The 144,179-nt window shown below is 41.1% G+C and overlaps 2 protein-coding genes across 5 annotated transcripts; one reads left to right on the top strand and one right to left on the bottom strand.

Annotated features, from left to right (window-relative positions):
- Window positions 1-28,504: 28,504 nt before the first annotated feature.
- MUC6 (mucin 6, oligomeric mucus/gel-forming) lies at window positions 28,505-90,950 on the top strand. Its single transcript, XM_042785145.1, has 40 exons — window positions 28,505-28,556; window positions 34,422-34,484; window positions 37,973-38,213; window positions 39,715-39,841; window positions 40,993-41,080; window positions 42,207-42,316; window positions 44,210-44,417; window positions 46,611-46,733; window positions 47,720-47,840; window positions 48,739-48,877; window positions 49,038-49,142; window positions 49,495-49,567; window positions 49,836-49,973; window positions 50,839-51,000; window positions 51,570-51,664; window positions 52,318-52,450; window positions 53,361-53,610; window positions 54,758-54,810; window positions 54,917-55,026; window positions 55,798-55,949; window positions 56,698-56,839; window positions 57,310-57,420; window positions 59,987-60,172; window positions 60,609-60,848; window positions 61,778-61,934; window positions 62,714-62,857; window positions 63,367-63,429; window positions 64,441-64,488; window positions 66,223-66,402; window positions 68,485-68,532; window positions 68,939-69,181; window positions 69,911-69,958; window positions 70,405-70,845; window positions 72,861-73,301; window positions 75,310-75,750; window positions 80,198-80,641; window positions 82,608-83,048; window positions 85,086-85,694; window positions 88,730-88,832; window positions 90,606-90,950. Exons 1-40 carry the CDS (start codon window positions 28,505-28,507, stop codon window positions 90,781-90,783), a joined length of 7,251 nt encoding a protein of 2,416 aa, XP_042641079.1. The 3' UTR covers window positions 90,784-90,950.
- Window positions 90,951-92,024: 1,074 nt separating this feature from the next.
- AP2A2 (adaptor related protein complex 2 subunit alpha 2) lies at window positions 92,025-142,579 on the bottom strand. 4 transcript variants are annotated; one of them, XM_033003383.2, is made up of 23 exons: window positions 142,342-142,579; window positions 128,497-128,565; window positions 118,130-118,272; window positions 117,372-117,565; window positions 115,391-115,520; window positions 112,193-112,294; window positions 110,670-110,778; window positions 110,009-110,156; window positions 109,398-109,566; window positions 108,107-108,244; window positions 106,693-106,875; window positions 105,580-105,677; window positions 105,175-105,406; window positions 104,168-104,341; window positions 102,097-102,260; window positions 100,278-100,355; window positions 99,290-99,372; window positions 98,461-98,550; window positions 97,548-97,671; window positions 96,621-96,737; window positions 96,358-96,427; window positions 95,590-95,724; window positions 92,025-94,778 (listed from the first exon to the last, which is right to left on the bottom strand). In XM_033003383.2, exons 1-23 carry the CDS (start codon window positions 142,406-142,408, stop codon window positions 94,701-94,703), a joined length of 2,895 nt encoding a protein of 964 aa, XP_032859274.1. In that variant the 5' UTR covers window positions 142,409-142,579; the 3' UTR covers window positions 92,025-94,700. The 4 variants fall into 4 exon arrangements, with proteins under 4 accessions (XP_032859274.1, XP_032859273.1, XP_032859275.1 ...); XM_033003382.2 differs by having other exon boundaries at window positions 110,009-110,159; window positions 142,342-142,578; XM_033003384.2 differs by lacking the exon at window positions 100,278-100,355 and having other exon boundaries at window positions 110,009-110,159; window positions 142,342-142,578.
- Between the last annotated feature and the right edge of the window lie 1,600 nt (window positions 142,580-144,179).

The following is a 144,179-nucleotide window of genomic DNA, read 5'->3' as shown; positions in this document are numbered from 1 at the left end:
TACTGGCACCCAATGAAGTTGTAATTAAAAAACCATGAGAAAATTAGGAGCAATGTGAGCAGGCAGAACTAGATCAGAGAGTGGGCTGTAGAAGGCAGCAACACAGCTGATCTTGAATGAAGATGGAAAGAAAATTGCATGAAGAAAACTACCACACTTTTTTGTCTGCTGCTTGCCCTGGGATTTTATAGGTAGAAGTTACATACATCACAGTTGGACTATTTAAATAGACACAGAACAAGATAATCTATTACATAATCATCAGAAATAAGTATTCCTTTTCTTTTTGTCAGTCAGTAAAATCTACCATGGCAGAAAAACCACCAGGGTAACTGCACTGATATAATTACACAAGTCATTTCTTACAATGTAGCCCTCAGAAATCCGAAGTTCTGATTTCTTGAGGTAAGAATTAGTGGAAAATAGATATGTACATAGAAGTAAACACTGCCTCCATTCAGAATCATCCACAATGAAAAAAAATGTCTGTAAATACATCTTTCAAGTTACCCATTTCAGATTTTAAGCACTGGGATCTCTAAGTATTTAGTACTTCTGTTCTTGCAAAGGACTGCAGCTAACAGAGGAATATGTCCATGAACCTCCTATAAACCTTGCTTCGTAGCCTGGGGTTATGCAAAGTCCACTAGGACATACATTTTAATCCTTTTTAAACCACATCCAAATATGTGTAAAACAGCTATAAATTTCAGACTTACTCCTGGGTTTATATGACAGAGTAATATAAAATTACTGAACTAGAATTTTGCAGGGCAAATATGTAGATCTTTCCACCTCCCAGATGAGTGCCCTGTCCCAGGAAGATACAGCACTGTGCTCATTTTCATTTGCTTTATTTCCGTTTCCATGAGTCTTGCTGCACGGTGTCACAGAATCAGTAAGACAGGAAAAAGGAGTATTGATGCACAGTCTAGGAGGCAGCATAATGGTGATCAGTGCACCCTGGTAAACTGTAAGAGATGTGGTTCTGTGTTCCCACAGGCTAAGGAGGGAACAGAACTCTCTGATTAACTTAGAGAAGACAGGAGTTCCTCGGATTTGCTTTCAGCCACAAATCACTCACTAGGCAGAAAATATTCAAGGACCATACTGCCAATCTATCTAATGCCAACATATGTACAGTCTGGCAATTGTAAATGACAAATGTACCCATCGGTAAAAAACAACAGTTAGTCCATGTGCCAGAACAGATTGCCTGGTGTTGCCTGACACTGTGAACAGTCACTCTGCTCATCTATTAGGGGTAATTATAGTAATTGGATAAAATGATCTTTTCTGTCTTTTCCTGAATTCTTTTCATTATTCCCAAACTGCCATCGCATAGAAAATAAGATACAGGTGTGGTTTATTGGCCCTATTAAACCACAAACCAGAATAACAGAATATTGTTACTTTTATTATTTAGAAATACTATTTACAATTAAAATCCTGTTCAGATGAGCTGCAGTTAACTTCATAATGGTTTCTAGTCAATAGGTAATAGCACAGTTCATACTAGTTGACAGAAATCTACAGTCTACATTTTTTAGAAGCTGTAAACTGCCTTTTTAAAAAATGCTAAGTAAGAATGCAGATCACTTTGCCTGATCTAGACTAAGCTTTCCCTATTTATTCCATGCACATAGTACACACTGAGAAAAGTGTTAGTGCACAACTGTGAGACCTGTCTCTTTTTGGTGTGGTAAGACTGATCATTGGCCTATGTTTGGAAGTTTCTTGTTACAAATTCCTTCACTTGCATTTCCAGCTCTGATAAACGAGCAGGGTATTTGTTGATCTGCTGTATTGCTTGTCAGGGGAGAGCCCATTCCCATTTTCCACAAATGCGCGTCACATAGAGTGTGCTCACTCAAAGTCTACACACAGCAAGAGTTTATCCATAAAACTTTATCACTAGGAAAACAAGCTCAGTTCTTATATTCTCCTTTTTCATTTATTTCTGTACATTAAATCAGACTTGCAGGCTAGATGGCCAGTCTGGTTAGGGAAAATTAAAGAATCTTATCATGTTGGACTCCAAGATTACAGAACAACTGTTATCTGTTAAAGTAATAGAAATAAACACATGGGGAAGAGGTTAAAACCCTGTTTCAATATCAGCTCCAGATACCTAGTGTTGTTTTTAAGCTCTTGAAATGACAAAGAGAAATGACTCACCTATGAGACAACTAGCATATCTTTTCAAAAACCCAAGCCATATTTCTAGCTGACATTCTTAATGCAGTCTACATCCTGTAAAAAACCCCTTAATTTATGAACAATTATAAGGCTATGTAAGACCAGATATTAAAAATTGAAGATCAGGTGTTTGGAATCTAGCCAGGTATCATGAAAGACCTGCTCAAACGGTGAAAAATCTTAACATAGAAACTTCCTATCTCCTGCATGATGGTGTGTACATCGTATTATAGACACACAGGTGTTCATTATCCAATTGTCTAGAACACACTTCATTCTATCGAGATAGCATTACATTATCATGGTCTTAGATTTTTAGCCAAGAATCTGATAAATTCACTGTGATGGCTCTATAGTCCAGTTTGTGAGAGGTGAGAAGGAAAAGGTAACAGTCATTTGAACTTTCTTTTTAAAGTATACATTGGCCTCAACAACTATTATGTGGCTCAAAAACAGGTTTTAGTTGAGTTCTGTAAAAATCATCTTGGTGCTCCCTCACAGAAACTTTTCAGGCATTGAAAAAACAGACATGAAACTCAGTTAATGAATATGATTTGCTTAAGTAACATCATTGTGTCTGCAGTTCAAATAGTATTTTTTTCTATCTAACTAATGGAGATGGTCTGCTAGAATTATCCATCAGCTTCTCAGGGCACTTTCTGACCCTGTACTAAATGACATAACATCTGTGTTCTACCACTAATCACACACACATCCTTCCTGAAAAACGATGCTTCCTCAGAAACAGACATCGCACAGGAATTTCTAGAATATAGCTGCCACTCTATTTGGATGACTGTGATTTCCCATCCCATCCCAAATAGGATTAACAGTCACCCAGTAAAGCCCATGCTATTTTAATTCACTAGTAGACATAAAGTCAATAAATGGAAATGTTGCCTTCCTTTCCTTTGGGCTGAATGACCATTCTAGAGAAAAAAGAATACCAAGATATTTTATCAGTGGACAACTGACTCATTAAATATCTTTCTAACATTTGTTTTTTCTCCAGGAATAAAAAGGGTTTATATTCCTTCTATTACTAGTTTCCCAAAAGTACATTTTGACTTCAAGTTTTGCATTCAGGTATTTAAACAGACCATATTTCTAAGGTTTGTTTAAGGTCTCATGGTTATAATTATGGTTTTGTTTTTGAAGTAATACTTTAAATTAGGTATTAATTTTATTCTTCATTTGCATTTAGTCTAGGGAGGAAATGGAGAAGATACAATTTCTTTAAGAAGGTAAGACTAGCATCTTGCCACAAATAAGCATCAATGAAAATAAGAAGTTAGCAACTGATGATGATACATTCCGAGCACTCAATGACAAGGCAGTTCCTCAACTAATACGATACTATTAAAACACTATTATTGTTTATGATAACAAATATATTAACATGTTTATTTTAAATTCAATCAGACTTTGGTAGTGAAGTAAACATCCCACTCCTGGCTTTGTATTTAACATTACTAGATGTCAAAACACATAATTTATATTCATATTCTGGAGTACTTATTTTCTCAGTGTTTATTAGCATTCTAGCCTCAGCATCTTTTATTTATGATGGCATTTAATTTTGGTTTGGTTTTGGTTGGGGTATTTTCTGTGTGGTTGGAAGACTTTTCATTACTCTTCTAAGCTCTAAATTGTTTTATTTGTCTCATTCACTATACTATTTTAAAGATGTGTGCTAAACATTTTAAAAATAGAGATATCTAAATGTGAACAGAGGAAAAAGTTTGTTAAGTAACATCATTCTCTTAATGTTACCTTTGGCAAATTCTGATACTTTGTTTCTTAATTTTCCACTTCCTCCTTTATCATCACCATTTGTCTCATCTTTGCTATAAACTTTGTTCTCCTTTTACAGCAGTGGGAAATCACCCTGTATGATATTAATTTTGAGAAGGTATTGGATTTATGAGAGCAAATTATGTGCATCAATAGCTGGATTTTACCTTGATGGATTCCTCCACTGGCGCTCTCCAGTCATGCGAGTTATCCCAACACCATGTCTTCATTATCCCAATGAGGTGGCAGCCCTGTAACTACACCCAGGCTTCTAACTTCTGCTTGTGCCCCACGCTGCATTCATCAGTGTAGAGACATTTCAGAGAAGTGCCCAAGCATGCGGATTCCTCAGAACAGGCAAGACAGCTTTTACCATAAGTCTGCTCTGCCAACACTTTCTTCATCATGTATCTAAGCTTGAGATTCCACTGCAGCTCTGTTTTGTTGATTGCTGTGCCCCATCAATTCACACCACCTGGGCCCTTGGCTTGTTTACTCTCTCCCTAAGTTGATTTTTGAGGAATCAGTCCCCATTGTTTCTAGTTTAAATTCCTGCCTACCAAATTGGCCATCCTGTTGGCAAAGATGGTTTTGCCCTCTTCAGTCAGCTGGATGCCATTTCTTACAAGCAGCTGTGGACCCTCAAAGAGGGTGTCATGGTCATACAAACTGAAGCCCTGCTGCCAACAGCAGGTGTACAACCAGTTGTTAACCCACAGGATCCCTCAAGTCATCCTCAAAACATTTCCCTCAGTGGCAGAATCAAGGAGACCACCACCTCCATCCCCATTCTCTTGATCACTGCTCCAGTGCCCTTCAGTCATACTTCCCAGGTCACCCCTGGCAGTATTTTTGGCACCTACATGGAAGAGCAGCACAGTGTAGTAGGTGGATTGTGAGATGAGCCTTGATAGCCTCTCCACAACATCCCAAATTCAACCACTCAGCAAGCAGCAAACCTTCCTAAATGACAAATCAGGTCAGCAGATAGAGACCTTTGTCCTCTGCAGTAGGGAGTCTCCAACCATCATCACTTACCATTTCCTTCTAGTGATCCCGAGAGGCTCAGGGTCAGCCACTGGAGATGCCCCATTTGATGGCACTCCCAGTTCCTCATCAGCTATGAGGGCAGTGAACCTATTCTGTAATTGAAAGTCATGAGGTGGAGCTGCAGCCTTCCTCCTGGTGTGAGAAGACACCAGCTTCCAGCCTTTGCCATGATGGGAGTTACCACCTTTCAAATTTATAGGCTCTTCCCTTCTCTCCACTACAGTTGAAAGTTGAGGTTTGTGAAGCTGCAGGGTCTCAGAGAAGTGCCAATTGTTTGCTTTCTCATCCTTTTGGATTCTGCACAGTTTGCTGACCTCCTCTCGTAGCTCTTCCATTTGGAGGCACAGATCCTCAACAACTTCACAACTCCTGGCAGGCCAGAACACCAAGTGCCCCAGCCTCAGGCACCCCATGCTGCCTCAGAATTGAGAAGCTGCATCCTACTTTTGAAGCTCTCTCTGGGTCCAAGAGTACAATAGTGAAGGAACAGTGACTCCAGAACTTGAATTTGGATGTAAAATAGGTCTTGATTCATTGCTCTTAAGATTTCTTTTAAAAATGCCAGATAAAGAAACATGGGAACATTAAGAAGACATTTGCTAAAATCTTAATAATAGTTCACACTAAATACCTAAAATCTTAGAAAACAGGAAAAGATAGCTTTTACTGAAATTGTGCGTTTGCTTTTCTTAAAAATAATTAAAGTAAAATAAAAAAATAATTTACTTCTTTTCCCTCAGCTATTTGTTACCTTTTATCACCTGATTAATAGTGGTTATATTTACATTAAATAAGGTAAATTCACTGTGGGCAAATTCAATGATTTGGTGATGAGATTTCTACAAATAACCTCCTCGTTCATGTATAAGCATTCAAAAATATCCAAGCATCTATCACTAGGCATACCTGCTCTTCAGCTGCCAATAATGTGCACAGTAACCTCTTGCATATTACTCATCAGGAATGTACCTGTCACATTTGTGCAGTTCTTACGTCAACAAATATAATATTTCAATATGCATAAATATATATTTACAAGTAGATAAATGTTACTGTGCTACACCTGTGTAAACCCAGGGAATTACTCCTATGAAGCCGTAGAGCTTGTCTATGTATGTCAGGTCCAATTTTTTCCTGTTACATGTAAAGACAAAAGTGAAAACTCATGAACATTTTCTTCAAAATAATTAATTTGTACATGGATTGAAGAAGAATTTTTTGGCTTTCAAACTCAGAAATGTCCAAATCACTTTGCACAATTGCATATAAAATATGGGTAGTGCTGTTACTGTGCTGTCAAATGTGACAGCCATTCTGTAGTTAGCAATATTTCAAACACCATCCAAATACAACCATACAAATGTCACCTCTGCCTATGGAACATTATAAATGAAGCAATATTAATCAATTAGGGGACACTGGAGTGCATGCAGAAGCAGCCAAGTCTACCGAGGATTACAATAGGGAGTTCTGGGTGGGCAATCAAGTTTAAACTGCAGAACTGCCAAGACACACGGATTTTCTGTATGATAAAACGGATTTCCGGTCCCACACTGAGGGAAACCGATAAACTTTTTCCTATAGCCAGACAAGAAAAAATTTTGCTTTTGCACCATTTATCTGTTATATGCTATTATACCATTTACCAAATCTTTTTACTTTTGCTCACAGAAATATATGATTAGGTATGTGGGAGGCCATCTACATATTTTCATTTCAAATTTCTGAGGATAACATTTTCATATGAATTACCATGACACGGAATGATACTCCTCTCCTAGGCTGCTTGGTAAGGGAAAGTCCTGTCCAAACCTTTCAAGCAGAAATTAAGACCCCCAAACACATGAGTTAATGTGAAGCTGAAGGGTCACTAAGTACAATTTTAATTATCTATTTATCTTGTACCAAATAAACCAGAAGATTAAAAATATATCTTGCTCATTTATGTTGTATGTACTTGCTATGATTAATGAAAGGATATTTTTTCACAATTACCTTTTTGTTTGGCTTATCAGACCTCCTATTCCTGCAGTTTTAGGGGTTTCCTTTCACATAGAGGAAGCAGATGTACAGTATTTCACTCTCTCCAAATGGGATGCTTTTCAGAGGGGGCGATGAGCACCAAATTAGTTCCTTTCCATCCTAGCCTTCACATATTATACAGGTTTATAAATTGTGCAGTGCTCTAATGATGTCAGCCCTTGTTATAAACTAAACCCAAAGAAATACAAAAATAGGCAGCTATTCATAAATGTTGTTATTCAGAATGGCTGTCATCCTCCTCATCTTTAAAAGCGTCACACCTCAAAATTGTCAACATTTCCTCAAAGTTGTTACCACATATGAAGATATGGGAATTATTTTCTAGCAACATAAAGTTGTTCTCTGGAGAAATGGCTGCAGCTCTGTGGTGCCTACACAAAGGCCTACACAGCAGAGACAATGCAAAGCTACGCGGAGTAGGTGACAGAAGCAGAGCACTGGAAGAAGATGGTGGCTCAACCAGGGTTTGCTTTTGCCATTGACAAAGCAGACAGTCACTCAGAGTGGCAGATTTTAAAGGAGAATAAAACAACCACAGACCTGTATCTAATTTTCTATAGCACAGGGTGGTGCAGGGAAGGGAGTAGGTTTCTGATGGTGAACGGTTGTTAGGCGTACCCTGAGACACACAGGTCCTGCCATAAACTCTTGTCTGTCCGACAATCCATAGAACCAGATCCAGTTCCAGTGCTACCTCTTTTTCTCCTAATATCCTTATCTTTGTGTTGGCACAAATAAGTTTCTTCCTGCCTGGCAGAACAGTGTTAACCATACGCTGCTTAAGAAGTATAAAGGAACAGTGCTGTGGTAGTGGGAGTTAATAACGGAAGTGGGGAATAGAAGAGATTGAACAATAGCTCCCTGCCGTGAAGTAGATGTCATCTTGCTGTGCTACTCAGGGGAAGGCAGAGAAAACAGATCTTGCAAATTAGTCATAGCGTTTTAGGCCTTGCAGGAAAATCTCACCTAGCGAGGCATCCAGTCTAAGTTCTGTAAGAGTCCTCTAGGTCTGAACCTTCTACAGAATGCTGTTTACCACCTCTGACTACCTTGAAAGTATCTCTGCCTTGGACTAGAGACACCAACTTTTTGCCTGCCAGTGTTTCCAGTCCTTCTGCCTGGTATTTGGGCAGAGCATTTGTGTAATAGGCAGTAGCAGAGAGCATCAAATATCTATGCATTAATATTATTTCTCCCAGAAGGAAGGGGGTCCTTGGCACGTGAAAGTGATGAGCAGAGGAGAGAACTGAGGGAGGGAGGATTGCTAGGATATCAGCCAGAAGTCATGTTCTCAAACAGCAGGAAGGAAAGATCACTAAAACAAAAAGCAATCAGATTTAGCTCTTTGAACAATTAATGATTACTAACTAATAGTAATGATTTCCTTTAAGGAACTACTTTTGTTATACTTGCTGAAGAATACAGAGACAATTGACAGGAGGCATGCAAAGAAATCAGAACAATCTAATGTAACTCCTGATATGCCCTGGATGTTGGAGATGCTAGTATTTTAAACAATACTTAAGGAATCAAAATACTCAACTAAGCCACAGAAAGAGATTTTTAGGGGCTAGGCTATTCCAACAGCAAACTGAAGGTTAGCAACATTTGTTTGAAACTAACTGCTTCAAACTAATTGGAACACTTGGTATATAAGGTGAGATCTTTGCAATTCCTCTAAGGGAAGCTCCCAGGAAACTAGGGGCTGGTCAGCCTCACCTCAGTACCTGGGAAGGTGATGGAAAAACTAATCCTGGAATCCATTTCCAGATGCATGAAGGACAAGGAAATCATCAGGAGTAGTCAGCATAGATTCACCAGTGGGAAGTCACACTTGACCAACTTGGTAACCATCTGTGATTAAATTACTGGCTTGATAGATGAGGTGACACCAGTTGGTATTTTCTACCTAGACTTCAGTAAGGCTTCTGACACTGTCTCCCATAAGATCCTCATAGACAAACTGATGATACGGACACAAAATCTAGTTGGAGACCAGTAAATATCAGTGTAACACATGGGTCAGTACTGGCTCCAGGTCAGTTTAACAACTTCATTAATGATGTGGATGATGGTGCAGATGACAAAACTGGGAGGAATAGCTGATATGCCAGAGGGTTGTGCTGCTGTCCAGTGAGACCTGGACAGGCTGGAGAATTGGGCTGACAAGAACATCGTGCAGTTCAACAAGGGGAAGTGCAAAGTCCTGCACCTGGGGAGGAACAACCCCAGGCACCAGTAGGTGGTGAGGGTCACCCAGCTGGAAAGCAGTTTTGTAAAAGATCTGGGGGTTCTGGTGGACAGCAATCTGAACATGAGCCGGCAATGAACCATTATGGCAAAGAAGGCTAATGATAACCTCGGCTGCATTAGGAGGAGTGATGCCAGCAGGTCAAGGGAGGTGATCGTTGTCCTCTATTCAGCATTCGTGAAGCCACACCTGGAGTTCTGTGTCCAGTTCTGGGCTTTCCAGTACAAAAGAGACATTGACATATTGGAGAGAGTCCAACAATGGGCTACAAAGACAATTAAGGGACTGGAGCATTTCACATATGAGGAAAGACTGAGAAAGCTGGGACTGTTTAGCCTGGAGAAGAGAAGGCTGAGGGGATGTCTTATCAATGTATATAAATAGCTGAAGGGAGAGTGTTAAGCAAATTGGAGCCAGACTCTTTTCAGTGGTACCCAGTGACAGGACCAGAGGCCACAGACACAAACTGAAGAGCAGGAGGGTCCATCTAAGCATAAGGAAACACTTTGTTACCATAAGGGTAAGCACTGCAAGAGGTTGCGTAGAGAAGTAGTGGACTGTCCATCCTTAGACATATTCAGAAGCCATCTGGACATGGTCCTGGCAACCAGCTCTAGGTGGCCCTGCTTGAGCAGGGGAGTTGGACCCTTTCCAAACATCAATTCTGTGATTCTTGGATGTTTTTATTGACCTTCTAGCATTACTTTTCTATCCTTTGTAATAGGAAGGGAATAAAAGTGAAAAATATGAAAGCAGGAAGGAATAAGAGACGTGCTGAACTGAAATTCAGAAAAAAAATTTGAAGATACACTATTCAAGATTGTTTGCTAAGACCTATTTGGATAGCACTTTATGAAGAAAATAAAAGGTCATTCTCACAGCAAAAAGAAAGTGATTTTTTTAATCCCACTCATACAGAATGGATCCTGAATATAAATTTTCTGTTGTGTTGTAGAAGAAAACAAAAATTTCCATCCTCACAAATGTCATACCAATTACTAGATAATGCTTGATAATTAGTTTTATATATATATATATACATATGTATGTATATAAAATAACATTCTTCTCTCCCACTTATTTTTAAATGGAAGTAGAGAACTTGCCTGGATCCAAAGAACCCAAATTAACTGGCTAGACCTATGAAAAGTGCCAAAAAGACAGCCCCTTTTAATTTGTTCGGTATTGGGTTTGCATGCCAAAGTTTTGGCGGTGGGGGGGGCTACGGGGGTGGCTTCTGTGAAAAGCTGCTGGAAACCTCTCCCATGTTTGAGAGAGCCAATGGCAGCCGGCTGCAAGATGGACCCACCGTTGGCCAAAGCCGAGGCTGAGCCCATCAGCAATGCTGGTGGCACCTCTGGGATAACATATTTAGGAAGGGGGAAAAGTTGCTGTGCAGCAGCAATTGCAGCCAAAGAGGGGAGTGAGAACATGTGAGAGAAACGGCTCTGCAGCCACCCAGGTCCGTGAAGCAGGAGGGGCAGGAGGTGCTCCAGGCGCCAGAGCAGATTCCCCCGCGGCCCGTGGTGCAGAGCACGGGGAGGCAGGCTGTGCCCGGCACCCAGGGAGGTCAAGGGGGGAGCAGATTCCACCCGCAGCCCGGGGGGGACCCCACGCCGGAGCAGGGGGATGTGCCCCGAGGAAGCTGTGACCCCGTGGGAAGCCCACGCGGGAGCAGGCTCCTGGCAGGACCTGTGCCCCCGTGCAGAGAGGAGCCCACGCTGGAGCAGGTTTGCTGGCAGGACCGGTGACCCCGTGGGGACCCACGCTGGAGCAGCCTGTTCCTGAGGCACTGCACCCCGTGGGAGGGACCCACGCTGGAGCAGCCTGTTCCTGAGGGACTGCACCCCGTGGGAGGGACCCACGCTGGAGCACTTCCTGAAGAGCCCATGGGAAGGACTCCTATTGGAGAAGTTCGTGGAGGACTGTTTCCTGTGGGACAGAGCCCACGCTGGAGCAGGGGAGGAGTGTGAAGAGTCCTCCCCCTGAGGAGGAAGGAGCGGCAGAAACAAGAGGTGATGTACTGACGGCAACCCCCATCCCCTGCCCCCCTGTGCTGCTGGGGGGTAGGAGGCAGAGAAAATTGGGAGTAAAGTTAAGACCAGGAAGAAGGGAGTGGTGGAGGGTAGGTGTTTTAAGATGTGGTTTTATTTCTCATTATCCTACTCTGATTTCATTGGTAATAAATTAATTTATCGAAGTTGAGTCTGTTTTACCCATGACGGTATTTGGTGAGTGATCTCTCCCCACCCTTATCTCCATCCATAATCCTTTGAGTGCATTTTCTCTCTCCTGTTCAGTTGAGGAGGGGAGTGATAGCATAGCTTTGGTGGGCACCTGGAATCCAGCCAGGGGCAACCCATCACAAGTTCTTATTTCTCAGACAGGCAACGCTTTAGTTTGAAAGCTTTCCTGTAAATTCAGCAATTGCCCCAAAGAAATACTGCCAAAAGATGTCAAGCAGCAATTTTCTCCACATCTGCTCTTTTTCATAAGATTCAATTTGGTCCTTTGAACAAAATCTATACAAATATCCTGAAAATTTCTTTAGATACCATAGGTACAAGATGAGATAAACTTGGGTGTTAGACCAGCAGTGTAAAAAAAAATATGTATGGAACTTGCAGAGATATCACAATCTGGTATTAACAACATCATCACTGAATGCAAATATTAGTGACTCACTGACTGCTAGCAATATGTAAAGATACTCTATCTCTTGATTGAATAGTTAAAGTCCTGGAAACTCAGCTAAGAGTAAACATTTTAAATTTTATTGGATTCCTTGATATAAAAGTGGTGCTGGAGATTATTAACTTATTCAGAATCCTGGATTCTAGAGGTAGCAAAATGCCAGTTGACCCTCCAGGATTTAAAACAATAATATTTAAAGTCAATAAAAATTTGAAAACAAACAAATAAAATGTCCCCTAGCCCCCACAAAATTATTACTGATCTACAAAATGAAAAGCATTAAAAAAAAAAAAATCCTATTATTTAATTTCCTGCTCTTGACCTAGAACATATGAACTGAACCTGTCTTCTTAGCATGCTAGATTTAAGTAACATCAGAAAAATTATGCTTTTTAACACCTCACTGATAACTGGATTTTAAAGCACAGAATATATGCTTTTGAATAAATTACATCAAATAATATAAGGAAAATGAAGGCTGAAATTTGATTAATCAAAACAGACTAAATCAATCTCACAGCTGAATTCAGATTGCTACACTCTATCTACCTAAATTAGCTTTTTGTTTTATTAGTTTTTCAATTATTGTGATATAGTTCAACAGAGAGTTTCAAAATTGCATGTTACAAGTAAAGATTTAGGTTCAAATTAAACTGGCCAAACGAGGATGGGGGAGGTTTTCACTCACATGCAAGGATGTTGTGTGCTTCAAAGTATGGACAGCTGTAAAGATAACACAGTCTTTAATAGTTGTAATATCTTGTTTTCTACCAGCAGCTACTCAATATTTACCAAGTGGGGGTGGGGGGGGGGGAGGCGGAGCAGTTTGAGACAGCTCAATATTCTCATTATTTGCAACAGATTTTAAAACCACAATAGTAAAAATTGATGTTAGAAATCAGTCAGGTTGCCATGCTCAGAGAGGAAAACAAACAGAAGTGCTGCAGGCAGTGGCAACATGCACAACACTGAGAAAGAAAACACACCCAGGCCTGAAGCAGTCTCTACTGGGTTCACTCAGACCAGCATCACTGACAGACATTCATACTCTTGTATAAAAAACTTTGGTATTGCCCAATGCTTACGTGCCGTTTCCACTTTGCTGCACGTGATGAACAGCGAGCCAGGCCTCCCCCAGCCCCACCACACGTTCCTTGGGCCTCTTACAGCACTGTCCCCTCCGAGTGAATGCCTCAGGGAGCTCCAACAGACTGGCCGCGGGCGTTACGGACCACAGGGTGACCACCGACCCCGAAAGTGGTGGCTGAGGGATACACCAGAGGGGTTCACCGTGGCTGCAGGGAGGTTTCACAGCATGGCTTCCCTGGCCTGCTGACAGGGGACGGCTCTGCTCGGCCTTCAGCGGCCAGGAACTTCCTCCAGCGGCTGGTGAAGGAAACTCATGTTCAGGCAGCTCCCTATCTTCTGACAAAACATAAATCTTGATGTGCACAAACAGGAAGTAGATTTTAACACTAAATACTATTAGTAATCAGCTCAGGTCATCTCCCCATGAAACTTGCCACCCAGGCTCTCTGGTATTTGCACAAGCGACATGCCATAATACACAGTACCTGGCAAAGTCATGTCAGCCCGTCTCCTCAGTTTTTTTCAAAGTACAAGGGGCAGTACGTATTTTTTCCACTTACCTGCAACTTGGTGTGTATTTTATAGAATTTTGCCATAAAAGAGGGCAGCTGAGTGGTAGAGGAGGAAACATTCTCCTCCTTCCTCATGGCAGTTGCCTCTTGGTTGAAAGTGCAGCCCTCAGGAGAGGTGGGACTTTCTCCAAGAGCAGGTGGGGAGGGAGGTTTTGTCAGGGGGCTGGGGGGTTAGGCAGGTTGGATGGAAAGTGCAGTACAGCACGGAAGGATGGTGGTGGGAAGGGTACGGAACAGGCTTGGCTTCCAGCCGTGAGTCCTGAGAACCCACAAGGGACTGTGCACAGTGGGGATGCCATGGAGGTTTGCTGAGGGGAAGATGTGTCCCAAGTTAAAAGGCTGTGCTGTGAGTATGCTGTGGGTGGGGAGTTGTGTTTACAGTCTTCTCCCATTTGCTTCCCATTTTTTTTTTTTTTTTAATCAAAAGCATTCAGAGACTTGCCATTTAAAATGGTGATTGTTCTAGTCTGTTTTTCAAGAAAACTCAGTTTTATTGAGAAGGCCATTGTAAGGCCTCCACATAGTCTGACTCCACTTACCACAGTGCAGTGTTGAAGGCCTAGATGCAGCTGGTTTTAGTTAAATTCCTGAGTCCAAGAGGTAAAGCACTCCAGTTACCAAATAAACCACCCTATGAGTCACAAACAACTGCTGAAGGATGGGAAATTTTACAGCAAATGTTTGCAATGACACTAAATTCTTAAGTCATTTCAAGTAAGACTACATTAGCAGGAAGGTGGGGATTTCCCCCCCCTACAAGGAGCCTATGAATAATCTAGAATCAATAGAGATCTTAAGTTACAGTTTGCATCATTTCCCAGAAAAATACTGAAAAATTAAGTGACTTGCTGTATCTTGAGAAGCAATTTTGTTGTTTATAATTTTTTGTGTGTTTGCAGTAGTTCTGAGTTGTTAGACATGACTTTTGGCTAACAATTTCAATTTGCATGGTAGCTGGATATGCTGCTTTTAACATAGCTAAAGTGATCAGCTAACCACTTGCAGGATATCCTGCTGTAAAGGCATTTCATTATGAGTTTATAGGTCAAAATGGATTGAGCTCACCAGATGGTTTTCTTCATCAGGCATTCCCTTCATGCGTGCATGATCCTACATTGCTGTTGGAACTTTGAGAATAATTTTCAAGACTTGAGTGCACAGCATAACCATGATCAATTTTCTTGGCATGTAAGTAAGCCTGTCATGAATGATCAGTATTTAGTATAACATTCAATAGCATGGGCAGTACAAATGGCAGAGTTAACTAGTCATTGGAGAGAAATACTCTTCAGCATGTATTTCACTCCACACAAGCCACAAACAAACTATTGCAGTCATAATTACAGGGCTGGGCTTGTTTGTTGTTTTTATTTATTTATTATTCCACTGATGAATGCTTCTTTGTCTGCTTCTGTATATTTTTGTTCAGTTATTTTTATTCAGTATATTTTTTATAGTTTTTTATTCAGTATATTTTTATTCACGTTATTGGATAGTAGGCTTTCAGTGCTTCAGGCCCATCTAAGTTGGGCAGGCCTGAGAACAACTTCAATGTCACATACCAGAAAGTCACAGATAATCACCAAAAGTCTTCGTTTATTATATTAGGAAGGATAGAACCTTCCTAATATAGGAAGGATTGAATGCTTCTGCCTATTTTTGCAATGGTATCCATATAACTTCAGTGTCAGAGAGGTAGGGGAGAATGTCATTTTTTCATAATTTGAAGTAGAAATCTGGTAAAAAATTGAAGAATCAAAAAAATGTACAAGCCTCTTGAGTGGATTTTGACTCCAGGGCTTTATGAGTTGAGTTTATCTGATCTGTTCTCAGATGGATGCCATATAGCTCCAAACTTCTTAAAGCTGCTCCGAAGTTTCTCTCAGATGATCCCAAAGTAAGGATATAAACTAGCCATGGTAGTATATGGAGTTTTGAAAACCAGCTTCCATAGACTACTGGAAAAAAAATCCCAGCTAAAATGGGAATTTTAATTTGGAGGTGTCTGTCTCAGACTCATGATTTCATTAATATCTTCAGTGTCTTTATTGACGGTACGCTGTTGGCACATTTGGACACTTGTTCTCCGTGAAAACAACAAGAAGTTGATTTGTTAAGATCACAAGTCACAGATGATTTGTAGCTGCCTTGTTAATAGAGACTTTATAATTTCCACAAATTCTGATGCTATTCTGCTTTTTTTATGGGTACACTGGATACAGTGAGTACCGTACCATTTTGTATGGGTGATCAGACAAATGTTACCTGGTTCAGTGAGGTATTCCACTCAGCAGCAAGCTGTAGCCACCAGTCTCAAGGTATGTTACTGGTCTTTATGTGGATCATCATTACCTCGATGACCTTTATGTCTCCCAAGTCTGCAGAAGACAGCTGGGGAAACCATTATGTGTCTTCTTTAATCCCTCTTCCTTAATAATGTGGTCGGTTTAGATGCTGATATTTAATAATACGCACTTTGTAATGATGAGAATTTCTCATCCTTCCCTCCTTGCCAGTAGCCATGAGTGAACATTTCCTTTGTCAGAACCAATAACTTGACTTCTCTAAATCCAGATGCTTCAAAACGGGCTGAATATTTGGGAAGGCAACATGAAAAGAGCAGATAGGTTGCATCTTCACTGACAATAAGCAATCAAAACCCCAGACTCAACTTCTATTTGTATATTCTTATATTTGTATCCACTAGAGAACATTGCTGTAAGTATTTTAAACTCTCAAACAGTCAAGGATATCCTGATGTGGTGAATCATGCTTATGTCATTGCTGAGATACCTGTTGAGTTTGATGCTTGCTGACAAGAATTTTAATCATGGTCATTTAACTACCTTCTGCTGATCTCTTCAAGATTTGATTCAGCAAATAGACAGTATTAAAGTGCTAGATCTTGAACATCATACAGGGTATGATTTTTCACATATTGTTAAAAAAAATAATCTTGAGAATTATAATCTCAGTGGTGCTACTCAATGTAGCAGTGCAGACAGCAGTGTCCTAAGTGTTGTGCTGCTTTTATTGGTGCAATTGGAAAGTACTTTCATGCAAGGACAGACTATATAGGCAATAAATGTGCCTTCAGCAATCCAGTGGTTTCCCTGTCTGACTTAGTGTTATAAAAGCAATTGTATATGAATGATCATATAAATGACAAATGTCCTCAGCACAGATAGTCAAGAGAATGGTCAAGATTGTTTATCTTGTTAGCTTCAAGATAAACTTCTTTCCAAGTAAGAACCACATTATACAGGTTGCCTTAAACCAAGTTCCGTGATGTATTCTAGAATTGCCACATGAAGTTGTAGAAAACAGTAGAAAGCCTCCACCTCCTAACAGCAGCTGCTCCACCATTCCTATTGCTTACTCTTGGTGCTCACACCCCAGATAGAATGTCAAGTGAGAGATCTTAAGAAAACCGCATTCACATTTAGCCACTGTAAAAACTGATGGAAAACATGATTTTCTGTCTCTCACCAGCATTCATCATCACTGTAAGCATACCAAAATAGCAGAAGATATTAGTACTGGCCAAACCAGCAGAAGCATTTAGACAGCTACTAATATACTTTAGCTTAGTAATATTTTAATATAACAGTTTGTAGCTTGCAGCCCTCATGAAGTTTTCCTTTCTGCAGAATAACTACCTGTTAGTATAGGCTTTACCAGTATAGGCTGTCATACATAAGTATTCTCAGATAGCAACTATTGGCTACAAACAATTCTTTCTATTGCCTCTCATTGGTTATAAGGATATAAGGCTACTAAACATTTTTTCAAACAATGATGTAGCCTTTTTATTGTTTGACTGGAAGAAACAGGGTATATCTGGACATGAATTTTTCACTATATGGGAATTAGCAGCCAACAAAAAATGCTGCAGAGCACCTTCTCAGCAGTCCGTTCCAAGTATATCATACATGTTCTTTGTTATCTATGCTGCCTACGTGTACAATTTCAACTTCAGTCACAGGCCTTATCTTCAGCAGACCACCTTGTCTGAATTCAGTGTTCTTAAAAGTCTGTTGAAAGCTCTGGAAAAAGGCTGTAGTCATTACCAACGCTCTTCTAGAAGATTGGTATTCTTTTCAATAAGCTAACCTATAAGAGGAACAAGCTTACCTGAGCACCAGAGAGGACTGCCATAATGCTCACTACTTCTCATATTTATAAAACACCAACTCTTTAAACAAGAGCTCCACTGCATACATCTTTCTCATCTTGGTGAAAGAATAAGAGATCGAACCAACACCTGGCAGACACATAGTATTGTTTCTCAATGCATTACTGGAAGAAACTCAAGCAAGATCATAAATGTGATACAGCAGAAGATCGGCATAGCAGTGGTAATTAGTAGGAATGCAATATGCTGTTTAAAACTGAATTTGACTAAGTCCTCAAAAAAATAGGTGTGTGGGAAGCTCGCCTTCCCTGGTGAAGCCTAGCAGAAGTCAATAAGGATGCTCTGAGAATTAAACTCCCTTGCACCTGTGTTTGCAGTACTTACAAGAGAAGAATGGGTAACATGAAGAAGGTCCTCCCATTCCCATTCTTTTCTGACTCTGTATGAAACATCTGACATTACAATGTCTGCTTCTTATTGAAAATCCAGAAGCTGCTAAACCTCAGAGCAACCAGAAACATGCACTTCCTCAGTGAGGGCAAGGCATACATGACATTTCCTTGAATCTGCACATTTACATAAGCATCACTTCACCACATAGTGATGGGTTGTAGCAATTGGTGAGAGTATATGTAAACATTGTAAGATCTAGCTTTTCAGGTAAGATCAATGAAACACAAATAAATTGAGTTCTGCCTGGAAATGTGTGAAAGATAGGTAAAGATAATAAAAGAAAAACTAAAGTTTCACCTTTTTTTTTTTTTTTTTTGATCATCTTTACATTCCGGTATTTCTCAGATATGAATTTTCCACTGCTTTTGAGACTTGGAGAATATACCTTTAAAGCACATGAGAGTTTTATCATAGACTTCGGCAGCTGCCAGTATTCATGGGTGTATTAGTTTTGTTTAATTAAAAACATGTAAATACAGGAGCAGTTCAACTTGCCAGATTTGCCACTGGCAATTTCAAGTTCTTATATATCTGATGCTCTTAACAAGCAAGTACTTTGCTGATGCTGTGTTGAGAAACTAAGATAAGTATACTATATACAGGTCAGCAGTCAGGGGCCTTGGAACAACTGTGATGTTGACTCTGATAGAATTACTGATGTCAAACCAGCATTACATCAGTGAGACAAAATCTGGCCCTGCATTTTTTTCACCTGCTTTGAACCACATTAAGCACTTTGAATGCTCAGAGTTTGCAGTTCTGTACAGAGTTTTCAGCAAACCTGACGGCAGCACAGTTCTCTGAACTCAGCAGAAAAAAAGAACAGTATGTACATATATATACATACAACACGTAAAGATGTATATACATTTGTTTATGTATATATAGGTATATACATTTATACACAAAGTGAGCATTAACAGGTAGAAAATATGGTGAGTCTTGTTATAATAATTAAGTCATCTATCTTATTTAGATAGGATCTTAGATACATTTAGCATATTGCACCTTAAATAGAAAATACATTTGGTGAATATCTTGTTTATATTGCATTATAGATACATAACATACATGCATGTTTTTGTTATTCCTCCCTCCGCTTGTTCTTAAACTGAACAATGAGAAACTAGAGATATCAAGTTAATAATTAAAGTAGGGGAACATGTACCTGAAAGAAAATAGAGTCTAGAATATGAAAGGTGGAGAACAATTCATTGAGAGTACCTACTACTAATTTAGCAATTACTTCAATAAAGAGCACAAGGAACTGGTCATACTCACAAACGTAAGGACTAAATTTAAGTCTGGACTTTACCAAAGCTCTGTGAAATAGTTCTTTATATTTGTCCTGTACATTTGCATATGAGACACCCACCACCTGACCCAAAGGGAGAAAATCCAAGCTTGAGATATTAAAGATATAACTACATGGTACAATGCCGTAATTCAGTGATATTATGCTCAGTTTAAAAAATGAAAAGTGAAACTGCCAAATTGAAACTGCCATATAAAGGTAATTTAATATTTAGTTCTCATTTTCTAACTGATTCTTCATACTTTATTATGTTTAATATTCCTCAAGAACATCAGAGTATTAAAAGTGCATGTGCACTTAATTACACGTAACTTTCAAGTAGTGGGATTTCTTTTTCCTGGTGAGAAAAACTGTTCTTGCTGTAACAGTGGGACTGATAATCGTATAGAGATTTGATTATATTTAATCGCACACAGAAGCAAAGAGGTTTCAGGTCTGAATCAGTAGCATGTATTAGGGTGGAAAATGAGGACAACAACGTCAAATCTTTGTGAGAAAACATAGTGCTGGCATCTTTACATGAAAATAAACACAAAATGTCTGCCAATCTCTCCGTGCAGTGAAGTCCTAATACATTAAACGATCAGCTGACAGAAAGAGACGTGACAGGAGCTTCATTGTCTGAACTAAGAGGCCAGGCAGGTGTAAATAATAGTTGCAAGTTGCAGGTGCAGTTCCATCATGTATTTGTACTAGTCAGAAGCAGATACATGCAAAAGTAATAGAAGTTGTTAATTCTTGCTGCAGGAGAATGTATGATTTCTATGAATGCATTCTTTTTATGATTCTCAATGCACAGAGCTCTCTGGCCATGGAAAAAATAGCCATACTGTCCTTTGTTCTTGAAACTGTATGCAGGGAAACTACCTTCATTAATCCCTTCATGCTTTTTGCACCATTAACTTTGTTTCATTCTCCCAGTAACCTCATTTCTTTGGAACAGGAAAGAGGTTTCCAAATTTTAGAACAAGATATAAGTCCTGTTTTTCAAATGTTCTGTCACAATTCAGAAATCAAAGACCTTTGGAAAAATGAATATCTTTTTTTAAAAAAAAAAAAAAAATTCAAGTCAACCAAATGCATAAAAATGAAAAAGGATCAGAATATATCAAGTAAAGGGTAAACACAAGTGTATGCTTGACCATATTATCTTAGCAGATATGTTATATTAGCATCAATTGGAGACTATCTGTTCTAAAACGCATACACATTAAAGGGCAAGTTAAACATGTGGTTGCCACTGACTTTCTGTTCCCAGCTCTTAATAATTGTGTAAATACTGGTTTTATTTTACTTCCTTACCTGTAGAGGTCAAAGCTTGTACTTAATGGATTCCTGGTTCACACAATATATTTGCTTTTCCTTCTGTATCTGGTAATAAAATCTGTATGATTATTAAATTAATAGTGCAGTTATGTAACAAGTAACAAATAACTTTATTTTTTCTAAGTCCGGCTTGAACATTAATTACAAACTATAGATTTAGCTCAGCTACATGGCAATTATAAGTATAGCAATTAGGTGAATTTAGGATGTTTCCTGCTCATGTGACTTAATGAACTGATTTATAACTAAGCTAGAAACATTTGAACCACAGCTGCTTTCAAGTGTAATGCTTCCTATTTCTTTGCTGTATTGTATGGAGTCAAAATGCATGTGCCCAGGAGAACAGCTGACTTATAATTCAGGGTAATTCCTGAATTTCCTTTAGAAAAGCAATACTGATTAATTGCTAAAGCCTAAAAGCTGAAAAAAATTATTGACCTGCACTTTCTCAAATTTTTGCCCATAGGTTAAATGTTCTCTGTGCTAATACAACCTGGAGGAAAAAAAAAAAATGTTAGGAAATAAAAAAAAATAAAATAAATAAATAAAAAAAAAATTATCAACATTTTCTATTTGAGCAAAATGAGCACACTAGGTTTGAATTTAGTTCAGCATAAAGTCTAATCTGTCTCTAGACTGATTATTAATGAGGTCATCATTAATAATGAAGAAATAGCAAAAAAGAATACCTTTATTCTCTACCAGAAGCAAATGAAAATGAAAGAATCAATGTCTTCCTCTACAGACTACTTAAGCACTATTAGATAAATTTGGCTTTAAGAGATACTGCACCGATTTTGTTCACAACTATAGTGTTTGAGGGAAATTTTAATTAAAAAGTCATACACCAGTATCAAAAATAGAAGACAGACATGAATAAAGGAGACATTCCCTCAGTGGTTTCTCTTTCCACAATTGTATCGTTCTGTTCTTTTCTGTCAGCACTGTAGCTAAAATGACCAGAATTTAGGATTAATGTTATAGAACAAACTGTGCAGCCTAGACTGCTCCAGAGATCAGAATGCAAACCAGTTTGAGCCCAGCATCACGACCACAATTGAGGAGCAGGCGAGGAGAGTGTGGGAGATGAGAGCAGATGGAGTGAGCCTTCCCTCAGTTCCGTGCACGGGCAGGGTAACACGGGCCCACGTGAGAGCACACTCTCACAGTGGCGGGCCTTGCTTTGTTTTGTGTGGGCTTGTTGTTTTTTTTTTTCCCCCCCCACATGCATGTTTTACTCCAGAAGCACTTGAAATATTTTGTCCAAGTTTGGCTTGAGGGCAGCGGATATGCTTCAGAGAGCTGTGGGAGTGGCAGGCTTTCTCAGCCTCTCATGTTGGCAGGATACAAAGAGTGAATGACACCAGCCGAGGTCCCCACAGCCATAGTGTCTGAGATATTCATCAGGGTGAATGCCAGAGGCATAAAGCCAACACAGGGAGGTCTCAGGCCATTGTCCCCAACAAATTATAATTAAAAGCTAAGTACCAGTTGATTAAGTCTTTACCACTTTTAGAGGCATGTGTTTTAAATTATTTTCTACATTTTTTTTCTTACGAAGTATATGGGAAATACTCGACTTTACAGTCAGTTAAGAACAAAAGTACTTTTGTAACAGTGTAAGAGTGCTGCTTTTGGAACAGTGAGAGTGCTGTTAGTTATTTCTTAGCTTGCATTCAATTTTTGTCTACATGCACTGTAAAACAAGAAATTAAATCCTCCATAACACCTACAGCCACTGTGTCTCTGTACATTGCAACAAAACATAATTTACATTATTAAATTAAATTTTACATTGAAATATCTGTAATCAGATGACCAAGGGAAGCAGAGCTGACTCCAAGTGGATGGCAGCCCTAACAGTCTACTCAGTTGCATTCCTTTTCTGGTTGTGTGTGAGAGATCTCATCTATTTTGAAGAGTGTATCTGATAAATTCCAGAATTATGGACCATTTTCTAGGTACTAAGAAAGAGAATTCTCTTGATTTTGGTGACCAAAAGGAAAGCAGGAAGTGTGGATTTCTACTAAAACCAGAAGGTGGGTTATTTAGTGTCTGATGGCACTATCACACTGGGTTTCTTTTAGGTGCTGTTTGGGGAAGGACTTAAAGTGTACAACAAGCATGAAGAGAGGTTGGTAGAAAGGCATTACAGAATGAACGTAACTATCAGGGGATTCTAAGGGAGCGGCTGGTTGTGATTTTTTTGTGAATATTTCCCAGATGAAAATTTCTTATTTACCACAGTTGGAATGTTCTCGGAATCTGTATTGATCTAATTGTCAGTTTCTTTGGAAAGCAGCTTGGAAGCAGGGGCAACCAGCTGGCTGTGTGCTGCCTGCCCACCGGCCTGATGGCCTGCCCGCCCGCCTGCCTTCTTCCCTGCCGGCCCAGTTGCCCACTTGCCAGCTTGCCCACTTGCCTACCTGCCTGCCAGTCACTCAGACAACTAGACTGGAGCCCCTGATGTGTGCAGTAAACTTAGCCTAGGGAAGCAGCACTGTGTGTGATCCTGGGCTAAATTACCTGAACGATAACAACGAGAAACAAGCAGACAAAATGGGAGTTTGTTTTCCTATGTTCAGCATAGCCAGTTATGTTGATCTTCTGGTTTATTTTGAATTAGTGGAATGGTAACGAAATTACGTTGTGTAAGGTGAAGCACTAATGCTTCCCCATTTCATTCTGACTTGACTAGTCATTGCATCCCTCTTTTCGTTCCCATCATATGTTTACAATAGGGAATTTTCTGGCCTTTATTTAAAAAGTTTTATGTAAAATACCTACAACTAACTAATTGCCTTTCTTACTTCAATTCTTCACTTAAGCTATTTTTTGTAAGAGCAGCAGAACGTAAAATATGCAGTATGTGTAATGGTATAGGAATATTTCCTTTTAACTCCTTTCCACTGTAGTGGAGAAATCAAAAATACTCAGCTTTTTTGCACAATAGCACAGAGTAAAGATTACTCAGTTCTGGTTTCTTGGTTGTCCATGTCCAGGACAAAATTCTCATTCATTCACTGTTTAAAGATTTGTTCAATCTGTAGGTGCATTCTGTTTATATTAATAATTTGTAAATTTTGTGCGAGTCAGCACGTATTCAGTTGTACCTATAAGAATTTAGAGCTTCTGCCTTATACAGCAGAGATACTACCATTCAGTCAAAATCTTGAGTGATATGGATGTGCTTCTGCTCTTGTCAAATGCAAAATTTTTAAAGGAAAGTGAGGTATTTCTTAGGACCTTCCTCTTTTGTGACTATTGCACGGTGTTTAATTTTCCACAACGAGATCTTCCCAAGATCTAAAAATGGATTAGATACTGAAGGAAACATTATGTCATACGTATTGTGAAATTTCTAAGGCAAATTTCCAGTGCTCTTTTGGACACAGTACTGGATAAAAACTGGCCTGAAAGCTTCATGTGACAATCCTGTTTTCCAATTTAATATTTGAAGGATTCCAAACTTCTTTTGAAGTCTGTATTCATACCAGATATGTTCAAATGCACATATAGTTAAGGTATGCTAATAGAAAATAAATGGTGTTACCTTGAGACAGTCTATACCAAAAAGATACCCCACAAGTTTCCCTGGAATATCAACCTTCCCTACTGAAATTTTACAGTTCATTTGATTGCAGATAGAAACTAAGATTGCCCTGACAGTCATAGTGAATGTCTTAGTCATAAAGAATAAAGATAACCCAGTTGTATTCAAGAGCCTTATTTTACCCAATTCTGATACAGCATTTCTAAGATATTAAATGTTATATTCATTGTACATAAATTTTGCTGTCATGAATATTCTAAAATGGTTGCTCAAAGGCCAGTCATCTGCAATAATTTGGAAGTTAAAGTATATATGATTTTAATAGTCTCACATTAAACCAATATATTTTACAATGATTTAAAATTTGAATACGACAGAAAATCAAATATCAGAACTCAAAGAAAAAAAAAACAAAACACCAGATCAGCTGTTGTGTCAGATTGCTATTGAGCTGCAACCTGTATCTTTACGTAGCAGAAAGAGTGAAGGAATTTTACGAGCACAAGCTTCAGAAGTTGGAAACTACTTGAACACACACAAGGTCTAGCGCTAATCAAATGCTGTATTTTGGTTTGGCTCTTTATGTATATATCCAAATATATGCAAAGCTGTTAAAATACACAAAGACGAAGTATATTACTGGAAGTGGAGTGTTTTCTTAGGCATCTTTATAAAGGCATCAAAATATTCTAGAATTGATATATCTGTAATTTCCTAGATAAATTAAACTGTGCAAGATGGTCCGTTACCTAGTTGAAGTGTTATGTGTAATTTCTGGCTTAACATAAATTCCTTTGACATTTCAAAATCTTCCAGAAGCATACATGCTGCTGGAAAGTAAACTATACCCAAACACTGTGAAACTTTTACTGGATTATATATATAGACACCATAATCTCTGTTCTCCTGTACAATGCCAGTTTCTGACAGTTAATAATGTTACTGAATCAGTTATAATTATGACATGGAGAAAAAAAAAAAAAACAACACATGAATTAGAGGTGTCATTGTCTCACTACAACTGGATTAGCAATTTTTCACAGAGCTCTTCCACATAAAATAGTTATCTATGTATTACAGACTTAGTCACTTCTCATAGTCCTGCAACAAATGCTTTTTTCTTGATCTGGAGTCCTGACTTAAATGTAGATGTAGATGGATGCTTTAGTTTAATTGTATTAACATCATCATTGGATGTCCTCATAAAATAACAAGTTACTTGCTGAATCATAAGTATTTAGGCTGATTCAGTGAAATTATTTCCAGGATAGCTGATAGTAAAATCTTTATCCTAACTTCTCAGATAGAATGAGTGTCAGCTAAGAATGTTGCTACAAATATGGGAACTAAAACCAACAATATTTTGGACAAGTATTTGTAATAACTTTTGCTGGTATTTGCATTTCATGAGTTCTTCTGAAGCTTCATATAGTAAAGTCATAAAAGGTTTTGGTAAGCATAAAGGCTACAGAGAAAGACTTGAAGGCATGGTAATGGAAGAGGAAAAATTAGCTGTTAGGTGGTATATAAAAGCTTTGATACCCTCCCATGCATTGTCACTGATCTTACTTCCATGAGGTGTCAGCCTGGTATCTTTGATAGCAAAAATGTTGCTCTCAAGAGCCCAGATCTCGAAATGAGCAAGTCATGGAATTCTCATTGGTATCAGCTGTTTTAATTTATTACCGCTTGACAGAAAGATTATGTAAATCTGTAACAAATGAAAACAAATACCTATCTGACAACAGTGATGAAATTTTTTTTCATCTTTTCTGTCAGAGAAAGGTAAATTTCTGTATGACACTATCAGTGATCAAGTTTGAGTTGTTAAGGAGCACTACAGTTCCTGATCTTCACAGAGCAGTTATTTCCTAAAAGTGTGAAAAATTAAATTCTATTTGGATTTCATTAATAAGAACTTAGAGTTGATTTGCTAGAAATCAATTTAATACATATAGTTGTGAAATCTTACTAATTATAGATTTATTGTAGTATCAGTCAGATTATTCAGGCTGTTTTGAGGACTTAATATTTCTGCACTTTGATCAAGATTTGCAGAAGTGACAAGTGATATGGGGTATTTCTGTTGACACCTTTTGGGAAATGGTCCTATGTCTTCAGAATGCTGAGCAGTTATCAAGCACTTTCAAAGTATATGAACGTCTTCATCCCAGAAGGGAGCTACATAAAAGTCACATACAAGATTTAAATATTGGACTCAAATGGTAATTCTCACATTATTATATTTAATTTAAAAGTTTAATTATTTTAACTACATTAAGGTGAAATCTGTGAAAAGAACCTGTAAACAAAAAAATTATGCATCAAGTGAGACAGAGTCAAAGGTGATGAGATTGTTCTTGTCTTATCTTGTGGAGGATTTTAATACTAGATGTTCACAATCCAGTTGAAACCATGGGATGTGCTAATGATCAGTATGTAGATATGGTCAAATACTTGGTGTAAAATTCTTTCTTAAGTGTCTGGGGTTTAACTAAATAGATTATTTTTTTCCTCAGTGAAAATAATTTTTCTTGATTTTGTTCATTTACTTTGTTTTGTTATAAAGTAGATGTAGAAAATTTTCAACAGAAATTTTGGAATTTAGGTTCACAATCTAGAACTTTATATATAGAACAACCATATACTTTATCTGTTAGTTGCTGGGGATGGGAAAATAAAAAAAAAAAAAAAAAAAGAAGAAAAAAAATAAGGCAGAACTTTATTTCAATTAAAACTTGATGTTTTTATTTTAATTAAAATCACCTTGAGCCAGGGCTGAAATCACATTAAAGGATGGCTGCTGTTTCTCTTGTGCTTCTTCCCACCACTTGGAAGGGATAACTGTGAGAACATGGTGAGGGGCCAGTTTTCAAGCAAAGGAATCATACCAGAGAAGGACAAAAGAATAGGAATCCAGGAAAGTAATGAATTACATAAAACAAGTATTTCATAGGTGAAACAGGAAAAGTTGAAGACATTCATATGGAGTGTTAATCCATACCTTTTCTATTTTATGGGGTAAGTTGCCTTCTAATTAGACTATTTTTTTCGTGACGTAATTACCGTGCTAGTGAAAAATAACAGGATCAAGCAAGTAAAGCTCTTCTTGTGTCAGTTCAGGGGTGGCAGTGATACAGTGCATTCAACATTTCACCTCTTATGTGGAGAGATCCAAGTGTTGTGACAGAACTGGAACTGATCTTTTGGGAAGTTGGTGGGAACTTGTCAGAGCTGCCAAAGTACCACGGTGCAACAGCCTTTCCCGTTTTGTAACACTGATTGCCCGCTGCCCTTAGCAGTGCTCAAGTGGTAGGCAAGAGCTTGCTTAGCTCCCTTGCAAACTCAGGAAAGAAGCTGCACCATGGACAGCCCTCCTTACTAAGGCAACTAGTGAGTTCATGGTTTTGTTTAAAAAGTCACACAAGGGAGAGATGAACACAATCAGGAGAGCAAATAAAAGTTAGTGAAAGAAGAGTTAATTAAAAAAACCTGAGATCTGTATCCCTTATCATTCATGCCTTACCAATCTTTTATCCGCAGATTCTGTCCAGCAGATCCAAAACTCCTGCACTCCATTCTTCAGCTTTGTGTGCTGGTCCAATATTTTTCCTCTCCTTATCAGATAGTTATCATAATTTGTGTATTATTTGTCCTTTTGCATATTGCTTTTCGGTATAATGCCAAATTTGTTCAGTAAATTAAGTTAAATTTGTCTGAGCTGTTACAAATAGAAGCCATTATAAAAACCTTGTAAGAATGATAACGAACGGGAGAAGGTTTGTGTTTCCTTTTTTCTTTTATTTCTAAATGCCATTTAGGTGTGTTGAACTTGATAAAGAGGAGATCCTGTTTGGCGGGTACTCTGCTGTTGCAATTTCTCAAAGCCATGGGATTGAGGGAGGGCACTGCAATTCTATATATAAAGCATCCAAGCTTGAAGAGGGCAGCTGAGAAAGTGGCAGCAGCAGCACTGCCCATTTGGAACGGAGGAGAGTACTGAAAAAACTCCCCAGTGGGGGCATGCATCATGTTTCTGACAGTAATACTGCTCATCTTCTGCAGTTTTCTGCAATCTGCTGGTAAGTCTAAGATGCCTGTCTTCCTCTTGGTATACTATTTGAAGGAAGATACACATGTATTGAAACAAAGTAGGTGACTCTCTTTTAATATTACAACACAGGTCTTGCTCTCCTTGACCATGTCCACCAGAATTAAGTTTACAGATTTTCTTCTCTCTCACTGCGTCTTAAAACACAACTGCATATTTGATGAATACATGACTGAAATAGAACTATTTGTTCTTAACTTTTTTTTATAAATGTGGTTAATGATTTGTTGGGTCGTTCCCTAAAACTGGTTCCACAGATACAGGGAATATTTTTTAATGGACTTATGTTGTGTTTCCAAGATGCTGAGTGCCTTCACCTTTCATATGTTCATTATGCAGTGCTCTGGTGATGTCATTGTGTGCTTCTGTGTAGATTTCCTTTGTTATGCAAACAGTAAAATGTATTAAGTATGAGATATGTGATGGCATTATTTGTTTGAAGAACAATGTGATGGAAAGAATCCTGTGCTGGAAAACAGGCAAATTATTCCAGTCTAAAAATTTTACACGACTCTTAAAGTATTCCTCCATATATTATTCATTGTAAATCCTTAGTCTTTTAAAGGGCACTGTCCTACTTTTTTGATCCAACCCATGTAAATATCAGGTGACTGTGTAATTTTTTAAAAAGACTTGACAAGTAAGTTCACTGACTCTGTAGCTACTCTGCTGTCTTACTCATTCCTCTCCCTGTAGTGTTTTCAGTGGATTCTTTGAGAGTGAGCCTTTTTTTTGCCATGGTTTGGCATTGCTTAAGATAATGGTTTCTTTTTATCTCTTCTGTATATTCTCTGTAATTATCAATTGTTATAGTTCTGATTTCAAGAACAGGTTGCAAGCTGCTAGAAAGCATACTTCACTTGCTTTAGTTTGAACAAAGTTAAATTTATTTCTTCTGCATTGTGTTTACTACATTTAATGAACCATATAGTTCAAATTGCACAAGGACACGTATTACTCTTAAATCACTGCCTTAAACTGTAGCACTAAAAAAAAAAAAAAAGAAAAAATATGCAACTCAACCTTTTTGTAGACTCTTAGGGCCAATTTCTAATCTCAGCTGTATTGTTATAAATCAGGTGTAACTCCATTCACTGTATTAGCGCCATTGTAACCAAGATCAAGTCAAGTACTGAACATGGGTCCTTACCCTAAATGCAGATGCCTGAAAGTTCTTAATGTACATGACTTCATCTGTTATATGAGTAGATGTATTTCTGTAAACACTAATATTCACAATCAACTGAAAAACTACTGTTGACCCTTACTCAGCCAAAAGTTTTATGGATAAACTTGGCACTTAAAAATAGGGCCTCATCTGTAAAGAACTGTTGTCTAGGATGGAATTTCAGTTCAATTTAAACATAAACATAAAAGTAAGGTCTAGACTTTGGGATGTATCAGTATTTTGGGGCCTTGAAACGCCATGTGACATTGGAGATTATGAAAACAAATAGAGATTTAATTCTCTCAAGTAAGATTTTAAAACCAGACAATTTTGGGAGGCATATCTGAACCATAAAAGGTTGATTTGTATGTTCTAAAACCAGCCAACATGCAGGATGCTCATTGTTTCAAACTCTAGATCCAAGTCTTGTCTCTTTACAATGTGATAAATCAAAGCAAAGCCTCCAATTCTCCTCTTCATGATTTTGCATCCAAATTCCATACCTTGTGTCTGTCTCTAAATAGAAGTGTAAATATTCATTGTAAGGACATATATTCAATGTGAAATATGATGGAAAATAGAAAACCCACTTCCTCTTTCCCTTGTTAACTCAAGAAAATCAGTAAACAAGCATTGGCCTGATTTAGAAAACCTACAGAAGTTTAAAACCAAATTAAAATTGTTAGTTCTAGCTTTTACTTAATAATAGATGCTGATTCATTGATTAAATTGAGGCTTCACTACTGCAGCTATTTCAATAGCCAAAACTGTGCATGGTTCCTTAAGAGAAGCTTATGTACAGTCATGATAATTTTTCTTACTAAGTATGTAATTAGGAAGTTACCTTGATTTTTGCTGTTCAGCCACGTTGTTTTGAAAGAGACAAAGGGAGTTAATAATTTCATATTGAAGAGAACTCATCATGAATATGTGAAATTAATTACTAGTATCACAGCTATGACTCTAGCAGTACCCTTGTTGTTAAATTTCATTTTAGGCTTATTTAATTTATTTTAAGGCTCTTGTCTTTTCTATAACTTCTGACGTTTCAACATTTCTTTTTGACCCAAATGAGAAGGTAAGAACTGAACTGGGAAGATAAAAACCGAACACTTCGCAGAACAGAAATCCTAAATTATTTCTGTTTGGGAGTACAAGTTCAGTGTTTTACATCAAATAGAAATGTTTTGTTTTCATTCATTTAGCTCATATGAAATACTTCGAAGTAATTACAACATAAAATTGTATTTTCCCAAAAGGATGTCTCACAGTAACTATAGTATAGAAACAAAATAACTTATTTCTTCACAGCAAATCATGTTCCTTTTCTGGATTCTGTTGCTCTCACAAACTACAGACTGACCACACAGAAACTGCACTTTGACAGATGTAATTCTCAAGGAAGTCAGGACAGTTAGAGTAGAGAAGGAATTGAAAGTAAAACTTCGTTTATCTAAGAAAAGTGAGTGTCTGTTTAAAGTTCTATTGAGCTAATGCAAAATTATTTCATGTCAACTCAAAATCATCCAATTTCTCGAAACAGAATACTTGCAGTAATAGTCAAATGTCAGTAAGGAAGATTTCAGTAGCTTAGAAATCTCATTTACCACTAGGACAACATTTTCGATGGAAAATTCCTAAATGGTTGCTAGATACAGCTTCTGCATGGGGCCATAGCACTTGCTGCATCTGCTCAGTCTGCCATTTCATGTGATTGTGAATGGTTAATAACATTGCCAGGATGATTTTACTAATCTCTTCAGAGTTAAGTGTGAGAAAAAGAATGTAAATTCTGAGAATAATTACTGTACTGTAATTAGTTTAATAGTTCAATCTGACAGGATACAGACTGATTGGCAGATAGTCAGCAAATGGCTCTGTAGTTGTTTTACTAGCTATTCTTTGGGCAAAACATTAAACTGGATTTCATATCCTTTGTTATTTTCAGTATAGCTCTTGCACACCTCCGTGTAATCCAGGATGATTATTACATTCCATGTTTTAATCTAAATACCAAACCTGCAGTATTTGTAGCATTTTGTAACCGTTTAACATGCTTAGACTTGTGAATTTTGAGTCTGAAAAGCTTACAAATAAGCTTTGAAACCAAACTGTTCTGATCTCAGAAATTTCTTCATAAGGTATTAGACTTTCTGCTTTACATCAAGCTCTCCAGATAGATCTCACTTGAAATAATGTTCTAAGCATATCTTCAATTCCTGCAAATTAAATATCCTCTGAAGGCAGCTGTTACACACTCTTAAATCCCATTAATGAAAACTGTTTGTAGTTTGGGATTAAACTTTAGCGATTGTAAAACTATTAAACCAACAATAATAGATTCTTGAACAAATGGAGATACCACAATCTAGGGGTTTAAAAAAGGCAACAACAGCTCTAGGTGTAAGGAATGTTAGCTCAATATCTATGCAAACTGACTTTTTTACTTACTTTTTTATGGTATACTTACTGTGATGCGTGGTTCACTAGGAGCTTGGAAGGAGAGAGGAAGAAGCATACTGTATTCTGGAGATGCCTCCTGAGTTGCAGGCTGACCATGGAGGTTGTACTGAAACACTGGCAAAGTTTCAAACAATTATTGTCCAGTGCTGGCAGATTATAGAGGACAAGGCAGCATGAGTAGGATCTACAATGATTTTCTGATGAGTGTGTCAGACAGCTGTGGAAGTTGAAGGCCATGCAGTGAGTACAGCAGCTTACAATTCAACAGCTCCTGAGATCATTTTGTGATGTTTCTTTCTTGTGGAAATGTTCTTGTTTAGTTTATCGAGAAGTTATTATGCTGATAACTTACTCCAATTTAGAAAAGTTATGTTACTGTGTACTTGAGTTTCACTTTTTCTTTGTAGAACACTGTCCTGTTGAAATGGACACAATATCTAGGAAGAAGGAAAAGGGGAATACACGTCACTAAACCTCTACCTTGGCATTTACACTGCAGATAGTCATCTGAAGTTTCCTTTACACCAATGGAGAGAAATAAAAATTTAGTGTATAATCCTTTTGTTCCATGTTCGACACATATTTTGCAACTCAAGCTGTACTCAGCAAATTTATATTTACTTTCATAGCCTGTAAGAAGAGTCTAGGCTGCTGGCTGAGATGAACATCATTTAAAGCTATTAGAACAATATTTGGGGTGGGAGCACTTCTGTCACTGAATTTACATCCTTGATTTTTTTCTCTTCTGTCTAGTTATTCATTGTATACAATTCCACCAGTGTAGTATTCTAACTTTTAAAATCTTAGATTAGTTTATTCAGATAACATCTTCTTCAGTAAGTATTATTTCAGAAAAGAACAGAGGCATAGTCTGATAGGGAATTTGGAGATGTGTGGATCTCAGATACAAAGCACAGGCATGTGCTGAAACTCTTATTCTCCAAATTGCCCCTTTGTGCCTTAATCAAGCCTCACATACAGGATAGAATCTCATCTGTTTTCCTACAGTCCTTGAGATACCACATGCTAAATATTACCTCACATTCAGCAGCACAGCATGGAATTGGCTAGAGAGTCTATCACAGTTGGTGAGCTCCCTAGAGACTTTTACTCTCTTCAGTATATAAGGAAGTGACAGAAGCCTGCAGAGCTGTAGTGTATATATAGGTATGTGAGTAGACTTGGCCTGGTTGATGTGATTAAAGAAACCTTCTGCCATAAAAATTTTATCTGTTTCAAAAGATTCTAAGCATATAATAGAGAATTATATGGTTTCTACAGGATATTTGCTCCTGCTCTCTAAGAAATACTGGACCTGACAAACGCTAAAAAGGAGTAGCACATATCTGAAGCACCCTCGGTCCTTTTTCTTACAGCTTGATTTGATTGTTACCATCCAGCTACTGACTCGTATGAGAGCTCACTCCATGCATGCAGCACCTCTGTCCCTGCACAGGGCTCACAACTTGCAGATTGGCTGTAGTGCCCCTTCTCAACATCTATTTTACTCTCTTTGCCCTTTGGGCAAGAAGCAAGCTGCTGGGCGAAAGACCGCTTGGGTATATATGAGGACACGGTGCAGTTGTGCACATGCAGCAGGTCTGGGTTTGTGATGGAAGAGGGACCATACTGTTCTCCACTTTAGCTAAACATTCCTTGGCTTCTCATAGCCAGACAGGCTTTGTGGAGAGGTGTGTGGAAGGTAGCAGGTAACAGCTTTCAGCATTCTGCCATAACATGAGCAGGAAAAGCAACAGCTAGGCCTGGGGATTTCCCTTTCTTCAGCTTCTTATGAAGAACACATGGGACATCATATTTCCCATATTTTCCCAGTTTGGGCTGTTCCCTCCACTACTTCTACCCAGATGGTGGAATAAGAATTCAAAAACATGAGGAAAGATTTATCCCACATTTATTTTAATGAGGAACATAGGATTTGAGGATGAAGTACAGGAAACCCCACATTGTATAGGATTCCTGGCAGCTTTTGGTAACATTTTACCACTCAGAATTTTTTATTACAAGCTTAATTATGTGGTTTTCCACTATAATTTCAATTCAGTTTTGTGTGGCAGGACACAATTCATATGTGCTGACCTTGCTTTAACTTGTACCATGTTTAAAAATAAATAAAATAATATACAAATATTCATCTTCCTTGCACTCAGAAGTTAACTTCTTTCTGTTGTCTTTTTCCTTCCATAGCTTTTGAAGGAAATTATCCACCCCACATTTTTCTCCAAAAACAGAAAGAATCTCTGCAAAGAAGTAAGTGCCTGACCTGGTATTTAATGTTCATGTTGCAACTATGAGTAACAACTACATTCAGCATCAGTTCTATACTGCAGAAGACACTGTATGAAACACATAATAAATATAAGTCCTTGCCTCAAGGAGCATATGTTTTAGAGCATTAGATTTAGAAATTACAAATGAAGAGCTTGTCTATAAAACGATGGTAATATATGTTATCTTGCTCTGGTAAGTTTTACACTAAAGGGAAAGTGCTTTACTGTCCCATGCTGAGGTTTGGACGCCTAAGGATAGAAACTGTGAGCAGTTTAGTAGCCTTCCACATTTAGAAATCTGTTATTGAGGCAATTTGTGTGATCTGTTTGATTTTCATTCCTGCAGATTACTGCCTAATATTATCTAAGAATTTAGGAAATGGATTCTTCTGATGATTCAAAATCCGGGAAATGAAATAAAGCTGATTCTTCATGTAGGCTATGTCTATGAGATTCTTTTAAAGATTTCAGGTTAAAACAAATTTATGTGCAAGTGAAAGATCAGAATATAGAATAGTTCTTCCTCACCTTTATAGCCAGCAGCCAGTGGGGAGTCAGGACATGGTCAGATCACTTCAACATCCAGCTGTGCCAGCTGAGGCTATTGTTGCCACAGTTTTGGTAGTTCCCCAGTTTCACCTTAACTCCTGCGAATGGCTTGTGTGCATGCACCCAAATTTGCAAGCAGTATTAACTCCAGCCACCTACTTACTGCAAATTTGTGCTAGTCCTTCTGAGTCTATGAAATACAAAAAGTAGTAAGATACTACTACCTTACTTGCTTAAAAATGTGTATCATGCCAAAGCACAAAACAATTAGCATGTCATAGCTTTACAGTACTGAAAATATTAGCTATCAGAAGTACTGTTAGAAAGGCAGGTATCATTAAAATGTTAACTCCTAATGAAAATGGGAACTTTTGTCAGCAGTGATTGTCGTATTTTCTGTTGCAAAGAAATTTCAGTTTAGTTCAAAAGGAGGCTGGACAAGTACTTGGAAGCCAGTACACAACGGGGTAAGCAGACAAATCTCAATAATCTCACAAAATCCCCTGAATTTAAAATAACTGTGGACTGAGAGAGTATCTGGGGAAGTATACATGATTGTCTTGATGGTACTCCTCCCTTGGGCAGTCTCTTAATAATCACTGATGGAAATAAAATGCCGAGCTGCATCAACCCTTGTTCAGAACCAGCACAACTTTTGCATATTCTTTTCTGAAGAAATGTGAGGCACTGACTTTTTAACTTAGATTTAATTCATTAAACACTTAGTTTTCCACATCCATGACAAGAATGAATAAATGTCATCATGCTAACATGGTACACCGTACTTTACAGGACGTGCTGTTCCACTGTTAAGACAAGATACAGAAGGCTATAAACCTTCTGAGAACATATAATTTTCATTAGATCCTTTCTAAAATAAATTATATGGTTTCTACAGGATATTTGCTCCTGCTTTCTAAGAAATACTGGACCTGACAAACGCTAAAAATGAGTAGCACATATCTGAAGCACCCTGGGTCCTTTTTCTTACAGCTTGATTTGATTGTTACCACCCAGCTACCGACTCTATGAGAGCTCACTCCATGCATGCAGCACCTCTGCTTAGAATTTAGCATTCTAAACAATTTTTCTATCATATTCTATTTATGGACATTCTTCCTAGTAATCCATAATCTTAATGTTTTATGTCAAAATACTGTGCTTTATTGTTGCATACTGTTAAAAAGCAACTCTATGTACTCCAAAAGTTGCTGCATTTCAGGGGTTGACATTGAAATTCTTAATCTAGTTTGGGGAAAATACAGAGGTGTAGCATAAAAAGAATTATATAAAATGCAAATTTATTATAATGAGAAGTATTTCTTTAGGCAGAAGAAGCGGAGAGTGGTTTGAATTAGGTGAATTCTCATTCAAAATAAGCATGGAGAAGCTACATAAAGTTCATACAAAGGTAAAATTAGTTGAGTACTTGTGATCAGCCAAAAAAAAATAAAAATTCAAAAATGCATCTCTATTTTCTGTCTGTTCCTACAAAAGGAGGAACGGTAGGGCATGGCTACACACAAATTAAAAGAAAATCACTAGATATCACTTTCTAAAAACTGAATTCAGAAAACAAATATATAATCTAGTTTAAAACTTTCCTGAGTTATTGACATTCCCATTTGCTATTTTTCTCTCTTAAGATTTAGATAAAAATGAATACACTGAAGACACGCCTATGCTTATAGAAAGGGGCACCTATTGCACTCTAATCATTGTGCAACCTCAGGTAATCATTCCTTGGCACACTCTGAAAAAGCTAGGGTTTGCTGGTCAGTGTCACTTAAACACAATATATTAAACTAGCTGAAATTGGGCATGAAGGATAAATGATAACAATTAGCCAATTCCTATTTTCCAGTCAGACGTTCTGGACAGCACAGAAGTATGGAAGAGGAGTGCTTTTTGCCAACAGGTAACAGCTCATTGAGAAACAGTATTTTCTACATGACCTGAATAAACCCAGTAGCATTCTGTAGTAATCTGATCACTCTTTAAGAGTAAAAAAAAATGGTTTGGCTTTAAAGAAGTGAATATAAATTGCAGGTAGACTTTGCTAAACTTACCTGATACTTTGTGCTTCTGAGATATATTCTAAGATACCTGAGTTTCATATAACTCCATAAGTAAAAATAATTAAAAATTTAAAAGTCATGAGCTGAGTCTGGAAATTTATAACCAAGGACATGATTTTATTTACTTCAGTAGTTCCATCAACTTCAGAGGGACTGTTCAAATGCTTTAAGTAGGTATAGAAATATTGAACATCAAGCGCTGGAGTTGTATCTCTTTTTTATGATTCATTTCAACCTCCTAAAATCTGTCCATTCAGAAGAAAAGCTATTACTCCTTAAAAATTAAAACTGATCGAAACACCCCATATATTTAAAAAGCTGGCTGGAATTTTGTCACACAAACACAGAGCCAAAAATGTGGGGACTTACAAGTTGGGCTTTGAAGACTGTCTCTGGATATCTAATGATCTGACTGCAATGAATGAATGAATACATAATGCCTTAGACAGCTTCATAAATGTTGTGCCTAACATGTTAAAGGTCTCTTCAGTAGCAAGCTGTCATCTTTGCAAACAGATGGAGCAGACCAAAATAAGAAGGTAAACCTTTATATTACCCACGGAGATGGAAGGGTCTTTCCCAAGCTAGGAAGCTAGGGAGCTCTCCTCTGCTTACAGTGACTAAGAATATTGCTCTGACTCCAGGTACTGTTTTACTTCCTGACTTGTGAAAAAATTCTGAGGTTACCAAAAAAAAAAAAATAGTCTAGGATATTGTTTACATAATTAATCTGAGTACAAACTTACTAGCTTTCCCTGATATTTATATTTGAAATGGCAATCAAAATGAGAAAATATCCTGTTAGGAGACCTAAATCCATTTTTCTCTTTCACTTTTATAGTCTTGAGCAAGGATTCCTGTTCTACCTGGGGTGGAGGGCATTTTTCAACCTTTGATAAATACCAGTATGACTTCACTGGGACCTGCAACTATATCTTTGCAACTGTATGTGATGACACCAGCCCAGACTTCAACATTCAGTTCCGCCGTGGGCTGGACAAAAAAATTGCGAGGATCATTATTGAGCTGGGACCTTCTGTTGTCACTGTTGAGAAAGGCAACATTTCTGTCAGGAATGTTGGGTAAGATTGTGCCATGAATGGGAAAAAAGGCATTTAAAGAAGGCAAGGAGCTATATAGAAGTTGTATTAAAGAAAACAACTTTGTATCGAAAATGAATTAACAAATTATGGCAGTTAGCCCACCTAACTGCACTCTACTCCCATTTCTTCCTATCAGGCATTCACACTCTCTAGATAAGTATTTCATTTGTAGTTATATGAATCAAGCTTACAGTACATTTGTGTAGGCAAAGGGATAAACTAACCTTCTCAGACCAAAACAGTTCTCACATTGAAACTACTGTCTGCTAGATACTACTAGTCTGATTATGCTTATCTCTACTACAAGCACAGATGAAACAGCTTATACCCTTTAGTAGATATTAGTTGAAATTCCTGTGTTTTGCTTAGAGTTTATTTGAATTGAGGCTTAGATAACTCTGAACCCTCTGTGCTAAAGATAACACATATGTAGGCTATAAGAGAAACTTTGAACTATACAACAAACAGAGATGTATGGGAGAGGCTTACAAAGAAGTCCTTGTCTATGAGACCACTGACTGTTCACATTATTCTAAGGATTACTGTGTCCAGAAAACAGCTGTTTTACTGAGGGATTACACTGATGGGAAACTTTGGGTTCTGCATCATTCGTTCTTCAAGATAAATTGCTCCCATACAAGGAAATTTCTCCAGGGAAGATTTCAGCATTTTTATCAATTAGGCAGTGTTGAATTTTTGTCTGTGAGTACGTGCAGATACGGGAAATAATTGACTGTGGATTGTCTGTACTTTATTATACTTGCCTGGGTACAATAACGATCACGACAAAAAGACCTATGCCTTAATTTAGCAAACTGTATTTATAAAAACTTCCTCTATTAGTTTATGTTCCAGGAAAACTGTATAAATCTATGGGCCAGACCCAATGACCTACATTTTATCTTTTTGTCCTACATTCACAAGAACCAAATGCGATGACTGACCTGGTTTAATGTTGCCCATAGCCCTGCTTCAGGTGGAAGGCTGGCCTGGGGAACTTGAGACCATCCCTTCCAACCAGCATTTCTACGATTGTATTACATATTTACTGGGCAAAATACTTATGTTGTTAGTTTGTAGCATTAGAATTCAGTCTCAAGGATGAAAACCTAATCCTGCTACAACATTCCCATTATGGATTTCTCTAACACAGTCTGTATTGTTACAAGTTCTTGAAACATATAACTATACCCTAACAAAGCCAAACCAAGTGAAGGTGCCAAGTCCTGTGCAAACATTGTCACTAGTATAATCACTATGCAGCCATCTCCTGGTGATTCTTCTATGAAACTGCTGACATTGCTTTTAAATCAACAGAAATTTTAATGTATCTTGAAATGTTACAAAAGAAAAAAAAATCTATTTCATGTTGCTATTTCAAGTACTCAGATTGTATGGATATTATATCTAAAAAAATGATAACTAATAGCTGCATGATACTGGTATGAGAAGGTCAGTTTCTCTTCTCACCTTACTACAGTGTCATTAAGTTGCCTTACACCAGCAATGGAATTCAAATAGCACCTTATGGACGCAACATCCGTCTGGTGGCCAAGCTGATGGAGATGGAGCTAGTTGTCATGTGGAACAATGATGACTATCTCATGGTTAGTAAAATGTTCTCATAAAGCAGAAGAGAAAATTCTCACGGTCTTACTGGAATGGCAAGATCTCTTTAGACTTAATTGGTGGTTTTTGCACATGTTTACTAGTTGAATATTTATTCTTCTCCTGCTTCTTCCATTCCTCTTGAAATACACAACTTTGCTTTATATAACTGCATGTTCCTTTCACTTCCAGCATTGGTAGTTAACTAAAGCCACCCATGTTGAGATTTGTGGATGCTTTTACAGATTTTAAACTTTCCTCGGGCTATTCCAGCAGCTACAGTGTTTCGCTAAAGGGATGCTGAAGTTGTTTAAACTGGAGTAGAATTTATTAGTGTATGCCATAGTTTTGTCATTTCTATTGCACTTCCCCTGGACATCTTTTGGTTTCAAACATATGGTGCTCCTACCAGCTTTTTTGTTTCTTTCTTTTTTCTGAATCTTTTCATGTTTTCCCTCCAAAATCCCTGATATTTTAGAGAAGAGGATACATTTTCTCAGCATGACCTGTGATATTAATGCCACAAAAGACACTGAATTCTAAGTAGGTAAGTTTGCTAAAACAGGAAGATTGTTATGTAATAGACTGGGAGATTTACCAGCGTTATTATCACACATGTAACAGGAAATGCTACTGTAATGGGTACACACTATAATCTTCATGTAGTCTGATTATTGCCTCTGATCTAAGGTTTTCATAATTCGTTGACTCTAGCCCGTAGTAATATTACCACTTTACCAGAGCAATAGATAAATCAATAACCATTTTCTGAAAACATATTTTCTTCCTATAACCTTCGATTTCTTAAAAGAACAAATTCATGCTCTGTCAACAAAGATATGAACAAGGAAACAGCATCGTTACCTTTTCTATATTTTCTGACTCCTTAGAATATTATCCTCCTTAAATTATTTGCAAATATAATCTTATTCTTTTATAAAATAAAAAATTTGTAATGATCACTATTTGCCTATTGGGGAAAAGTAGTTAGCGCTCCCAAAACTTTTCCTCCAATCAAATCACTGAAATTAATGAGAAGGATCACCTTTAATTGGATCCTTGAAAGGAATTTGTTTGAGAAAGGTAACGCTGCATAGATAATTTTACTTAGGGTGATCTTTTTTAAGTGTTTTGTTTTATTTTATTTTAGGTTTTGACTGAAAAAAAATACATGGGGAAAACCTGTGGAATGTGTGGAAATTATGATGGTTATGAACTGAATGAATTTGTGAATGACGGTAAGATGTAAGGATAGGTCAGATGGAAGGAGAACTAGTTAAACTGAGTCAAGGTGGAAATTTAATACTGTACTAACATTGCTTTGATTGCTCACTCAGTTTCAGAATTGAGTAAAGTACGCCCATAGGTCACCAACATACCTATCATATGATTATGCTACAGACTACTATGATGATAATGTTGTGGGTTCCACAGACAAGTAATAAGGACTCTTATATTTGAAACAGGCAGTAAGGATCACAGTCTCTCTCACCTAACTTTCAGAATAGTCTAGGTTCATAGCAAAGCACAGTAAGAGAAATGAGAAGCAAGAATAAGGTTATAATAAAAAGAACATAATGGACAAGAACATTAACAAGTAGTGTGTTCCAATAAGGATGGCTCTTTAGAACAAAATAGTTGGTGCTGAGGACTTGACATCTGTGTTTTGGGGGGTTCACTTCAGAGCCACTCTAATCTGGGCTGTTGAACTAATGCCCATTAGCAGTTGGAGCTTGTTACAAATGCTCTTGGAGCACACCTTCTGGCTTGGTTTTGTCTTAAATGAACTCTGTATGCCAGGATCACTCCATAATAGAAATCAAACTGTATGCAGTTGGGGTGTTTGGAAGAATTACTTTAAAAGCATATTGCTAATCTGAATTATAACACTACTGTGGAGACATTAAATTGCACAGTAAACTAGTCTCAGATCATCACAGATAGATGCAGTTTTCTATACACATCACAGAAAAGAGTTCTAAAAAGTAAACAATAATTTTGGGTTGTAGTGTATTTAACCCCACATGTAGGGGAAAATATAAGAATGGGGGATGAGGAGAACAGGCATAAATTAGAAGCTCATAAAATATAACACAGCTCACAGGAAACAGTAGCAGTTGGTATCAGGTTGTAAATGTGATATATTAGAAAATAGCTCAGAGAAATTATCAAGGTGACAAAAGTATGCTTTACTGAATAGACCATGGGTAAAGACCAAAAGAGGTAGTTCTTATCATCAGGAAGATTAATTAGTAGGACCTTTCACAGTCAAAGAGTAAAATTGGAGTTTTGCTACACCACAGAAAGAAGTAAACAAATCCATGTGGGCTTTTTCCTCACAAATTATAACCCTTCAATTTACAGGTAAATTGCTGGATACGTATAAATTTGCTGCATTACAAAAAATGGATGATCCATCAGAGATCTGCCTGTCTGAGGAGATATCAATTCCCACCATTCCGCACAAAAAATATGTAAGAAACATCTTGGCTTTTCTGCAGCATGATTCTTAACAGAGGTGGAAAGATAGAAACCAGCAAAAGAGAGTCAGAGAGGTAGTGGTTTCAAAAAACTGACTTCCATGAAAATGGAAAAAGTAAAAATTTGTATAGCATGATATGAAAAAGAAAAGGAGTTCTCTGCATTAAATACATTTTGATAAAAGCCCATGGGCATTTTTGAGGCTGGATTTGTATCACTCATATAAACCTACCAGCATTTAGCTCTCAGCTTTCTGAAATTTCATGCAGGTCACCACAGAAAATTCATGGAAACCAGTGAAATTTTAAAGAACTATTTATTGAACAGTCAGAGACCTGACATTATAAGCTCTACAGACTTGAAGATGTTCAGTGATGCTTTAAACATATTGCCATATAACAGTGTTCATAACAGGGCCAACAGCTATCAACCGCTATCGCTTCCAGTTCTAGATGAAAAGAAAATCAGCATACCTGAAGCATGATGCATCCGTGTAACTATGGTTAAAAGAGGAATCTTGGTAGCAGCAAAGAACAAAAGTGCTTCTGTTTCTTAGATTTTTCAGATACAGGAATCAAATCCTACTTAGGACAATCCTGACAAGTTGTTTCACCAGGGAAATTAAAATTTTGCATTCCCACACAGTTTTTACAGAATCACAGAGTGGTTTAACTTGGAAGGGATCACTTCAAATCATGTAGTCCAACCTCTCTGCTCAAGCAGAGCCAGCTAGAGCAGGTTGTCCAGGGTAATGTCCTAGTAGGTTTTTAGTATCTCCTGGGTGGATATTCCAGGCTGAGGAGATGGAAACTCCACGATTTCTATCAGCAACCTGTTCTTTTTTCTACCTAGGAGGTCATAAAGTCACCACATACCTAATGACAAGTACTCACTGCTATCCTCTAGAAAGCATTTCACTTTACACAGATTATGTACTTTCTTTGGTTCCATTTGTTCTTCCTCACAAGAATATGATCTTACGTTTGTAATTTCCATGTACTTATTTGTATATAGTATATATGTTACTAGCAATTACAGAATGCTTAAAAAGTTTGGGGTTTTTTGAAAAAGGACATTTTGCTTCTCTTTTCCTTAACAGTTTCATCTTATTTATCTAGCAACCCAAGAATCTTGGTTTGAACGTAGAAACCATTCCTCTTGCTAAATCACTTAGCTTTCATACTACAGGGAAAGAGCCAGCTAGAATCCTTCTGAAATTCTTCTTTTCCCAGAACATAAAACTAGAGAAATGTTAGTTCTGTAGCATCTCTTCAACAAGAGGAGCAGGAATAAAGATCAGGAGTTTCTATAAGTCCTGTGAGGAAGACACTTTTCTGAAGAAGAAGGTTGTAAATATTACTTGTATTCACACTGAAAAATTACTTTGATCTGGTGGAGAATTTCTGTTGGCTGGGAGGTCTAACCTTTTTACATTGTTTATTTTTGAGACCTTATACTGCAGTAGGCAACATGATAGGCAATGCAAACAATATCAAATGTTTGCTCAAAGGGGAATGAATGTTGCTGTCTTCACATCAGGGATGTTTGTCCTGGAACCGAACCTCCATGAGACAACATACTCCCTGTCTGTAATGTTCTCAGCCATTTTTAGGGGGATTGATGGCACTGAAAGAATGACTTATTTTTCAGCTTAATGAGAATTTGAATTAATTCAACATATCAAGATTCTTCTATTATGCAATGGATTTGTATTCCCTTCTATTCATTAATTTCTCATTCATTTTAAGTCAAATATATATTACAAAACTGTAGAGGGAAAAAAGGCAAACAAATCAAGAAGAAAGTCAGAACTAGCAGTGTTATTCTATTGTTTCTCACATGGGGGAAACACTACTAGGAACAATTTTCTTTCTCTTTTTATTTAGGCCATGATCTGCTCTCAGCTACTTAACTTGGTGTCACCAACTTGCAGTGTGCCAAAGGATGGGTTTGTCATTCGCTGTCAGCTTGATATGCAGGACTGCAGTGAGCCAGGACAAAAGAATTGCACTTGCTCTACACTGTCGGAGTATTCGAGGCAATGTGCTATGTCCCATCAAATGGTGCTCAACTGGAGAACTGAAAACTTCTGCTGTGAGTTCAAATGTTTTCTTCATAGGAGATGGTACTTAACCTTGCTATATCTTACACAGACAGAGTGTGATGATTAACTGGAATTTCAATCAACTGATAGAAAAATCTCTACTGTCTTGGATCAAACAAGTTATTTTCTTAAGAGAACAACAACGGTCTTTGGTAGAGCATTAATCAGGAGAGCATGGAAATCTCAAAGGGGAAGGAGTAAGCATGAAACATAGCTCTTACATCTAGATCAGGGACCATAAAAGAGAGAAACATCCACCAAGTGAAAACTGTTGAATTTCCCAGACTTCCAACAGGAGGCTGTTACAGTTTTTTCACTATCGTACTTAGAAAATTAGCCAGTGAAGAGAGACAAATTTTAAATGACATCTGAAGTCTTTGAACCTTTTTGCTAACAATTGTCATAGCCCCTTCTACTCACAGGAGAATTTCAGTAATCCATTTTCAGACGCCCAAACTTCTTAATATTACAACTACTGATTAGAAGTAAATAGGAAGTAAATCTTCCATTACCCTCTAAGTTGAACATGATTAGACACACTTTTTTCCAAGTGTCTGTTTGTTATCAAAGTTCTGATTCACTTTTTGCAGTCTTTTTGAATCCATCTGAAGCTTCAATCTATAGTCAGTGCTATGTAGCAGGATTCATTGCTTTATAAGAAAACATGTTGATCATAAAAACGTCAAAATTAACTTGAATAGATGTTATTTCTAAAAGAACTCACACATTAAATTGCCAACGATGCAGCTCATGTCAAAGAAGGCAAGCTTTCAAAATTACCTTGCTTCATATGATATTGTCCTTCAGAAGCTTGTAATTTAATCGTATTTTTATTTATCCTTTCTATGAATATATGGGCATGGGTAGAAAATTCATAAAATTGCTTTGACAGGAATATATTTCTTCTTATCCCTTTATTCTTATTCTGTTTCAAAAATCTGTAAGATTGGCTATCATTTAGATTTTAGCATATGAATAGTGAAATCCCAGTTGAACTGTATTCCTAAAATCATTGTTTAACTTGTCATAATCTATCATCTCACTGTTGTTACTTACGAGATGTACCATTTTGCCATCCCTGCATCTGCAGTGCTGTATTCTATTCTCCTCTTGATCTTCACATACTGGTACCACTCTTCATTTTTTGTTTTGTATTTAACATTGGGTTTTCTTTCATTCTTTCCTCATACTTACTGAAAACATTCCCTACTAAGCTCCATTATTATCCCAGACACTTCAAAATTGCACTTCTTTCTAAAATAATCTTTCCCTCCTTTTCTCCAAGGTTATCCATCTTACATAAACTGGTAATGTGTTTTATTCTTTGGTTGGTCTTTTAATTGCTTTTAATCCTTCAAAATTGTAAACTTCTCATGACATTATATACATTCAGATAAATATTACTAAGGCCCAGTGTGCATTCACAGAACTGTACAATAATTCTTACTAATTACACTAAAATAATAGCCTGGTTTTCTCCAAGTTGTAGCAGTTTTCATGTTGCCAGAAGACCATTACTAGGACTGGTATTAAAGTGATAAAAGGCAAAGCTTAAAAAACAAGGGGAATGGGAACCCTTTTTTTTCCCAAAAAAAACCCAAATCTGGGAATCTAGAAATTGGCAAATGAATACCAAATATACAACAGTAATGAACTTTTTAATCTTTATTGTTTCTTTGTCAGTCTCATCTCTAACTATCTTTACTTCCCTACCTCACTTATTTTTACTCTTTCGGATAAGAAAAAATCTCTGCCTGAATTTATCATATAATAAAACATGTTCTGAGTTCCATATGTTAGAACCCCTAGGTAGCTGCGTTCTAGAAAGCAAATAATAACTGAGAAGCAGGAACTATACGGAAGATCAAGACCTATATTCTTTAAATCCTTCAAATACTGCAGAAAATCTGATTTGTGGTAGTTTATTAGGCTGCAATATATCCTGTCTGCCATTCTTCAAGCTTCTGAAATGAGTTTCTAATAAATAGGGCATGAAAAATTAATAAAAGCTAGAGTGAATATGCTGGCAATGATGAATACTCAGATGATGAATTGAGTATTGAGGCAGGATAAGAGAACATTAGTGCCAGAAATCATAAGGTCTTCTCCATTCTGGGTGGCAGATGAGAGATTCTTCTATGTTTACACTTTAAAAATCTTAACACTTTCACTATCTGTTGCAGCTGTGGGAAAATGTTCTGCTAACCAAATCTATGAGGAATGTGGTTCTCCGTGTATTAAAACCTGTTCCAACCCAGAGTACAGCTGTTCCAGTCACTGTACCTATGGTTGCTTTTGTCCAGAAGGTACCATTTCTGTATTCATCACACCCTAAATGGCCCATACAAATGTTTTTGGCATATACCCAGTTAAGTGGAATAGGCTTCTTAATAATAAACTAGCAGTGCATTTCAGGGCATTGTGCTGCTAGAACTGCCATTTCTCAGGTAACATAATATAACTGTAGTCTTGAATAGTCACAGTCCTTAAAGACCTTCGGTCACTATTAGCTGTGAAAGCATTTTCTTCACAAGACTGTGATACTTTATGGGATAATTATATGCTGCCTGCTCAAAGTTCTGTACTACACTGAGTAAGATTAATTAATTTCTTAGCCCAAACAGGTATCTAGCCTTTCAGTGTACCAGCAAGAGGTAGCATACCTCAGAGAAGCTCTGCAATATTATGGGCATTTTGTAAAATCCCTTTAAAATAGCTAAAGATGAACTTCCTACAAAAGATGTAATTGTGACTATAATTTGCACCATTTCTTGAAATTTCAGAACTGCAGTATCCTCCTGGATTACTGTGATGTGGGTATTTACATGAATATCATCACCATTTTATAGCAGTCAAAAGTAATGTGCTATGAGCTACATATTTAAAGCTAGAAATTATTAGGAAAATATTAGGAAATAGAATGTGTCCATTCTTCAAAATTCCCTATTTAATTACAGTGTCATAGGAAAAAAAAAAAAAAAAAGAAAAAACTAAAAAAAAAAAAATTGGAAAAAAGTAACATCGAAGCTGTCATTTCAAAATTCAAATTTCAAATTACTGTAATTGTCTGCACTTTCGTATACTGAAGTAGTCAAACACTGTCATCACTTGCAAAGAGTCAGTTTTATTTTAAATAAGAGAAAAAGCCCTGCACATTATATCCCTAAGTACAGGCACTGGCTGTGCAAGAATAGCATGTTCAAGCTAATTTTGGAAGGCTTTCAAGCAATAATAACTTTAGTGCTAAGAAAGAAGATGGGAAAGTATTGATTTCATTTATCTTCTTTGGTAGGAACTGTTCTTGATGACATCTCGAAGAATCGAACATGTGTTCACATTAAGCAGTGTCCATGTACACTGAATGGCAAAACCTATGCTCCTGGTGAGACAATGAAAGCAGCATGTAGGACCTGGTGAGTAGCGACAGGTACTTTCATGAGAGGATGGAGAGTATCCTGACCAAGGAATTGGAAAATTTAGCCCAACTTTTCAGAGGGCAGCTGCAAACGTTTCGCACCATCTCTGAGGCCACCTTCTTTGAGTGCCACAATCCATACATTTGTAACTGAAGATGTACATGTCTCATTTCCTTATTAATCTGTACAAATATAAATGCTCCTTCAGTCCACACAAAACAGTAACATTTTTATTTTCTTTGTGAAAGTGGAGGTAAAATTAGTACAAAACAAATATCCAGTATTTACAATTTATTTCTGGCAATCTCAGTGTTTCTGATCACCAAATCAGTGCTGAAAGCTAAATTTCTGTTTTGCAACAGAAAATAATTACTTAAGACAGTATCTTTTAAGTCTTGACATTTTTTCAAAAAGAAATGGAATAATTATTTTTGTGTCACTTCTCTTGCTATCATAATACTAATAAATAAAATAAAGGATAAATAATGGAATTTGATCCTCAGAACTGAAACACTGAATGCACTTTTCATGAGTAATTATTCAGGAAAGTTTACTGACAATCCATACAAGAGTTTGAACTTTGAATTAAGATGAACTTCAACTGATACAGATAGGCAAAGAAAATAAAAGCATAGAAAGCATAGGGGGAAAAGTAATACAAATTACATCTTTCACTATTAGGAAGTAGCTGAGTTTTTAGACCATAAAGAAAAGAAATTTCAAACAGTGGAAGTGACAGTTCAGAATGTATATGTGTGCTACACTGTGTTCACTAACCAGTTTTGCATGTTGATCAGCTACAGCAAAATCTCCAGATACGAGGATCAAATCCTCTCCTGGTAAATAGTGTCTTAGTATGGGAATAACCTTACACAGAATTTCTTATTTTCCTCAGTAAATGTACGATGGGTCAGTGGAACTGCAAAGACTTGCCCTGCCCTGGAAGGTGTTCACTGGAAGGAGGCTCCTTTGTTACTACATTTGATTCTAGATCATACAGGTTCCATGGGGTTTGCACTTACGTTCTTATGAAGGTAATTTCCTGCAGTCTAGAGACACACAATATCAAATGGATATGTTCTAGTCTGTCTTTGGTTTCCTATTGGAACGCAAACTGAGGTCTTCCTATGATACACACTTATTCTACAAATCTTTGTTATTCTGACACAGACTCTTTTCACTATTTTCCTCCAGAGTTCCAGCCTGCCACACAATGGAACCCTAATGGCTGTATATGAAAAGTCTGGTTATTCTCATTCAGAGACATCACTCAGTGCTCTGATTTACCTATCTACAAAGGTAAGTATTCCCTCCACAGCTTCTATCCAACATTTCAGTAACCAGATTAGCAAAATAAATACTTAAAGTCATTTCTAGTAGAGTGAACTGAAAAACTATGGGAGATAGATACTGTAGTTATGTTCCAGTTCATGTATACACAGTCAAGACCTCAGTTGCCACATTAACTCAGGAAGTTAGAGTATTTTCAAATCGAAAACTGAAAGCAGTATGGAATAACATGTGAGAAAATGCTTGAATCACTATTTTTCTATTACATAGGTCATTGACAATACAGTTGCTTGAGTTAAAAAACATATAAATACCATCAGTACAGACAATTACTTCCTATTTCATATCCTTTTTCCCACAGGACAAAATTGTGATTTCTCAGAATGAACTCCTTACTGATGATGATGAGCTTAAGCGACTGCCTTACAAATCAGGTAAAGAAAATGGAACATATGTAAAAGTCAAATTACATTAAATGTCTGTTTTACACAACCCAGCATCTTTTCTCTCTCAGTTGCCAATAGCAGAGGTTTTGGAGGAAAGTTAAAATCTTTCCTATTTCATCTGTCCCTCTGTGAAGAGTTGTATGTGGAAGAAGACTGGTAGACAGAATGCCAGAACACTTACATATGCATTAAAATCATTACTTTGTAATATCCTATGCATCAAAATCTCTATTTCTAAATATCCTTGTTCTTTTAGGAGACATCACTATTTTCAGACAGTCCTCGCTGTACATTCAAATGTATACAACCTTTGGGCTGGAACTTGTAGTTCAAACATCACCTGTGTTCCAGGCCTATGTGAAAGTTGGATTGCAATTCCACGGCAGGACCCTAGGTAAGAAATCTAGACCCCATGTGAAGGAGAAAATGTAGGGAGTGTAATTTTGAAAGCTTATTACTCATCCTTTAAGGAATAAACTTCCTTCTCTGGATTTGAAGAAAAAACAACAAAAATACCTGCATTGGAAATCCAAAGTGCTAAGAATTTGTTTTTTGCTAATAACTTTAAATCAATTCAAAGAAACATTTTTCAAGTGTAATATAATATTGCTCTTCACATGGTTTATGTGTGCTTTACTACGCAATGAAGGGGCAACAAATTACTTTGTGTGGTCTCTACATCTTGGAGCACATGGTTCTTTGAACACAGTGCACAATCACTGTAAACACAATGAGCCTAAGAATCTAAAATCTTCCCAGCTGATAAGCACCAAATGGAGATGTTTATGTCTACTGCACAGCAACATCAGCCAAAAAGACATAGCCTGCATTCTAGTTATCTATGGGGAATTACAGAGAAGCTTTAGTTTTTAAAAAAGTCTAAATGTATGTTCTTTGTCATTACAGATTTTCTATACATAAGAAAGCACATGTAACTGCAGAAGTATTTCATGATCTGTCTCTTTTACATGATTTAGAACCACTAAAAAGACTTTTTTTTTTTTTTTCTAAAAAGTAGACAAAAAATTCTGTATGAATTTGTCATTGAATAGAAGTGGACAATCTTAACTTGAGAAGGCAGAGACTCAGTGACTGATGTGTACATAATCAATATTCTCTGGCTACTTGAACTATAGTATTCATTAACACTCCGTGTAGATCTTTTGAATCAATTTTCTCACTATTACAGAATGAAACGCAGACCATTGTGTACACACTCTTTAATTTTCAGCCATCCCTTGCATTTCTGATGTTATTAGGTTTGTGTGGCAATTACAATGGAGACACTACAGATGACTTTATGACTAGCATGGATATCACTGAAGGGACAGCCTCCCTGTTTGTAGATTCCTGGAGGGCAGGGAATTGCCATCCTGCTTTAGAAAGAGACACTGACCCTTGTGCTTTGAGTCAACTGAACAGTAAGTAGATGATCCTCTTGTAACTGATCTCTCCAGCTAGCTTTGTCTGACACTTCCATAAACGCATGCAAGGGGAATGAAAGAGTTTGAGAGAAGCAGAAACTGAGATGATTGAACATCACAAAATCTGTCGCCAATGAGACATTTCTGCTTTCTAGAAAACGTATCTAATGAAAGCTTATGAGATCCCATTCTAGAGATTTGGGATTGAGATGATTAATGAGATGTTTTTGGTGATATTTCCAGTGAAATTGAAATGACCATGCAGTGCTGTGACTGAAATCCAGGCTTTGCCTTCCCAAGTCTCTATTGCTATTGGTCTTTTTTAAAAACAAAACTAAACTAAACAAAAACAAACAAACAAACAAACAAAACAGCAAAATCCCTACTGAGATCTTTGAACAAAAGTATAGTCTTCAAGCTAACAAGATAAATTGTCCTTTTTTGCAATCCTTTATTGCCAAAACTTCAGCTAGAGTGCCCAGGATTTTTTTCCTTTCTTTTTCATTTTTTCATTTCTTTTTCCTAAATTTCTGTGTCTAATGTCCATGATTTACTTTCATAATTAGAAATATCTGCTGAGACTCATTGCTCTGTTCTTACCAAGAAGGGTACAGTGTTCGAGAAATGCCATGCTGTGGTGAACCCTCTTCCTTTCTACAAGGTAGGAAATTATGATGGATGATGTGCAGAGGGAGTCCAAGTATGGACCAGAACGTATTTGATACATAGTATCCCACTCATTTGGATCAGCAGTGCATGGAAACTAAGGAACAAGTGTGTTTTTGAAAATTATGTCTCTACCACACTAAAAGTCTATTTGTTCATAGGTATTAGTCCCATCCCTATAAATCAGTAGGTATTTTTTGTTCATGCTGCAGTTCTCCATGTTGATAACTTTAAGTATGAAAAGCACTGATTTTCCTATGTACATAATGGAGCTCATTATATTTGCCGATTTCCACAAAACATTTTGAAAAATAGAAAGGAAAAGCAGTGAAGCAAAAGCTTATTTTAGACACCAAATACGTATTATTCATGTCAATCAGGCAATTAATCTGATCTTCTTCATCAGTTTTAGTTACGCAATAATATGTATTTTGCATGATTTACCTCTGCAATTCAGCATGGAATCATAGAATCATTTAGCTTGGAAAAGACCTTTAAGATCATTGAGTCTGTCCTTGTACCTAACACTGCCAAGTCCACCACTAAACCATGTCCCTAACCACCACATCTACACATCTTTTAAATACCTCCAGGGTTCCAAATATCTGCACCCCAATAACAGAGTACTCTCCATGTATTGGGTTTCAGAGATGTGTCTACCAAGCCTGTAATTACGAAGAGACCTTTCCTTATATTTGTTCTGCTCTGGGATCGTATGCACGAACATGCAGTTCAATGGGTTTAATCCTTGAGAACTGGAGAAGCAGTATGGACAATTGTAGTAAGTAACTGAACCAACTCTTAATAATCTGCCATCAGATGAATGTATGCATGCAGGTCTATCTGTTTCCATTTAGAATATTCCCATGTTTAATTCACCTATGACAAAACTGAATAAGAGCAAGAACATATTTTAAAACTACTTGTCAGTCATTAGAAAGTAATTACTTATTGCTCAGATATACCAATCACCAGGTATAAAAGCTATATTCCCAGGAGCTGATGACTTCACAGATGTGTCATAACACAATAAGAAACATAAATGGTAAAGCAGTATTCTAAACAGTGTCCAAATCTTCTTAAGAATGAGGAAAATTGTAAACAGAAAGAAGAGGAAAGCAGAAATGGGATAACATATATCCAAATTTTGAATACCCTTCTAGTCTGTTTCAGAAATGGATTGTTATTTTAAGACTACGTGAAAAAGAGTAATCATATGCTTTAAGGTGAGTGTGTGGATACTACCAGGACTTGAAAATTAAGTGATGGAATAGACAAATAAATAAAGCTATACTGTTCCTTAAGATGAGAAAGAACTAGGAAAAACTCCAGTTGCAGATGTGATTTTACTATTATGGAACTTAGACATAGGCACAAGGTTTCAAAGTTACTCAAGAATACATTGCTATTTCTGCAAAGTTTCTCTTTGCATTATTTTATTCCAAGATACACAAAGAAGCAATAAGATATTTTACCTTCAAAAAACTTCCAAACAGCTACATAGTTGGTGTTAAGCCCTGGTCTGCAATATTTTTGGCTAGAGCTCCACATCCACAGGAAGAGAAGCAATAGCAGATGTTAAGCACTGAAGCTGTTGACACAATATATGGAACATTATGAGCACAGTTATCTTTCACAAAGAAGAGAATAAGTAAATGAAGTTTAACATACACTTTTGTCATGTTTTACAGCCATTACTTGCACTGGCAATCAAACATTTAGCTACAACACTCAGGCATGTGACAAGACATGCTTGTCGCTCTCCAACCGAGCCCTGGAATGTCATCCAACTGACATCCCCATTGAAGGCTGTCATTGCCCTAAAGGAACGTACTTGAACCACAAGAATGAATGTGTTCGTAAATCTCATTGTCCGTGTTACTTGGAAGACAGAAAGTACATCTTGCCTGACCAGTCAACAATAACTGGTGGGATTACCTGGTAAGTATGTCAAGTTTACAGATTAACAAACTGAAAATGGATATGAGGGGTCTTCATGTATCTTCATGTTGAGGGTTAATGGCAGGAAGCAGCTAAGAAACATAGAGCCACTTGCTCACTCCACTTCAGCTGAATGTGGAAGAGAATCAGAAAGTCAAAAGCAAGAATATTTATGGATTGAGATAAAGACAGTTTAATAAATTTCTTTGTTATTAATAAGCAAAAATAAGCTTATTTAACAAGCAAAGCAGTACGCACAATCAAAGCTAAGTAAGGAATTAATTCATTATTTCCCATCAGCAGGCAGATGCTTAGACATTTCCAGGAAAGTATGAATTTGTCATGCATAATGATTACTTGGGAAGACAAGCATCATAACTCTGAACATCCCTCCCTCCTCCTTCTTTACCTGAGAGTTTACTGCTGAGGATGGTGCTGTATGGTATGGAATATCTCTTTGGTCATTTGGAGTCAGCTGTCCTGGCTGTGTCCCCTCCGAGCTTCTTGTGCACTCCCAGCTTCCACGTGGTGGCAGGGCAGCATGAGAACCAGAGAAGGACTTGACACTGTCCAGCAATAGCTAAAACAATGTCATGTTATCAACTTTGTTTTGATCACAACTCCAAAACATAGCACCATTGGACTGCTAGGAAGAAAATTAACTCCCAGCCAAAACCAGTACAGTCTCCTTTACTTTTAATAGTAAAAGTTTATTTTTTAAGACATCATTTTTGTCCTTTCTTAAAATATAAAGATTCCTAGATGAACAAAAAGCATTTGACTTACCTTAAGCTTGGAAATGATAAGGAAAAAAATAGAAAATAATAGGTAAGATTTGATTATTCCTAGTAGAAGATTTTGTCAACAGCATCTGGACAGCTATATACAACCTCAGGGATGACTTGATAGGGCATCATAATAGTGAATGGCCTACTATTCACTTTCAAAGCTCATGTTACTGTATACTACAACAAGTAAAGAGACAAGGTGACTCATGTTCCATTTTGAAGGATGGGAAAGAGCTAGTAACATAAATGAAACATTTCCAATGGTGAGAAACATAATAGCATTTTGCAAAAAAGTTAAAATTTCTTTCTTGGAAGAGAATTGCATTAAAATTCCCACCATCTTTTTTTTTTTTTCCTAGCTACTGCGTTAATGGGAGGCTAAGTTGTACAGGCCAGCCTCAAAATCCTGCAGGTATGGGTCTGATACGGTTTATTTAGAAAGATATTCTTTTCCTCTATGTTGTAAAATTGCTACCTCACAATCTCTCCAATGTTTGTTTTTCTTCCTTTTATCCTAGAAAGCTGCAAAGCTCCTAAGAAGTATGTGTCATGTTCTGACAGTTTAGAAAACAAGTACGGAGCTACATGTGCCCCTACCTGCCAGATGCTGGCTACTGGAATTGAATGTGTGAGTTTCACAGCTCTGGAATATTTATCCTCCTGAGAGAGGAAGAATATTCTAGTGGTTACTTAGAACTTGACTATGTTCCTTCTAGTGAAATGAAAGATGTTTCATCTAACATGATACAGTTAAACATCAGACTCCTTTCCACAGACTTTGGACACTAAAAATTTACATATGCTCAAGAAGTGATTAAAGGAACTAAATTGCATGAATTAATGAATTAAAATCTATTAAATTAATAGAATAAAAATCCATTAAGGATTCTTTACATGGCTATTGCCTCTGGCTGAGGTACTCCATAAGCTGCACGTCACTGGAAAATGATAGAACATGCAGTTTATGCTTCCTCTTCTATTCTTTCCCAACAATCTGCTGCTGATGGTCACAGGATGCAGGAGACCTAGCCTAAGTGGACTTCTGGTCTGTCTTGATAGGGTTTTCCTATATGTTTATATCAAGGAAACAGACTAATTGGAAGAATTGTAATAAGCTTCCTTGATAAAAAGAAACTTCTGTTGCACTCTGAAAGATTGGTAGCAATGAAAGACAAGTTCTTCAGAGTCTTCAGGTCTGTTTAATATCTCACACAACAGGCATATCTTACAACTTCAGTGAAACTAGCTGGACTGATTAATATATTAGTATAAGGAAAATCACAAAACTGAAATTAAGTAAAAACTATAACTTAGTACAGGTTTTCTCTTGACACCATTCACATACAAGATAAAATGTGTCTCATTCTTTTTCATTTTGCAATTTTTTGATTTTTACTAGATACCCACTAAATGTGAATCGGGCTGTGTCTGTGCTGATGGGCTATATGAAAATCTTGATGGCAGGTGCGTTCCAGCTGAGGAGTGCCCATGTGAATATGGTGGTCTTGCTTACGGAAAAGGTGAACAGATCCAAACTGAGTGTGAGATCTGGTAAGAATCACAGTTTTCCATTGTGGAGCCTCTGTTTCACTAAACTGTACAAGTACATAACAAAAGCATTTATTTGACAGGAGAGTAGGAAACAGCAGCAGTTGAATGGAAGGAATTCAGAGACAAAGCACAAAGGTGATAAAGAGAAGCTTAACATTTGATAGTATATACGTATAGATAAAAGAGTCGTGTTACTGGCTTCAGGGATAATTTCTGCCATATGCATATCCAGGCATAAGGGCATCCAGTAGGGCCTGTAACTGTAAACTACATAAGGTCAAGGGTTAACAGCTCCACTTAAATAAAGATAAGGGCAAAATATTCCTTCTTTTCTGCAGACAAAAGCAACCTCCCCAAAAGATTGTTTCCATCTCTTTAGCAGCATTCTCAAAGCACTTTATTCCCTCTGCAGTTGTTAATCTAGTACTAAAACATCACCACCACCACCCCAACTACACAGAACAGTGATATCTGTTCTCATTAAGAGCAAAAATAAATTATTTTTATATGTTTTCTTTCTTGAGAAAGCAAAGCAAAAATTACATAGGATTTCTTCTTTATCATGAATTAATTTTCTAGGCAGCCCATAACTTTTAGTTAGAGTTCTTATATTCATTGTAACTTGGTCACAGTGTACACAAGTCCATTAAATGAACATCTTATCTATAAAAGTGCATGTATATAAAAAGTAGCAGGTTAAGGTGGCATTTCTTAGAAATCTGAGTATGGTTTCTCTTCTCATTACCAGCACTTGCACAACAGGCAAATGGAAATGTGTTCAGAAATCAAAGTGTTCTTCAACATGTAATCTGTATGGAGAAGGCCACATCACCACTTTTGATGGACAGCGTTTTGTGTTTGATGGCAACTGTGAATACATATTAGCTATGGTAATGTGCCTCTTACTGTTTATTTTGGCAGTATTTTAGCATCACCAAATAGCTTGATTTAAATGCGTAATGAAAATATCCTTGGATGTATCTACAACTAATAGAGCAATCTGAATATTTATAAACACTTAATGTGTTTTTATATTTTTTGCTTATTTCAATACTTAAGATGGAAAGATTTCACTTCTCAAAAGACAGGATTTTCATGCAATTACAAGCAATTTTAGATTTAATAACACATTTAAATAGTCATTGATGTGTATGTATTCTGTACCAGCCAACTATATCTTTTAGGAAAGTGATATCAGTTTGACTGCCAAATCAACCTCCCAAAACAGGCAGAATCAGAGTCATGACATGTTTAAGCTTTCTTTAATTTTTTATGCTTTTCTGTTTTAAGTTGGAAGACTCCAGACACAGAGTCTATCGGAGTTTTGTGCATTTTGTGGTTTGTTTTGTTTTGTTTTTAGGATGGCTGCAGTGTTGATAGACCTGTTTCCTCTTTCAAAATTGTTACTGAGAATGTCATCTGTGGGAAATCAGGGGTTACGTGCTCCAGATCCATCAGCATTTATCTCGGGGTAGGATCTTCATTCTGCTGTTATCTATTTAAATAGCTATTTTAAGATCACATTTGTTTCCCATTTGGAAGCTTTAGCTGTGCCTTTGAAGTGATGTCTTTCAAGTGAAATTATGTGCTAAACCTGGAGCTTCAATTTCAGTAAGAATTGCCATCAGTTTTTTTTCCAATTGTCATGTTAGTGTTTCAGTCCCCAAACATCTTGCCTATGTAGAAGCCATAAAATTTTGAACTTTACTTACCGATCAGCAAATTGCTCAATCAAAAGATACTGATATCCACCCTCCCCCAGCCCTGTCAAAGTCAGTATAAAATTCAGGAATTCGCACCATGGATGACAGGCGAAAGATCTCGAAATTTCTCTAAATCCAGATAATATGTGCAATTCAAAATACATCCAGATATTACCTGAGATATATCAGTAAAACTACAGCAATGAGCAGTTATCCTCATTTCCACTGCTCTCTGACAGCGTTCAGAATTGGATAAGTTTTACTGTTCTCAGTTCTATGGGACTGTAATGCCTGGTAGTATCAGATTATCTTAGAGTCCTTCGTTATCTGACAGAGAGAAGAATATGGACAGATGATATTTTATCCCAAGGAACAGTCACTACAAGCAGTACACATTTGCCATATTACTGACTAAATACTGGCAGTTTCAGCTGGTCGGTGCCGTGGTGAAAACGTTTATTTGCTTAGGATCCAGTTTCATAAATCTATGCTACAAACAAACCTTTCTGTTGATTATCTACACATTGAAACACTGCAGTATGACAGAAGTAAAGTTGAAAGAATCCGCATGAGAGTGGGAGATAGTAAAAGAGCTCAAGACAGAGAGTTATTTTCTCTGTAACTTCTTGATTATTTTTAGGAACACATGAAAACATACTTCTACTCCACTAGCTGCACGTAGATGATACTATTTCCACCCAATGCAGTCAAAGTGCTAGCACACCTAACAATGAGGGTGGAACAATGAAAGATATTTTTGTTTCCCATGAAGATTTCAATATGAATACAAAATAATTTCAATTAAAAAGCCTATAAATAGAATCATAGAAGAGGATCATAAAATGGTTTGGGTTGGAAGGGGCCTTTAAAGGTCATCTAGTCCAACCCCCTGCAATGAGCAGGGACATCTTCAACCAGATCAGGTTGCTCAGAGCCCGGTTCAGCCTGACCTTGAATGTTTCCAGGGATGGTATATCTACCACCTCTCTGGGCAACCTCCTCCAGTGTTTAAAAACATGACTCCTTGTCCTATCACTACAGGCCCTATTAAAAAGCCCATCCCCATCTTTCTTATAAGCTCCCTTCAAGCCCTGGGAGGCCGCTCGAAGGTCTCCCCGGAGCCTTCTCTTCTCCAGGCTGAACCCCCCCAACTCTCTCGCCCGGCCTCCCAGGGGAGCTGCTCCAGCCCCCCCAGCATCTCCGTGGCCTCCTCTGGCGCCGCTCGAGCAGCTCCGTGTCCTTCTGCTGTTGGGGGCCCCCGAGCTGGCCCCAGCACTGCAGGGGGGTCTCCCCAGAGCGGAGCAGAGGGGGAGAATCCCCTCCCTGGCCCTGCTGCCCCCCCTGCTCTGGCTGCAGCCCAGGGCACGGGTGGGTTCTGGGCTGCGAGCGCACGGGGCTGCCTCACGGGCAGTTTTCCCCCCACCGACCCCCCCAGTCCCTCTCCTTGGGGCTGCTCTCCAGCCACCCCTCGAGGGCCCAGCCTGGGTTTGTGCTGGGGATTGCCCCCACCCACGGGCAGGCCCTTGCCCTTGCCCTTGTTGAACCCCATGAGGTTCACATGGAACTACTTCTCGAGCTTGTCCAGGTGCCTTGGATGCCATCCTGTCCCTCAGGTGTGTCACTGCACCACTCAGCCCGGTGTCATCTGCAAACTTGCTGAGGGTGCGCTCCATCCCACTGTCCTTGTCACTGATGAAGATATTAAACAATACTGGTCCCAGTATGGACCTCTGAGGGACATCACTTGCCACTGATCTCCATCTGGACTTTGACCACTACTTTCTGGATGCAACCATCCAGCCAATTCCTCATCCACTGAATAGTCCATCTATCAAATTAATCTCTCCAATTTAGAGAGAAGGATGTTGTGGGGCACCATGTTAAAGGCCTTACAGAAGTTCAAATAGAAGACTTCCACACATTTTCCCTTGTCCACTGACGTAGTCACTCCGTTGTAGAAGGCCATTAGGTTGTTTAGGCAAGACTTGCCCTTGGTGAAGCCATGCTGGCTACCTCAAATCACCACCCTGTCATCCATGTGCCCTAGCATATATTCTAGAAGGATCTGTTCCATGATCTTCCCAGGTACAGAGGTGAGGCTGACAGGTTGACAGTTCCCACTGTCTTCCTTTCTCTCCTTTTTAAAAATAGGTGCAATATTTCCCTTTTTCCCATCACTGGGGACTTCACCTGACTGCCATGACTTTTCAAAAATAAGTGGGAATGTCAAGACAGCCTGTAGCAGCACAGCATCTGATCTTCAGAAATGTGACACAGACTAAGAAAAATACTGAAACTTGATAAGTTATAATATTCAGATAAATTTTCTTCCAGAATTTGACATTCATACTACGAGATAAAACCTTCGCTATTTCTGGGGAAAATCCTCGAGTACAATATCATGTGAAAAAGAATGCCCTTCACCTGATGTTCGATATCATTATCCCAGGAAAATACAACATGACCCTTATCTGGAATAAACACATGAACTTCTTCATCAAGATCTCTAGAGAAACACAGGTATTACAGAATAACTTGCTCGGTAAACTGTCCTTCAATTCAGATTGAACTGCACATTTGATGACGGTTGCCTTGATTCTATGATGGCAAAGATTTTTCAGAGATGCTGCAATTAATTTTCATCATTATCTCCAAAACAGCAGAGATTTTACCTAGAGGCTTATTTTTAAGTGATTACCCTACTGCATTCAGCTAAGTGCTTGTATTTTATACAACTGTATGGCTGAATTTGATCTCTAAAAGATGACAGTTTACAGGAGAAACATATTCATCCAGTGACGAACAGAACCTCATGCACAAGACACTAAGAAAGTATGAGAGTATTTGTAGATCATGTTCACTACTAAAACATGGGAAACTGTCATTAGGGGACTTCAAAGGGAAGGTGAGTAATCGTAACTTGCTGAACTGGCATTGCTTCTTTCATTTAATCTAGGAAACTATATGCGGTTTGTGTGGGAACTATAATGGCAATATGAAGGATGATTTTGAAACTCGAAGCAAGTATGTGGCATCAAACGAATTGGAATTTGTCAATTCTTGGAAAGAAAATCCTCTCTGTGGGGATGTATACTTTGTGGTGGACCCCTGTAGCAAGAACCCTTATCGTAAAGCATGGGCAGAAAAGACATGTTCCATCATCAACAGCCAAGTCTTTTCTGCCTGTCACAATAAGGTAAGAATTGATTTGGCCGCCTTTTTTTTTTTTTTTTTACAGGCATAATCTGTATCCTTCCAAAATGCTCACACTTGATTTTCTCTTCCCCAAAATGTTTCAATAAAACATATAAAAAATATTTTATGTCTCTCATTTATGTTAATCCTCATCCTTTCTCATTTGCACTTCACCAGCCCTTTTGTAAGCACAAGAGCTAAGTATGGCATTAACTGATTAGTTAAAAATATCAGAGTGAAAAAGGAATAAAGACTTAACTGTCAGAAATTATTCAGACTGTTGATGATGCCTGATACTGATCAATGCACTGTTTACTCTTTTGAAACCATTTAGCCTTTGTTAGAAAAACCAAACTTAAGAAAAGCCTGAAAACCCTTGTTCTCATCAGTAAATCTACTTAGAAGACACAGATTAGCCTAAGAGCAAGATATCATCAACCTTCCTATTTGTTTTAAGTTGTCCACTTTGTGGAAAGGAAAATATCACAGGGTTCATAAGAATCAGGCCTCCTGAAGGAAACCCTCTGTTTTCAGGAGGTGAAAAGTGAGAAATGCGGATGATGCTGCATTGCTCATCCAGATCCATGGGGGGTATACAGCTGACAAATTTAGACACCTGTGCTTCAATGGATGTGGGGGTTTGCAGGTTTTTTGGCAGACTATACATGATATGTTCAGGACTAGCATGAATTTAGAAATACATAACTGGCAAAACATCATCAGTTTCTATTGTTAATGTGAAGACAACTATATTCTTGTTAAAAAGATTTGTATGAAGTGGGATTGTAATTGCTTTGACAAATGTTCAGAGGAAATACTTGTTACTCTCACTTAATGGAACACATATTGTTTAGCTCAGCGAAAAATACCTTCTTAACAAATAGACACAAAAGAATCCTAGAAAAATCATTACTTCATTTTCCAATGCAGGTGAATCGTATGCCCTATTACGAGGCCTGTGTTCGAGACTCTTGCGGCTGTGATGTTGGAGGGGACTGTGAATGCATGTGCGATGCCATTGCAGTATATGCCATGGCATGCTTAGATAAAGGTATCTGCATTGATTGGAGGACCCCTGAGTTCTGTCGTAAGTTTCTTTAAGCTCTCTTTAAATAGATTTAAGAGATTACTATTATTATGTATATTAGTATGTTATAAGTATATTAGTATGGCAGCATAGGTAATTGCTAAATAAGCACCTCCCTGGTTGCATTTTCTTTATGGACAAATAGTTTACTTCAGCCACGTGGGTTTTGAAATCTGTAGTTTCCATCTGTGCTGAATTAATAAAAATTTATATCTATATTTACCAGGGAGAATGAGAGAGTAAATAATGTGGTCACAGAAGGCAGACTGTTTCTTCTGCTGCCTTTGTATAGTGAACTGTAGTGAACTGTCAGTTTGTCAGCAGAGGGAGTATGAAATTGTAAAAAATTATGTTTCATTTTAGCTATGATGAAATCACCTTCTGTGTGGATGTCAAGGAAATAAAGACAGCTGTGTTGTCTGGAACACTGTAAAACAGGAAAAAGATATCAAGGTGTTCCAGAACACCGTATATGGAGGAAAAAAGAGGAGTGTGTTATAAATCAGTGCTAGAGTTGTCATCTTTGATGGTTTCTTTTCAACATGTCACTATATTATGGATTCAAAATTGTGGAAATGCCTGCATAGTGCATTTGCAAAAAAAAAAAGCAACTGGCTTCACTGGAGTGTAAATTTCAATTTACATCAGAAACTAATAACTTCTAGTGAAAAAATTTTTATTCAAACTGTTTATTTTTTTGTCCTCCCTTTAGTCCATTGAAAATAACATGCCATTAATTTGAAAAATTCTGATTTCTCTATTGCTTTTACTTTCTTTAGCTGTCTACTGTGAGTATTACAATTCTCATACAAATACAGGAAGTGGTGCTGCTTATTCCTATGGCTACAACAATGACAACTGCACTTGGCATTACAGGCCTTGTAATTGTCCAAATCAAAACTACAAATATGTCAACATTGAAGGTAATAAGCTATACTAGTGTAAACCAGGAAACAGTAACATAGAAATTATTTTCAATGTTATTTTTTAAACCAGTCATATCGCAATTAAATAATGGTATTCTAATTGATGTTATCTTTGAAACAGTTTTGATGATTGTTACCTTACTGCTACTGCTTTAAATACAGAATCAGTTCAGTATCTGTACTTCATCTAGCTTCATACTGAGCTCAGCCTAGACTGAATGGAAATGCTTGCATCTAATCAAAAGAATATATGTGGAGAAAACATGTAGAGAGAGCAGTTAATATCTTTTATTACACAAATGGATATAGTTGGAAGAAACAAAAAATTACTCCATAGGCAGACCCTTCTTCTGAGGACGACATTTGAAATATTTACCTGAATAGATGATGTTGTAATCAATATAATTTTTTAATAACAGAACTGTAAGATATTAGTTTACAAGTAGCATAATTTAAATGCTGTTCTCTGAGAAATGTAAAACAAACTTCTCTTCCCCTTTCTTCAGGCTGTTACAACTGCTCTCATGATGAATACTTTGACCATGAGAAGGAAATATGCATGCCATGTGGTAAGCAGTGACCTATATTCTCATTCTCTTTCTTTACAATAATTAGAAAATAATACTAAAACATTTGTGTATTCTCAAAGAAGGTATTTTTCCTCATACCTCTCAGTTAATAATGACTGTTCATCCAAACTTAACTTTCTTTCAAAATAAACCCATTCCTGTACTGCTAGTATGTAAAACTTCAGTTAGCAAATAAAGGAATGAAAAGAACTAATTAAAAGATGGATTAGGGTAGGGGACGCTATAATACAGAAGCTGAATGACCCTGACTGATTTTAGTTAGCAACATGAAAAGTTATGTTCATTGTAAATGTGAGTACTTTTCAAAATGTGGGTCTTCCTGAAAGTGTATTGGTGTTCTGATCCGTGTTAGAGGCTGCCCCAGCAGAGCTGTGGGTCTCAGATACATTCAACTCCTCTCAAAAACAAACAAACAAAAAAAAAGAGAACATACAGAAGAGGATCAGACCTAGCTAATGGACTCCACTTAGCAAATATTATTTTAGAGATTTTTTTTCTTAAATTATTTCAACTTCAGGTTTATTACCATATGGTTTATTTCTATGAAAACCTAGCTTATTAAATAATGTTTTGAGTAGACTCTAGCTGCACAGTTTGAATTTTCATACAAATGTAAAAACACTCAAAGACATCATTTTTCATCTTACAGAATTCTAACTTGTGTAACTAGGATCTCAGCTAGTAATCTCATCTACATACAAAAAAAAGGTTTCCATTATTCCTGAAAAGTAAGGTGCCCTTAAGCATAAAAATCATAAGCAAAGTAGAAAAAGCTTACTTGTGTTCATTATTATTATGAGATATATTGATTTCTTTGTCATTGTTTAAGTCTTTGATGTGAACTTTACTGCTGTAATATATATCAATTGTTTTCAGGAATATCTCACTAATTTACACAATCCTTTGAATCCAATCTGAAATTTGCCTTATTTGGAATAGTTTATTATGCTTTCATTCACACACTTAACCTGTTCTACCTTTATACAACAGGAGATGAAAGCACTAGTACCACACCAGAAACATCTTCACCTTCAAGAGGTTAGTTTATGTAGTTGACCAAACTATTTCTTACACACTGATATATGTTCTGAAATGTGTTTGAGAGGTAAGCAATATTATTTTTTGAGTGATATAGTAGCATCACCAGCTTCATGCATATGATGTAATAATGAAAATAATGCATAAGATGTAATGATGAAAAATAACTTGGTATCATAATTATCACAAAAACTTTCCCAGAAAAAAAAAAAAACTACTGAGAAAACAGTGTTTCCTGAGTATAATTAGGCAGTTGCAGGTATCAGTAAAGTAGTATCTCTGCTAGTGAATAAGAACTTCTGTCTTGTCTCTGATGGACAGTAGGATGGAGCGCACCCTCAGCAAGTTTGCAGATGACACCGGGCTGAGTGGTGCAGTGACACACCTGAGGGACAGGATGGCATCCAAGGCACCTGGACAAGCTCGAGAAGTAGTTCCATGTGAACCTCATGAGGTTCAACAAGGGCAAGGGCAAGGGCCTGCCCGTGGGTCGGGGCAACCCCCAGTATCAATACAGGCTGGGGGATGAAGGGATTGAGAGCAGCCCCAAGGAGAGGGACTTGGGGGTGTTGGTGGGGGGAAAACTGCCCGTGAGGCGGCCCCGTGTGCTCGCAGCCCAGAACCCACCCGTGCCCTGGGCTGCAGCCAGAGCAGGGGGGGCAGCAGGGCCAGGGAGGGGATTCTCCCCCTCTGCTCCGCTCTGGGGAGACCCCCCTGCAGTGCTGGGGCCAGCTCGGGGGCCCCCAACAGCAGAAGGACACGGAGCTGCTCGAGCGGGGCCAGAGGAGGCCACGGAGATGCTGGGGGGGCTGGAGCAGCTCCCCTGGGGGGCCGGGCTGAGAGAGTTGGGGGGGTTCAGCCTGGAGAAGAGAAGGCTCCGGGGAGACCTTCGAGCGGCCTCCCAGGGCTTGAAGGGAGCTTATAAGAAAGATGGGGATGGTCTTTTTAATAGGGCCTGTAGCGATAGGACAAGGAGTCATGTTTTTACCCCTAAAAGAGGGTAGAATCAGATTAGCTATAAGGAAGAAATTTTTACAGTGACGGTGGTGAAACACTGGAGGAGGTTGCCCAGAGAGGTGGTAGATATCCCATCCCTGGAAACATTCAAGGTCAGGCTGGACTCAGTGGATTGGACTATATGACCTCTAAAGTTCCTTTTCAATCCAAACTATTCTATGATTCTATTACGTACAAATCCACACAAAAAATTCATCACAGTTCTGAGTGATGAATGGCTGTATAACACTTCAACAATTTAAGAAGGTCTTCATGGAACTGTATGAATGAGTTTACCAATACCCTATAGACTGGATCCAGGAAAGGAATTTCTATATACTGATCTTAAATTTTTTAGAAAATCCTTTTATTTCCCTGAAGACAAATGTTATTGGAAAACTGTTATACTCTCAGCTGTGTGAATAATAAAACACTATTCCATCTCTGTTGCTATGCACAAGTATTTATGCCAAATTGATTTTAAAGTGATGAAGAAAAATGCATAAAGCTTCTGCAAGAATTCCTGTTTAATGTATTCACCGAACATAAAAGCAAAGAAATAGATGGATAATGTGTCTAAAATGTTTAATCTAAAATCTAACAGTTTTCATTAGTAGTTACTACTAATAGTTTTTAAGACAGTGGGTTTACTTCAAAAATTATTTTTGAATTTATATAGGTATATGATAAATAGATTATCAAGAGCTATTTCTCATCTTTATTTTTTTTTCCTCTTAGTAACAACAATGCAGCCTGAAGTAACAAGAAGCTCTACCACCAGCACCCTACCAACAGCACCTAGTATTTCTTCTGCAGTTACTATATCAACTGAGACTACAAATCCAATAATAACCTCAAAAATCACAGTTCCAAGAACTTCATCAGCATCACCTCTTGTCACAATAAAGTCAACAACTGGTAGGTTTTCAGTGTTACTGTCTGAAAATATCATTATAAACCCACTCTATACATAGATGAGATATCATTCTACTAGGAAAGCTTTGCAAGTTATTTCAACATCTAGAAAGGAGTCTGCAAACCAGAAATGTTCAGAGGTGTAGATGGAAGGTATATGGAAAGAGAAAGGATATAGACAGTAGGTTAAAAATAAACCAAAAATCATTTGTGTGACTCATCTGAGAAGCACATTAGAAGTTCTGTAAGCAGTGAGCCAGCTCAGCTTCAGCTGGATTTATTAGCTCCGCTTCAGCCTCTTTTCCACAACCAGCTCAGTCATGCAGTCCTATTAAAGGAGCACCCAACCTATTAACTCTGAATATTATAAGCAGGCTCCAAAGCAGAATGACTTGGGTATCAGTGCAGCAGCTTTGCTGAGGATTCTAGAATCATGCTCTCGGGAGGATGGCTCCTCCAACAGAAATGACTTTCTGATTCTATGGCTTGTGGAAACTCATAATAACATGTCACTTCCCACCAACATGCACTTCAACTAATAAGCCATCCTGAACTCAGGGTATCAGGGAAAGCAGATGCAAAAAGAGGTTCCACAGGAGTCAAAACACAACTTCAAAGGCTGCCATTGTGACAGATGATTTGTGCACTGGAACAAGGAAAGTCTCATAGTATGATGTTATTTAGCTTTTTAATACGAATTATGGAAAGCTGAAACTGTGGCTGATAAGAATAGCCAATGAAATTGTCATTTGGGCAAAGCTCATACAGACTTTAGCCAATAAGTGACAATAAAGCTAACTTCTTAGAAAAAAAATATGTAAAAAATAATCTAATTCAGGAAAAATACAGAAAATGAGAACAAAAATATGAGACAACAGAAAAGAAATTTGAGTAGAGAATGATTTGGCAAGCTTATCAGAACATGAATGTAAACAATTACACAGAAAATATTCAAAAGATCAAGAGTGAAAACTGGGTCTCTGGTAGCTTCCACATAATTTATCTATTTTTAATTATTCAATTAATTGATTAATCACATTATATTCTTTACCTTCATTCCAAAAGAACATACAACCACAATTTTTACCACACCAAACATGACTACAACCATGGCTACCCCTTCCATAACTACCTCAGCAGAAAGAACCACGACCACTAAACCAAAGCCTACACCTGTTGTCTCAAGAACCACTGCTTCAAGAGAGACAGAACAAGTAAGGTTCACCACACCACCCTTCAAGACCACTATCAAAAAGGAAATGACAAGCTCCTCAACACCTACTCAAACCACATCTCGGATCACAACTTTCAGCAAGCCTAAACTAACAACAGTAGGTAAATACCACTTTTTGATATCTGCCAGGTGAAGGTATCACTCACAAGACACATGTTAATGTATTCTTATTAAAAAAACAAACAAACAAACAAAAAACAAAAACAAACCAAACAAACAAACAAACAAAAACAAAACAAAACAAACAAACAAACAAAACAGGCATTCCTATTAGTTGTCTTAATGTTGCAAATAGATAGGAAAAGAGATGGGTAATTGAAGTGTGATAAAAATGGGGATTTATGTGTCTTGCCAATAGAGCAAGCATCTGACATCCAAATATCATCTTAAAACTAACATTTCTCTTTGAGGCCATACTCTACAATTCCTCCAAATTTAGGCAAAATCGCTCTATGCGTTAAAGTGGGTCCTTGAAAACTCACAGATGGCAGAATATGTGTTCCCCCTAGACACTGTAACAAATTATCCCAGAAATAGATACTAAAAGAAGGACTATGGGATGTCAGGTCCTCCATATGCCAACAAGGACAGTCTCCTCTGAGGCTCTAAGAGAACATGAAATGCTAGGTTAGCAATCTGACACCAGAGACTGGGAAGGGTGAAGTGGTGGGAGAGCAGGTGTACACTCTCCCAATCCAAGCATCTCCTACAAAATACTGTTGGGGTGCTCACATCTGGGTCTTCTTGTGCCAGTAATTACAGCTTCCTCTGAGGAAGTATCACAACCCACTTTAATAGGAACCCTACCAGCTCCCAACCATTACTAATATCCATTCTTCCTTACTTTACAGAGAGTGAGGGAACCCAGGCAACTGCTCTGTACCACGAAGTCCCAGAAGGTAAGACAGAGCTGACAGATGCCCTTGGCCTAAGACCCTGCTTCACCTACCCCAGCTTTTCCAGATTATGTTATTGCTGAGTCTGTAATGCATTGGGAGGGAGACATGCACATCCAGAAAGGCTCTTCTTCCCTCAGGAGCTCCAGGAAGAGGCAGGGGGTGCTCAATTGTCAGAAAGCACCCTTCAGGCCCAGTTCTTGACCCATATTTTTTCGAGGGGGGGGTGGGGTGGGGAGTGGGCATTGCTCCATTTCTCTCTCTTGCCCAATAAGACTCAGAGGGGTCCAATCCCATCTTTCTTAACCCCACCCATACCTTGAGGCTTCTGCCTGGGAATTGCCCACCTCATTTGCCTTCCCCTCTTGCCCTGATGCCTTCAATCAACCTGTGCTTTTCCTCCCTGTAGTTGTCACCCACAGAAGACCAACGAAGCCACACATTGTGCAGCATCTCATCACACAGAAGACCACCCCTGCCACATCCTTCAGCAGCACCTCTGTCCCAAGAGAGGCCAGCCCTGCCAGCAGCCCAGAAGTCCCACTGACAAGGATGTCCCCAAGCCCCAGCTCTTTACCTGCCACCTCAGCCTCATCTGCTTCTCCCCCCTCCTCAACTGTGTCCTCAACATGGTTGAGACCATCACATCCTGGTAAGCTTCCCTCCTGCCCATCCTGCCACTCTGCTTGCTCCTTCCAGCTCCCACCATTGGCTCCTAAGCAGTACCCCTCACACAGGCTACAGTTTTGGTATTTGTTCTCAATTCCCACTGCTCTTGACATGGGACTCCTGGGACCCAGGCAGGTCCTGGGACTGGCCTGCACATGACCCTGACTGGAGCCTCCTCCCTTGCCATTTCAGGGGTTTGGCTCTGGGGAACAGGCCTTTATCAGGGTACAGACATCTGTGAGTTCCAGCCCTGCAACTAGCAGAGACAAGCTAGTACACATGCCCTTCCCTTACACCTGTGATGCCCTGAGCAAGCCCAGCATGGGGGGTGAACATAAAGCAGTGAAATTGGAAACTCAACTCCCATTTACACCTCAGGAGAGTTTTGGGTGAGAGATAGAACACAAGGCATGCTCTCCATCAAAAGGATGCCCAGGCACTTGCGCAAATCTGACAAGTGTGGGCCAATAAATCCCACTTGCTTGGCCAATGTTGATCCTGGATGCAAAAGAGTCACCAGTGGAGGGTGGGCAAGAAGGTGTACACTAAAATCCAGGCTAAAATTCTCTCATTTAGACTCATCAGGGTCAACATGCCTGGGTTGTCTTGGTGTTCAACAGGACAGCCTCCTCTGAGGATATGCTACAACGTGCTTTGCCTACAATCCTTCCCAAGACTCAACCATTCTTTTCTCTCATCCCTTTCTTTGTAGCAAGGGAGCCAACCAGAGCTAAGACTCCAACTAGTAAAGTAGTAACAGGTGAGTGCTCTGGTCTGGACAGAGCTAAGACTCATCCATGGGCAATGTGTGCCCTTCACTAGACTCAGATCCCCCATGGACCCTTTCCACCACAGTCTACAGCAGGCAAATTCAAGACGACCTGTCAAACAATAGAATTGAACATGAAAGTAGAGATACACCCTCCCCTCTCAAGAAGTCCAGGAGAAAGGAGACAGAAAAATTCCTAGAGGACATCTTCAAAATAATCACCAAACTGCAGTTCTCAGAAGAAGCAATACAGGACGGGACATGTTGGGAGTCACATCCCCATGCATTCCTCTTTAAAAACAATTAAATTAGAGGGACACAGTGTTCCACTCTTGCCCATACAATAGCACAAAGAATCTAGACCAGAACTACAGAAAAGAATAACTATAATCTCTTACCTAGTCAACCACAGCTGACTTGTGCTTTCCTCCCAGCAGCCTTCACCCACAAAGAGACGACCGTGCCACACGCGGTGCCGCCTCTGACCACGCACAAGACCACCGCCGCCACCTCCGCCAGCAGCACCTCCAGGACCTCTGTCTCCAGAGAGCCCAGCCCCGCCAGCAGCACCAAACTCCCTCTGACAAGGACGTCTGTGAGTCCCAGCTCTGCGCCTGCCCCCAGCAGCCCGCTCAGCACCCGCCTGCCAGCCGCCGCCACCTCCACAGTCTCCTCCACATCTGCCCCAGCCTCCAGCCCCAAGCCCACGCCGACCACCCTAAGGCCCAAGCCCTCTTCCCCACCAACCAGTGCTCCAAAGGAGGTGCCTGCACCGCAGTCCCCCGCCCCTTCCACAGCCAAGACCAGCCCGCTGCCTTCGCCTGCTTCTTCTCCCTCCTCAACCGTGTCCTCAACGTGGATCAGCTCCTCACACCCCGGTAAGGCTCCCTCCTACCCTGCCCGACTCTCGTGCCCGCCGTTACCTGCTCTTACGCTTCCTTCCTTCCTTCCCGACCTCTGCCTCCCCATCATCCCTTCCACGAACCACACGCCACTTGCGCATCTTTATTGGCACTCGGCCCTCCCCTCCCACCGCCGCTGGCCAGCCTGGGGGCTGCTGCACTCCTGGGCCCCTGCGCACGGGCTCTGCCTGGAACGGAGCTGATTTGTGTTCCTCGCGGGTTGTCTGGTGCCGTGTTTTAGATGTGTGTCCAAGCCCGTGTCCATAGCACACAAGTGGTTTAGCTGTTTGTTGCTGAGGAGCGCTGGCACAGCATCCTGGCTGCCTCTGCTTCTCCTTCTGCCTGCCGGGCAGTGGGCCTGGGCTGGGCAGGAGTTTGGCCGGGGACACAGCCAGGAGAGCTGACCCAGAGGAGTGACCCAGGATATCCTATATAGCACAGAATGTCCTGCTGAGCAGTAAAGTGGGGGCATGCGAGAGGAGTTTCTCGCACACAACCAGGGCTCGGAGAGCAGCTGGGCCTTGGCCACTGGTGGAATGTGGTGAGGAATGGCCTCTGCATCTCGTGGGTGGCGTTTGATTTGTTTTCCCTTGAGATTCTTCACGCCTTTGAACCATATTTATATTTACATGTGGGGCTTTTTATGTCTTTCCTGTGGAAGGCCAGTGAGTGAGGGGCTGTGTGGGTGCTCAGCCCCCAGCCAGGGATACCCCATCACTGACTGGCACACAGGTTGGCTGCAACTGTGGCAGAGTAGGACGGGGAGGTTTAGGGAAGCAGCTCAAAGCCCGATCCTCTCTACTGCTGTTGTTGTTTGAGGTCTGAGGGCAAATGAGCACCACGCAGGTACTCACACATCCGTTTTCTCTCTCAGAGATGAGAAGGGACAAATGAACCTGGCTTGAGATTCAAGATGGGATCGGGAAGGGCAAATCAGCCATTATGGTCATGGGGAAAAGGCGGACTCGTACAGGGAAGCAAAATAGAAGACAGATTTATTACAGAGACTAACAACAACACTTAGACAGAGTAGGACAGTGAGAAGCATTGCCACATCTTGAAAACACCTTCCCCCCACCCCTCCCTTCCTTCCCGGGCTCAGCACTTCTCCTGATATCTCTACCTCCTCCCCAGAGCGGTGCAGGGAATTGGGGTTGCAGTCAGTGCTGCTGCTCCTTCCATCTTCCATGAGTAGAACTTCTGGAACTTTTTCCCCCCGGTCCAGCGTGGTCCCCCTCTCACAGGAGACAGTCCTCCACAAACTTTTTCTCAGACATGAGTCCCTCCCATGGGTTGCAGCGTTTCCTTAGACTGCTCTATTGTGGGACACCAAATTTCTCCAACTGGAGTCCGTCCCATGAGCTGCAGCCATTCCTGAGCAGCTCCAGCGTGGCGCAAGCTGCAATCCTACTAGCATTGAATTACAGTAGCAGGGGCTGCCTTATCCCACATGACCCCAGCCTTCTTTGGGCAAAACCACCTTGATCAATAAGGCGGAAGCCACAGGCCATAAATCAGTGTCTGTTCCACCATAGATCTCCATGGGTGGCAGGGGGGGGCCGCCCTGCCATCTTCCTACAGGATAAAGGGGGGGCTCTGCTCCGGCACACCTCCCCCTCCTTTCTTCCTCCATTCCTCCACTGACCTTGGTGTTCACACAGCTTCAGCAACTCCTCTTCACAAGCCCAACTGCTGCTCACCACGTCCCTTCTTAAATGCGTTATCGCAGAGGAGCAGCTGATGGGCTCAATTTTAGTGCGGAGGTGGAGCTCTGAGAAGTTTCTCACAAGGGGACCACCACTAGAGCCCCCTCCCCTGCTATTAAAAAACCACATTACGCACTCAAACTCAGTACCCCTGCCCAGCACGACTCAGCACTATACGGGGTTGCGTTTTGTGCCCAAGGCCCAGCCCATGCCTTCTGCCCACCTCCTCTGCCTTCCCCTCTTCTCCTGACCACCCACCGTCATCCTCTGCTTCCCTCCCAGCAGCCTTCACCCACAAAGAGACGACCGTGCCACACGCGGTGCCGCCTCTGACCACGCACAAGACCACCGCCGCCACCTCCGCCAGCAGCACCTCCAGGACCTCTGTCTCCAGAGAGCCCAGCCCCGCCAGCAGCACCAAACTCCCTCTGACAAGGACGTCTGCGAGTCCCAGCTCTGCGCCTGCCCCCAGCAGCCCGCTCAGCACCCGCCTGCCAGCCGCCGCCACCTCCACAGTCTCCTCCACATCTGCCCCAGCCTCCAGCCCCAAGCCCACGCCGACCACCCTAAGGCCCAAGCCCTCTTCCCCACCAACCAGTGCTCCAAAGGAGGTGCCTGCACCGCAGTCCCCCGCCCCTTCCACAGCCAAGACCAGCCCGCTGCCTTCGCCTGCTTCTTCTCCCTCCTCAACCGTGTCCTCAACGTGGATCAGCTCCTCACACCCCGGTAAGGCTCCCTCCTACCCTGCCCGACTCTCGTGCCCGCCGTTACCTGCTCTTACGCTTCCTTCCTTCCTTCCCGACCTCTGCCTCCCCATCATCCCTTCCACGAACCACACGCCACTTGCGCATCTTTATTGGCACTCGGCCCTCCCCTCCCACTGCCGCTGGCCAGCCTGGGGGCTGCTGCACTCCTGGGCCCTGCGCACGGGCTCTGCCTGGAACGGAGCTGATTTGTGTTCCTCGCGGGTTGTCTGGTGCCGTGTTTTAGATGTGTGTCCAAGCCCGTGTCCATAGCACACAAGTGGTTTAGCTGTTTGTTGCTGAGGAGCGCTGGCACAGCATCCTGGCTGCCTCTGCTTCTCCTTCTGCCTGCCGGGCAGTGGGCCTGGGCTGGGCAGGAGTTTGGCCGGGGACACAGCCAGGAGAGCTGACCCAGAGGAGTGACCAAGGAGATCCTCTATAGCACAGAATGTCCTGTGGAGCAGTAAAGTGTGGGCTGCAGGATGACTTTGTCACACGTAGCCATTTGTCAGAGAGCGGCTGGGCCTTGGCCACTGGTGGAAGGTGGTGAGGATTGGCCTATCCCTATCGTGGGTGGCATTTGTTTTCTTTTCCCTTCAGATTCTTTACTCCTGAAACCGCCTGTATATGGACAAGTGGGGCTTTTTTTGCCTTTCCTGTGGAGGGCCAGTGAGTGAGGGGCTGTGTGGGTACTCAGCGCACAGCCAGGGTTACCCCATCACTGACTGGCACACATGTTGGCTGCGACTGTGGCTGAGCAGGACGGGGAGGTTTAGGGAAGCAGCCCAAAGCCCGATATCTATTGCTGTTGTGGTTTGTGCTCAGAGGGCACATGAGCACCATGCAGCCGCTCACACGTCCGTTTTCTCTCTCAGAGATGAGAAGGGACAAATGAACCTGGCTTGAGATTCAAGATGGGATTGGGAAGGGCAAATCAGCCATTATGGTCATGGGGAAAAGGCGGACTCGTACAGGGAAGCAAAATAGAAGACAGATTTATTACAGAGACTAACAACAACACTTAGACAGAGTAGGACAGTGAGAAGCATTGCCACATCTTGAAAACACCTTCCCCCCACCCCTCCCTTCCTTCCCGGGCTCAGCACTTCTCCTGATATCTCTACCTCCTCCCCAGAGCGGTGCAGGGAATTGGGGTTGCAGTCAGTGCTGCTGCTCCTTCCATCTTCCATGAGTAGAACTTCTGGAACTTTTTCCCCCCGGTCCAGCGTGGTCCCCCTCTCACAGGAGACAGTCCTCCACAAACTTTTTCTCAGACATGAGTCCCTCCCATGGGTTGCAGCGTTTCCTTAGACTGCTCTATTGTGGGACACCAAATTTCTCCAACTGGAGTCCGTCCCATGAGCTGCAGCCATTCCTGAGCAGCTCCAGCGTGGCGCAAGCTGCAATCCTACTAGCATTGAATTACAGTAGCAGGGGCTGCCTTATCCCACATGACCCCAGCCTTCTTTGGGCAAAACCACCTTGATCAATAAGGCGGAAGCCACAGGCCATAAATCAGTGTCTGTTCCACCATAGATCTCCATGGGTGGCAGGGGGGGGCCGCCCTGCCATCTTCCTACAGGATACAGAGGGGTCTCTGCTCCGGGACACCTCACCCTCCTTTCTTCCTCCATTCCTCCACTGACCTTGGTGTTCACACAGCTGCAGTAACTCCTCCTCACAAGCCCAACTACTACTCACCACATCCCTTCGTAAATACGTTATTGCAGAGGCACAGTTGATTGGCTCAATTTTGGTGCAGAGGTGGAGCTTTGAGAGGTTTCTCACAAGGGTCCACCAATAGAGCCCCCTCCTCTGCTATTAAAAAACCACATTGCGCATTCAAACACAGTAACCCTGCCCAGGATGACTCAGCACAATATGGGGCTGCGTTTTTTTGCCCATGGCCCAGCCCACGCCTTCTCCCCACCTCCTCTGCCTTCCTCTCTTCTCCTGCCACCCTCCGTCATCCCCTGCTTTCCTCCCGGCAGCCTTCACCCACAAAGAGACGACCGTGCCACACGCGGTGCCGCCTCTGACCACGCACAAGACCACCGCCGCCACCTCCGCCAGCAGCACCTCCAGGACCTCTGTCTCCAGAGAGCCCAGCCCCGCCAGCAGCACCAAACTCCCTCTGACAAGGACGTCTGCGAGTCCCAGCTCTGCGCCTGCCCCCAGCAGCCCGCTCAGCACCCGCCTGCCAGCCGCCGCCACCTCCACAGTCTCCTCCACATCTGCCCCAGCCTCCAGCCCCAAGCCCACGCCGACCACCCTAAGGCCCAAGCCCTCTTCCCCACCAACCAGTGCTCCAAAGGAGGTGCCTGCACCGCAGTCCCCCGCCCCTTCCACAGCCAAGACCAGCCCGCTGCCTTCGCCTGCTTCTTCTCCCTCCTCAACCGTGTCCTCAACGTGGATCAGCTCCTCACACCCCGGTAAGGCTCCCTCCTACCCTGCCCGACTCTCATGCCCGCCGTTACCTGCTCTTACGCTTCCTTCCTTCCTTCCCGACCTCTGCCTCCCCATCATCCCTTCCACGAACCACACGCCGCTTGCGCATCTTTATTGGCACTCGGCCCTCCCCTCCCACTGCCGCTGGCCAGCCTGGGGCCTGCTGCACTCCTGGGCCCCTGCGCACGGGCTCTGCCTGGAACGGAGCTGATTTGTGTTCCTCGCGGGTTGTCTGGTGCCGTGTTTTAGATGTGTGTCCAAGCCCGTGTCCATAGCACACAAGTGGTTTAGCTGTTTGTTGCTGAGGAGCGCTGGCACAGCATCCTGGCTGCCTCTGCTTCTCCTTCTGCCTGCCGGGCAGTGGGCCTGGGCTGGGCAGGAGTTTGGCCGGTGACACAGCCAGGAGAGCTGACCCAGAGGAGTGACCCTGGATATCCTATATAGCACAGAATGTCCTGCTGAGCAGTAAAGTGTGGGCTGCAGGATGACTTTCTCACACCCAGCCATTTGTTGGAGAGCGGCTGGGCCTTGGCCACTGGTGGAAGGTGATGAGGATTGGCCTCTGCATCTCATGGGTGGCATTTATTTTGTTTTCCCTTCAGATTCTTCACTCCTGAAACTGCCTGTATATGGACATGTGGGGCTTTTTTTGCCTTTCCTGTGGAGGGCCAGTGAGTGAGGGGCTGTGTGGGTGCTCAGGCCCCAGCCAGGGATACCCCATCAATGACTGGCACACATGTTGGCTGCGACTGTGGCTGAGCAGGACGGGGAGGTTTAGGGAAGCAGCTCAAAGCCCGATCTTCTCTACTGCTGTTGTGGTTTAAGCTCTGAGGGCAAATGAGCACCACGCAGCCTCTCACACATCCATTTTCTCTCTCAGCCATGAGAAGGGACAAATAAGGCAGGCTTGAGATTCTAGATGGGATCAGGAGGGGCAAGTCAGCCATTAAGGTCATGGGGAAAAGGCAGATTCGTTAGGGGAAGGAAAAAAGAACACAGATTTATTACAGAGACTAACAACAACACTAAGACAGAGTAGGACAATGAGAAGCATTGGCACATCTTGAGAACACCTTCCCCCCACCCCTGCCTTCTTCCAGGGCTCTGCTCTGCTCCCGAGGCTTATAATTCCTACTCCCAGCAGTGCAGGTGCAGGGAATGGGGGGCGCAGTCAGTGCTGCTGCTTTTCCTTCTTCAGTGGGGGGAGCTTCTGGAACTTGTTCCCCTCTTCAATGGTGTTCGCCTTCTCACAGCAGACAGTCCTCCCCAAAATTTCTCCAATTGGAGTCCGTCCCACAGACTTCAGCCCTTCCTGAGCTGCTCCGGCGTGGGACACCCCCACATGCTGCAATCCTCCCAGCGCTGAAGTACAACAGTGGGGCTAAATTTTCCCACAAGACCCCGGCCTTCTTTCGGCACAGCACCTTGATAATACAGGCAAAAAACACAGGCCATAAATCAGGGTCTGCTCCACTGTATCCCACCATGGGTGGCAGGGGAGGCATCCCTGCCGTCTCCCCACAGGCTACAGGGGGGTCTCTGCTCTGGCACACCTCCCCCCTCCTTTCTTCCTCCATTCCTCCACTGACCTTGGTGTTCACGCAGCTGCAGCAACTCCTCCACACAAGTCCCACTCCTCCTCACCACATCCTTTCTTAAATAAATTTTCGTAGAGGTGCAGCCAGTTGGCTGAGGTTTGGTGCAGAGGTGGAGCTGACTTGGAGCTGGGGGAGGTTGGAGAAGCTCCTGCCAAGGGGCAACGACTGCAGCCCCCTCCCTTGCTACCAAAAAACCACATGGGCACTCAAAACCAGAACACCTGCCCAGCATGATGCAGCATGATAGGGGGCTAATTTTTTTGCCCAAGGCCCCAGCCAAGGCCTTCTGCCCACCTCCTCTGCCTTCCCCTCTTCTCCTGCCACCCTCCGTCATCCTCTGCTTTCCTCCCGGTAGCCTTCACCCACAAAGAGACGACCGTGCCACACGCGGTGCCGCCTCTGACCATGCACAAGACCACCGCTGCCACCTCCGCCAGCAGCACCTCCAGGACCTCTGTCTCCAGAGAGCCCAGCCCCGCCAGCAGCACCAAACTCCCTCTGACAAGGACGTCTGCGAGTCCCAGCTCTGCGCCTGCCCCCAGCAGCCCGCTCAGCACCCGCCTGCCAGCCACCGCCACCTCCACAGTCTCCTCCACATCTGCCCCAGCCTCCAGCCCCAAGCCCACGCCGACCACCCTAAGGCCCAAGCCCTCTTCCCCACCAACCAGTGCTCCAAAGGAGGTGCCTGCACCGCAGTCCCCCGCCCCTTCCACAGCCAAGACCAGCCCGCTGCCTTCGCCTGCTTCTTCTCCCTCCTCAACCGTGTCCTCAACGTGGATCAGCTCCTCACACCCCGGTAAGGCTCCCTCCTACCCTGCCCGACTCTCGTGCCCGCCGTTACCTGCTCTTACGCTTCCTTCCTTCCTTCCCGACCTCTGCCTCCCCATCATCCCTTCCACGAACCACACGCCGCTTGCGCATCTTTATTGGCACTCGGCCCTCCCCTCCCACCGCCGCTGGCCAGCCTGGGGGCTGCTGCACTCCTGGGCCCTGCGCACGGGCTCTGCCTGGAACGGAGCTGATTTGTGTTCCTCGCGGGTTGTCTGGTGCCGTGTTTTAGATGTGTGTCCAAGCCCGTGTCCATAGCACACAAGTGGTTTAGCTGTTTGTTGCTGAGGAGCGCTGGCACAGCATCCTGGCTGCCTCTGCTTCTCCTTCTGCCTGCCGGGCAGTGGGCCTGGGCTGGGCAGGAGTTTGGCCGGGGACACAGCCAGGAGAGCTGACCCAGAGGAGTGACAAGGAGATCCTCTATAGCACAGAACGTCCTGCCGAGCAGTAAAGTGTGGGCTGCAGGATGACTTGCTCACACCTAGCTATTTGTCGGAGACCGGCTGGGCCTTGGCCACTGGTGGAATGTGGTGAGGATTGGCCTCTGCATCTCGTGGGTGGCATTTGCTTTGTTTTCCCTTGAGTTTCTTCACTCCTGAAACCATCTGTATATGGACATGTGAGGCTTTTCTTCCCTTCCACTTCTGATTCTCTCCCCCTTCCTGTGAAGGGCCAGTGAGTGAGGGGCTGTGTGGGAACTCAGGCCCCAGCCAGGGATACCCCATCACGGACTGGTACACACATCTGCCGCGACTGTGGCAGAGCAGGACGGGGAGGTTTAGGGAAGCAGCTCAAAGCCCGATCTTCTCTACTGCTATTGTGGTTTGAGCTCTGAGGGCAAATGAGCACCACGCAGGTACTCACACATCCGTTTTCTCTCTCAGAGATGAGAAGGGACCAATGAACCTGGCTTGACATTAAAGATGGGATCGGGAAGGGCAAATCAGCCATTATGGTCATGGGGAAGATGTGGACTCGTTCGGTGAACAAAAATAGAAGACAGATTTATTACAGAGACTAACAACAACACTTAGACAGAGTAGGACAGTGAGAAGCAATGACACATCTTGAGAACACCTTCCCCCCACCCCTCCCTTCCTCCCCGGGCTCAGCATTTCTCCTGATATCTCTACCTCCTCCCCAGAGCAGTGCAGGTGCAGGGAATTCGGGGTTGCAGTCAGTGCTGGTGCTTCTTCCGTCTTCCATAAGTAGACCTTCTGGAACTTTTTCCCCCCAGTCCAGCGTGGTCCCCTTCTCACAGGAGACCGTCCTCCACAAACTTTCACAGACATGAGTCCCTCCTACAGGCTGCGGCATTTCCTTAAACTGCTCTGGAGCGGGACACCAACTTTCTCCAACTGGAGTCCGTCCCATGAGCTGCAGCCCTTCCTGAGCTGCTCCGGCATGGGGCAAGCTGCAATCCTCCCAGCGCTGAACTACAATAGCAGGGGCTGCCTTATCCCACAAGACCCCGGCCTTCTTCAGGCAGAGACACCTTGATCAATAAGGCAGAAGCCACAGGCCATAAATCAGTGTCTGCTCCACCGTAGATCTCCCATGGGTGGCAGGGGGGGGGCCGCTCTGCCGTCTCCCCACAGGATACAGAGGGGTCTCTGCTCTGGCACAACTCCACCCTCCTTTCTTCCTCCGTTCCTCCACTGACCTTGGTGTTCACACAGCTGCAGTAACTCCTCCTCACAAGCCCAACTAATACTCAGCACGTTCCTTCGTAAATACATTATCGCAGGGGCACAGCTGATTGGCTCAATTTTGGTGCAGAGGTGGAGCTTTGAGAAGTTTCTCACAAGGGTCCACCAATAGAGCCCCCTCCCCTGCTATTAAAAAACCACATTACGCATTCAAACACAGTAACCCTGCCCAGGACGACTCAGCACAATATGGGGCTGCGTTTTGTGCCCAAGGCCCAGCCCGCGCCTTCTGCCCACCTCCTCTGCCTTCCCCTCTTCTCCTGACCACCCACCGTCATCCTCTGCTTTCCTCCCAGCAGCCTTCACCCACAAAGAGACGACCGTGCCACACGCGGTGCCGCCTCTGACCACGCACAAGACCACCGCCGCCACCTCCGCCAGCAGCACCTCCAGGACCTCTGTCTCCAGAGAGCCCAGCCCCGCCAGCAGCACCAAACTCCCTCTGACAAGGACGTCTGCGAGTCCCAGCTCTGTGCCTGCCCCCAGCAGCCCACTCAGCACCCGCCTGCCAGCCGCCGCCACCTCCACAGTCTCCTCCACATCTGCCCCAGCCTCCAGCCCCAAGCCCACGCCGACCACCCTAAGGCCCAAGCCCTCTTCCCCACCAACCAGTGCTCCAAAGGAGGTGCCTGCACCGCAGTCCCCCGCCCCTTCCACAGCCAAGACCAGCCCGCTGCCTTCGCCTGCTTCTTCTCCCTCCTCAACCGTGTCCTCAACGTGGATCAGCTCCTCACACCCCGGTAAGGCTCCCTCCTACCCTGCCCGACTCTCGTGCCCGCCGTTACCTGCTCTTACGCTTCCTTCCTTCCTTCCCGACCTCTGCCTCCCCATCATCCCTTCCACGAACCACATGCCGCTTGCGCATCTTTATTGGCACTCGGCCCTCCCCTCCCACTGCCGCTGGCCAGCCTGGGGGCTGCTGCACTCCTGGGCCCCTGCGCACGGGCTCTGCCTGGAACGGAGCTGATTTGTGTTCCTCGCGGGTTGTCTGGTGCCGTGTTTTAGATGTGTGTCCAAGCCCGTGTCCATAGCACACAAGTGGTTTAGCTGTTTGTTGCTGAGGAGCGCTGGCACAGCATCCTGGCTGCCTCTGCTTCTCCTTCTGCCTGCCGGGCAGTGGGCCTGGGCTGGGCAGGAGTTTGGCCGGTGACACAGCCAGGAGAGCTGACCCAGTGGAGTGACCAAGGAGATCCTCTATAGCACAGAACAGCTTGCCGAGCAGTAAAGTGTGGGCTGCAGGATGACTTTGTCACACGTAGCCATTTGTCAGAGAGCGGCTGGGCCTTGGCCACTGGTGGAAGGTGATGAGGATTGGCCTCTGCATCTCATGGGTGGCATTTATTTTGTTTTCCCTTCAGATTCTTCACTCCTGAAACCGCCTGTATATGGACATGTGGGGCTTTTTTTGCCTTTCCTGTGGAGGGCCAGTGAGTGAGGGGCTGTGTGGGTGCTCAGGCCCCAGCCAGGGATACCCCATCAATGACTGGCACACATGTTGGCTGCGACTGTGGCTGAGCAGGACGGGGAGGTTTAGGGAAGCAGCTCAAAGCCCGATCCTCTCTACTGCTGTTGTGGTTTGAGGTCTGAGGGCAAATGAGCACCACGCAGCCGCTCACACGTCCATTTTCTCTCTCAGCGATGAGAAGGGACAAATAAGGCAGGCTTGAGATTCTAGATGGGATCAGGAAGGGCAAGTCAGCCATTAAGGTCATGGGGAAAAGGCAGATTCGTTAGGAGAAGGTAAAAAAGAACACAGATTTATTACAGAGACTAACAACATGTAACAGAGTAGGACAGTGAGAAGCAATGGTACATCTTGAGAACACCTTTCCCCCACCCCTGCCTTCTTCCAGGGCTGTGCTCTGCTCCCGAGGCTTATACTTCCTACTCCCAGCAGTGCAGGGGCAGGGAATGGGGGGCGCAGTCAGTGCTGCTGCTTTTCCTTCTTCAGTGGGGGGAGCTTCTGGAACTTGTTCCCCTCTTCAATGGTGTTCGCCTTCTCACAGCAGACAGTCCTCCCCAAAATTTCTCCAATTGGAGTCCGTCCCACAGACTTCAGCCCTTCCTGAGCTGCTCCGGCGTGGGACACCCCCACATGCTGCAATCCTCCCAGCGCTGAAGTACAACAGTGGGGCTAAATTTTCCCACAAGACCCCGGCCTTCTTTCGGCACAGCACCTTGATAATACAGGCAAAAAACACAGGCCATAAATCAGGGTCTGCTCCACTGTATCCCACCATGGGTGGCAGGGGGGCCGCCCTGCCGTCTCCACACAGGCTACAGGGGGGGTCTCTGCTCTGGCACACCTCCCCCCTCCTTTCTTCCTCCATTCCTCCACTGACCTTGGTGTTCACGCAGCTGCAGCAACTCCTCCACACAAGTCCCACTCCTCCTCACCACATCCTTTCTTAAATAAATTTTCGTAGAGGCGCAGCCAGTTGGCTGAGGTTTGGTGCAGAGGTGGAGCTGACTTGGAGCTGGGGGAGGTTGGAGAAGCTCCTGCCAAGGGGCAACGACTGCAGCCCCCTCCCTTGCTACCAAAAAACCACATGGGCACTCAAAACCAGAACACCTGCCCAGCATGATGCAGCATGATAGGGGGCTAATTTTTTTGCCCAAGGCCCCAGCCAAGGCCTTCTGCCCACCTCCTCTGCCTTCCCCTCTTCTCCTGCCACCCTCCGTCATCCTCTGCTTTCCTCCCGGTAGCCTTCACCCACAAAGAGACGACCGTGCCACACGCGGTGCCGCCTCTGACCACGCACAAGACCACCGCTGCCACCTCCGCCAGCAGCACCTCCAGGACCTCTGTCTCCAGAGAGCCCAGCCCCGCCAGCAGCACCAAACTCCCTCTGACAAGGACGTCTGCGAGTCCCAGCTCTGTGCCTGCCCCCAGCAGCCCGCTCAGCACCCGCCTGCCAGCTGCCGCCACCTCCACAGTCTCCTCCACATCTGCCCCAGCCTCCAGCCCCAAGCCCACGCCGACCACCCTAAGGCCCAAGCCCTCTTCCCCACCAACCAGTGCTCCAAAGGAGGTGCCTGCACCGCAGTCCCCCGCCCCTTCCACAGCCAAGACCAGCCCGCTGCCTTCGCCTGCTTCTTCTCCCTCCTCAACCGTGTCCTCAACGTGGATCAGCTCCTCACACCCCGGTAAGGCTCCCTCCTACCCTGCCCGACTCACGTGCCCGCCGTTACCTGCTCTTACGCTTCCTTCCTTCCTTCCCGACCTCTGCCTCCCCATCATCCCTTCCACGAACCACACGCCACTTGCGCATCTTTATTGGCACTCGGCCCTCCCCTCCCACTGCCGCTGGCCAGCCTGGGGGCTGCTGCACTCCTGGGCCCCTGCGCACGGGCTCTGCCTGGAACGGAGCTGATTTGTGTTCCTCGCGGGTTGTCTGGTGCCGTGTTTTAGATGTGTGTCCAAGCCCGTGTCCATAGCACACAAGTGGTTTAGCTGTTTGTTGCTGAGGAGCGCTGGCACAGCATCCTGGCTGCCTCTGCTTCTCCTTCTGCCTGCCGGGCAGTGGGCCTGGGCTGGGCAGGAGTTTGGCCGGGGACACAGCCAGGAGAGCTGACCCAGAGGAGTGACAAGGAGATCCTCTATAGCACAGAACGTCCTGCCGAGCAGTAAAGTGTGGGCTGCAGGATGACTTGCTCACACCTAGCTATTTGTCGGAGACCGGCTGGGCCTTGGCCACTGGTGGAATGTGGTGAGGATTGGCCTCTGCATCTCGTGGGTGGCATTTGCTTTGTTTTCCCTTGAGTTTCTTCACTCCTGAAACCATCTGTATATGGACATGTGAGGCTTTTCTTCCCTTCCACTTCTGATTCTCTCCCCCTTCCTGTGAAGGGCCAGTGAGTGAGGGGCTGTGTGGGAACTCAGGCCCCAGCCAGGGATACCCCATCACGGACTGGTACACACATCTGCCACGACTGTGGCAGAGCAGGACGGGGAGGTTTAGGGAAGCAGCTCAAAGCCCGATCTTCTCTACTGCTATTGTGGTTTGAGCTCTGAGGGCAAATGAGCACCACGCAGGTACTCACACATCCGTTTTCTCTCTCAGAGATGAGAAGGGACCAATGAGCCTGGCTTGACATTAAAGATGGGATCGGGAAGGGCAAATCAGCCATTATGGTCATGGGGAAGATGTGGACTCGTTCGGTGAACAAAAATAGAAGACAGATTTATTACAGAGACTAACAACAACACTTAGACAGAGTAGGACAGTGAGAAGCAATGACACATCTTGAGAACACCTTCCCCCCACCCCTCCCTTCCTCCCCGGGCTCAGCATTTCTCCTGATATCTCTACCTCCTCCCCAGAGCGGTGCAGGTGCAGGGAATTCGGGGTTGCAGTCAGTGCTGGTGCTTCTTCCATCTTCCATAAGTAGACCTTCTGGAACTTTTTCCCCCCAGTCCAGCGTGGTCCCCTTCTCACAGGAGACCGTCCTCCACAAACTTTCACAGACATGAGTCCCTCCTACAGGCTGCGGCATTTCCTTAAACTGCTCTGGAGCGGGACACCAACTTTCTCCAACTGGAGTCCGTCCCATGAGCTGCAGCCCTTCCTGAGCTGCTCCGGCATGGGGCAAGCTGCAATCCTCCCAGCGCTGAACTACAATAGCAGGGGCTGCCTTATCCCACAAGACCCCGGCCTTCTTCAGGCAGAGACACCTTGATCAATAAGGCAGAAGCCACAGGCCATAAATCAGTGTCTGCTCCACCGTAGATCTCCCATGGGTGGCAGGGGGGGGCCGCTCTGCCGTCTCCCCACAGGATACAGAGGGGTCTCTGCTCTGGCACAACTCCACCCTCCTTTCTTCCTCCATTCCTCCACTGACCTTGGTGTTCACACAGCTGCAGTAACTCCTCCTCACAAGCCCAACTACTCCTCACCACGTTCCTTCGTAAATACATTATCGCAGGGGCACAGCTGATTGGCTCAATTTTGGTGCAGAGGTGGAGCTTTGAGAAGTTTCTCACAAGGGTCCACCAATAGAGCCCCCTCCCCTGCTATTAAAAAACCACATTACGCATTCAAACACAGTAACCCTGCCCAGGACGACTCAGCACAATATGGGGCTGCGTTTTGTGCCCAAGGCCCAGCCCGCGCCTTCTGCCCACCTCCTCTGCCTTCCCCTCTTCTCCTGACCACCCACCGTCATCCTCTGCTTCCCTCCCAGCAGCCTTCACCCACAAAGAGACGACCGTGCCACACGCGGTGCCGCCTCTGACCACGCACAAGACCACCGCCGCCACCTCCGCCAGCAGCACCTCCAGGACCTCTGTCTCCAGAGAGCCCAGCCCCGCCAGCAGCACCAAACTCCCTCTGACAAGGACGTCTGCGAGTCCCAGCTCTGCGCCTGCCCCCAGCAGCCCGCTCAGCACCCGCCTGCCAGCCGCCGCCACCTCCACAGTCTCCTCCACATCTGCCCCAGCCTCCAGCCCCAAGCCCACGCCGACCACTCTCACTACGTCCGTTCATAGTTCTGCTCCTGGTACTGCATATTTTTCCTCCCAAAATACCACATTCGCTCCACATCGGAAAACATCTGCAGTAGTAGTTCCTACCAGTACCGCTGTGAAGTCCACTCCACTTTTGATCCCAACTGTTTTATCTACAACAATTACTTTTGCACCCAGTATTATCACTACTGCTTCTACAGAGTCTTTTGAAAGAACTTCTTTGCAAACATCAACATTAACCACTACCCGCACTACGTCTTCTCCTTCTTTCACCTCTAGACTTTCAACATCCTTGTCTTCTGTTGTACCAGTAACAGTGCCACAAGGTAAAGTATATCCATATATTTTCTTATATGATGTTTTTGTTTTTAGCACATCTTTTCTTTGAGTGTATGAATTTTTGTATTACATATTCTTTCGCTATGATACCATTTGTATGCACTGGTATCCATCTTTTCATTTTGTCCTTTTTGCCATTATTTTCTGTAGAGTAGTTGTCTGAAGTCTTTGATTTATTATCAGCAATTTCCCTGATACACACCTTTTAATGTCTACATCGAAGTGTATCAGGAGAGTCACAGATCTGTTATATTTTTAATGTTACAATCCCTGTTAAGCAGTGTAAGAATGGTACCTTTTATATGAACAGGCTATCTCTTGATTTACCGTGTATTCTTCGTCTTAGTTCTCACATACTTTCTGCACACTTGAGCATTTTTGGGGTATCTCTTCTCCAGGATAGTGTTTTCTTAGTTTTCAAGGTACAGTGATGGTTTTGGGCTCCTGTGCATAATTAAAACCTTTATATTTTGACTGAAGGAATAGCACATTCTACATACAATTTCTGCACAGTTTCCTGTCAAGGGAATCACACAAAGCAACATCCTCCCTACTGGTTTTAAATGGAACTGTCCCACTTTAGAGTCCACAGTATAGGAGTCAAGAACACTGGTGTGGATATACAAGAGGTATCTATACATTTTTGACTATTCTGTATGGGTAGTAGAGGCCTAGTTTTTAGTCTTTGGAACACTGAGGCAGAGAGTTTTTATTCAACACTTCCTAGGACATGGATTAATCCTTCTAATAAACCAGAATGGCATACGCACTGTTCAGGCTGTGAATGGAAGGGGGATTTCCTTTGTGAGTCTTTTTTTGTATGTTTATTTGTTTTAACCACTGTTTGAGGGCCCAGAGAAGAGTTAACATCTCAATTTCAGCTACTTAGCATTCCCTTTTGGAAGAGTTCAACATACAAAGGAAAAATCTATCTGGAAAGCATACTTGAGACATTTCATACTGCCTTCTTTCCTGTTGCCTTCTGTAATCATGTATCACTTTCACTGTTTGTTCTTTTTTTTATGCGTTTAATTCCTAAAGAAAGTGCAACCTCACCTCCAACGACTCACAGTTTTCACTTGCCTTATCTTTTCCAAGAATTAGGAGCGTCCTAATAGGCCTGCCCTTTTCTAGACTGCTTAATAATGAGATTATTTTTCTTATCTTTGAAGCACACGTTCAAAATTTTTCCAGAGATCTGTATGCTATTTCTTTAGTTGTGACTCTTCACACAAAATCCTCCATCCCGTCATTACAACCAGATCAACTGAACCAGAAACGTATCTGTAACAGCAACAAAAAATGACCCAAGTGGAACACCATGCTCAAGCCATCCAAGACATCACCCACCGAGTCTTACCCCAGAAGGCTGATTTACACAAAGGGTCCCAATTACTCAACTAAGGAACCAGTATTTGTGGTTAACTACTATTCTCAAATGGTGACGTGAGGCTCAGTATGTAACAGGGGGTGCAGGAGCCTCTGGGAGAACCTTTCACCTCTGGTTTCACCGTTCATCTCACCAGCAGAGCGTGGCTTGTACAGGTCAGTCACCTCCCCCACAAGGCACGGCGGAACCTGCAGCGCAAGCGACCGACCGCAGCGCCTGTCCTTCCCCCCACTGTCACACAGGGATTGCAGTACCAAAGGGGCTGGTTTCAGGTTTTTTGAAAAGAAAGGACTTTCAAATTGACCGATTGCGTGAGCATCGGGATATGACAGCTTGACCCGAGGGATTCTTTCTCTTGCCCCGCTCCCTCTGACCCCGCTTTCCCTGCATCCTCTTAATTTTCACCTCACAGAATGGGAATCCAAGCAGGAACCCTCACATAAGCAGGAAGATTCGCCCCAGTATAATTATGGTTTTGGTCCTAGCTCTAGATTCTGTTTGCATTTTTTTTTTAAAGTGCTTCAGGACAGTATCTCCCCAACCATACTCTTACAGGGTTTATTCCTTGGAGGCAACAGGCAGTACACCTCTCAGTATTTATTTCATGAGTTCAGAAAGTAGCAAACAAGTTGTTCTCCTTCCTCTGCACATTTTTCAGCCCTAAACTGAGCATTTCTGGTACTTTTCAGTCTTGCAGAACATTAACAATACCTTTCAGTTCAGAAAGAAAATTTAAATACTAGTCCAGCTCCTAGCTTTTCATTTATGAGATACAGGTATAGTACATTAGTCTAGTGTCCAGTTATTAGTCACCTTATTTTCCAGTGACAAATTCTCACATTCCTACTACAGTATTAACTGAGCCTTCCCCACAACAATGTGCAGGTTTGACCCGTAACCCTTCTTCAAGCAGGGAACCTGAATGTGCCCAAAAGGGCAGCATGAGAGGTGCATGAATTACCTTCATAGTATTCAACATCTTTGTTCTCCTTAACATGAATTTCAAAAGCAATCTTTAAAATTGTGTGTTACTGCTTAGTGTCTTGTTTCAGGTCAGGAGAAAACGCAAGATCAATACCTTTAATCTTTACCTGCTATGTAGCATTATGTGTTCTATCTAGTAAGAAAAGACAGAGTTCAGGCAGGCATTTCAGTTGAACTTCTGGCTGTCTATAAATCAATCAATCAATCCTTAAAATGAATCAATTAAGCATTTTTCAAGCAAGGAAAATCTAACACAAAGTCTGAGAGCCAGAAGTAATTCCACCAGGATTAGCCAGCTGGTTTTATTTGCATCTCTCTGTTCTCATCAGTGGATTAGTTTTGTCCTGCTGGACTGAATTTGCATTATATTCTTAACAGGATTTTTTTTTTTTTTTTTTTCCTCATTTCTAATTCCAGAGACTTGCATTTTCTTAGTTGTCCTCCAGGGTAACTACCTCACGCAGCTTCAGGGCCTGGTTTAAAACCTTTTATTGCGGTCTTACTCACTTGTGACTTGTTAATCGACTCATGCACTAGGAATGGAATGGTTTTCCATGAAACCCAGTATGGAGGCTTTGGCATCCAGCAAAGGTCCCTTGAGAAGACTAAGAATTTCTGCTGTACTTTTTGTCTTTTTACATTTGACAGAGCCTTGCAGAGAACTCAAGTATGAAGAAAACATAACTTACAAAGGCTGTTCTACAAACGTCACTGTAAGCCGATGTGAAGGATCCTGTCCATCTTCAACAAAGTAAGGATAGTACCATACAGTCTCTCAACTAAACTTCTTTCTTGTTCTTATTTGGCCATCTCCTGAGCAGCGATACCTGTTAACTACCACTCCTTTATAATTCGGGGAGAAAAATGTGGTCAGCATCTGCCCAAGAATATGGTGTTGCAGTGTAAGCCAGCTAACTAGAAACAACAGTAATAAGCTCATTCAGTACATGGGGATTTACAGTTTAAACAAGGAAAGTTGTCTCACTTAAGTTTTTTTTTAGAAAAAAACACAAAAACAAAAACAAAACACCAGACATCAATGCTGCAGTTTGGGGGCTTTTTTTTTTTTTTTTTTTAAGATGGAAAAGATCAGCTAGACTACAAATACCTATTTTCAAATAGCCAACACAGCAAAATAAGAAATTTATTTCACCTGAATACATAATATCACTTCAGTTGACTTATAATGTTATCCTAACAGTGTAATTCAAGGATATTTAATTTATAGTTACAAGTGTGCTGCCTCAGGCTGTGCAGTTCTGCTTGCTCACTAGGAGACAATCAACTCAGAATCAAGGCTTCAAAAAAACTAAACTCACTGCAGCAGTATTACAAAGTACACGGTTATCTGGGAAAAAAAATTCAATTGTTATATTCCCATCAATCCAAGCAAATACAATGTTCAAGAACAGGAAAGCAATGAAAGGGTTTGCTTTTGCAATAACTCATTTAAATTAACCCTGAAGGTAAAAGCTATCCCTTCAAAGTGAGTTCAGGTGTGCCCCAGCATTTTTAAAACCAAGTGACTGACTTTGTATCTTGAGAGTTTTCAGAAGAGCTGTGAAGCCCGGAGGAAGATTTTGAGTTATAAAGGTTCATCACAATCACTAAAGAAAGTTGTGGTTTAAAAAGTTTTAACTGAAACCAAGCAGAGTCTTCTCCCCTTTACAGAGATTTCTACAAAAATATTTTTTTCCATAACTCTCTTGTTCCCATAGCTGAATTCTAGCCTGCATGTATACAACCTCCCACTGACAAAAAAAAAAAAAAAAAAGAAAAAAAGATAGGAGCAAGTCCAGCAGCACAGTTGGCTGAACATGGTCAGAAAAGCAACACTCTAATAGCATAACAGGACTATCAGAAGAGAATCTCAGTCTCACTTGCTTATTCAAGATATCACTTCACCAATCTGTGTTTTATTCCTGTTAATCCAGCAAGATACATGCAAGTCTACTACTACTTTGTTAACTGACCTCAGAGCCCAGGGTTTGCATTATGCAGTCATCAGCCCAGATTCTGGTGCTGAGGGTTCAGAGGAAGAAAGGGATTTTCCTTCCTCCATGAGCTGTGCAAAAGGAACCCACACAATTTGGAATCCTTGTTAACAGATCATACCAGAGACCTGGTGCAACCTCTAAGTAGTCCGGTGCACAGCTGTAAAAAAATTTAAGTATATAGCTACTGTATGATTTTAGTAAGTGCAAAAGGAATGGGGAAATAAAATCCTTAGTTTTCCAGTGAGGTCTGAGGCGTAATAGCTATAAACTCTTTGCAAATTCAGTCTTAAAATGGAAGGCAGAGGCTTAGTACACCCGAACTCCTGCAGCAGTCACCATGAGAACTTAAAACACTCAACTGCTGCACTGTTTGTAGTTCTGTAGTTGACAGAACCATTAAACTCTAGGGGCTGTGCTCTTTCCTCTAAATGTTCCACCATAAGAAAAAAAAAAAAAAAATGTTCAAATACTTGAAAAGCTGTAAGCCTAAAATGTTGTATACAAATCCTTCCCTCTCTTTCAAACAGGTTGAATGTTGAGAAGATGATGGTCAGCACAGTCTGCGGCTGCTGTAGGCCACTTCAGCTGCTGAAGAAGGAAATCCAACTGCCATGCAAAGACCCAGATAAGCCTGGAAAAATGCTCATTACAGAAATAATTGTATTTAGTGGCTGTGATTGTAACTTTGACAGCTGCACACACTAGCCAAACCTCCAAATGGCCTCAGATACCAATTTTTCTTTTTTTTTTTTTTAATTAAACACTGATCACAATTTGAATGGATCCACGGTGAGAGCTCATTGCCAGGAGTTCTCTCGTACTGATAACACAGGCTAGCCTTACAGCCAGGCTTCCCGAGCAGCTACCTGGAGTATCAATGAAGTCAACCAATAAATTATTCCTGATCAGAAGGGGGCTGCAGGGGGGGAAAAAAAAGAATGGGCAGGGGGGAAGGGGAGGAGGAAGGAAGACCGTGTCAGAGCATCTGGCTTGCTCAGGGTGGTATTTAACCAGAGGCTACAAACTGGCCTATATACTGTGCAATAACAGAAATTTGACTTTCAAATAAAATAGAAGGAATTGAATTTGCTAACATACTTCTCATTATTTGACCAATTGTTTTAACTGAAAATAGTCAGGTTCACTGCAGCTGAACTAGGACCTGTGGAATAGCCCATTACTGCACTGAGAAAAAAAAAAAAAAAAAGACAGTAAGGTGACCTGTTCCCTTTGCTTTGGAAGCCTGTGCTTGTCACCCATCTGCAGCCGCTGTCGAAGCAAGGTGCTACACGAACAGAGACCTACCTGTGAGGTTCCTACACGCACCCTTCATGTGGTGGGACATTTCTAGAATCGTCACTAACACGGACATGGCGTGGCTTCTGGACAAAGCAGAAATTTGCAGGGCATTTCTCTGCAAGAAAGCAAAGGCCCTGTGTGTCTAACAGGACACAGGCAGTTCCCTCAAGCTGTTTCTACCTGCTGCTAGCAGAGAGTAGTCGTCGTTTGCAGTTCATTTAAGAAAAGGTTGGATGAATGCACAAAAGCTCATAGTGCCCAGGTATTTTTGTTTTCTTTTAGCAAGTTTTAGAGAAGTATTAAGGACGTGAAGCATACATTTAAAGCTTGAGTGAGGTTATTCAGCAGATTAGATGCTCTTCTTTTACAGCGATGTAGTGATGTCAACTTTTTTTCTGTACCAGTCCTGCCTGTGTGTAATACAGGTGTGTGCTTCATAGCCCCAACCATACCGCAGTTACACCAGTTCACTGCAGCATGTACTCTTGTTAAACACAATAGGAAAAGAGATTTTACATCAGGTTTTTTTTTTTTTTTTTTACAGCAGATTATTCATAACATGTGACCAAACACACCAACAAAAAAGCCATAAACAAACTCCTTGGGGAAGAAATGATCTGCAGACTCAACTGAACACAAGCCACCAGTAGTTTGCAGAAAAGAATTTACTATTACACATAAACTGTTGTTCCACAACAACCATTTCATGCAAGTATTCTTTACACTTCCATGCCCCCAGACAAAAAAAAAAAAGGACAGTTTGATTACTGTTCTAATCATTTATTTAGTCTTAATACGTTCTTCTGATGAATATAGTCTAATATATAGTCTCCTATATGAAAATTCTTCACTTAATTTGACAGAACTTTGTTTTGTACAAATAAGACAATCACCATAAATGTTACATACTGGAGTGTAGGTCAAGAATGAACATATGCTACCTGTTTTGCTATTCAGTTATTTTCACATGTCAATGCCTGAAAATACTGTACTTAAAAACAATAACACTGTTTACTGCAGAAATTACTTTGCTTGACAGGATACATCACTTTGGTAAGTTAACCATCATTCACAAAAAAAGAAAAAAAAAATAATCAAGTATTTTTCCTTAATTTGTTCACTTTTCTGCCCACGGCTTCATTGAGCTGACATTTAATACAAAGTGTGAACAGTCATAAGTTTAACACAGTCACCACTGAAAAGACACTTTCCCTTACCCCCCTCCTTTGCACATTTTTAATGCACATTTTAGCACAGTTTGAACCAAAGCAAAGTAAATCAAAGTAGTGCAGTGTCTCAATGTGTCCTTTAATGAGGGCGTAGAACATTTTCAGGGGGACAGATATACAACAGGATTTGGGAAAAATTAAATAGAAGCTCCTCCCCTGTCTTTGCTAAGACTCCCTTTAGTTCAGCACTTCAGATTTTTAATGTAGCAGCCAACAGCACGGTTGAGATAACAGGACTAAGGGAGACATACGGACAAAACACAAGGTAGTCCATCAGCACTTTGCCATCTGCCCAACCTGACTGCAGGAACTGCTCCTGAAGATTTTCAAAGACAATGTTTGTGATCAAAGAGTCTTGATTAGCTACTTGAAAGGCCATAAAAGGGCCAATTGTTCCAAGAGAACTTTTGCAGAAAGACCAGGACTATAGCCAAGTTTTCAGTCATAACATCCATAGTTACCAGCCATTTGGGGAAAAAAAACCACAACAAAAAACCCTCCTCAAATCCACACACCACAGCCAAACCTTTGTTCCTCATTTTTCACTCGCACTCAAGTACAATTGCCAGCCTCCAACCAAACCAAATTATAATCAACCCAGTTCCATCACTTTAACTCCAAGCACTGAAGGAAAAAAAGCCAAGGCACACTCAATCATGTAAAATCCCGTCCCCTGCTGTGCACCGGGCAGCACGACAGGAGCCTCATTTAAATGTATTTTCAACATCATCACTATCACTCAGAACCTTTCCTTCACGGGCACGCCTGGCTGTTTGTGTTGTGAGACAGCAGTCCCGGGCTTCCTTTAAATAACCTTGAGGAGATCTCCATCCGAGGTTCACTCCTCAGCTTAGTTCATCGTGACCTGTAGTACCCGCCGACAACCGCCCGCAGTTTCTAACTGCACTACCTCACCTGCTTTCTCTTAGCAGCCTTTGCTGTAGCTCAAGGCTCAGAGAGCGTGAGCCGAAGTCGCGTCCACTCACTTCTGCAGGGAAGCTGCAGGGCGTTCGCCCATGTGGAACGAGCTGCAAAGGCTTCGGTTGCGAAAGCCACTGTAACAGCTGAACATTTTTGGGCCTTCTCTTGGCCTCACCACAAGTCTCCTACACCCCGGTGGATATTTTTACTGCCACCGCCAGACAAGAAACTGTGCAGATATCAGTTACTCAGCCTCTCGAGCTTTAACATTTCTGTACACTGGGGAAAAGAATATTGTTTAAAATTACATTTTCATCTGAAAGAGTACATGCCTTACAGCCCTTCAAGGGCCCATTTCTTCCCACTTCTCCTTTTATACAATACCAGACTCTGCAGTCCTAATGATGTGATAAAGTCTGATGGGAAACAGAAAAAACACAGAACAGAATATTTAACTTCATTGCTAGTCAAACCGAACAAGCATGTACTCACTCACCACCTACCAGAGAAGCTCACCTCATTTGAGGCATTCAATCCACTTTACAAAGATCAGGAAACATTAAGATGTAAAGGATTACAAGATTCATTCTTTAAGACTCGGGTCCTGTGGCATTTTTCAAATACAAATATCAGTGACAATCAACATAAATGTTCACGTGAATCAGATTCAAACGTATCCTGGAATCTGCCCTTCCACCCACTACAAGACCTGTGGCAATGTTCAACTTCACGAAGTTTTGACTCTACATTAACATCTGAATTCACCTTACTGAGCAGCATTACCTTGGTTTCCTTCAGCTCAGGGCAGAGGGAGTACCTGTTAAAGGCACCAAGGCAGAACGTTACTGGCCATTTCCAGTTGAAATCCTTGGTTACCATTTCTAAATCAATTTCCCTTTAACAAGTTTAAAAGCCTGACCTCTGCAAAAAAAGGAGCACAAGACAGCCCTCCCACCCTTTGTGTAACACACTAAAAGCCATTTTTAATGTAAAAAGTCACTTCCATGTACTGTACATTTTATAATCTTAATTTCAAACAAGGGTCAAGTCCTATTAAGGCAGGGAGCTGGCATTGGTTAACATTGCAGTACTCAGACAGTGATGTACAAGACATTTATTTGCAGTATGATGACAGTGATATAAATGGAAAAACCAAAACTGACATGGTTAATATTAAAACTGTTCTGACAGCAATTCACATAATCTCTGAGATACAGCTTCTTTACTTGTTCGTAGTGTGAGCCTATACATCTGAAAAAGAACATAAAATTTTATTTACATGTGAAACAGTTTGGCATTAAACAAACGCACAGACAACTAGCGAAAGCTACCAGTTATCTCTTAACCTTTTTGTAAGATTTGGTAGGAAAAAGACCTCAAGTTAAAACATTCAGAGGCAGCCAGCCACCGAGTGATACAGCTTTTTCAAATCATCAGCTGGAGAATATCTTCAAACCCCTGTTGAGTTACCACTGCTCTTATATTTTTAGGCTTTAACAGCAAAGTGTCGTCCAAAATTTTTCTTTAAAAGGAATAAATGTTATAGAAAAGTCTAAAGACTCTCTACCACCACTCCTTCAGAAAACAGGAGACTTACCACCCAAAACTTATTTTCAGCCCTGAGTTAACTTTGATAAAATCTCTATTGAAATGCCTGAGGAAGAACGTTCTTAACATTGTGTTCATTTGCTTATGTTTTCTCTTTTGGCCAATCATTCTTTTATAAATTTAAAATGGCAAAGGGAATTATACTTAATCTTTCCAAGGTGCACGAAACAGAAACATTAAATGTTTCCAGCCTTCAAGAGAAGATGAGACTCCACGGACAGTCTGGAATAACACAATGATCTCTTCCAACAGGAAAGAGAATTGCTACAAAGCAGCAGCTTAGCAAACTGGGCCTGGAGCAGCTGCTCCAATTCCATTTCTTGTTGGAGTCTGTAGCCATAATTAGCTACTGCAAGAGTGATTTTAAATCATTACCTTAAGGAGTTTCAGATACACACAGTTATTTAGTTCAAACAAGAACTTGTATTGAAGCTGTAGATACTTCAACAGGTACCTGTGCCTGGAGGTTGGGTTCGAGGCGCAGCAAGCATCCAATCTGAGTAGTTTTTGTATGTATGATACCAGCACCGACAAAGTTAGCAGGATTGGGATCTACCTCCTCAAGTAGGGCTGATCCAAAGCCAATTATCTATGAAAGAAACCCAGGAGATTTAGATGTGGGGACAGTGGGACACCAATACCAAGTCTACCCAAGCACAGCCACCACCAACCAGAAACAAGTAGGAAACTAATTTTTATTCGAAGTTTTCAAGACATTAAGGATTATCCAATACCAATCTAATTACAACAAATTTTTGAAGTGACAGAAGAACTCTGATCATAAGCTGTTCCTGAAAGAGGTTCTCAAAACCAACTGAGAAGTAAGTTAGATTCAACATAACTCTCCCTTCTTTTTGATAAAGCCATTCCTGTCTTACACTAGTCACCTCTGTTTTGTCAGTGCTACAAAAAGTCACTTGTTTTCTTTTCTAACTAGTAACTCTAGCATAAAGCAAGGCTTGAAGCATCTTCTGATTCAGATTTAAGCACTGAATTAGTGTTTTCTTAAATAGCTTCAAGTTTCCAGCTGCTATTGAAGACTGTATTTAATTCAAGCCACGCTGAGAACAGTCCATTCAGCCCAGCACTGCCAAGGGCCTGATACACAACACGGACTCAAAGTTAACCAGGATGATCCAATCGCCGTGTAAACCAAGATGAACAGAATTTGCTTAAACCACTACCCTTACACTACGAGTTAAAAACACCACACAACACCCACCTTTGCTTTTGTGATCTCTGCATCCATTGGGTGTTTTGCTTTAAAGATATTCTGTACTTCTTGTTTCGGACTGCAAGACAAGGCAAGATCAAAACGTGCATTAGGTGCAGCACTGTTCAATAGCAACGGATTGTGTTGGGAGTTTATAACTCACAGGATTAAGCACAGGATGGGGCACTGCACCAGCTGCGTTCACAATATACCCTTTTGCTTCCCTTGGCCCACCACAATAGCCCCAAGCCCAAATACAGACAAAGGCTTACTTGCTCAGTTGCTTCCAACGCTGAAAAAAGTCTTGAGAAGACATCTCTGTTGGCTGGAAAAACTTGTTCAGTGTGATGGGTAATTTTACTGAAAGATTTTGGAATGTTCCGCCATACCTGCGTGTGGAATGGAAAGAACACCGTGTATGCAGCACAGCGTCAGCAGGCTCTCAGCCTAAATCAACCGAGCAACTGAGGATGAACACTAAGGTGCAATTGTGTAGGATTAAAATCCATGAACTGCAGATAATGGTATTGCCAAGATACAGCTTTAATCCATCGTTACATAGATTTATTTGCTCTGCTGAGATGTCAAGTGAAAGTGAATTGGCAGAATTTCTAATAATGATCTCTCAGTTTCACCACAGGTTGTTAATCTTCCAGATAGCCCCCAAGGTGTGAAAACACATCCCTGTGAAAACATACTGGAAAGAGCCAATCGGGATCAGAACGCCGCAGCCCAGAAATCAGAATTTCCTAAAGGCTGATGTTGAGTGGACATAACAAGATTCTATTTTTGCCTGCACGCATTTCCAGTCCAAGTTGTTTGCAGAAATGTTCTTGGGTTCCAGAAGGGAGACGTAACTGCGTATATTCCTGTCAAGATCTCTTAAGCAAACAGGAAGACTGCTGTTTTATACGGACAGCAGAAAGAGAAGTCAGGGAGACATTTTATCAGTAGCTGCTTCTTGATTAGGTTTTTTGTTGGGCTGTTTTTTTTTTTTTTTTTTTAAAAAAACTACATTGTTCCAAGGGGATTCCCTACCTCCCCTAGTAACTTAAAGCTTAGTTGGCTCAATTTTTCAAGTCAGCTGTCTACCCAAGGCAGTTTTATGTGTCCATATCCTACTCTTCAGTCAGAGGACCGGGACAAAGTTAACATCTTTCATCCAATTAATTTACTAGCACGCGAATCCTGTGTTTTACCTGAATTGAATGTTCAGGATTGGAGCTTCCATGAAGTCTGACACACATTCGATGTTTACGACCTGCTGAACCTGTGCACCTCCATCCACTGTGGGATCAACAGGTTTCGTCTGAAGATTCAGGCATAAGAAGTGCTTAAGGAAACTGATCAATGAAGTGGCAACTTTAAAAAAAAAAAAGGCAAATCCTCCAGTAATCTATGTGAGGAATTAGCATCATGTCCACTCATTCTCTCTATGTTACTGAATACTCACAGCTCTCTTGAACATCAAAAAAGTTGTTTTGTTTTTTTTTTTCCATATTGACACACCTAGAAGCAATAACCCCCACAATTCTCAATTATTTAGATACTCTTAAAGAAAGATGCCCTCATAAAGGTACGAAGGCACAGACAGACTTCATAATAGACACCACTGGATGTGAATATTACAGTGATGCTTTGAGTCAAGCAAGCTTGACCCAAGCCTCCCAGAAATCCTAAATTTGCAATACCAAGTGTTAAGGACAAACTGTAAATTAAGAACTTATTTTAAAGTATCCTCAGCTTTGTGTACACGTACTCTTCCACCTCCATCTCAAGCCTGAGGTTATCCGCTAACACAGGACTTGAAGGACACCACACCTGTATCTCTGCTACTTCATGACAGTGGGGAAAGCTACAGAGTTACATTACATATTTATTCAGCCAAATTTCTCCTTATTTCAACAGTAAATTTGTGTTTGGAACCAGAGCTTTAAGGAGAGAATGTTACATCTCTCCGAGACTTTTTCTTTCTACAAGAACTTTAGAAAGTTATCAGCAAGTTTCTCATTTCTTCATGTTCAAGGACACCATGCCTTGATCCAGCAGCTGTATTGTCATTTTGTGCTGTATAAAACACAAAGCATAAGAACACACTTCATTTAAGGATATTTGACTGCAGGTCATCTGAGCAGATTACTGTTGGAGTAAAATTCAGGAACTGTGTTGATGTCTTATTACCATAGAATATGAACATACGTCCTAGAAAGAAAAGAATAAAAGACAACAGAATCCGTAGGTACGTCACATGTAATCATATTAAACTATTTGTGCTTCAACTATCTTGTCTTTCTACCTTTCTTTAAAGCAACTTTTAAAAACAAAGCATAATTTCCACGGTTTATCTTAACAAGATATTCACAGTTCAAAATGAAGTAACAGAGTAAAACAAACCATCAGACCTCTCCCACAGTAGCTGCCACACAGGCAGTTAAATAATCAGTGGAAGTCTTTCAGTTGCCAGAGAACATCACTTTTTATGCAAGGAAGCTATCGTGGTACCAAAAGTGATGCAGAAGGGGAGAAGCAAGCAATCCTAGTGCTGGCCTGTGTTTGATTCCCAGCTTTTGCCTAGATGTTTCCTGTATCTTGTGCATTCATGCATTATGCTAGACATGCCTGACACATACTGTGTATAATATTATTACAATAAGCTATACTGTAAAATACAAAAATTGAGGAGAATGGTCCTCTTGCAGCTAGGCAGCAAGAGCTGGAGCTTACAGTACCACTTAGCACTCCCATTTCATCTCAGCTACCAAAACAACCCAGAAGTTTAAGGGAACAAGAACCCCCACAGAAGCCAGGAACACACAAATGGGTTACACCTGAAATCACATTTCCCTCTTAAGCAGATGAAAAGTAAGTCCTATCTGCAATATTGCACCAGCACTGGGGTTGATAATGCAGACAGCTAACCACTTGGCCTGGAAGAGCTTACCCAGGTTCTGTCGAAATTCAGATTTCAATCCAATTTGTAGCAACTGATTTTCAAATAAGACTCCATTATTTTTACACACAAACCTAGGGGAAGAGAGGGAAAATGTGTTTTAAATTGAGCCATATTAAACAATATTTAGAACGACAAAATTCAGGGTTTACACAGAGGATGAAGATTGTGGTTAACCTAGAGTGCATCAGTCTGTGAGAGAGGCCTTTGCAGAAAACTGCAGAGTTAGAAAAGACAATTTTACAACCGAAACCACCACTTGTAGGACACTAAAAGAACTGAATTTTTTATTTGATAAGATGCCTGAGAAACTATGAAGGAAGCCACAATATGCTATACATACACACACTGTCTATAAAGGACCATGCAAGAGACTAGGATTTTTCTTATTCATATTCTTGACAACTTCTGAAACTCATTAGGCTGGTGTAGAATTGAAAAGTTTGAGGCTTTGACTGTTTAAACCTGAAAGAAAAAAGAATCCCTTGTTTTATCACATAAGTCAACTGAGAGCTGTATTTTATTTTTTTTTTTCTCCATTTTGAGAGAGGAAGCCCATTCTGCAGTGATTTCAGTCCTTTCTGTCACCCTTCATTTAAAATAGATGAGGTGGTCAGCAAACATCAGCTTTTTGCATACAAGGCACTTAAAACATACTCCCAAATATCAGTACTTTTGACAATTAACTCTTTCATGGTTCTCCTTTATTTGTGAATAGTTGCAAAACTTAATATACAACTGGTATTGCCTCATTTTAGAGCAGTGTGTGATAACACTGACTCGTAAAGGCGACTAACCCGTGTATTCATTCATGAGCTTGTCATAAAATCCACAGCATCTACAGAGGTGTTCTAGTCACAAGTCTGACAGTACATGTTTCTCTAGTTTTGCTGGTATTAAAGTTAATGCACAATATAGTTTTGCTTTATAACTATATTCTGGAAGTTGCCCAGCCTTGCAAGGTTTTAGTATTGCTTACTTGTGAAAAAGCTCATCAGCATCATGCACAGTATCAGCTGGTTCCTCAGAAACTACCTCAGATGAAGCCAGGTCAGGGCTAGTTCAGGCAGCACAAAGGAAGAAAGGCAGTAGCGACAGAGATAGCAGGAGTTAGTAAAGACAGCTTAGTGCTTAGTTATTTCTTTTACCTCCTTCCTCAAAAATGGCACTGCTGAGTTTAATGCATGAAAAATTTATTAGCTGCCCTAGCTCAGTACACCTACAAAGGTTTTAGGCATTAGGCAATGGTTTTCCCCCGCTTCTCTCCCCCACCCCACCCCTCCCTGATTGTTAGGAACCAGCAATTCTCCCCCAAGACAGAAGACAGCTGAAGGTGTTCAGTAGCTTAAGTTTACACCTCAAAGAACCAAGTCCTTTCAGGTGTTTAACTGTGACAGCAAAGAAGTTTTCGTTCATACCCATAAATGTAGATGTATATTAACTACTACAAATGCGCACATTGAAGCGGAGGCCTCAACCACCGTAGTGGCACTTCTAATTACAGCTGCACAGTCTGTTCTTAAAAACACACAAGTGTAGGCAAGAGTATACGGGCACACAGAGAATGACTTACCCCAAGTATCAGATTAGAAACAAAAGTGACAACAGCACTAAAAAGAAGCAGGAAACTGTAAAAGGCAACTTCTCAGTAACATTAGAGAAGCATTTCATCATCTACAGAGAGACCAAGGGGTTGGGCAAAGCTATACTTTCTTCTGCAGAAAGAGAAAACTCTTTTTAGGTAACTTTTGCTTATGAAGCTATTAGCATTGGTTTCTTTAGAAGAGGAAAAAAAACCCAAAACCTCCAACAAGCTTGTGTAGCTTCTTAAAGTCTTGCTATTGTGTAGCATGATTAAACATCACTTACTGCATTCTAAGAGAAATACAGGATTCAAGTATTAATCACTGCAAACCTGCAACAATGCATTGCCTAGGATAAAATTTTGATGAAAGTCTCAATGATCCAGGCAGATTAGTTTCACTAATTATGTCTTTTATATTAAGATGCATGGCAAATCTGTCATGCCATCATTCAAAATTTGGTCCTTGACAACAGTAACACATTTTTGGCCAATAAGATGACAGATTCTTAAAGACATTCTGTGATCTTGTGCTATTTATTTCCAAAATTTTAGCCAAATAACATTTGAGTGTAGCCACAGAGGCTTTTAATGTTAATGGGATTAAGAACATATTACACCTTCACTACACTTGGTAATGTAATTAGAAAGATACTGGCATCCAATTCCCTTAAAAAAAAAAAAGCAAAGCACTTGTGGTTTTTTTTTCCCCCCCCTTTTCACACCTGTTTGTCAGACAGTAACAGAACAATTTAAGTTTATCTTGAAATTCTGAGAACCAGTACCTCTGGATATAATCCATTTCACTGTTTCAGTATCAGCTTGCCATAAGTGGAGAGACACAAGAATACTTAATGGAAATAAGAGAAGAATAAACATATTCATATCAGGCCAGAAAACCCCCAAATTCAAGATGCACTGAGATGCACAAGAAGCTCTAGTTTAACAAAGAAGCAAAACCAGCATGAAAACTAGGCAATACTGTGTGGCTAATATCCTAATGTTGATTACTACAGTTTTTCCATGAGCAGAAGTATTCAGTACAGATAGCACATCCAGCATAGAGTTCAAGAACACCTCTCGCTGCACAACTACCACCCAGGAATGCATTCAAATAAGCTGGAACAAAACCAAAACCATTGTAGGTATTTTTTTCTCTAATCCTGTTTTAGCAGACAAATTCCTCTTCAGATTCCTTACAGGGTGACTTAATTACCTCGCAAAGTTGTCATCAGAACCAGGAGCAAGAGGTGCAACTGCAGAAGCTGAATCTGAAAATACATCCACCAGCAGGCTACCACTAGAGGACGGTGGGGGAGCTGAATTGGTGAGAGGGGCAGCGCCCAGACCCAGCAGATCCGCAGATGGAGAAGGAGTTGACTAGGGAAGACAAGACACTTCGGAGTTACACGACAGCAAAACTAAAACAAAGCTGTCTCTCTTGCACAGACAACTAAGCTACAGCAAAGCGTCTCTCCCCACCGCAAACCAGGCTTTGAATGGACGTAGTAGGCTTCACGAATGCAGTTACCACCTTGCATTTCAACTTAAGCTCATTTATAGATGTGTTTTTCTTTTTTTCCTTTGAAGAGTTATGTCCATCTAACCATTAAATAAAAAAACCAAAATTGATCTGTCTAGAATCTGATTCTGCAGAAGAAAGATGACAATGTTTTTCCCCCTTCTCTTCTCCCCTCTTAGCTTCAAGAGAAATTAATTACTGTAGGGAACAAAATACAAAGGTGTTTTCCTTTCACGAAGAATCCAGCAAGAAATGCAGTGGCTTCTACACAAATCTAAATTAAAACATCACAGCATCTTTAAAATTGACTATCAGTTTAGTCCTGGGTTTCTGAAGCTTGGCAAACCTTAGAAACAATGTAAAACCTAACCAGCAAAAAAGCAGAGCCCGTAGCTAGTTCAAGCTGCAAACACTAAAGGTAGAGGCAGGACCTTTGAAATTTTTTTTTTCTCCAATAGAACAAATTAAGTAGCCAGGACACAGAATCAGGCAACGGAGGTCGTATATATGTGCCCAAGTCACGTGCAAGAACAAAGCATAGGCTGTTAAATGAAAAGTTCACGTATTAGACATTAGCAGCTGACAATGTGCCAGGCAGGCTGAAGATGAATCATGAGATGCATTTGGATTGAGCCTGAAATTCTGTTTTTGTAAACCAACGCAAAGTTATCATATATTTCAAAAACTGAATTTGATGCAGTGTAATGAAAAATTTCCTGGAAAAATTTTTCAGAAGCCAATTGGTAAGAACTACTGAAAACCAACAGCTGAAACTCCAATTTGGAACACAGTCTTGGCATCAAAGCCACAGTCACACCAAAGGCACTGACGAAGGCAGCATAGCTGAGTTTCTTACACGGCTGCAACCCATAAAGCAAAGCTCATATGCATGTAACAATTTTAACTGCCAGTCACCTCAGACAATTTGGCATGCAAAAACTTGGCAGCTTTTCTGCTGGAAAGGTATTTCTGTCCATTCAAAGATGTTTCGCTTGGAACGTCTACTCATACATACTGCAATGACTAAGAGTTAAAGGATTATGGTTCAACAAACTGGGCAGGGAGTATGCTACAATATTTCCTCCTCTTAGGTAATCTACTACTACATCTCAGATGTAATTACAAGTTATGATAGTCATTAAAACCAGAAACAAGTGTTACATAATGGGAACAATTCATCCTACCAGCTTTAACTGACAATAAAATGATAACTTTCAACTCAGAAGAAACGAGACTGCGGCCTTATCTACCATAACTGAACTCAAATAGTACTGTCAAATAAAGAGTTAATAAACATTATATTGATTTAAGGATAGCCACCTTAAGTGTTGTCCACTTCTAGCAAAAACAACAACAACCTGAAACAAGATGCAAAATATCTACCATGTTAGACAAAGCAGAACAACGGCTGAAAATTTGAAATTGAAGTTCTTTCTTTTAAATATATTAGTTTTATCTCACCTTCACTGCAATTTCACCAGTAAGAAAATTCCCATTTCTAACTTTACAGCAATATTTTTCAAAGTAACAATGTAAAAGGGATTTATTTTAGGCTGAAGTCAGTTTGTTCCCAAAGGAACAATTGCAACCAAGCACGTGGTGGGGGGAAAGCAGCTGTATGTTTCCCTGCTACTTTATAGCAAATACCCACAGTCTTAGATCTGAGATGAGAAGTTCTAAACCCTAAAAAGCCACTTTAAGGAAACCATTCTGTTTTTCACCTGCATGCCATCTAAATGAGTGAAGTAACAGCTTTTAAACTCACAACAGCACTGGCATTGACAGAGGCAGGTTCAGCGCTTCCGTTCATATCAGAGCTCCTCTCCTTTTTGATCTCTTCCAGGTCAGTAACTGTGCCTGGGCCTTTCTTCTTCTTGAGCTTAGCCAAAATAGAAGATTCCCTCTCTGGAAAGGGGGGCATTTCTTCCAGCACCGTAGCCTTGTCACAGGGAAAAAAAAGTGTATTAAACTTACAGAAAAAGCCAAACCAGCTTCTGAGTCTTTGAAGAGATACACCCTTACGGATTGCATAAGGCAAAAGCAGAAGTGATTATCCACATAGAAGATGACTATGCAGTTTATTGTACAGTGATGGAGTAGACCTGCTTTTTATATGTATAAAAAAAAAATATTTAAAGCTTTTTGAAACTAGTAAGAGAACTGAAGCATATCACTTCTCTGATAGAGTGCTATTGAATTAAAAACCAAAATTAGATCACAGCAGACATAACGGTCTTTAAGTCAAACAGACCTAGACTGAAACCACAGAAGATTACCCAAGGATCTAGTCAGATAAGCATTTATTAGTTGTCATGATGACTACGCGTGCCATGCTCTGGCCAGACGTGAAAGCATCAGGTTAAAGCACAGTGAACTTCTAGTGACAAAAAAAAATAAAAACAAAAAAAAATTAGCAGAATTACAAGTTTCCTGCCCACCATCAAGGCCTCAAAACAAAACTCTAGCTTTTTGGTTTCTGAGTACTGTAGGACCCCATACCACATCAGCTTCCAATGGCTTCCCAGCTCCAGATTAGCATGCTTTAACAGTCATTTGTCCCACTAAAGCAGTAACAACTTGGATTTTAGCTCTAAATTAAAGACGACTGCAGCTGAATTAGGTAGACTAAAAGAATGAGTGCCCACATTGCGGATCCTTAATCCTGCATTAAGATCTCTGAGCAATCAGGTAAGGTGTAGTGGAGTTTACTTGTTGACAGAAGACACAGCTAAAGAGTTCCACATAATAAAAACAAATCATTGTTATACCTACCAATATATCAGTACTGGCAATAGTACTGAGCCTCAAATACTCAACAGCTCGCTGCTGCAGCTCAACATCAGCATTCTTAAGCTGACTGTCACTGCGCAATACATCTTGAATTGTAGTTTTGATTTCTGGAAACAGGTTCACAAACTTGATGTAGGTAGACAGAAGCAGAGCTCGGGTAGGAACACTACACAGATGAAACTTGGAATGTAGCAAGTTGAACTGGATGAGGGGACTTAAATGATGAGAAGAAAAAGAATTTGTTCAGTTTTTGTAGACATAATTCTTAATGAATTACTAGCAAGAGCTGATTCATTCCTTAACTGGCCTTTAGGAGTATTAAATAGGCATTAGATTCTTTACAGAAAGTATTACTACTACAGTTCAGTATTTTAGAAAGTATTTTACCTTGATCTTGGATCACCTGCTATCAGATTTCCAAACTCTCCCAAGATGTAGCCACCTACTTTTACAAGATTCTCATGGCACGCTGGAGCTTGAAGGGCCTGTAAGTACACATCAAGTAGTCATCAATCCGGAGCGTATCCAAAAGATCAATCTTTTCTGTCACTTCCACAGCATCCAGTTTCCTAGTCTACTTTCCTGTAAGAGCAGGCCATAGGTCTAGGCACTACAGAGCACTTACAAGAAAAGCATGATAGGTGCTATGACTTAATAGAAGACCCTCCAGCGTAAGTATTACTTAGTTATGAGCACTCTTAGGCTCATCTAGCAGCACTGTGGACTTCTGAGGACAGTCACAGCTGATTAGGTTTCCCCTTATGTCTTTAGGGGTGTCAGAAGGGTATTAATATACTTAATTCAAACCTTGAAAGAACATGATGAAGTTGTCCAAGATAAAAATACTGTCTTTACTGAGGATGAAGAAAAACATAGCAGCAATGAGTTCTGAAAGTCAGCTTAAATATTCAGGAAAGGAAACAAAAAAAAGTGGAAAGGCAACTTGAAGAATCCAAACAAAGCCAGAGCAACAAGGCCAGATATTTGAAAGTGCTCTCCTTTAAGAGTTCAAATTCCAGTTTTATCAGAATGGATATATGCTTCCAAAAGGATCATCAAGCTATCATTTTGAGTGTTTTGGATGCATGCAGAATACTCAAAAAAGCAGCAAGCCACCCTGTAAAAGGCTTCTATTTTTACTACATTTCAGTAATTTTCCAGGTACTGTAATTTCCTTACTAAACCATCCATTCTATGCCACCTACCAAAGTATCAAAAAGCCAGCGTAACCCACCTTACCCTCCCTCACCAAAACCAGAATGGTACCAGGTGCATTCTACATTAAGCCAGAGAAGCTTCTCATCAACTTAATACAGTCTCTGGCTCTGAAAAATCTATGCTGCTAGTTTTACAGAAAGCTTCAGCAGCATTTTGTTGAACTACTCAGGATCATATTTTTACTCCTCCCTAACATGGGGAAGCATGCACACACCTGCTAGATCATGTGTTTACTTAATTCCTACCTCATTTTGAAAGTGAATTGAAAACAGTTAGTCTCACCTCAAAAACAGTCTTTGCTGCATACCCTTGAACATCATCCCTGTTGATGACAATCTGAATAACTCGATACCACACTTCTTCACTGACATAGTCACCAGCAATGCGAATCAGATTCAAGATGGTATCCACATACCAGGTATAATCCACTGCATACTTCTCAGCTAGAATTGCAACTTTCAGAACCTGAACACACATAAGAGAATAAAGAAGGTTGACTAACTTATAAGCTGTGTATTACGATTCACTTTCATATGCCCCCAGTGATACCCCATGGTAGTCCAGAAGCCTCAGTTTCAGATGTGTCAGAGCTTGCTCCCACAGCTGAATTCTGCGCCAGAACACACCAGTCGCCAGATACATAATGGTTTCCCCATAATGCATTTTAGTATGTTGCATCTGTGGCTTTTCAATGGTGTAGCTAAGCTATCAAGAGCAATTTAGTGAACATTTTCTGTTTGCTATAAAAATACCACCTAAACCATCACTGAGACAAGACCAAGTAGGAAATTGGAGACTTCTTCAAAAAAAAAGGTGGAAACTCAAGTCAGCGGAGACAGACCAGTCACCAAAATATAGCTGACTTGAAAGTCATGCTAAGATTCCTGTATCTTGAAGCAAAGAATCAGCATAAGAGACCTCCACATAATTTATCATTTACACTGACTTAATCTTTTAGGAGTTCTAAATTATCAGAATGAAATTCATATTATCTGCCAAGTAAGGGTAGATTGCCAACAACAAGACAGTGCAAGAGGTAAATCAACTAACACTGTATTCTATGTTAACTTCTCCGATTTTTCCCCAAGAAACTTTGGCACCTAACTAAGCTAAGTGATTACTGTAAGTACAGGTTTTGGCTACCATTCTAACAAGGTTGTTAAGTGAGCATTTCAACTCTTGCATTTTTTTCCTGCTGAGAAGGAGATAGATATCATGGCTGTCTTTTAGCTGATTACAACATATTGTTTTTGAGAATCCTTAGACTGAGAGAATGTTCTCACAGCATACACAGTATGAAGTTCTACCTACAAGTAAGTATTTATCACACTAATTTTTGAAGCTATTAAACAGCTGACTAGAGTAGGACATAACCCTCACATCTAGAGATGGCATTTCCTCAAGCACTCATAAAATTCACTTCACTTTCTATACGCAATGCTCTGAGATGAAGATTAGTTTTTTAAATTCCTGATTTCTAAGGTTTGTTTTTCCCCCCCTCCCCCACTAGTTTAACTTAAATGAAGAACATTCTTTGCTATTAGACTACAAACTTAGTGGGGTTTGATTTTTTTTTTTTTTAAAACCACTATGAAAAAGAATCTCCATCAGAGACTATCCAGCATCCCAATCAGTAAATGATACAGATGGTGGCAAAACCAGCTATGAAAAAGATAAAGAAGCACAAGTATCTCACAATTTCTTCTCTAATGGAATAATCAGCAGTCTCCAAGTAATTCAGCATTTCAGCCACAATCTGCTGGGCGTTGCTCCGGTCACACATGGCGTACAGGAGATCTACAGCTCTTTGTCGTACACTTACATCTCTCTCAGTCTGCAATAAGACACACAGCAAAAGATCAGGATGACTTCATCTTTATTTGGAAAACACAGGCAACTTACTGAAGAGATAAAACTACTATAATCCACAGTCAAATTTAAAACAAATGCATTTTCATAACCTTTCAAATGCAGAATGAACACTGATATACCCTTCACATAAACTATGAGTTTTTCATGTTATTCTCACTTTCAGGCACCTAGAAAGAGGTCACTGGAGACTGAGACAGCTTCCTGCTTTTAAATAACATGACAAAAATACAAATTGTCAGGTTTTGTTTCTGTAGTGTACATATTCAAATCTGTGCAAGTGCTGCAAGGATGGAGGTGTTCGTACAGAATACCCCACTATTACCCTAACTGGGGTGAATGAGTTTGTGGTCCACAGTGCACTGGGTAACTGGTGCCACTGGACACAAATGAGCTAATAACTGGCTGAAATCAAATTGTCACGAGGCCAACAGTCAATTAGTTACCTGCAGGTTTCGTGTCGGGCTTGCCTTGTATCAACAGATGCCCAGATAGGACAGGTATGTACTTTAGACAAGTGTATTAATATCCTACAGCATGAGCTTGGAAGAAAGCAACACATGTAAACGCTGAAGTGTGCAAGTAAATTTACATGAAATGAGTCATCTTCTTTCAACTTCTGCTTTTTCACATAAACATGGCCTGGGAATGTGTCTTTCTGGCTTCTTGACTTTCTGATTCTGCGGTGGAAGTTGATCTGCTCTACTGCTCCCCATAAGCTACTGCAGTGAAGAAACAGTGTCCGATGCCAGCAAGACAGTAATAAAACACAGTCTTCTCAGCATTCTCAGTTTTGAAATTCCACATTTTGAAAGAATTATTAATTTTCACTCTACAGCTTAAGGAGATACCAAAGAGCTATAGGGGCCACAGCTACAAGCATCAGATTTAATTTTAAACTGTAGAAATAAACTGAAGCTGACCTCTGTTGTTGTCAGCACAGCAAGATTTTGCAGGATTACAGAAAAAACCTCACACAGGCTCCCGAGAAGAACTCATTTGGTCCCCAAGTATTATCAGCTTAATCAGGGATGGGGGGCTTGGGGCAGCGGGGGGAGAGGGCGTTGAGGCAGGGGAGACGACAACACTCAGAACAGACTGCACACTTAAAAATTTACCTTCAATGCATTGATAACTGTTTCTATGTGTGTTTTCACAGCCTCATGTGAGAATTCAGAGCTGGCAAGCGTGCACATGCTTTCCAGTGCTAGGTAACGCAAATTAGTTTCTCGGTGTTGCAAGAACTGACCTAGCTGGTTACAGGCACGGACTAGTAGATTTGGCTCACTGCACAGAACAGGAGAGAAAGTGAAAGGGTTAAAAGCAACAGGTTTGAGAACAACCAATACAGAATACTATTTCTGCAGCTGAACTTTTTAAAAATGCCTCAAAGTGTCTGCTGGAATGCCCTGCTGGTGAAATGAAAATTCAAATACTGTGAGCAAATCGTATCTGTTGGATTAGAATGGTGGAGTCAATACAACATCCCCAAAAAAAAAAAAAAAGCAGCAGCAAGAAACAAAGCAATAAAAAATATGCTGACAGCAACACAGTTCATTAATACTGTTCAATTCCATTGCTGTGGTTGTGTTCTAATCCAGCAAGCAACTTCATTTCCTACTCTCCTACCCTTCCCACCCCAGCAGAATTCCATTTGGTGTTCAAGACAAAGCCACGGCTCTTCAGTTAAAAAAAATCCTCTCATAATAGAAATATTCTCACTGCTCACCTGTCATGATGTATAATTAAGCTTATTGCCTCAAACAGCACAGCATTCTTTGCATTTGAGTGTTGTACTTTTTTTGACTTTGGTGGCTCCTGTGCTTTGTTAAGAATAGTTTCCAGGCATTCTGTTAGACGACCACGTACCGCCGGGTCTTCTGGAGAAGAACAAGCCGTTGGACAACTTCATTTTGCTCAACACCCTAATCCCTACCTTAGGCCTTCCACCTTGCTAAATCTGAATAAACTGAAGTATTCTGATACATTAAAAGCAGTTCACCATCCCCCAATATACAGTTAGCAAAAGAATTCTAAGCTACAGTTCTGTCTGGGTGAGAACAAGTGCCAAACATGATCTCCACTATAATGTATTTAAAGGCTTTAATACAGTTGATAACATTCAAGACTACTTAAAAAGGCAGTTGCAGCTGGTTTGTAAGATGCAGCCTGGTTTGACACTTTGCTCTAAGCTACATGGCATTTTGAACGATGTTAGTTTTAATTTTAACAATTTTAGATTGTTAGATAGACACTCAAGACTACAGATTTCAGCATCCTTATCTAAGACAATGTGCTTGCACTCCAAGTTACAGTAACACTACAGCGCCGTAGCTCTTGGAGACAGGGTAACGCGTAAAAGATGACCACTGTTGCGATTTGTGCATTACCTGGAGGTGGATAGCACTGTAACAGCCTCAGAAGTTTCACAGATAACCAAGGAGCAGGAACAAAATAATACGTATAGTCCTGAAGATCTGTTGATGCAGAAGTTACAATCTGTAAAATAAGCAGATGACATAACTTCATTAGCTGACAAGTGATGCACAATCAGGATAAGCACCCAAAGAACACTGTAGGTCACCTACGACAAAACTATGCCGCTAGCAATGTTTAATTAGGTGCAAATTGTCATACTATGATTGTATCATCAGTCTAGGTTCCTTGGTATGAGAAATTCAGTTTTACAGATACAGCAGTCTAGGAAGTTTCTTCTTGGAAGTACACTTGCTTTCTTAAGAACCGAGATGACCATCTTGTAACACCAAAACATTTAACTAGAAGCTTGACTTCCTTTGGTTCAGCAATTCAGATTCAGCCAACAGAACACCTAAATATAGTATTATAGATGACTGCCAATACCTGAACCTGGCATTCAAGCACAGGACACTATGACAGACTGCACTAAAGCAGAGGAACCAACTAACACCTTCAGTCATATTCATGCTCCAGATCAAAGAACAGATAGCTTTCACAGAAGAGGTTTATATGCATAGCAAAACGTGCAAAGAATTAGATAGGTTTCAGAGGGAGTACCCCTCTTCACAGATTTATTTTCCACTTTTGCTTCTGGTGTAAGCATAGTTTGACACTAGCTTTGCTCAAATTTGCTAATTCTCGCCGCTCTGTTACAGAACAGGTATGCAATTGCCTCAGCAGTCCCCTGCTTTCAAGTACTAGACAAAGTCTTCATATTTGAAAAGAAATTAAATTTCTCTGAACTACAAGTAATTTTGGGTATAGCACTGCATAAATCTGGGTCTAAAGTACACTTGTGAAGTAGTATCCTCCCATGTCTTGTATACCTTCCAAAATACAAAAATCAAACAAAACATGAATGTAAGTTTTCCAGCATGAAGATGCCAACTTACAGAAATGTCTCTCCACTCCTCCCTGCACCCCCTGCCCCTGCTTGGCACCCTATACCCACTTACAGATTATCAAATATTTATGATAATTAATCTAGCAGCAGCTCAAAAGAAGGAATAGGAAGAAGCCTCATCTTGTAAAAAGCTTAGATGAAGTCAGAAGTACGAGTTGTATTTTTGAGGGTTCTGTGCAAAAGTTTGCAGATTCAGTCTTTGATGCAACTACTCTTTGGTGTTATAGTAACATAAAATGAGGATTAAAAACTCCACAGCCTCTTGAGGACCCTTTCAAACACAAGTAGCTGAGAGAGACAGACACCTTTTTGCTACACAGACTTGGCGCACAGCAAGGATTACACCAAGAAAGTTTGGGCAAGCCAATACAGTTTTCTGGCATGATAAACTGAGTTTTAGAAGAGGTTAGCTGAACAAGCTACATGAAGTGAAACTGAATCATCTTCTCTTTTAATGGTACGCTCATCTGACCTCGAGAGCTGAGTAAATTAAGCAACAGTGAAGTTTTATCAGGTTATCATCGGACTCACTCTGCTTAATCTAGACACTGCCAAGGAGACTGAAGTTTTAAACTCTTCTGGGTTCTTCTGTGCCAAAGTGGTGATCAGACTTGTAGCTGCAGTAACCACACCCTAGAAAAACAACAAAGCAATACATTCAATTTGGTAACAGTTTAAGATGCTACCCATTAACACCTTTCACTTCAAGTATTTTTTTAATATACAACAAAACTAAGTTTATCCCCATGAAAAAGTCCCACATTAAAAAGCCCTTTATTTGTCTAGCAGCTAGACTAATTACACGTTTTCAAAATCCAACAGGATTTTCAACAACTTGATATTCTGCCTGGCAGAGTACCATGGGATAAAGCCCCAGAGGGAAGAGGGGCCCAAGAAAGCTGGTTAATATCCAAGGATCAACTCCTCCAAGGTCAGGAGTGATGCATCCCAACAAAGAGGAAGTTAAGTAAGAACATCAGGAGGCTGCATGGATGAACAAGTCGCTCCTGGACAAGCTCAAACACAAAAAGGAAGCCGACAGAAAGTGGAAGCAAGGACAGGTAGCCTGGGAAGAATAAAGAAAAACTGCCCAGTTAGCCAGGGATCGGGTTAGCAAAGACAAAGCCCTGTCAGAATTAAATCTGGCCAGAAACATCAAAAGCAACAAGAAAAATTTCTACAGGCACACTAGTGATAACAGGAAGACTAAGGAATATGCGGGCCCTCTCCAGAAGGAAATGGAAGACCCGGTTACCCGAGATACGGAGAAGGCTGAGGTACTCAACGAGTTTTTTGCCTCAGTCTTCACTGGCACGGGCTCCAGCCACACTGCCCAAGACCCAGAAGATAAAGGTGGGGACTGGGAGAATGAAGAACTGCCCACTGTAGGAGAAGATCAGGTTCGAGAGCATCAAACCTGAAGGTGCACAAGTCCATGGGACCAGATGAGATGCGCCTGTGGGTCCTAAGGGAACCAGCGGATGAAGCGGCTAAGCCACTGTCCATCGTATTTGAGAAGTTGTGGCAGTCTGGCTAACTTCCCCCTGACTGGAAAAGGGGAATCATAACCCCCGTCTTTAAAAAGGGAAATAAAGAGGACTCGGGGAACTACCAAGGCCAGTCAGTCTCACCTCTGTGCCTGGCAAGATCATGGAGTGGATCCTCCTGGAAACTGAGCCAGGGCTCATGGAAGGTAAGGAGGTGATTGGTGACAGCCAACATGGCTTCACTAAGGGCAAATCGTGCCTGACAAATTTGGTGGCCTTCTACGACGGGGTTACAGCGTTGGTGGGTAAGGGAAGAGCGACTGACATCATCTACCTGGACCTGTGCAAAGCATCTGACACTGTCCTGCACAACATCCTTGTCTCTAAATTGGAGAGACATGGATCTGGTGGATGGAGCACTCTGTGGATGAGGAATTGGCTGGGTGCTCACACTCAGAGATCTGTGGTCAGTGGCTCCATGTCCAAGTGCAGAGCGGTGACGAGTGGCGTTCCTCAAGGTCGGGGCTGGGCCCGGCACTGCTCAACATCTTTGTGGTGACAGGGAGAGTGGGATCGATGCACCCTCAGCGAGTTCCCCGGCAGCACCGAGCTGGGTGGTGGGGGGCACGCTGAGGGCAGGGGTGGCATCCAGAGGGACCTGGGCAGGCTGGAGAGGGGGGCCCGGGCAAACCTCGTGGGGTTCAACAAGGCCAAGGGCAAGGTCCTGCCCGTGGGTGGGGGCAATCCCCAGCACAAACCCAGGCTGGGCCCTCGAGGGGTGGCTGGAGAGCAGCCCCAAGGAGAGGGACTGGGGGGGTCGGTGGGGGGAAAACTGCCCGTGAGGCAGCCCCGTGCGCTCGCAGCCCAGAACCCACCCGTGCCCGGGGCTGCAGCCAGAGCGGGGGGGCAGCAGGGCCAGGGAGGGGATTCTCCCCCTCTGCTCCGCTCTGGGGAGACCCCCCTGCAGTGCTGGGGCCAGCTCGGGGGCCCCCAACAGCAGAAGGACCCGGAGCTGCTCGAGCGGGGCCAGAGGAGGCCACGGAGATGCTGGGGGGGCTGGAGCAGCTCCCCTGGGAGGCCGGGCTGAGAGAGTTGGGGGGGTTCAGCCTGGAGAAGAGAAGGCTCCGGGGAGACCTTCGAGTGGCCTCCCAGGGCTTAAAGGCAGGGAGGGACTCTGGATCAGGGGGGTGTAGGGATAGGATGAGGGGTGATGGTTTTAAGCTGAAAGAGGGGAGATTTAGATTGGATACGGAGAAGAAATCCTTCCCTGTGCGGGGGGTGAGGCGCTGGCCCAGGGTGCCCAGAGCAGCTGTGGCTGCCCCCTCCCTGGAAGGGTTCAAGGCCAGGTTGGACGGGGCTGGGAGCACGGGTTCCTGCCCGTGGTAGTTGGAACTAGGTGATCTTTAAGGTCCCTTCCAAACCAAACCAATTCTATGATTCCACAATACTGCTATGCTTGCAGAACATTTCATGCTATTTTTATATTAACTTTGTCTCATGTTTGGATAGTACATCTAAAATAAGAGCGTTATATTAAAAAAAAAGCCCGGGTGCAAGTTGTCTTATTACACAAGAGAAGCATGAGTAGAAGACATAAGATTCAGCATAACATCCAGGAAAGAATTCTGACAACCCAACATGAAGAGAGGGCTTTGTACAACTCAAACATTTTATATTACTACAGACCAACACTCTTATTACTGCTGAAACACAGGTCTTCAACAGCCTTGACTTCATAAAGGCAGGGGGGGAAAAAAAAAAAAAAAAAAAAAAAAAATCAAATCTCTTATCTAGAGCAATAGGTTTTTCAGAACCAGCAAAATAAGAATGACAACATGGACACCACAAGACAAGGAAGTCCAAGCACTGACAAAGCAGGTCCTGCATTTTCAGTGCAGGTCTAATCTTAAAAGGCCTTGGAAAATTAGTATTACACCAATACAACATGCTTTAGGATCACAAGACACAAGATTAATTTATGCACAGCCAGAGCAGAAGAACAATTTGTGCACACCATACTTACCTCTCCAAAATGTAAACATAGCTTTATTAAAAATTAATATATACAGCAGTTAAATAAAGGACAACAACCCCTTCTATTTCCTTCCCCAAGACTGAAGAAAACAGCAACCCACTTGCTTGAAAGACTCAAGAAGAAATAAATTAACAGTGTATTTAACAGCAGAAGTGACGTCATTCCCTAGACAGAGTAGGCCCAAGAAGCACAATGACACTGATTTACCAAGTGCTGGTCATTAAGGAGGTGCACCACTCTAGACGTCCAGTCTCCCATGGGGACAAGGTCAGGAGAAGTTCTATATAAACGCAGCAAGCAAAGGGCAGCGCTCTGCTTCACACTATCCATAGTATCTCTGCAAGACATAAATATGGATTTAAAATACAGTGGTGAAGTCACAGCAATACTTGCAGGCCAGCATCATGCTAGCCATTGCACTGACTCAGCATCCCTAGCCAGGTAGCAGCTTTTCAACAGAAGCTGAAACAGAAGTTCACTAAATTCTTCTTATGTTACAATAGTTGTTGTTGTTAATTTTGTCCAGCAAGTTTAACTAGTCAAGTTTTCAACCATATGTCTAGTAGTCTCTATAATGATAGTTTGCAACTTAAAGTGACATTTCACATTGTTTTATCAGAATTGAAAGTTCATTAGATGAGCACAGGCTCATCAAATGATGAGAGCAAGCTGCTTCTAAGCTGACTCAAGTCAAACAGTTAACATACACTATATTATGCATGCACCCAAAGCTGCATCTCCTGAAATGCAGGACCCATCAAATATAAATCATTAACTACTCAACAGTTTCAGTACCTACAGCTAGCATGTAAGTCAGCTAGCTATCATCAAGCACGCAACCCACAAATCTATTCACCTTGCCATCCAGGCTGCTGGCACAGAAACTGACTATTTTAAGAGCAGCATGCTACTATTCTAGCTCAGTGAACTCCCTTTCACAAAGTAGTCAACTAAGCACTTTGTGTGTTGTACAAACAACAGCCTGAAAAATGCACAGAGCATCAGTAAGGAAAGTTTTGAGGTAGTTTATACTGTGAAATCTTGGTCAGATATTCAGAAACCTCCACATTCTCAGTAAAACTTCAGTCTACCTGTTTACCAATTTTCTATCTCTAAACATGTGCCCTTACACAGGGAACTCCCTGTCTGAGAAAGGTGCAATTATGGGATAGCTTCTGCCCCATTTCTTCCACCAGACCAGGCCTGTGCTGAGCATCAGGTGTTAGCTGCTCATTCTTCTCTTTCTGGCTCATGCTACATTTCAGCTCTGCAATATAGGAACAGTTCTCAAGCGGGGCATTATAGAAACACTGTTTCAAGAGCTCAGAAGTATCTCCTAAGACTATTGCCACAATTAGATATCATCTCACACCCTTCCTCTTGTCGCCAACTCAGACAGTACGCATAACAGACAGTCAGAATTAGTGTTGCATAAGCAAGCACATTTCCAACATTTGCAAGCTGCAATGCTTGACATTTAGGGTATTAATACAGTTCTTGCGCAATGTGTTTTTATATTAATGCAAGACATCAGTTTGTTATAAAACAAGATCCATGCATATTCCAAAATATTTCATATTCATAAGAGAGTTTAAATGCACTGTTTGCACTTGGACATTTAAAGTTTCAAAATAAACTAGCCCTACAAGCACAAGTTTCATTTTAGATTTACTTAACTACAGTTCCAGATGTCTGCCAGGTCTGCTTGTTTACATGGCTAGCAGAAGCAGCAAAAAAGCTCACACAACAGAATATTCTCACATTTCTTATAAAGTCAGAACCATTTAAATGAGAGCTTCAGTTTATAACAAGATTTGTAGCGTACATATATATTTAGGCTCATTTATTTCTTCTTTTCATCAGGAGATACAAGGAAAGTAAAACATACACACTTCAGGGGTGTTCGCTGCCACACAGTTATACAGAACAGAAATTGGATGACAACAAAGCTCTTGAAGCATACGGAAGATACTGACGTAGTCTTAATTTCCGTGTTGTATTTGTGCACTTACACAAGCAACTCCATGCTCAGATGTATCAAAGTATCCGCAGTTACTGGAAATTGTCACTATCTGTACTGCAAGCCCAAGGCTGTATAGCTTTAAGCATGGATCAAGCTGCTACAATGGAACTTGGTTGCTGCAAAGGTTTATCAATGTTGTATTTGAAGGAGGCATGTCATACCTACCCAGCTACAAGTATTTTTGGAATTTCTCCAGCAAATGCTTCTGCCATCTCCCGGCTACCCACATTAGCAATACAATGCAGAGCAAGCCCCATGAAGGTGGGGTTTCGGCTGGCCAGATCGTTCTTGATCGCGTTGTTTATTAAACGAATCAGCTCACTGTTAGAGTTCACTAGTACAGAGATGAAGAGATATCCCTGTGATTCAGAAAAAACAAAAATTAAAATTGATTTTAGCTGACATAATTTATGTTTTCTGTTAATGCCACAAGTAATTCTTTGAGACATACAGTTCTCCTCCAATAGCAAACATATGGGCAGAAATAGATATTTTAGATAGCAGAGCAAAGTCTAGAAAGATTGCAGTAAAAAAAAAAAACAGTTAGTTTAGCATTACCTTAATTTATCAGCTTTTAAGTGTTTCAATATTTCAGCACATACTCGAAAGATCCTTTTAGGTGAATGGGAGCAAATCAAGACTTTGCTTTATTATGCAGCCACTAGTAAGTTACACGTACCTGATAAACACAACCTTACCTAGGAAGGTTTAAAGAGACATTCTGAAAATTAAAAGGTTACTTACCTTTGAATGCAAGAGTCAAGGCAGATTCTTAACAAGAGTAATAATTTTACCCAGAGTGCACACTTTAGCTTTTACAATTAGAAGATTCCCTGTGCACAAAGGTGTTTAAATTTCAGAAGAGCTGCTAGATCCAAAATAAGGCTTTAAACCAGCTTTTCTTTTACAGACTGAGTACTCACAATTTGTTTCTCTGTGTATCTATTGGAACTGAGCAGGTTTACAGCCTCCATGTGACCAAAGTCAATGTCATGCCCCAGGAGAAAGATGAAAAGCAGTTTGCAGACATATTTTTTCTTACTGTAACCATCCAGAGCCTTGTCGCCTGGAAAGCAAGGAAACAATGAATTATTAAGCCTATATTGTTCCTGTATATGGTTCCTCCCACTCCTCAATTCCACTGAGGTACCTCATTATATCTTACAAGACTTACAATTGTACCTGACAATTAAGATTGACATTTGATTCACTATGTATCACGCTATTTAAGGGACAAACTGAGGGTTCGACTATTGCAGTACTTGAATTTCACAAATTTTAAATGTATCATTCCAGCTTTTATTCACTCTACAGTGAGCAAAATGCTAAATATATCCAATTATCTCTGACTTAAAGGACCATAAGCCTTCACATCATTTTGTGCTAAATACATGAAAGTTACCACAAATCACTGTCATCAGATATCAGACAATCAAAAAAACTCCTGGGTTTTTAAAAAGAATATGCCCAGTACTAAAACACAGGTAGCTTGTAGCTCTTCCCTTCTGAAAAAGCTGAGCTGTCACTGAATAAACAAGACTTTCACATGATACTAGTTTAAAATATTTATTTAAATCTGAAATTCATTTGTAAGGAAAAAAAAAATCCACCAAAACCTGATGAATTTAGTGTTAATTCCATTTACCTTTATCTATATCCTGTCATGAAATAATGCTGTCATCTAGTCCCTGAATTACCCTATGTCCTTAAAAGTATTTTCTTGCTAAGAGGCAGTACATACGTGCTTGCTCCATTTTGATTTTCCTGCTTCTGTTAAGAGCAGCTATGTCTTCCATACACTTGTTCTCTTGTTAAATCAATTATCAAACCTTTATCACAGTAAAAGGTCTTAATATGCTTCCTGAAATGTACCACAGTAGAAAACTCAGTAGCAACAAAATAAAAAGAGCAAGTCCTTTCAGATGGACAGAATGATAGAGGTATATCCCAAAGCCTTGAAAAAAACCCACATGAAATATGATTACCGGGAGAGCTTTAAAGTGTTTGTGAAATGGAAGTATTCACAAGTGTTTCAGTTTTAGAAAAAAAAACACAACCTAAATAGGTTTGGCCTTATGTTGCGGTATTGCTGTATTTTGGAAGCTTATAAAAGCTACATGGAACAGTAGAGCAGCTTACAGCTCATCAGGCAGACCGCTGTTCCTGAAGACAAGGGGGATATATAAACAAAGAATTTGCCAAACATTCTCTCCCTACCCCAAATCAGGAGATAAGAGTATCAACCCAATGAAGCAAGCCTGAATGCTAGAGAGTTCAATCAGGGTAACAAAATTTTGATAGATGCTGCTGCATAAAAGGCTATATAAGCTCCTTAGCCTCTGCATTCTGGGCCCAGAATAACCAGTCTATCAGATCAGTGTGTATTCCTTTATGATGGGCAAGTTCAGCCAGAACAGCACTGCAAAAAGTAAAGCTTAAATAAGATATCCCTAATTCCTTGTCCTTACCAAAAAAGCTCCAAGCTGTATTTTTTTAATAATTTCAGATATATGTAATAGGCAGCTAAATATATAATAAAGAATCTTAATAGCATGGAAGTCTCTCCTCCTTCCTGCTCACCCACTGGTGCAGAAGCAGGGTAGATTTCCCGTGCCATATGCATCTACAGTTCCCATAGATTTCATACTACATTCACTGCCTAGAAAACAACAGAAAACTTACCACTATGAACTTACAGTCTGTGAAGGAGTGAACACTACCATCTGTGCATGAAGCCATGTAATGTTAGTGAACCAAGAGAAAGCATACTGGCACACTGAAGTAGACAACGATAAAAGGTTATGTCTACAGGCTGCAATTACGTGTTGGGGGGGTTGCTTTCTATTTTGACTCTATAAACTTCTTTTATTGAGTTTTATTTCAATTGAGAAAAAAAAATTAAGCACATGACTACCATTTCAATATGGACAATGATACCCTTCAAATCTGAGTCTTCAGACATCTGTTGATTTTTGTGGTTTGTTTCGGTTTTTGTTTTGGGTTTTTTTGTTTGTTTGGTGGTGTTTTGTTTTGTTTTGTTTTTTTTTTTAAGTTTTTTTTTCTTCCCCTCTAAACTGGCACAGACAGCATATCAGTTGCCAACAACAAGAAGCTTTACCTTAAAGCTATCTTTATGCTGCACAAAGAAAAGGTGCCTTTAGGTCTGTACCATGGAAGCCAATACACGTCACATTTTACACGGCTACATGAAGCAGCATTACTGAAGATACTCATGACAGTGAAATCCTGCTATACTGGATCCTGCCAAGCTCCTCTGTCAACAGCCAGCTCTGCAGAAAGCTGCCCAAAGACATGCTTTCTTCAAGTCACACTTACAGTTTGCTGCCATAAGGCTATTTTCCTGTTGAGTCAGCCAATGAATCCAGAGCAGTTTGCTTTACTTTGACAGCTGAATTAACATTAGAAGAACCAGAGCAAAACATTCACACTAAAGTGGGAGAAAGTTGGGTTGTTTGTTTTTTTATTTTTCTTCCCTTTTTTAGAAGCAATATGGCCAGAGGGAAAAGCAGATATTCAGCCATATTTGTCTATCTGCTGTGGCCTTCAAACTATTCCTTTGCTGCTCAAGCCATAAAGTCTTCTGTATTTATAGCAGGGGAAATAAAGATCTCCTGTTATACTATTTTCCTAATAAAATGGTACTCAAGAGCAGAAGCTTCATCCCATACCATCATGGTAGGGAGATGCAGACCAAAGATGCTACTAACAGGTGATGCTACTAAGATTCACAGAAGGGGGACACTAAAACTGAAACCATTCTAATCCGTGTCCCTCTACTGGTTGAGATCTGCATAATTGAGGACTTGCTACGGTGTTTAATAGCATTAATATTATTATTAGATCAGGAAGTAGCTTTCACATGAACTTTACCATAAGTGAAAAAACCCCAAGCAGTCTCTAAGAGTAGAGTTCCCAGGAGTCCACGAGATTGAACTGCAGCTGCCTGTTACTGTACAATCCACCAGCAATACGCAAAAGTCACAAGTATAAACCCTATTTTTTCATCTTCTCAAATGACTCTGATGTTGACTTTGTGAGATCAGAAGGGAAGAGGGAATACAGAATACTGCAACCCAATTGCTTAATGAAGAACATAAGCAGATGAAAGTATGTATACTCTGAACCCTACTGACTTTCACAACAAAGTATTTGTCATGGTTTAGCAATTCCTTTTTTCAGGTTTAGGACCCAGGTATTTAAAGCATTATATCCTTCCAAGATACCAGAATTTTAAGAGCTCAGATTAGCAAGGTCCTTGGATCTTGGGGTATTTGAAACATTTTTGATGGAAGCTATGCCATGCAATCAAGCTCAAAACGTATCGCCATCCTACTGACAAGGAAAAAACAGCTTGCTTCATCATGCGCTATCAAAGGACAATACTGTAAAATCAGTGACTGAAACCTTTTCTTAAAACAGAAAAAATAGTTCACTGGCTGCTTTCAAAAGCTTCTGTCCCTTCTATACAGAAGTGAAGATACTGTGAAGGTTCTCAACAACAGGCAAGCTTATAAACTAAGCCAAGTAACAGTTACTAGGTCTCTTCTTTAAAGCCTTATTAGTTCCCAGCAATAATAGATCACTGTCTTTTTAAAAATTTTTAAATTTTTATTTAATTAGCTGAGCCATTTGAAAAAAGGAGCATTGCAGTCAAAGGTCTCACTGCAGTTATTTAACTCCAGCTGTGTTTTGAAGAAGTCTTTGATTCAGACTCTTACTGATATTTCAAGTTTAACTATTCAATTCCTCTACCTCCCATGAGCATTTACCAAGAGATAAAGGTTCTATTTTAAGCATTACTAACAAGTCTCATTGTTTAGGTATGTGCTAAAATAGTACAGCTTTCCCCAGCTTCAAGCAAATATCCGAACACAAGCAGAAGGAAATTCACATGTTCCGTTATCTTTATTGTAATACACAATACTTTCTTTTAACTCAGCTCATTTTTAAATGCTTTTGGGAACATTTGCAAGTACTGCAAATCAAGTCAGCAGAAAGAGGAAGGATTCAGAACACGTCAGCAAGTTTTGAGCACAGTGGGCATTTCAAAGGCTACTTGCCTTCCCTGGAAAGTTTATTAGTCATTCTGCTAAGAAATACATTATTAACAGCTGATCAGCAAATAGTATTATAATAATATAAAAATATTATGTATAATTATGTAACAATATAGACAAAATATTAAAAATATATATTAAAATTATATTAACTATAGAAATAATTATAAAATATAATAAGTGATAACATATAATAGCAATAATAGTATTATTAGTATTATTATGACTACCTTCACATTTCTGTGCATCACCTCTCTACCATTAACAGGGAAGTTTTAGTTTCCATTGATCATACAACTCTTTCACACAGTCTTCCAAAAAGGAAGAAATAAGGCATTATGAGACCCTTTGGTTCCCAGTCACAACTTTCTGTCTCTAGTTTGGACCATGAGGTAAAAAACAGCACCTGCTTTTGAATCTAATTCGGTATACCTAAAAATCATCCTGCTGCCCAGTTACAGAGCCTGCTACCAGCCGGAGGGGCAAGGCAGCAGTTTAGTCCTGGGGATGGTCACTGGAGCGTAGAAGGTAAGGAAGCCTGACAAGTCTAGTCTCACCAGCATCCGGACGGTTGATTGGTATCTCAAAGACAAGTTTGCTTTTAGAACTGCAGTAATGGCATACACAAAACAGAACGGGCAACACCATTAACAGTTTCTTTGCATTCAGCCTACTTCCTTCCTAGGCTGGCACTGACCTATGTTCAGGCAGCTGACACCAATCCAGTGCTACACTGTACCAGAAGGCCTACTACTAGCTTAGAGGCTAAGCAAAACTGTGTTGCTTTTTTATGAATGTATCTACATGTTGAGACAAGATTTGTCTTTCTGTCCAAGCCCTCTAAATGAAAGGCTGAACATTTGTGGCAGACAACCCATGATCTAGTACTTTGTTACCATACTACTACCACCAGAACAGAGCATTACTAGAGCAGCCCTACAACTCAGGTGATACTTGAAGCCTGGTTTTACTTCCAATAATTCTCTCTGTCAGTGAAGACACTTTATTATTTTACTGTCTGACTGCCTTCATACATGTTTTAGATGATCAGAAGACAGCTTTCATGGCCTGCCAGGAAAGCAATTTACTGTTACACAACCCTGTCTAAGACAGGTATTTAGAGACTTATCTTGAACTTCCTTCAAAGGGTTACTGTGTAGTTTGGGAAAATAGAGAAGTCTTGATAAAATTTGGGAAAACAAGTGAACTGAGGTAAACGAAAAAAAAAAAAAAGAAGAAAAAAGCAGACATTATCAACTGACATTGGGGCACTTCTGCACAAGCTAAAACTAATATACACTAGTATGTCTGAAATCTAGCAGCTGCTGTTGTAAGACAAACCCTATTAAGCAATTAGAACAAAACTAGAATCTAATGCCAGATTTGGAAAAAAGAACAAGTCTGAAATGAGCAGAGGACAAAGTTCCTTTGACTGCAGCAACATCTTATAGATTTGTGGGCAGTTTCATTAGTAGGCAAATTCTGCTATGAGAGATCAAAATGATGCAACAATTCAGATATTTTTTTCACTCATTTACAAAACAATTACTACTCCAACAGCCAGACTTCTAGCTCAGCTCAAGCTTGGGAACAAAATCAGCTTACACTCTGAAGACATAAAACAAAACGAATAGTATTTCTCCACTTCATACTTAACTCCTACAACTTCTGCTTTATTGCTCCAGTGTAGTTTCTCTCTACTATATGCATCTTATCTCAGTTAATGCAGAAGCATTTAAAGCAACTGTCAAGGACACACTGACCTCAGCAATGGAGCTTCTTCATGCTGAAACAAGAGACAGTCACCTCAAGTACAGAGACCCTACATTCCTTCTGAGCTTGGAGCACAGAAGCCAGATCAGAACCCAAAGCCACAGCATACATTCCAGCAGTTCAAGAAAATTATGGCTTTTCTACAGATGTGCAGCCTCATCCTAGCCTATTAAGTACAGGGGTACTTTAAATAGCAGGTTACCCAAACATAAGGCAGCTAACTGGCTTGCCAGCTACTTGCATGATAGAACAAAAGTAGAAATACTTAGCTTCTGTAAGAGTAGAAGAATCTATCTTGCAAGTTAGATGGGGTGGGGGTTTAGAGACTGCAACACAGTATGCTGAAGAGTGCAAAGGTCCAGAGGAAGGAAAGGATACATGTGATATACCAGTCTCTTATGCTAGTCTCAAGCAAGAACATAGCTGTGTCAAGAGGCACTACTGTTGGCCATGCTTCTCACAGACTGCAACGCAGCCAGTCCAACAGCAGCATCTTTGCCCAGGTAATTAATCCAGGGAACCAGTATTCCCTGTAATTATTTAGCAAAGGACTCCATCTTCAGTTCAAGGCTACACATTTGTCTCAGTCCAAACCATTTAAAAACATTTTTAGAAGTCAGGTCTAAGTAAAAAGAAACTGGGTTAAATTGAATGATATCCACTTAAACCAAGCATGAAATGCATTATGAAGGTCTGTTTATTTTTAAACAGCCCACCTGCAAGGCAGAATCATGCAGCACGAAGCCAGTGCAGAACTTCTGCAGCAGAAAGATAGACAGCTATCGCCTCCTCACACTCTCAAGGCCTTCAACAGTTACACAATAAGTTGTCCAAACTCAGCTTCTTCCAAATGGTGACATTTATGTCTCGTTTTTGTTCAGGCTACATCCTACATCAAGTTATTAGCTTCGGTTAAATAAGATTTTTCACCTAAAATCCATACAAATTCAGTAATAAAGTAGCCATAATGAAGATCAGCTTATGGGAAGGTTTAGTCATCTTTCACTCAAACTACTGAATTAGCACATACTGATACTTATTCAAAACTATTTAAACCATGCTTAAAAGGTTCTACACAAGGTCTGCAGACTAAAGTTACTGCACTACTTTGCTGAAAGCACCTCTATTCTCTGATCCTTGCCAATTCATGGTTCTACACAAAGGTTCTGATGGTCGATTCTCCCCTGCATCATGATTAACCAGAGAAGAATTTACTGTGCATGTAATTTTAACTATTTTTTTGCTTAAGCGATGCAAAACTGAGGAACAGAACTGCAGGTTTTTATGAACTGGGCCATCAGCAGCTCTTTAACCTCTGATTGCTCAGTCATATAACACAGCTACCAAATGACCCCTGTTAACCAGAGAATGCTATTCTGAGTGAATTCAGTTCACTTATAGGTTCATTACTGCCAAGTTTTCTTAAAGTTAGCTTATACTGCTGCTTATCAAGACATTCACAGACCAGAACAGTGAAGACTAGCTCTGTCACTGTTAGACAGCCTTTCACTAGAGGTGGTATTAGCAACCTTCTGAGTACACATTTGTAGACTCTTCACAGGGCAAGACTCAGGATGACTGATGTTGACAAAATACTGAATTGTGTGTCAGTGTTCATTCTGTGATCCCCACATAGGATTTATTGCACTTTACCAGTAAGCACACTCATTAATGCTAGTAATAATTACACCTTCTTTCAAAAGCTGCATTGATTGCTGTGGTACACAAACGTTCATACTCCTAAGCTTACACCAGTATGCAGGTTAGCAGGTGCAGATGGACCCAAACAGAGTTTAATTTGTGTTAACTCAAAACATGTAAGCCACCATTTTTTCTAGAATGCTTAGCTTTCATATGGAGTAGAAGTTTGAATCTGGCATCCCCATTTCAGCTTGCAGATTAAAGCTTTTCACATCAGTTACAAACATAAGGAGTTGGGCTAGTAAGCAGCAAGTGAGATACTAACTGCTCCTATCTAAAGAGGATTACTCAATAGGATTTGACCCCAGCCAAACAGTAAAAACTGGACTATATCCCTGCAAGTCAGTACTTAAACAGCCTTAACCATTATGATTTTTTCTGCAATTCCTTATTGCATTCCTTTTACAATAGCATGCTTAACTGTAGCAGTGAAGTGAGCAGGTCTGACAGAACCTTCATGTTTCAAAAGCACACTGGAACATACAATAGGCAGTGGGGTTTTATAGGAGCTTCAATAACTTCCATTTTTTTAATGTCTTTTGAAGTTTTCAGACCTTCACTGCAGACTGAAGAAAGCTCCCAGTTTCATTACTGAAAAATTGATTAGGTTTTGCAAACAAACTAAAGCTTGCCCATCAGCCAAATCAAGATAAAAAAAAGTTGGTGTAGCCTGAAGTTAAATTGCTGAAAGAACTGGATTGCTGTGTTAATGTGACTGCAGCAAGGTTTCCAGCTAGACATTAACTGCTAGTAGTTCTTGATGACAGAAGGGCATAGGTGGAATAACTTAATATATTTACAGGGAAAGCGACATGCTGCCTTCTAGAAAAACCTGTCCTGACTAAATAATTAAGTAAAGAATTTAGATGCTGAAATGAATTTCAGCAATAGCTGATAACCAATAATGCTGCTATCTGGCAGAAAGTAGTTTTACAAACACAGACCAAGAAAAAACAAGCAGTCTTTGTGTTTGTATCTTCCAGATTAATCAACTTAACAAAATTAGTTGAAAGATAAAGTAACATGAAACTTTGACTAACTTAAGTGTACAGAAACTTCTTAAATAGTTTTTAATTAAATTCAGTATCTTTATCTGAAAGATATACTTAATTTGTCTAGTCTATATACTACTCGGACTTTAAACTGGTTTATTTAAAAGTTACAATTTTATGCTTAAATTTACTAGGCAACAAGACGATCCACTTTGTTCATGCAGCTGGAACGAAGAAAAATGGCTGTTACTCTTCTATGCAGGTTTCTAGTAGACCCTGAACTGTGTGCTAGCTGCTCAGTGTGCAGGCATACTTGGTACAAGAAGGCAGTATCTGCTGGTCACTGTCTGGAAAATGGACACAAGTGGTCACTGTAACTGGAAAATGGGCACAAGTTTCAGATTTGGATTGGGTGACAGAGAACTGCAGAACAGACTATGCAAGCCCTGCTACTTCTGGCAAAAAATGAGACCAACATCAGTGTTAGATGGAAGCCTTGCAATGAAAAGGAATTGAGAAACAATGTGACAGAATAGGGAGATGACTAAAAGAAAGTTCCTTTTTTTATTTACCCTAGAAAAATAACCACTAAAATTTACTCAGTTACCCTACGACTTAAGTTACCAATCTGGATAAAACAAGCTGAAATTTCTAAAAGAAAAACATTAGGACAGAGGCATGTGATGGCTTCTAATTCAGAATAATTTCTTAATTATTCTTGAGTGCCTTGCACTGTGGTCAACTTTTCCCTTCCAAGCTGCTGCTGACACTCAAGTTTTTGCAGGTCTTCATATAGCTTTAAGAGACACACCACTTAAAAAGTAGCAACAGATCCCTGAAGTTCAGGAAAGCTATTTCAGGCTTTGTTAACGCATTGAGTATTCCAAATAGATACACTAGGCTAAATCAAGATAGATAACTAAGGTAAAGGGGTTTAATCCAAATACAGACAGATCGAATTCCAAAGCCACACTCCACGCCCCAATGCCTTATCTAGCTACACACACAGCCCCATATCTATTTAAACAGAATGTTTGCCGCAGCCACGACTGGTAGAACTCCATTCAAAAGCATCTCAACTACCCTTCAGAATCTTTAAAATTTGAAGCTACATACACAACTTAAAGACAGATACAGCACGAGTTTTACCCAGTGCTGTTTAAAAGTGAATTGCTGCCTCTTGGAGCACACGAGGATGGAAGTAGTTACTACATATCCTTTGTTTCATATGAATTTGTATTGCTGTTGCTTATGGGAGTGGTCAAGATGTATGGCCGTATCAGCTACACAATTTTAACTTTGCTAGAAGACAGCCTAACCCACTATTTCCCTAAATGGGGTTGGGGGGTGAGGAGGGAAGGAAGATTAATTTAAACAGATTCTGTTTTACTGGAAATAATTACATCCAACCATGTTTCTTCAAACCAGAAGTTCATGACCTTCTGGAAGAAAACAGGCTGAATCGTCACATGGTTAGGAGGCAAGGTATTAGAAAAAAGTTTGTGAACAGTAGCTCAATTCTTTGATATAGGAGGGTGTTTTCTTGTTATGGCCAAGAATCACAGGATTGTCAGGAAGTTCTATAGTTAAGAGAACATTTTCAGTAGTTATTCTAATAGACTGTTCTAGCATTTTGTTTGCATCAACAGTTGACACAAAGTCTAAACATATAAAAGCAAACCACAAACTCAAAGAAGAATGTCATATGAGTTAGTATGCATAGTTAAGTATGATCGAGTCACTTACCTTTAAATTTTGACCGAATGTTTGCTAGTTCTTTATTTATTCTCTTTATCTCTGCTTCTTTACTTTTACCTGAAATCAAAAGAACAAACATCAGGATACAGTGCTTTGGACAGCCCTCTGACATCCTAAGATTCTTCCTACCCAACCATGCTGTGTGAACATACAAACAGGATGAATTATTACTCTCCCTTTCCAGAATTAGGACTAGATGAAGGCAAACAGAGGTAACTTAAGCATTGCTTTATAGGGAATGTGAGAAGCTAAAATTTGAGAAGCTGTTTCAAGCAGCTTTGCAGACTTTAGACAGTATCAGTTGCATACAACTAATCTGAGATGCCTTTATTACAGACTTTCACAAACACTTCAGCTTTTCTATTCCTTAAACTGACAAGAAAAAACAGAATTTTACTTCCAGTTTGATTACTAGGTTGACAGTACTCTTAAGGAAAAAGTCTCCTAAGCACAATCTTACGAACAAACATCTTGTGTTACTCCTCACCTAAGGACAAACCAATTTACTGTTTCTCTATTGAATGGCCATTCAGTTCAACAGCTTTAAAAACACTAACAGACACTGAAGAGGAAAAGCAGTGAACTTACAAGAAGGCCCGAGACTCAAAAGACCTCAGACAGATAGAATACATGCATAAGTTCAGACTTTGAATATGCCTCCTGAAAGTCACTTGAAAAAACAGAAATATTTAAAACTCACATTTTATTAGGCAACTTTATCACCTTAGGCTTCTCAGCACTGTCTATATAAAATATCAACTTCTGATTCCAATAATAGGTATTAGGACTTCTAGTGTCAATCCAAGTTAGATATTCAGAGAAATAAGCTGCAGTTTAAATTCTGATAATGCAAGCTTATTCAAGTAATACTTGGACTGTTCAAACCAAAACAGCTTATTGCTCTTTACCATTTTGGTTTTGGGGGACTAAGATTCAACAGAAGTCTTGGTCCACTATCTTCTACATGAGTGAGGATGGTAGGGTAAAATATCCAACTCAGGCACTATATTCAGTTGCTTGAACTTTGAGGGAAGCAAATTAAGTCTACCTCAGCAATGTATAACTGGCCATCTAGTTGTGTTGGAAATTCAGACCTGTACCTACTCAACTTTCAAGCAGTTTCCAAAACATCAACTAGCAGCAGAAAAAGACAGCTTCCTTTACTCTTCTCATCACATCTATTTGGCCACAAGGTTATGAATAAAAGCATCCTGGCCCTGCCTGAAAATGGTCCAACCTTACGAGTAGTGAAGCCCAGCTTTCAGAGCCCACTTTCCCCCCCAACACCCCAGCCATGACTGCAGCCCCGTCGGTGCACGGAGGGCGCGTGACAAGGCTTGAAGAGCAGAGCAGGACCAGGATTCTGACACACCTCCAGTCTCACCCCTTTCTTTCACAGAAGCAAAGCAACAATTCACTGCATTTAAACTTCCTACTACATTTGCATGTCCAAACCTTCTGTCACCTGGTGACTGTTAGTCATCCCTTTACCATTCCAAAAATGATCTGACAGCAGGACAGATGAAAGGTGATTAAGTAATTCAAGGAAACAAGTGCCTCTGGATAGGTTAAAAGCAAAGTATTTGAAGTAGAAGGGAATCCAGAAGGGAATCCCACGACGAATGCAAATTAATCCAGGTTTTGTAATTTCTTGATTTAGATACAAAAAAAGACAGTGAAGTTATGCACTTCCAAAACCAACTCTTGCATAAGATGCAGAAAACTGGTTTATATTAATAAGCCTACAATAATGGCCACAAGAGCACAGACATGTAGCAAGACTCACACACCATACAAATAGAAACAAGGTAGGGCCCAAACAGAAGCAACTACTGGGGTTTGTCTTGTCATTTTTAATACAATACCCACAGATTTGTTTAAAATTGATTTTTTCCATTCTACAACACTGGTTTTTAAGGGGCACTGCTCAAAACACTGAAGTGCAGCAGGGTGCCTTGGCAGGCACCCCACATAGCAAAAAAACCCACAACTTCCCCCGTGCCCAACCATGAAAAACTACTTCCCTGTACCTACTCATCCAGTTACTGTTCTTAAGTTGAGCATTTTCAGAGCTCAAGAATTCACAGTACCCATTCTGAAACATAAATTGTACTTGCTAGCTGTATGCATCCTGGTTTTCAGATAAAGCAGGAGATACGTCCACAGTTTTAATCTGACCTAGAAACTCCAATTAACTTCTAGAATGACAAGGCTAGACAGCACAGTATACTTCCCTCAGTTTATAAAATGCATCTGTTGGGATCACAGTTTACACGGTTTTTACTAATGTATCATGCAACACATTATGAGTTTTCTTCTAATTTAACTTGCCAGCCTAAAACAAACTGGTTTTAAACCAGTAACACTATTTGCTGTATAAACAAGTAGCAGCTTGTACAGTCTAAGACTTGAACTGTCTTCTACTATAGATTTTAAATTTGTTTTAATTGCATTACATTATTTGTCCTGTGCAGTTGACAGAGGTAGTCAAGTGTTCACGTCTAAGATACTTGCCAGCATTAGGAATTCACTAGTAGAGCGAAGCAAGTCTTTCTCTCCTGGGTCCATACTCTACAGAGGGCCACAGTAACATACCTCAAAAGGGTTCAAGTGTTTATGTAAATAGACAACACTCCCATTTTGTAAGCTATCACATTAGCACTCTTAAAAAGACTTGAAGAATACTTCCCTTATTTTCAGCAATTCATCTGCTCCAGATGAAAACCTTAATTTTTAAAACTATTAATTTATTTTCCCTTTTACCAAGCAAAGAACACATCTCATTAAAACATTAGTCCTGAGTCTGGAGATTTTGCACTTCATTTAGATTAACAGGGCAGAGAACACTGACCTCAGTCTGGGATACTGCTAACCTGAGTAGGATATCAAGTTACCCAAGTTTGGAAGCTAGGTCCTTGCTCTATATCTTTAGGTTCTGTTTGTAAGGAAAGCGCATTGCAGTATTGACTATGAATCATTAGCAATTGTTTCTCTAACCTCAACAAGTGTGGCAATAATCACTGATGTTAAAAATGGGGGGAGGAAAAGGAAACAACAATAAGTATGTCAGCCAGTTTTTCTTAACCCAACATGAAATCAAGGCTGTCGGGTTTTTTTTATTTGTTTGGGGTTTTTTGTGTTTGGTTTTTTTTTTTTTTGTTGTTGTTTTGTTTTGTTTTTTTTTTTAAATCACCAAAACCTCTCAGGAAACTTTTCAAGCAGTGTTATCTAGACATTATGCTTGCAGATTATCAGTTCCTGCTAGAAGCTGGGTTCTTTGTGTTCTAAGCAAGCAACAGAGCATTAAGGGAAGCCTGACTAAAATACTTCAGGAATTTGTGAAGTCAGCACCTTTAGTAGAAATGGATTGCAGCCTCAGCAACACAAAAATCAAAATCCCACCCCCAGTACATACAGCTGTAGCAGAGTTGACAGGAACACCCATATTAAACAGCAAATTCACATCTGAAGGTTCATTCTCTCAAAGTTAAAAACTTGCACAGCATATGAACAAAAGCCTGTTCTGAATAATCCCTTCAGGCTGTTCTATATTGAATGCAGTATATAATCTCATGTAGACCTCAACCAAACAAAGAGCATAGCAACTAGACAGTGATAAAAGTTTAACTCCATACATTGGAACTCAAGTTGAAGGATTAAGTCTTAAATTGTCTCCTTATTGCTGATTACAGTCCATATGCTGAAATTGCAGTTTTAGAGTGCAACAACAGCACACTGGATGTTAAATGTCACTAAGGACAGTCATATAACAATGCTTAGGATAACTCACAAGTTAAAACCAGGCTGAGGTATCTAAAAACAAATTTCCTGAACACTAGCAGTTATACTGCATGGTAACCTTATTCAAACTTAATTTATTGTTTACAGTAGAGGATGACAAAGCAAAACAAAACCTCACAGTGGCAGGTAGCTTCAGTTTGTTCCACATACTGGGAAAAAGAAAACAAAAGTATCAAAAAACAAGGACTAATTTTTAGCTACATCTTCTGTTCCACTAAGCAGGAGAGGGGGGGTGTGCAGGGGCTGTTAAAGAAAATGTGTTTGATTAACTGGGAAGTTTTCATCACAGTATTCAGCCATGGTAACAATCACTGAAGTATTTCTACATGCATATTTGATTTTTACCATCACTAGAACCACTTCAGTAACCTTAAGTCAAAAAGGAAGTCAAGACCACTACTGATGACAGTGGAAGGAGTGCTGTGCTACAGAACTAGAAGCTTACATTTCAAAGCTTGCCAAGACAACTGCTCCGCCTCACTGCCAGGCTGTTACACAGCTCCCAGTTTCAAGAAATTACCAGAGCTGTATTCTAACAAAACATGCTGTAGCCAAGCTGCTCAACTTGGAGAGGCTTAATAAAGGTCATGTCAGACATACAAACTTACAGGTAGGACAGTATTTAAGCCAGAGAACAACTAGATTATGTTCCACATCACTTCAGGCCACATCCTTCACACTTTCCCTTACTGAGGCTTTTTCCACTTCAGCAAGACTATGATTAAATATCCATAACAAGTTACTAAAAGAGGTGATTGCAACCAGTAAGTTCTGGCTGGCTATTTTGCAGAGAAGATATGTACTGTTAATAGCCTTACAGCCCTACTATATGACTGCTGTTAGCCTTCTCCAGGAGGAGTTCTGGAGCAAACAGATACCAGTCACCACACCGACCAAGGTGCTTAGGAGCCATTGCTTCACCACTGGCCCCTTGCCAGGCTTCAGACTCCACAGTGCTGCCTACTGCCTTCATTAGGCAAGGTAAACTTAGTCTGTAGTGCACCATTATCTTTAATTACCATCTTGTTTATCAAAGATAGGCTAGGGAACATCAAAAGTCATCCAGCTCTTCAGAGAGCTGATTACTATTCCTAAATCTCCTAGTAATCCAGGCTCCAGACAGAACTTCAGCACTGCATGAATAACACCTCCGTATCCCAGTTTGGAGTTCCACCTTGCAATCTACAGAAGAATGAGAGAACAGAAGTAGTCACAGAAAAGGGATCTGTTGGGTCCATCCATTTGAAGAAAACACTTGACATACCTTAATAGGAACTTGGCAGCAGGGATGCAAGGCTAAACAAGTGCTTGAAGGCTGGATTGAGTGGGCTGCTTGTGGTTCTCTTAGTGACCTGCTCCATCAGGATTAACTTGTTGCTATACTACCTGTAGACTGCCTAAGCCAAGTTTGAGGCACAAAGCACATTTGTGCTGATTAACTATAACTGCTACAAATTCTTAGCTTTCATACAAACCATTTAGCGTCTGGTATATTTTTGACCAAGTCTACACATTTATTTCCCACAGGAACAGACAAGCCTTCTTCTATACAAGTATCTACACAAATACTGAGCAGAGTGGATTTCTGCAGGCAAGCTCTTGAGAGACAGGTGTATTGATAACATTTAAAGCAAAAAAATTGCTTCACAAAAGTTCAGATGTTCCCAGTACTCATGTGACTCCAATCTGCCTATGGCCAGCAGCCAGTGTAATTGAGCCCATCCAACAATTCATTTATTTTGAATTTATGCACAGGTCAGAACTGCTACACTGCATTACCTCTCAGCCTTCCTTGCCCTGTGGCCATCTGACAATCCTATGATTATAGATGTGCCATTAATAGCATAAAGAACTATACAGCACGTTGGGTAGAAGACTCTATTAGCATAAGAAAAAGCTTGCCAGCATTCCTTCATGCTTCTTGGAGGCAAGCAGTAGTGTCGATTACTATTTGTGGCACCACCATTTGTCTAACAGAACATGCCTCTCTGTTCACATTCAATTATCAAACAGGCCTTGAAGACAGGACAACTCTAGTTTTCTGTTTAAAAGAACAGTAATACAAATAGTGCCATGGCTGCTTGTTCTCTGAATTCTGTAGTGGCTAGGAATATCTATTTGGGAAGGACACAGTTCTTGCACAAAAGATAAATTCTCAACTTTAAAGGTATTGTTAGACGTTTTCCTTGAAAGCTGCGAATCACTGTTTTACAAACATAAGAATTTTTCTGTTTTGTTATGTTTTCATTAGCCTCTACACTCATTGGCAAGTTAGGTGGGAGAGACACCACAGTCAAACTGCTACTAGCTTCCTTTCAGCAAAATACACTGATATAGTTTATAATCACTTTATTTCAAGGCTACACTTATTAAAAGACAACTCCAGACTGTTCCTTAGCACTGCTCTCCTCCTGGCATACACATTCCTGCTACCATCTTGTACTGCTGCAAGTCAGTTTGGGAGCCAAACAGCCAAAACCAAGATTGGCTTAATGATTTACCAATATAAATCAGCTTTACTACAAGTGATAATGCCAGCAGAATACACGACCAGGTAGAGAGCAAGATCACCACACTCATCATCCACACACTCTTTAGTTGGCATAAAGCAAACGAATTACCCCCTTGCCTTTCCTATCGCTAAAATCACTTACAAGCATGATGCCAAGACTACACTGCATTCTTAAACACTGCTGTCAGGTGACAGAGTAACTGGCTGAAAGAGGGGGGCCAAATCAAAACAAACACTAACATCCCTACAGTAAAAATGGTGCAAATATCTATAGGAAAATGTTTATATAAAAGCAATCAGTGCATCCATTCTTGCTTTTGTGAAAGAGCTTTTATAGTACTTACACCTTATATCGGTAAATTAAACCACTACTTTTACCTGCCAGCAGGACAGATACTCATGTACAGCTCTAGAGTATAGATCAGCTATTTGCTATGCAGGTTCTGAGCTTCATGAATTAAAACACCAAATCTATCCTCCACCTCTCCCTATTAACTCGGCTGGTTATTTAGCACAGCAGGGAAGAGGGCCAAAATGGAGGCAGGTTACATAGCAATAGAGTGGTCTGCTTGCTGCATGCCTGCCCTCACATTATGTGAGTTTGTCTGTGTAAACTGCTTCATTTGGTTCAAGTACCTAGAGTATTACAATAGATGTGCAAGTTCCTGGTCCACCTGAGTACGTCTGAAGGAGGATGTTGGTGCTATTGTTTACAAACTCATTGTGCAATTAATCCAAAGTGACCACTACAAAACACTGCACCTTCACAAGGCATTAGTATGGCTTCAGTTTTGTTCACAAAGCAACCAGTTCAAGGCTGCAGAAGAAGCAGCTTTTGCTTAATGATGTATTAACATCCTGTTATGAATGAAAACATGAGTGCATGATGTCCTTTCACAAAATATGTTTGATGAAAGGAAAGAAGTACCTGCCTGTCATGCTGAAGATCAGGAATGGACAAAGGCAGCTGAAGGCTGCTATGCCTCGGGACATCCTGTTGTGATTAGATATCCATTACTACTGACAAAGGGATTAGTGACCTACTGATCACATTTAAGAACTCTATAGAGTACATTTTCTAATATTCTGCAGAGTAAGTGAACTAGTATCCACAGAACTGACTTCCTCTTCCAGTATGCCACTAGACATTTGCCCCTATAACACCACTTCTCATGGAACAGCAGGGAGTCACAGGCTTTACTGTAATCCAGTAATCCATTAGCTCCTTGTCCTCATAATGGAAGGGAAATAAATGCAAAAGAGCACACAGCAGCTTTCAAACCCTATCACAATTCAGATACTCTAATTGCAGCAATCTAATACAAGTTCAATAATTTTAGGTGCCTACCATGGATGTTTTTTTCCTAACTAGGCACCAGAAGTTAAGAAAAACAGTACAGCTCAGACTGTCAAAGAGATTGAGGAGTAACTAGGTAATAAGGTCTACCTTAAAACCAGATATTGCCCCAAATGAACTGAAAGCTTATTGGAAGCTCATATCTGGGTGACTCTATGACATACAGAACATCCATTTGGCAGTTTAATTGACAAAACAACATTGACTGCTATCAGGAGAGAAGCTTTTGGCTAAGAAGATAGACAAAACCAGAAGTGCAAGGTTAGGCTGCTACATAAAGCACCTCTTCCTCCTTCCTTGACTGAGCAGCATTTAAGCAGTCATTTCCTTGAACGGCATTTTCACACTGTACAGTTACACTCCCTTCCACAGGGTAAGGCAGTATTTGCACTGATTTAGTACAAGTCACTGTGGAATCTCCTCTACCTTCGTTCACATTCAAATTACAAAAGAACAGTTTGAGGCTTATCCAAAGTCTCCCGGTCTAACTATCACTTCTAAACTACCATTTCAGGGGCTTAAAAAAAAAAAAATCCTATGTAAGAACATTAATTGATGCAGATGTGTAATAGTCTCTGCAATAGTCCTTAACTTCCTCCCAGTCCCAATGGGCAGCCTTTATCCAAACAATCTCAAAATAAGCAGATGTTCAATTTTCCACTGTCTCTAATGGAGAAATTGGATGTCACATGAAAGATTCTAGGTCTTTACTACCTCCCATCTATTAATTATCATCTGTCTACTCTCATATTTTCTCAGCCAAACATGCACTAACTCAACAAGTGAAGACAAAAAAACAGCCAGCCAACCAAAAAAACACTCAAAAAAAAATTCCAGTCCCTCAGAGTTCCATGAAATGACCACAAGAAAGCTAAGACAGAGAAGCCATAGGCAGAATACTAGTTTGGTTTTACACATCCTCCTCAGATTAATCTCATGCCAATTGTGTTTTCCCTAAATCACTCTCCTGCAAATAACAGCAAATGATGCAAGACTTAGTGCTTTTTATAGCTCTAAGCAGCACGCTCTTGAGTTTTTTTCAGGCCAGAAACTGTCCATATTAGATGAACAGCCATAGCCTTGCAAGACAAACAGGAGAGCAAATCAAGATGCTTTGACTTCTCATTTCTTCAAAGAGGTAAGTAATCTAAAAATACAAATAAAGTCAATTGACTTTCTATAGAAGTAATTCAAGTCCTACTTCAAAACTACACCCTATGCAAACAAGAACCTTCACGTCAGAGGAGCAATGCAGGTAGCCTTAGCCTACACACTGAAAGCCGTATTCCTGACATAGAACACTAGAACAAGCTGTATGTACCCAACCACCCCATGCAAAGTTTGTTTCACTGTGTGTTTGTTCTCATGGAGAACAAATAACTCTATACATACCCACGTGGTCATTTAATTCATGTGCATGTTTCTCCCACATACACAGGTAATGCACTCCATTATCTACCATCCAGTCGAAAGTGTGAGTATATGATGAATTTAATGAAACAGCCTTTTTTAATCCTCACTTGCTTCTCCGTAACCCGATGCACTAGTCCCAATTCAGTGAAGTCTGACTACAGTAGCTTTGCTTCAGCCTCTGGACACTCTCCCTGTCCTGTACAAAGAAGAATTAACGCATCAAGTTCTATCAGAAGAGTTAAAGCTTTGTTTAATATATCTGTTGGGTTTTATTTACGGAAAAAACATAGCCCAAGGAGAAAGGAATAGTATCTTGGGACAGAACATATACAGAAACATTTGCAGAACAAACAAAAGTAACCCTTCTTCCCTCTATCCAAATTCTAAGGTGACAGTGAAAAGGTAAGACAGTTATCTGAAGTAGTGAGGGAAATGAAGAACTGTCTTGTCCTCAAAGCCTGTGGCAAAAGCAGCTTTTGTCTCTGTGTATACCCATTTCATCAACCCAAAAGTAGATGACTTCCTGATTTTACAGTGGAAGAGAGGGTTAGCAGTACTATACTTAATATTGTAATAGAAAGTATTTCTACACTACCACCTCCAAAAGAAAGGAGAAAAGCAAGCTTTCCTAGTTTTCGGGGTGAATATCAGATAATACCGTTTTTGCAACGGAATAGGTTAAGGGTTGAGTGACAAATGACTTACAAGTACTTCATCACCAGATAAGCATAAAGCTATTCTCAAAAAAAAAAATTGCAAACAGACTCCTGATGATGTATCTGTCAGCTAAGACAGCTGGAGAGTTTATAAAATACCATCTTGCATAAGCCAAATCACTTCAGCAGCTCTGCAGTACATACACAAAAAAAGACTTAACATACTATTTAAGTATTTCTTGCAGGAGTCCATATGCTTATAGCACACGCAGATCTTGTTGGGGTTTAGTTTGTGAGGCATTTCATCTGAGCAGTGACAAGGACTCTTCTTGACCTGAACTCCTACGCCTGGATGGCACTTCACCACACCACAGGGTTCAGAGCTTTCCAGCTCAGCTACCACCACAATCCATTTTACAACATGGCCACACCTTGCTACTTTCTCAGGGGGCCACATTAACTAAGTGCTAATTAACTGGGCTATTATCTTAACCAAGATATCAACTATAGTTTTTTTGTCTCTTCTCTAGTGCCTACAAAAGATAAGATAAAAAGCTATTTGCTGTGCTATTTCATATGAGTTATAAAACAATCCAACTGAGCTAGTTTCTAGAAAAGCCCACACATACTGGCAAGTTGTCAGGCATCTCATAGGGTTATTTTCTTAAAAAACTTGGGGTTTTTTTCTGCCATCTGTACTAGGACCTCTCTATGCATAATACAGAGCCTACAACAAGAAGATGCACTGAAACAAAATTCTGGAGAGCTATCAGGAACTGCAGGATAATTCACTTCCTTACCCTATCAGATTTTGAAAGTTCACTTAATACTTGTATGAATAAAGAACATTCCACTTTGAAATATTACAGTTTCAGAGAGTGGAGCAAAGTCAGAGAGTTAAGAAGCACTTCTGCCCCTTAAAATATTTTACAATTGCTGCTAAAAGTAGTATGATGACTTTTTTAAGAGCTTTACAGACTTTTGAGAAATCAGTGTATTTCAAGCAGACCTTTTAGTCACATAGAAAGTAACTGTTATATTCAAATTCATGTGGCACAGAATCATTTAACACACAGATCAAGAAGTTTAATAGATAACCCAAGTGCCAAAAACATGCCTAACTGACAACCAACCTTTTAACTATTAAAGACAGACTGGCAGCGTGAGCTGTTCATTCACTCAGTCAACTAGAGTTGTAAGCACTGAAACTATCAAGTAAGACTGTTTTGAAGCCTGTAACAGACAGGTAAAAACAGATAGCAAGACAAGTATGACTCCCAAATCAGGATCATAATAAGCTTTCTTATAAGAGAGTGATGCGTTATTTAGTGGTGCAGACACTGCAGGTACAGACACCCAAGAAAGAACACTTGATGTGAGAAGCACTTCCAAAGGTAGACAGTCTAAAATTACGTAATTATCCCCCTGAAGTTTAGGTTATTTTATTACCTTGAAATCACATGCACACAACAACTGCATTTTAATTTTTCAGCAACATATATAATGCAGGTTCCTAATCTGTGCAAAACCTTTCAATAAAAAAAACGACACACACACATATACACCATGTTTCAACGTTGTTCATAATCTGGAAGGACTGTAGGCAAACTAAAAAGGTCAGGCCATTATGGTTGTATTACAAAGATACAAATGAGTCCAACAAAGCCAAAATTAAGAGCGAAATTCCAAATGCCAGCAGACATTTTGCACATCAGTGCAACTGTCAGATATTTAGTCCAACTTTAAGGCTAGAAACAGATTAAGAACGCATTTGGTGTCTAGCTTCCCTCTCATCTCAGAACGGGAACATTTTTTTAGGTTCACAGCTCAAAAGATTCTGTTCACCTAAACAGCTGTTACTCTTTGTTCTTGACAAATATCCAGCTCCCCACTCTGAAGAGGGAAAGATGGAACTTAAGCCAATACCAGTGCCTACAAAGCACAGAGTCTCTAGAGAGTGCTCTCAATTATTTTTGGGAATCTTAGTCAGCGTACACCAGCCCACGGCTAGCTGGCAACACTTGGAGCTCCCTTAAAGGAAAAAGATTCAAATGCCATTATGACAGCTATTTGGGAGATATAGTTACTTTCTTCTTTATGAAAATGAGAAAGATACAAAAGGAATTACAGCTCCCAAATAGCTGTCTGGACAGGGACAAAACTTTTGAGAAATATCAGTATTTGTTTAAACAGTGAAAGTGTTAACATTTTACTTGTCTCACAAGGAAGTTACATCTTTGTTACTCTTGCAGACACTGAGAACATGAGAGGTTTGTTGTCCAATCTGGACAGAGAGGTGGTTGTTCCATCAGAGTTCCCACACTGTCTACACACTGGCAAGCTTGTGGGGAAGTCAGTAGTTAATTTGTTCTATCCTACTACCTTAAATCTTGATATTCCACATCTCTAAACATAGGTTAGGAACCCAGGAGCTTCAATGTTTCTCTTTTAGTCTCTCCTACTGAATTCCACTGAAAACAACAGTGGACAACTGTGTTGGCTAACTGCAAGACATAAGTGACACTGAAGAATAATTTCACACTACTTCTAGCTAAATGAATGAAAACAATCATTAAAAACATACTGGGTTAAAAACAACAGCAAGTCTTCAATGCTATGATACCAGGTGAAACTATGTTACACGTGCAGCTTGCATGGAATACCAGCACACTGGAAAATTTTCATTAAATAGTTGGGCCAACCAGACAAAGCAGAAGAGCATTCACATAACCTTGAACTGATACACAACATGTTTTATAAGCCGCCTTCTACACATACAAGAGTAAACTCTGAAGAAACTTCAGGACCTGCAAATCTATTATGAAAAAACATTGAGACAGCTTCTGCTGTAAGGGAGATTAGCAACCTTGAATTTTATATACAATGACCCTGCTTATATGGCTAGAAGTCCAAAACACCTGAATTTAGTTTAAGGAGACTCTGGATTTAAACACTCTCATTTTATTGGTATCATTTTCTCCCCAGCTTTTTGTATTAGAAGCCATCAACATGAGGAGTCTTCCACACCGGTGTGGTTATCCCAATACAAGCCTAGTTAGATCATCATAATTTGCATTAACAAATTCTCCAAATCCACTTTCATCTGTTAGAGAGGAAACCTTACTGTCATTGCTTTCAAAGTAGCCTCAAGTAATCTAGAGACACACAGGTGGACAAAACAGAGCTGTTTCATCACACCAACCACACTGACCTTAGCCCTTCCCCAGGCAATTCCTGCCACATCATACACTTAGATCTCTAACTCCGATTAATATTAAACTGCTATCACATGCAATTCTCAGTCAAAACGTAAAGCTGAGCACTGAGGTGTGCCTCCAGACATACACCTTCTCCCCCACCAAGCAGCTGCAGATTTGCTCTCCTCCTCTGCACACTCACAGGCAATGCTCCATTCGGGGGGGACACTGACTCGCACCCCTCTACATCCCATTTTTAATGACACAGACCCCAAAAGCTAATTTCCACCAAAGCAGAATTCTGAAGCATTTTTTAGCCATGCCTAGGCATAGCTACAGAAGGCCCTGCTCGCAGGCAGCCTTACAGAGGCCTGCTTTTCATCAGTGACGTTTTGAATTGAAAGCCGTTCAGGGATTTGGAAGGAGACCAGAGACGTCTCTCCCTGCCCCGCCACAGACCCACCCGAACCCCGAAAATCCACCCCATCTTGCTCCAGCGCCTTATAAACGACGACGGCGACGGGCAGCAGCCCCCCGGCCCCCCCCTCCGCCGGGGCAGCGACCACAACGCCCTTCCGCGATGGAGAAGGGAGGCGGGGGGGGGAAACACCCCAACCAACCCACCCAAAAGGCACAAATCCACCCAAACCCACAGCCCGAAGCCTTTAGGGTGGGTGTGCGGGTGTGTGTGTCCGTGTCCCCGCGCCGCCTCCCCCGCCGCCCCCCAGGACGCGTCGCCATTTCGTGAGGCAGGAGCGCTCCGAGCAGCCCGCTGCGGAGAGGACGGGGAGGGGGAAAGCGTCGCGGAGGGGATTAAGGGGAAGAAACCCCACACGCATCGAGCAACGGCCGGCCCGGCCCAGGCCCCGGCCCCACCGCGCCCCGACCGCCACTCACAGTTCCGGATATCGGAGATGAAAACGGCCAGGCCGCGCATCCCATCGCCCTTCGACACCGCCGGCATGGTGGCGCACGATCACGGCCGCCCAGCCACGCACCAAACCGCCGCAAAACCGGGACCGGGGCCGCCGCCGCCGCCCGCTCTCCCCGCGGGGCTCTCCAGGCCGCGGCCGCCGATGCAGCGCGCAGGCGCCGGGGCGACTCCCGCGCCCCCGCGAGCGGCCGGAGCGCGAGGCTTTGGCGCCACCTGCCGCGCGGGGGCGGGGCGCGCCGGGACTGCCTCCCGCCGCCCCCCCGGCGGGTCCCCGCAGGAACCCGGGCCCGGGAGGGGCGGCTGCCTTGGAGGCGATTACCGGTCACCGCCGTCAGGGCAAAACGGGCCCAGGCCGGGGCGGCGGGCGGCCCCCTTCCCGTGAGGGGCGGCCGCTGGAGCCGTGGGTGGATCCACTGCGCGCTCCCTGCTCGAGAGCGGCCTAATCCCTTCCTCCCCCCCCCCCCCCCCCCCCCCCGCGCCCCTGATGATCGAGAAGTTTTATGATTTCCCAAGGAGAAATAGCGGGCTTGGCAGGTGCCTCGCGGGACGTAACTTCTGAGGGAGAAGGAGATGGACTGCAGATCGGGAGACGTGAACATGTCACTTCATCCTCAAGCCTGGAGCAGGCTGTTCATCTTGGGGCTTATTTCTAAAATGTGGGGAGCGGGGCACAGGCTGCAAGAGCGTGCTTTTCCTCAGGGCGGACTGACGGAGGCCGTGCCTCAGCCCTCCGGCTCAAAAGGAGCCCCAGAACTACCTCACCCACCCCACACAGCCCCTCTGAACATCTGCAAGCCCAAGAGCTACTCCCTGCAGAGCCATCCCTTGTCACCCACCCCCTGCGAGCCCACCCTCAGCTGCGTGGGGGACACACCCGCTCCGTGTTACACGCGACAGTGCCCACTCCCCCGACTCCGTGGGCACGCGGGCGCGCAAACCCGGGGCCACGTGTTTCTCGAAGGCTGAGAATGTGCAGAGCGACACGGTCCCACGCCACGTCCACTCCTGAGACTGAAAACATTTCAAGGTTAAACTGTCTTAAACATGCCAAAGAGGTAGGACTGTGCAGAGCATTTAATCTCATCAGCTGGAAATAGGTTCAAACGGTGTCAAAACTGACCTAGTCTGCCTAACCAAAAGTATGCTGAGAGTTTCACTCGTAATGCAAGTGATTAGGATATTCAGTGGATTACAATGACCTGTAGAATCATGGTGTTCAGGGCTACTGGAGATCAATCAGTCATTTAATCTGTTTTCCTGTGTACTTCGATCTGTTTCATTTCATCTGTTCTGGATTTCTGTTTAGGGGGTTTTTTTTGTTTGTTTTGTTTTGGTTTGGGTTTTGGTTTGGTTTGGTTTGGGGTTTTTTTGGCATTTTTTTGTCTGTTTGCTTGTTTTTTCCCCTGAATTGAGCCCAGTACCTAGCTCCAGCCTCTCTCCCAGAAAGGCACGCAGTCTTCTTCTGACATCATCAAATTCACCGTTTCCCTACGTAGTTTGTTCCGTTCCCATGGTTAATCGTCATTTAGAGCTTGCATCTTATTTAAATTTATCAAGCTCCAGTGCCTTTAAGCTAATGATACATTTTTCTCTCACAGATAAAGAACTACATAATACTTGATACTGTATCTCGGATACTGTTTGTACACGGCACCTTTCAAGTGTCTGTTCTACATGTTTTCAGGATGCATTGTTACATGAGTGCTTTTCAGTTGTGTAAGTCTCTGTCAGAAAGACAAGATGGCAGTATGCAGTAGTCCCGCATAGATCCTTTTCTCCCTGGATCCATTTTGTAGACCAA

The sequence above is a fragment of the Tyto alba genome, unplaced genomic scaffold (assembly GCF_018691265.1).
Source record: "Tyto alba isolate M040663 unplaced genomic scaffold, T.alba_DEE_v4.0 Super-Scaffold_8, whole genome shotgun sequence".
NCBI lineage: Eukaryota > Metazoa > Chordata > Aves > Strigiformes > Tytonidae > Tyto > Tyto alba.
This window is presented reverse-complemented; position numbering and strand designations above follow the sequence as displayed.

Bases quoted from the DNA above. Each gene is read 5' to 3' on its own strand.
- MUC6 (XM_042785145.1), top strand. From the start codon at position 28,505: ATGTTTCTGACAGTAATACTGCTCATCTTCTGCAGTTTTCTGCAATCT. The intron at 66,403-68,484 runs GTAGGTTTTCAG...CTTACTTTACAG, and splicing joins CACAATAAAGTCAACAACTG to AGAGTGAGGGAACCCAGGCA. The intron at 73,302-75,309 runs GTAAGGCTCCCT...TCCTCCCGGCAG, and splicing joins GATCAGCTCCTCACACCCCG to CCTTCACCCACAAAGAGACG.
- AP2A2 (XM_033003382.2), bottom strand. From the start codon at position 142,408: ATGCCGGCGGTGTCGAAGGGCGATGGGATGCGCGGCCTGGCCGTTTTC. The intron at 96,738-97,547 runs GTAAAACACAGG...TTCCACACGCAG, and splicing joins ATCCTGAACATTCAATTCAG to GTATGGCGGAACATTCCAAA. The intron at 94,779-95,589 runs GTACCTGTTGAA...GTTCTTTTTCAG, and splicing joins AACCCAACCTCCAGGCACAG to ATGTATAGGCTCACACTACG.